Source organism: Pseudophryne corroboree, chromosome 3 (genome assembly GCF_028390025.1).
Source record: "Pseudophryne corroboree isolate aPseCor3 chromosome 3, aPseCor3.hap2, whole genome shotgun sequence".
NCBI lineage: Eukaryota > Metazoa > Chordata > Amphibia > Anura > Myobatrachidae > Pseudophryne > Pseudophryne corroboree.
In genome coordinates this window covers 659116706-659229353 of record NC_086446.1, presented here as the reverse complement: position 1 = coordinate 659229353, position 112648 = coordinate 659116706, and the positions used below count along the sequence as shown (strand labels likewise).

General features: G+C 43.9%; 1 protein-coding gene and 3 pseudogenes across 1 annotated transcript; 3 read left to right on the top strand and 1 right to left on the bottom strand.

Annotated features, from left to right (window-relative positions):
- Positions 1–31458: 31458 nt before the first annotated feature.
- GABARAPL1 (GABA type A receptor associated protein like 1) lies at positions 31459–58099 on the top strand. The gene is made up of 4 exons (XM_063961835.1): positions 31459–31649; positions 33964–34042; positions 34310–34428; positions 54535–58099. Exons 1-4 carry the CDS (start codon positions 31560–31562, stop codon positions 54598–54600), a joined length of 354 nt encoding a protein of 117 aa, XP_063817905.1. The 5' UTR covers positions 31459–31559; the 3' UTR covers positions 54601–58099.
- Positions 58100–80006: 21907 nt separating this feature from the next.
- LOC134897130 (5S ribosomal RNA) lies at positions 80007–80126 on the bottom strand (annotated as a pseudogene).
- Positions 80127–80949: 823 nt separating this feature from the next.
- Positions 80950–81069, top strand: LOC134897128 (5S ribosomal RNA; annotated as a pseudogene).
- A 4645-nt stretch (positions 81070–85714) lies between these two features.
- LOC134897127 (5S ribosomal RNA) lies at positions 85715–85834 on the top strand (annotated as a pseudogene).
- The last annotated feature ends 26814 nt before the right edge of the window (positions 85835–112648 follow it).

The following is a 112648-nucleotide window of genomic DNA, read 5'->3' as shown; positions in this document are numbered from 1 at the left end:
GATTTTCCTTCTTTTTTCAAGAGGAAAAGGAAAAGATGAGAGTAACCTTTAAGGGATCTGAAACTTCTTATCAGGATTAACCCATGGTTCTTCAAACAGGGTATTCAATTCCTTTGACACAGTAAAAGTAACTGAGGACTTCTTCTTTACATTAAAATAAGATTCCTCACTCTCCTCTGACACCTTATCAGGAATATGCAGAACATCTCTGATAGCCTCTATAAGAGCCTCTATTCCCTGTGACAGAGCCACCCCCCTCCCCCCCCCCAAGTCTACCTCACCCTCCTCCAAGTCTGACCCATCAGCGTCAGATTGCAGGATATGGGCTACAGATCGCTTTTGCGGACAGATGGGAGGGGACTGAGACGCTTTTTGGGGGACTGGGTTCCTGCTCATAAACTCATCCACAGTCTGTTTTAAGTATTGCGTCTCTTTCTCATTGCGGGACAATTTTGTAGAAAGAGTGGAGATCATTCCTGTGAGAGAATTAACCCCCTCCGGTTTAGTTTGGCTAGGTTGTGAACCCTGAGTATCCAGTAGTGAGCCCCCTGGTGAAGAGGAACACTCCGCTGTACAAGAAACACACTCTTTGCCTGACATAATGTAATGTGGCAGCACACACAAACAGGAGAAGGTTAAGCACAATTAATCCACAAAGAGCCCTTCAGGGAAACACAGAGTTGTTTGGAGCCAGCCCCCACCGCTTATCGCTAATGCCAAGCTTAGCTGGGTCGCAGACTAAGTACCCTGATAGGGGACTTGGTACACTAATAGTCCCTCCTCCTCCTGCTATGAACCGCTGGTACCGCTGAGGTGATTATTTATTTACAGTTTCTTATATAGCGCAGCATATTCTGTTGCGCTTTACAAATAGAACAACAGTAATTGAGCAAAACTGGGTAAAAACAGACAGACATAGAGGTAGGAAGGCTGGAGTCACACCGGAGGAGCTGTCAGCGTCTGTGTTCACTGCAGAAGGAAAATGGCACTGGTGAGCTGCTTGATTCTCTCATAGTAAAGCCCCGCCCCTTCAGCGGCATGCAGTCTTCCCGCTTTTTTTAAACTAGCTGAGGAATCTGGTGCTTAAAATGGAGAGAAACCGTTTTAAAGATGCGTTGCCAGTCTGGGTACTGTGTACAGTGTACTGAGACACAGTTGTGTACTGTGTCTGGAGACACATTCCGCCCCATTTAGAAGCCGTGCATCTCCGTACCCTCGTGCCGCCATAATGGCCGGCGTCCCGCTAACCGGGATGCCGTCTCAGAACTCACCACTCTTCATTCTTCTGGCTCTGTTAGGGGTGGTGACGTGCTGCGGGAATGTACGCTCGCCGTGGTGGGGTTTGCGAATAGTTCCCTCAGGAGCTCAGTGTCCTGTCAGCGGGGAATGGGACCATTAACCCTTCAAGAGGTTGGGTCGTTCCCCCCGCCTAAGTCCCACGAAGCAGGCAGGCTGGTGCCAACCAGTCCTGCCTGAAAACAACAAACATAGAAAAAAAAATGCAGAAAACTGTTCAGGAGCTTCCTTCAGCGTGACCGACTCCTCCGGGCACATTTTCTAAACTGAGTCTGGTAGGAGGGGCATAGAGGGAGGAGCCAGCCCACACTATCAAATTCTTAAAGTGCCCATGGCTCCTAGTAGACCCGTCTATACCCAGTGGCGCACCCAGAAACCCCCCTCCACCAAAAAAAAATTTTTTTTTCTTTGCTGCAGGAGTATTATTAATGGCTGTCTAGCGTCCTCTGCAGCCTGCTGTCTTCCTGGTGGCACGTGTAAGTGCTTAATAAAAGTTTACTTTATTTTAATTATAGTACATACATATCCATGTGCATACATATATACACAGGTATATACATACATACATACATACATATAAACACACACATATATGATATATATACATGTGTGTGTATATATACGTGTACTGTATGTATGTATGTATGTATGTATATATATATATACCTTTAAAAGCCATAAAGGGTGTGGCAGGTACACATTAAATCTAGCAGGCAGATGATGTGTGTAATAGCAGTGAAGTAGTCAGGTTTTAAGACTCTGTGATAGTGTAGGACCTGCATGAAGGTGGGGTACCTTGGAGATCGGTATGCAGGCTTCCGTGCATTGGCCAATCCACTAACTAAACCCCCATCATTTATTTATTGAATTGTTGAGGATAAGTGAGCTTACTTTGGTGAGTGCTGTTTTTTTTGTTTGTATATATATATATATATATATATATATATATATGTATGCATGTTTAATATGCTATGTGTATGTATGTATGTATGTATGTATGTATGTATGTATGTGTATATGTGTATATATATATATATATATATGTATATGTGCAGATATGTGATATATATATATATATATATATATATATATATATACATACACACACAGACACACTAGTTTTATGGACCCAGCATATACTGGGTCACCTCAGTCCCCACCCCCGTGATTGGCTCCACCCAGTTCTGGAAACCCCCCCATGGAAATCCTGCGTTTGCCACTGATACCCCATGGTACTAAATGGACCCCAGTATCCTCTAGGACGTAAGAGAAATCAACAGTAGCAACAACATATAAAAGATGTGGTAGAAATGAATCTATAGAAGGAATGTGTATACATAAGGGGAAAGGGCCTACACACTTACCGATGCATTCAATTTTGACGATGATCGATCTGAATGATGATCGATCATCGTCCAAATTGACTTGCATTGCAAAGCGATGGAGAACCAACGATGAATGACCACAGGGCCACACATTGTTCATCATTGGTGCATACACCCTGAGCAATATGAACGATTTCTTGTTCACGTTCATATCGGCAAGTGTGTAGGGCGCATTACACTGGCTAGAAACCAACCCTGAATTAGTGTTTTTTTCCTGTATACTGTATGTTTATGGAAGAAATCACACAATAAAGGATATGTGGACTACAGGTTGTGGGGAAAGAAACAGAACAGCAAATTGTCCACAATAGTATGCCATCGTAGCAATTCTAATGCCACACACAACAGGGTTATATTGAATGACTGAAATCGGTATCTGTGTGAGAACTGTGGTAATTAATTTTAGTAGAATTGGAAAGAATCTGGAAGTGAGAAATGCTATGACACAATGCTAAGCACATAATAAAAAAATAAATGCTTTTATAGAATCACCGCGGAGATGAGAGAAAGGTGACTTTGGTTATTTATAAACATTACACAAGGATCAACACTATAAAAGGAGTTAAAGCTAATGCTTGTGAAGGAAGTGTGCTCTCTTACAGCATATTTTGCAATATTATTTTTAGTAAAATAATGTGGAATGCGGTGATTTAATTTCCTTTTCACATTATTTTAGCATCACCTAAATATACCAAAGGGCATACTATACTATACTATGGCGCTCATTCAGCGTCGACCACATTTCTGAAACTGCTTGCAGGCTGCTTTGCAAATACGATCCATAATAAGGCAAATGCAGTAGGAGGTGTTATACACCTCGCTGCATTAGCGATCCCACCGCTGGAAAAGCGTTGCAGCCTGAGATCAACACAGCGACCATGGGTCAGCTTACTCAGGCTGGATGTTGCAGGGGGCCATGTGAGGCCAAGAAATCTAAATCTGCATCCGAGACGCAGATCTTGGCCTCACCACTCCAGGAAAATGGGGCGTCATGCCACCATATCCTGAAACGCTGTCCTTCTCCGCCCCTTCTCCGAAATGCCTCTGCCTGTCAATCAGGCAGAGGCTATTGGAAAAATGCGAGCCACGTGTAGGACCCGTTCTGCACCTGCGCAGTTTCTCAATAATCAGGAAACTGTGAAGGGGATCGCACAACCAATCCATACTGAGTTAGCCCCTATTTTAGTAACCAGATTGCATTTCCCACACTTGTAATGAGACATGTGATCTGCCTGAACTTACTAAAATAATATTATTATTTTTTAAACACTGGAGGGTGCCCTGTGATAAGGCAATCTTCAGATAGTGTTACTGGGGCTTCTCTCTAGTTCCCCAACTCCTGCACAGCCTTCTCTGCCTGCAGGCAATGACAGATGTGAATCGGTATGAAATACCTCCAATCAAAATCCTGACGGTCGAAATCCCGACAGCAGTTGACCGACGGTTAAAATCCCGACAAGGTCAAAATCCCGACATGGACAAAATACCGACATTTAAAATACCGACAAGGTCAAAATACCGACATGTAAAATGCCCACAGGTCAAAATACCAACATGCTTCTTCATTGTTTTTTGTGTGTATGTCGACATAGGTTGACATGGACACCATATAAGTGTACCGCATCCCCTAGCATGGCTCGCTCGCTCGCCATGCTTCGGGCACGGTGCCTCACTTCACTCGGCACACTATTATATTCCCCCTCCGGGTCCACTGGGATGGTAAAGTATGAACAAGTCGGTTTCAATGAAAAAAATCATGAAAAACTCATGTCGTCATTTTACATGTCGGTATTTTGACCTTGTCAGTATTTTAAATGTCTGTATTTTGTCCATGTCGGGATTTTGACCGTCGGTCAATTGCTGTCGGGATTTTGATTGGAGATAAATTGACTGCATCCCAGATCATAAGGTCGACCTGGAAAAGGTCGACAATCACTAGGTTGACCCTAAAAGGTCAACATTCAACAGGCTGGTATGTGAAAATGGTTGTCATGTTAAAATGGTCAACATGGAAAAGGTCACTACAGGAAAATGTCAACATGAATGTATTTTTTTGGGTGTTGTTTACTCTGTAGTCACCAGAAACCACAATTAGTGCACCGCTGCGACCAAGGTTACTATTACCAGTCGTTGTCCCCGTGGATAGTAAAATATGAAAAAGTTTAAAATTATTTCAAAAAACAAAAACAAACTCATGTTGACCTTTTCCTGTGTGGATCATTGCCATGTCAACCTTATTACAATGCTGACCTTTTGTCCATGTTGACGACCTAATGCATGTTGACCAACAGCGGTCAACCTATTCTATTGACTTAGTAGTGTCAACCAAGCATCTAGATATCAACTGATAGACACACAGGCTGATCACTGTGTAAAAAAAAAGTAATACTTACCTGCAGCCAGGACCGGTGACTGGTGAGCTCTGGTCATCTGTTCCTGTGCTACTGCTGTGGGCCAGTTTGGAGTAATGTGCTGCAATTTTAAAGTAAAAAAATTTACAAAATTAAAGCAATTCTTTTTGGCTTTCATTAAATTTGGGGTACATAATCTAACAAACAAAGTTTATTTTGGGGTCATTTGAGGCCATTTATTTATTTTTTAACCCAAAAATGAAATGTAATTATTGGTCCAATTAAGCTAATTGAAAACTTCCAAATGCCTAAATATCCATTAGGAGGGGTGGCCAACGGGTTCTGAAGCAAGTCTGGACATTTTTACCTTAAAATAAAGATTTTCCCTCCCATCTCTCACCCTCAAGGGGTAGCAAACAACAAACTACTTATATGCAAGTTTTATTTGCATTGTGAATTTTCCGTGAAAACAGCAACTCGCAGCTCGCACAAGGCAACTCGCTCCTAATTGGATTAACCCCTTGGAGAGCTATAAAGTAGAGAGGTTTTCCCAAAGCAACCAATCAACTTACTGCGTTGAGGGCCTTCATGATGCGCATTGTGATTGACAGGCGACTGGCGTCCAGGGGGTGGCAATGTGGCGTCGGGGGGGAGGAGAGCAGGCGTGTCAGGGCCATGTTTGGGTGGCCCGATGTTGTCACCTGCATTTCCTGTGAGAGGAAACATGGTGCCAGACCACCTGCACATGCAGCTATGATGTGTAGGCAGGGGTCAACTTTTATTTGAAGAAATATGCTGTGTTCTTACAATCTCAAGAAAAGGCATATTTTAATGACACGAATAAGTGCAATGCAATAGCACTGCTTTCTATATTGTGTACATTTATAGATTGCTAGCGCCCCCTAATGTATTAAGCAGTATGGTGTATGGCTGATTACAGATATGGATAAGACTTTCATTTTGATTTAGGAAGGAAGTTCCAATGCAGATGGACTAGCTGCCAGTAGATGGTGCCGTACTGATAGTATATTGGCCTCAGGAGCCAGCTTCATTATCAGCACTTCACAGATAAAGCTGATATTCACTTAAAAAATGTAAACTAATAAAAAATGTAATTCTTCCACTGAAAGAAGCACAAATATGATTATGTATAAATGATAAATTAATTATAATTTAATTACAGTACAGTACAGTATATCATACTACCACATACCTCCCAACATGACCTTCTCCAGGAGGGATAGAATGTTCAGCTCCTGGACTTGCCTCATAATTTATGATTGCCATCACCTGTGCTGAAACACAGGTGATGGCAATCTGGAGAGGGTCATATTGGGAGGATCTGGAGCATAGTTGCCTACCCTCCCTCATTCTGCAAGACTCCCTGAAATAGTAGCAATCTCCCTCACTCCCTGAATAGACCAGCAATCTCCCTGATTACACCTTATCCCCATTATGTAGGTGTTACATTCTTGGTGGAAAAAATTAAATCAGAGATACATACATTAAACTGGGCTCATCAGTGCCATTTTCCTGCTTTGGTTATAAGGCACAATGATCCCTATGGCTACATGCATTTTAAATAAGGTTTTACCTGGCCACTTACAGTATATGGAGCCTCTTGTAAATCACAATACACACAAATCCTGCAAAATATCAGTGTATTTTCTTCAACAAATAGATCTTACTAACTTTGGGGCTCATTTACATTTGGATATAAGTAATTTTTATGACACGCCTCTCACATGTAGCAGTACACGCCCGCGCTGATAGGTGTTACTTTCACATCTCCCTGAAATGCATTTTCAAAAGTAGGCAAGTATGATCTGGAGAGGGTCATGTTGGGAGGTATGCTACTAGTGGCGCTTTAAGAGAGGAGGAGGCCCATGTCCAGCCTCCTCCATTCGCCCCCCCAACCCCCAATCTCTGCTGGGAGTACTGTAGAGTCTGAGCACTAGAGGGCCCAGTGATTTCTCTACTGCGTATGTGCAGACCTCCGTGAAAATGGCCGCTGCACCATTTTCACAGGGTTTTAACAGCGCCGGTGACGTTGGAGGGGTGAGTATTAAAAAAATGGGTGCAGCATGTGCACACATTGCACCCATTATAGATACACTAGTGCATACTACTGACTCTGGTCCCTTTTAGTTACTGCTCTTATTACTATATCACCCTCTAGGGACCCTATTCAGTAAGGATTGCAATCCTTTGACTCGCATGCTCTGGGCCGCCCAGCATGCTACCTGCCGCCCCCATCTGTGACCATGCACTAATTTGCAATCGCGCCGCATTAGTGCACAGTTGCAGAAATTAGGGAAGTCTCCTGCTGGTGCAGTCTGGCTGCGATGGTAGGAGGGCTGCCATCTTTTTCATCGGAGCGGCTGCATATGACGTCACGCAGCCACCCCGATAACGCCCATGCCATGACCCCGTTTGTGCCTCCATGCCTCCTTTTACCCCGCGGTCGCCCCCAGAACACTTCATCTTGGAAACGGAGCGTTGCCTTTCAATCAGACAGAGGCATTCGTAATTACTGCGGGTCACCCGCAGTAAATGTGGGTGCATGCGCAGAACAGGACCTGCGCATGCACCCATGGGGCAAACACCAAAATTCGGGTTGGATCACGATTTGCAATCCAACCTGAATTAGCCCCTAGGTCAGGCATTCCCAACCTCGGTCATCAAGACACACATATGGTTGAATCAAAATAACCGAGGTACTAATTAAGCTACCTGTGCTCAAGCATGTACAGTATATCACTAATGCTGGGTATACACTATACAATTATCTGTCAGATAATCTGCCAGATCTGGCTGGTTGTAAAGAAAATCTGGTAATGGATAAGAGCAAATGACAATCAAATATTTGCTCCCAAATACTGGAAAATGGACAAAACCTGTGTTTCATACAAATTGGTTACATCCGAGATTGAAACAATTTGTCTGAACTACAGGTTTTGTCTGTTTTCCGGTGTTTGGGAGCCAATGTTCGATTGTCATTTGCTCTCATCCATTACCAAATTTTCTTTACAACCAGCCAGATCTGGCAGATTATCTGCCAATAATTGTATATTGTATGCCCAGCATAACACCTGTGTGCTTAGCGGACCGTTGTTGGGAAAGCATACTCTAGGTTCTGTTAATTGCTAAAGATATGTGAGACAAGAGGGTAGGTAAAGGAGAGTCATAACAAGCAGTTTTACTTACCCTAAAGGAGGTGAAGTAAAACATTTTAGTTTCTTTAATGTGCCTAGTACAGTGCTATACAGTATGTACTGTATATGCAAGAAGACATAGTATATCTCCCTATGCAGTCTATGAGAAAACTAGTGGCGTAGCCAGCTTTTTACAGGAGGGGAAGCAAATATGGGAAAATAGGTGCCCCAACAGTTTGACATGGAAGATTTGCTCCACGTCCCCATGATCACTGCATAGACAGATGATCTTTTACACAGATTAGTGGGTGTAGGTCAGTTACTATCCTACCTGGTGCGGATGCTCAACCAAAACCGTAACCTGCAGCCACCCACACCTTACCTATACACATGGCTGGCAACAGAAATCATGGGGCCCGGTACACACATGTTTTGGGGGCCTCACTATCCCAGAGTACCGGGCAGGTACAGTTCAGTTTCTTGAAAGTCTGCCTTACATCGTATATGGTTTCTCTGCAATGGGGAACCTCTGAAAAAATAGTTCCTCCCTGGCAGATGGTAGCTTCAGTTGGCATTCACAATGCATATGGTCTGGAAGACACCTGTTTGCATAGGAATATAACCAATGTCATTGTCATATAACAAAGGTTCAATCAGATAATACTAGTAACAGTAACTAGTTTTGAAGCACAGGAAAATGTGAACTTCCCTAATCAAACAATTTTAAATCATTACACTGTATTTGCTAATTTGGTACCATTTGTATAATTAATGTTTCTTTAGAATGAAGACCACTGTCACCAAGCCTAATCCTTTTAGTTCTGCCAGTTGTGGATAATCTCCAGCCCCCCCCCCCCCCCCCCCTGCCCCCCTTCCCTCCAGTTCTCTTCAGCCTCATTCCCTTTCTGTCTCTCCAGCACCACAGTGTCTCTCCAGCCCCCACAGTGTCCCACCAACTCTGCCCCTACAGTATCTCTCTAGCACCACAGTGTCTCTCCAGCCCCCACAGTGTCTCACCAGCTCTGCCCCTACAGTATCTCTCCAGCACCAACAGTGTCCATCCAGCCCCAAACCATAGTGTCTCTCCAGCCCCAGCCTCTAAAAGGTCTTTCCAGCACCAGTCCCCAGTGTCTCAGCAGCCACCATTGTCTCTTCAGCCCCAGCCTTTAAAAGGTCTTTCCAGCACCAGTCCCCAGTGTCTCAGCAGCCACCATTGTCTCTTCAGCCCCAGCCTCTAAAAGGTCTTTCCAGCACCAGTCCCCAGTGTCTCAGCAGCCACCATTGTCTCTTCAGCCCCAGCCTCTAAAAGGTCTTTCCAGCACCAGTCCCCAGTGTCTCAGCAGCCACCATTGTCTCTTCAGCCCCAGCCTCTAAAAGGTCTTTCCAGCACCAGTTCCCAGTGTCTCAACAGCCACCATTTTCTCTTCAGCCCCAGTTGCTAAACTGTCTCACCAGCCCCCACAGTGTTTCTCCAGACTGTCACTTCAGCCCCAGCCACGTTCTGTCTCTTCACCCCCACAGTGTCTCACCAGCTCCAGCCTCCACATCCCCCCAGCTTCAGCCCACAGACATGTGACTTCTTCTAAATCTTTTTGTTGCTCCTCTTCCTGCCCCTGTAGATGTCCTGCTTACAACATCCCCAATCACAGCCCCAAACAGCCCCAATCATCTGCTCTGACTTTCAGGAGTGCTCATGACATCACATGCACTGCAACATAATAAAGATACTTTATTGTCCTGTTCACCACCGTTCCCACTGTCAGACATTCAAGCCACAGAGTCTGCATCTCCACGGGCAGTCCCCATATATACAGTACCTGCACCCTGCTGATCAGTGCAGCGGTGCAGGCATCGATTAGAGATAGATTTATCTGTGGACCAGAGCCGTTTAAAGAGGGGATGTGGCGTCGCTAAAGTGGATCTGGCCTCACTAAAATGGGCATGGTTTTGTAAAAAAAAAAAAAAAAAAAGACTACCTTAAAGAAAAGAAAAGAATTCCAACATATTATACACCACACAGCAATGCCCCTTGTACCATATTATTCATCACACAGTAATGCCCCTTGTACCATATTATTCATCACACAGTAATGCCCCTTGTATCATATTATACACCACACAGTAATACCCCTTGTACCATATTATACACCACACAGTAATACCCGTTGTACCATATTATACACCACACAGTAATACCCCTTGTACCATATTATACACCACACAGTAATGCCCCTTGTACCATATTATTTATCACACAGTAATGCCCCTTGTATCATATTATACACCACACAGTAATACCCCTTGTACCATATTATACACCACACAGTAATACCCGTTGTACCATATTATACACCACACAGTAATACCCCCTGTACCATATTATACACCACACAGTAATGCCCCTTGTACCATATTATTCATCACACAGTAATGCCCCTTGTACCATATTATTCATCACACAGTAATGCCCCTTGTATCATATTATACACCACACAGTAATACCCCTTGTACCATATTATACACCACACAGTAATACCCCTTGTACCATATTATACACCACACAGTAATACCCCTTGTACCATATTATACACCACACAGTAATACCCGTTGTACCATATTATACACCACACAGTAATACCCCTTGTACCATATTATACACCACACAGTAATGCCCCTTGTACCATATTATTCATCACACAGTAATGCCCCTTGTATCATATTATACACCACACAGTAATACCCCTTGTACCATATTATACACCACACAGTAATACCCCTTGTACCATATTATACACCACACAGTAATACCCGTTGTACCATATTATACACCACACAGTAATACCCCTTGTACCATATTATACACCACACAGTAATGCCCCTTGTACCATATTATTCATCACACAGTAATGCCCCTTGTATCATATTATACACCACACAGTAATACCCCTTGTACCATATTATACACCACACAGTAATACCCCTTGTACCATATTATACACCACACAGTAATACCCGTTGTACCATATTATACACCACACAGTAATACCCCTTGTACCATATTATACACCACACAGTAATGCCCCTTGTACCATATTATTCATCACACAGTAATGCCCCTTGTATCATATTATACACCACACAGTAATACCCCTTGTACCATATTATTCATCACACAGTAATGCCCCTTGTACTATATTATACACCACACAGTAATACCCCTTGTACCATATTATTCATCACACAGTAATGCCCCTTGTATCATATTATACACCACACAGTAATACCCCTTGTACCATATTATACACCACACAGTAATACCCCTTGTACCATATTATACACCACACAGTAATACCCGTTGTACCATATTATACACCACACAGTAATACCCCTTGTACCATATTATACACCACACAGTAATGCCCCTTGAACCATATTATACACCACACAGTAATGCCCCTTGTACCATATTATACACCACACAGTAATGCCCCTTGTACCATATTATTCATCACACAGTAATGCCCCTTGTATCATATTATACACCACACAGTAATACCCCTTGTACCATATTATACACCACACAGTAATACCCCTTGTACCATATTATACACCACACAGTAATACCCCTTGTACCATATTATACACCACACAGTAATACCCCTTGTACCATATTATTCATCACACAGTAATGCCCCTTGTATCATATTATACACCACACAGTAATACCCCTTGTACCATATTATACACCACACAGTAATACCCCTTGTACCATATTATACACCACACAGTAATGCCCCTTGTACCATATTATTCATCACACAGTAATGCCCCTTGTACTATATTATACACCACACAGTAATGCCCCTTGTACCATATTATTCATCACACAGTAATGCCCCTTGTATCATATTATACACCACACAGTAATACCCCTTGTACCATATTATTCATCACACAGTAATACCCCTTGTACCATATTATTCATCACACAGTAATGCCCCTTGTATCATATTATACACCACACAGTAATACCCCTTGTACCATATTATACACCACACAGTAATGCCACCACATAGCGCTGCTGATTATCATCATCGTCATCATCATCGTGGTGTATTTGCAGCAGAACCTGTGCTTGTACCCTTAGTTTACATACATCTGGCTAACCCTTGGAGACTTTCTGGAACAATAAACCTCACCAGTAAAATAAGTTCGTTAAAATAAGAGATTTGCAGATAAATGTACTAAATAATTACATCCCACAAGTTTCAATTGATACAATACACCTAGGGTGCATACACACGGTGAGATTCGGACTTATCCGATTCTCACCGTGCGACAGGGGGCCGGGTCGGCACTTAGCCAGTATCGCAAGCACATAATGAGTGTGCTTGCGATGCTGGCTATGTGCGATTTTGGCTAAGTGTCAATCCTGACTATCTCTTCTATAGAGATAGTCAGGATTGACTTGCCTGCACAGCCTATTTTTTCTGCCGATGCCGACCGCGCGGGGCCGCGCATCGGCATCGGATCGGGATCGCAAGGCGACTGTCACCTTGCGATCTGCACTATCTTTCCATCCGATTCTGACTATATAGTCAGAATCGAATGAAAAAATCTTACCGTGTGTACACACCTTAACAGCAGAATGTGTGACCACGCTGATTGGCAAGCAGGGCTTCCACCAGAAATGATGGGGCCCAGTAACTGACCAAATAGACATGCCCCCCCCCCCCACACACACACACACACACACACACACACACACACACACGCACACAATTTAAGATTAACAGAGAAAATACAACATGAAGGGAGTGACTGGGGCTGTTGTAAGCAGGACAGCTATAGGGGTAGGTAAAAGGGGAAACAGTAATAGGGAATGCATTGGGGCACTTCAGGGGAGAAGGGGTGGAATGACTTAGCAGAGAGGTGGGGGTGGCTGGCCGGCTGGCAGATGCACTAGGGGGATGGGGGATCTTCAGGGCAACAGTAGGGGGAGGAGGAGCGGACAGGGGCAACTACTCTGAATGGGTCACCCTTCTCCCCTTCTTGTCTCTTCCCAATGTACTCTTTCCTGCTCTTATCTCACCTCACTCCTGAGCTGACAGGCTGGTGGGTCTAGCTGGTGTGGAGTCACTCAGCTGGAGTGTGCACGCAGAGTCTGAGCCCACTGTGTATGTGGCTGCAATGGCACCAGTCCCGGGAATCCCCACTCTGGTGACATGAGTGGATGAAAAGAGTGACAGATAGTGAAAGTTCAGGAGGGGAAGAGTGGGAGAGTGCAAGGCACCTGTGTGGCCACAAGGTGACCTGGTCCTGCCACAAAAAGTCATGGAACTATAATACTCAGAGAGAAGGGAAAGAGAGGCTGCACATCTGCTCCTGCAGGCGAAGTGGTGATATTAAGCTGGGAGAACCTCAGGGTGCTTGACGGGAGCAGCATGAGAGACCCTGACATCCTGACACAGGTATCAAAAAAAAAAAGTTTCACTATGGAGATGTTGTGGAACTTCTTAACCTTTTTTATGGGGTGGTGATTACGCTCCCACCTCTGCAACTGGTGAATGCCTGCCTGTCACTAAATATTACACAGTGGGGGCACCTGTGGAAAAATTGCAATAGGCCCCCATAATTTTAGCTATGCCTCTGGCAGGAGAATAGAGGAGATTTACTGTATGTAAATATTGCAACTGAAGTACAGTGCTGGAGTGGAAGCAAGAAGAGTATACATAAAGTTCCATTGTTTGTGAATAAGAGTTGGCTGTTGCCTACTGTACTTTACTGTGACACCTGTTGGAAATACAATGTTGTTTTAGGATCTGCATAAGTAAGATCACTCTGGTTACTTATGCCCACCTCATACCCAAGAGCAAGTCAGGGCAAATGAGAGCGCAAAGGAGTAGGTGCATCACTAACCCATGTACCTGCAAATGCTATACATGGCGTTAGAAGGCTGCAACGGCATGACAAAGATTCAACATACATACTACGACATTTGCTGCTGCTCATTTATACTCCAAAACAGTGACAGCAATTCCACAGGCACAGTTTCAAACCTTTTAGTAAATTAGAGGCAAATGGCCCAAGCACTGTAAACCTGGAGATGTTATTAAATATAATACTTACAGATTTCTAAGTTTAAATGCAGCACAGACAAACATGGGGTGGGTGGGTGGGGGGTCCAGTTTCCCAGATCACCCCCATCAGCCAGATCAGCAGCTTGAATTATGACCACAAATTATTATTATTACATTTTATTTATAAGGCGCCACAAGTGTTTTGCAGCGCCATACAAAGGACAGTACAGGGAGACAAAACTTACCATTACAGTAAATAAATAACAGAAATAGTGTATAGGTAACAAAGAGCTCCACTATTTTCAAGACATAATACAGCTAAGATGTAAGTAGTGAGGAAGTGACCGTCTTACTACTAGGAGCTGGTGGCCATGGATGGAGATGAGCCTTTACCAACAGGAGAAAAAGCGGGTAAAGATGGTTGCTGAGTAGGGGAGAGCTGCAAGTGAAATGTGTCAAGAAGAGGGGTTAGATAACGAGGAAAGAGGGCCCTGCTCTGAAGAGCTAACAATCTAGTGGGAAGGGTCGACAGACAGATGGCATGAGGTGCAAGCAAGCAGGAGGTAGCCTGATGGCAGTATTTAAGCAAAGCTGAGATGTTCAAGGCATGAGGCAGGGGGATGGAGGAACAGCCTCAGAACTAGGTTATGCATCGGAAGGGCACACTTTGATGAATAGGTGGGTTTTTAGTGTACGTTTGAAGCTTTGCAAGGTCGGGGAGAGTTTAATGGAGCGGGGGAGTGTGTTCCACTGAAGGGGTGCAGAATGGGCATAGTTTTGAACTCGAGCATGGGAACAGTGACCAGGGTGGTGGAGAGGCGACGGTCATTGGTCGACCGTAGGGGGCGGGAGGGAGTATGAAGGGAGAGGAGGTTGGAGATGTAGGGAGCAGTGGAATTGGAGATGGTCTTGTATGTGAGGGTGAGGAGTTTGAAGAGGATTCTGTAGGGGAATGGGAGCCAGCGCAGATTTTGTCGAAGGTGAGTGGCAGATATGAAGTGGTGGGAGAGGAAGATAAGCCTAGCTGCGGAGTTCAGGACAGATTGGAGGGGAGCAAGATGGGAGCAAGCGAGGCCAGTGAGGAGAACATTGCAGTAGTCGAGTCATGAGATGACCAGTGAGTGGATGATAAGTTTAATTGCACTATGGGGGAGATGTACTAAGCATGAAAAGTTATAAATTTCACAGTGATAAACTGCCAGCCAATCAGCTCCTAACTACCATGTCACTGGCTGTGTTTGAAAAATGACAGTTAGGAGCTGATTGGCTGGTACTTTATCACCGTGATATTTATCACTTTTCAAGGCTTAGTACATCTGGCCCTCTGGGAGAGAAATGGCCTGATGCGAGCAATGTTGCGTAGCTGGAAGCGGCAGGATTGTGCCAGAGCTTGGATGTGCAAAGGAGAGGGAGGAGTCAAGAGTGACGCCCAAGCAGCGGAGTTGGGGAACGGAGGAGATCGTGGTGTTGTCAACAGTGATAGAGATATTGGTGGTACAGTATATACAGTAGTACATTTGTATTACAGTTGTGGACACAACATGCAACGTTAGGGATGTAACAGAGCTGCTGAGCATGCCTATTGCAGCAGCTTCTGCTACCAAGTCTGCTGTGAGTGTGTATCTGAGCACTGAGTCAGTGCACTGGACCAAAGAGACCAGAGAGCAGTTGCCAGCAAAAAGAAACAGACCTCTTAAAATGAGGGGAAAATGTTGGCGTAGAACGCTCAGTTCTGTCCCTTACTTGTTATATTATGCTTGTACAGTATGGGAAGTTTAAACTTATGCTATTTAGTTAACATAAATATGTTTCATATAGAATGTTTGTTTTTAGATGCTTTCCTTTAGCCTATACGAGATGTTGTTATGAGACCGGCAGTCACAACACATCCCCCTACATCCCGCCCCCTGAGAATCCCAACAGTCGGCATGCCGACTAGCAGGGACTATTCCCACTCGTGGGTGTCCACGACACCCATAGAGTGGGAATACAAAATAATCTCTGAATAATATGGGGCACCTATGAATGTGAGAATTTTACTGTTGCCTGTAGAAAATATGGATGTTTCAGTGATTATTTTGGGACAGCATAGTGTTACAATACGAGAATGAATTACCAGAGTACATTGTAGACAACCAGAATGATACTTTGTGTTGGTTATGTAACACTTTGTTTAGACACATGTATCAGAATACAGTCTGTATGGTAAGACCATAAACATCTCCAATAAATGTCTAAAAAATGTCTTATGTAATATATGTCAGTGTGAATTGAATTAATTACAATTAGAGGTACCTACTGGAGAATATATATACCCAATAAACTAATACGGTGCAAATCAGCGGGTGGTCTTCAGTATGCCGACTGACGGGATCCCGGCGCACAGTATACCGGCGCCGGGATAGCGACAGCCGGCATACCGACACTTATTCTCCCTCGTGGGGGTCCACGACCCCCCTGGAGGGAGAATAAAATAGCATGGCGCGCATAGCACGCCACCGTGCCCATAGCGTGGCGAGTGCAGTGAGCCCGCAAGGGGCTCATTTGCGCTCGCCACACTGTCGGTAAGCCGGCGGTCGGGCTCCCGGCGCCGGTATGCTGGTGGCCGGGAGCCCGACCGCCGGCATATCGTAGTGAACCCCAAATCAGCAACAATTAGGAAAATACCAATATCACTTAGAGATAACAATCTTGTCCTGTGGATATATGGAATAAGGTTTTGGCTAGTATGATTGAATATGGCAAGACCTATCAATATTGAGGGTAACCATTTATTCTGTACAAACAGTTAATTGGAAAATAAGACGTTAGACTAGTGTATGTTTTTTTTTTCTTTATTTTGATTTTCACGATATCACTTTAATAACACTTTTTCACAATACTTTGCAAGCTTTTAATAAAAGTATTTTAAACAGATAATAATAAAGGTTATATTTTAGAAAAAAAATTGGGGTGCTCTACTGCATTAATATTTTCAGTTGCATACATCAAATGTGCACAATCAGTCCTATGAGTGCCCCAAATCTGCCCCACCTGCAGTGCAACATGGGTTTGCTTTTTTAGTTTGCTACCAAACCTGAATAACCTTCATTGCACGCTAATCAGCTGATGTTTTCTTACTGCGTCTGAGTCGCAGTGTGCATGAATGCAGTCATACTGCGGAATTAGTCGCAAAGTCAGTGACAGGAGACGACGTTTGGGGGAGGTAATGGGGAGTGGTCGGGTAAACGCAGGTGTTTCTGGGCATAGATAAATTGGAAGGCGGTTGATAGTTAAAAGATAGGTCATTAGGTCGACACCATATGGTCGACCTAAAAAGACATACTGTATGGAGATAGGTAAGAATAAATAAATCAGGGGAAGATGTATCCGACCTTTGGCCCAAATGTATTAAGCTTTAACAAAAGATAAAGTGGAGACGGATAAAGAGTGATTAAGGGGTCTACTTACTAAGCCTTGGATGGCAAGGCTTAGTAAATAGACCCCTAAGTACCAGCCGACCAGCTCCTAACTGTCATTTTTCACACACAGCCTGTCACATAAAGTGGAGGAGTTGCCCAAAATAACCAATCAGTTTCTAACTGATGTTTCATAGACTATACTAGAGAAATGATAACTAGAAGATGATTGGTTGCTATGGACAATTTCTACACTTTACCTCTCTCCAAGTTTGATATGTCTTCCCTTCAGAGAGAAACAAACCAGTGTTGTGTAAGTGAAATAAACATGGCTGGATTAACGGCCACAGCGGCCCTAGGTGAGAAGTATAGGAGCTGTGACCAGTGAGTGTGGTCAGCACCATGTAGGAGTGACCAGTGATGTGTGGGTGTGCCCATTGATGTGTGGGTGTGGCCAGTGCCATATAGGTGTGACCAGTGATGTGTGGGTGTGGCCAGTGCCATGTAGGTGTGGCCAGTGATGTGTGGGTGTGGCCAGTGATGTGTTGGTGTGGCCAGTGCCATGTCAGTGGCAAACGCAGGATTTACTTTGGGGGGTTTCCAAATGTAACACTATATATATATATATATATATATATATACAGTTCCAGTATGACCGGCACTCCATATATGTTGCTTTAAATACCTGGGTGCCTTCCCATGATCCAAACGGAACAAGTACAGAGAGAGCGAGACGGGCGGCACTCCACGGATTCATAAACATGAGACAGCTACACAGGCTTGATTTCAACGTTTCAGGTGCTACTTTAATGGCACCTTTCGTCAGGATACAAACATAGCAAACAAAACATACCTTATATAGATCACAGTGCCCAGAACTGAATCACATTCACCGCCCACTTACGGTCGCGGGCACAACCGCATCACACGCCGGCCCGCAGAAGGAGGAGGAGTCTGTTCCCCCAGCACCCACCAACGCTGCTAGACACCCTCGTGCGCCGGGCTTCCTATCAACAGCCAGCCTCCGGAGGCGCGTCAAATTGCGTCCTCCAATCGGCGGACAGGAGGGGGAGCCCGTAACCAAGACAACAACAGAATCAATAACAGTACACGGACTTCCATGCTGCACGGCTTTTAAATCTATCAACACAACAGGTCTAGATCTATGCAAGGCAGAACGTTATTGCAAATTGAGCTAATTCATAAACAGCAAAATAATATGGTAAATACACTGTTCACAAACATGAACCGACAATGTATATCATATATACCAATAACGTATTGCACAAGAGATCTTTATGTTGAACTAGTCCACAATAATCAAGTCAAGCAAACGAACCCTATATTGCAGCATACTAAAGTATCAGAAAAAAGACTTTTCATAAATGACTAGCAAAGATGAAACAAATTTAGCATAAGCAATTAAAGTTAATCATAAAAAGCACAAAAGAGATAAGTTCTCATTCAGGCCCGCAGGTGAGACGGTGTTAAAGTCAAATATCCACCGTGCCTCCAGTTGCAATAACTTCTTGTCCCGATCACCCCCTCTCATCATTGGGGGGACATGATCAACCAGCTTATAGCGCAGAGTTGCCATGCTATGGCCTGCTTCCTTGAAGTGATGCGCCACTGGCTGTTCGGTGGGTTTTCCTTCCAGGGCCATTCTAATAGCAGATCTGTGCTGCGCAGCTCGTTCCCGAAATGTACACACAGTCTTGCCTATATATGCTAGCCCGCAAGGACATTTAATAATGTAAATTACAAATCTTGAAGTGCATGTCAATACATGCTTGATCGCAGTTTTTTTTCCGGAGTGAGGATGAAGCACTGATGGTCCTGTTTCTAAATATCTGCATGTCGTGCATCCTGTGCACTTATAAGAACCCGGAGCTTTACTTAAAAAATGCGACCTAAGTTCCCGCTGTGGTGAGGCTATATCTGTATGGACAAGCCAATCTTTCAAGTTTCTTCCTCGCCGATGACACTTGAGCAGAGCACTGTTGTGTAATGCAGGAATAGATTTATCAGAGCTTACAATTGGCCAAAGTGAGTTGCCATTTTTCTTAATGGTGGTACTAGCCGTTGTGAAAGTTACTATGTTCCGAGCAGCTTTAGTTCTTCTAAGCAGGCATTGCTCCCGTGGCATAGCAAGGGCTTTTTCTTTGGCTTTAATGAGGTCATGTCTTCTATATCCTCGCTGGAGGAACTTTCCCATCATGTCATCAATTTCTTTCTCTGCATCCATATTGTTGCTTGAAATCCGTTTCACTCTCAGGAACTGGGAGTAAGGGAGTCCTTTTTTATGGCTTCTGGATGGAAGCTTTTTGCATGAAGTAATGTGTTCTTATCCGTGGATTTTTGGTATATGGATGTCGACAGCCCAGTTCCAGCTCTTGTAATTTGGACATCTAAATAATGGATTGTGTCAGTACTCACATCATAGGTGAATTTGATGTTATTGTCCATTTGATTAATTAATGTCATGTGTTCCACAAAGTCCTCTTGTTTACCAGCCCATATTATGAGCAGGTCATCAATATAGCGCAGAAATAAGCTTCACCGATTCTGAAGCAGAGACGTTGTTAACTAAAGACACCTTTAAAAATACTGCTGGTGTGGATGTTGCTGAAGATGTCTATTTTTCGTTACTTAAATTAAAGAAAAAAGAGATAGACTACCATCTACACAGTGTCACAATCTCTGATTATTACAGGGAACGTAAGAACCCAAGGGGTTTTAGGATTAGAAATGTTCCAACTATTGGGAGAATGAATTCAGAGTTTTGCCGCCGCTGAGTTGCGGTTTTGAATAAATGCTCTTGTGACCTGATGTTACTGGTAATAGAAGAGTCTACTAGAATTATGAATGAAACCAAAAACAAGATAGCAGAGTTGGAACTATCTTCCAAGTTTTTTTTGACAGGTGACTCTAATACGGATTGGATGACTAAATTGAACCAGAAGGTTGAGTTATATAAACAGGAACTGATTAAATATAAAAAAATCTAAATTAGCAACAGTAAACAAAGATTATGAAGATCCAACAGTATACCCCTGGGCTACAGGGCGTTATCCGCAAAGAAGAAAACAGTTCTTTAATAAACTGAATTTAAGACGTTTCCTGACAGACACTGAGGCTTCCACTGGGGAAGGCTCGACAGGTGAACAGGAACCCTCAACCAGCACCCACAGCAATAAACCCCCTTTAGGGACCTCTACGCGCACCAGAGGTGCGCAAGGAAAAGATTACGTTCCCAAACACGGAGGGGTGGCCAAGGGGAGAGGAAGAGGAAAACGTTAGTTCCACCGAATGACCTTATTATCAATTTATCTTCCCATCTATTATCAGAGGAAGAAACCAGTCTGTTGAATAAAGGACTTACTTATGTACCTACGACAAGATTTAACAATTTCGAATGGAAGGTCGATGCCTGGAACATCAGCGAAATTTAAAACTAAAAGAACATTTTGGGAAGAATCCAACAACTGCAGGTATGGAAAATCCAGATCACCCTCTAAGACCAGTTTCACACTTTGATCCACAGACACATAATGCATCCATCAAGAGCTATTCAAGAATGCTTGAATCTACTGTGAATATGGAGATCAAGAAATTAGACAAGTCCCCATTCAACCTAACTTATGGTGAATTTGAGGCTATGAGATGTTTGAGCGACAACAGAGAGGTGGTGGTACGTGCGGCTGATAAGGGTGGGGCTATTGTGCTACAAGATCGCGATCAGTATATTGAAGAAATCTACCGTCAACTCAGTGATCAGGCGGTATATGAAAAATTGGGAGGAAACCCTACAGTACCGTTCATGAAGGAGATCGATGCGATTCTTCTTGATGAACATCACAAAAGATTAATAGATAAGATCACTCTGAAAGCGTTGACGGTCGATCACCCTATCGCACCAATTCTATACACTTTACCAAAAGTGCATAAGAGTCTCTCTGCCCCCCCAGGACGCCCAATAATTTCGGCACGTGGATCTCTGTACAATGCGATATCTAGATACCTTGATTTATATTTACAACCTGTGATTCAAGCTGAGCCGTCTGTACTTATGGATACTACACAGCTTCTACTTCGTCTTCAGGAATGCACAGAGCTACCTGATGAATGTGTTTTAGCCAGTATATATGTGGTAAGTCTATACACAAATATACCACATATGGAGGGAATCTCCTCAATGAGGCATCTCTTAATTGGCAATCCCCATTATAAAGGTCCGGATATAGAATTTTTTCTACTTTTACTGGAGAAAACCTTAACTCGAATTTTTTTTCTTTTCGATGGGGTATTCTATTTGCAACGCTTGGGGTGCGCTATGGGGAGCAACGTGGCCCCGGCATTTGCTAATGCGTACATGCTGTCAGTTGAGAAGAGGCTCTTTTTGGAGAATGTACCTTTTGCTAATGATGTGAACTTATTTCTACGCTATATTGATGACCTGCTCATAATATGGGCTGGTAAACAAGAGGACTTTGTGGAACACATGACATTAATTAATCAAATGGACAATAACATCAAATTCACCTATGATGTGAGTACTGACACAATCCATTATTTAGATGTCCAAATTACAAGAGCTGGAACTGGGCTGTCGACATCCATATACCAAAAATCCACGGATAAGAACACATTACTTCATGCAAAAAGCTTCCATCCAGAAGCCATGAAAAAAGGACTCCCTTACTCCCAGTTCCTGAGAGCGAAACGGATTTCAAGCAACAATATGGATGCAGAGAAAGAAATTGATGACATGATGGGAAAGTTCCTCCAGCGAGGATATAGAAGACATGACCTCATTAAAGCCAAAGAAAAAGCCCTTGCTATGCCACGGGAGCAATGCCTGCTTAGAAGAACTAAAGCTGCTCGGAACATAGTAACTTTCACAACGGCTAGTACCACCATTAAGAAAAATGGCAACTCACTTTGGCCAATTGTAAGCTCTGATAAATCTATTCCTGCATTACACAACAGTGCTCTGCTCAAGTGTCATCGGCGAGGAAGAAACTTGAAAGATTGGCTTGTCCATACAGATATAGCCTCACCACAGCGGGAACTTAGGTCGCATTTTTTAAGTAAACCTCCGGGTTCTTATAAGTGCACAGGATGCACGACATGCAGATATTTAGAAACAGGACCATCAGTGCTTCATCCTCACTCCGGAAAAAAAACTGCGATCAAGCATGTATTGACATGCACTTCAAGATTTGTAATTTACATTATTAAATGTCCTTGCGGGCTAGCATATATAGGCAAGACTGTGTGTACATTTCGGGAACGAGCTGCGCAGCACAGATCTGCTATTAGAATGGCCCTGGAAGGAAAACCCACCGAACAGCCAGTGGCGCGTCACTTCAAGGAAGCAGGCCATAGCATGGCAACTCTGCGCTATAAGCTGGTTGATCATGTCCCCCCAATGATGAGAGGGGGTGATCGGGACAAGAAGTTATTGCAACTGGAGGCACGGTGGATATTTGACTTTAACACCGTCTCACCTGTGGGCCTGAATGAGAACTTATCTCTTTTGTGCTTTTTATGATTAACTTTAATTGCTTATGCTAAATTTGTTTCATCTTTGCTAGTCATTTATGAAAAGTCTTTTTTCTGATACTTTAGTATGCTGCAATATAGGGTTCGTTTGCTTGACTTGAATATTGTGGACTAGTTTAACATAAAGATCTCTTGTGCAATATGTTATTGGTATATATGATATACATTGTCGGTTCATGTTTGTGAACAGTGTATTTACCACATTATTTTGCTGTTTATGAATTAGCTCAATTTGCAATAACGTTCTGCCTTGCATAGATCTAGACCTGTTGTGTTGATAGATTTAAAAGCCGTGCAGCATGGAAGTCCGTGTACTGTTGGGTCTGGGACTGAGGGTCGACAACAAAAAGGTCGACACACCTTATGTCGACGCCAATTGGTTGACACACCTTAGGTCGACATGGCCAAACGGTCGACATGGACAAAAGGTCGACAGGAACAAGGTCAACATGGAAAAAGGTCGACATGAGTTTTTTATGTTTTTTTGGTGTCGTTTTCTTCGTAGAGTGACCGGGAACCCCAATTAGTGCACCGCGTCCCCTCGCATGGCTCGCTTCGCTCGCCATGCTTCGGGCATGGTGCCTTCGCTCGGCACAGATTACCGTTCCAATCGTAGTCCACGTGGATCGTTAAGTATGAAAAGGTTAAAAAAAAGAAAAAAAACATAAAAAACTCATGTCGACCTTTTTCCATATCGACCTTGTTCCTGTCGACCTTTTGTCCATGTCGACCAATTGGCGTCGACCTAAGGTGTGTCTACCTTTTTGTTGTCGACCTGGAGTCCGGATACCGTACTGTTATTGTTTCTGTTGTTGTCTTGGTTACGGGCTCCCCCTCCTGTACGCCGATTGGAGGACGCAATTTGACGCGCCTCCGGAGGCTTGATAGGAAGCCCGGCGCACGAGGGTGTCTAGCAGCGTTGGTGGTTGCTGGGGGAACAGACTCCTCCTCCTGCTGCGGGCCGGCGTGTGATGCGGTTGTGCCCGCGACCGGAAGTGGGCACTGTGATCTATATATGGTATGTTTTGTTTGCTATGTTTGTATCCTGACGAAAGGTGCCATTAAAGTAGCACCTGAAACTTTGAAATCAAGCCTGTGTAGCTGTCTCATGTTTATGAATCCGTGGAGTGCCGCCCGTCTCGCTCTCTCTCTCTCTCTATATATATATATAAATAAACAAATCTAGAAAACCACAGCACTCGCCACCCCAGAAGCAGGGTGCAATATCTGCACTCACCACTCATAGGGTGGGGTGCATGCAGCCCATGGCCACCAACCCAAATGTATACAAACAGAAAGTTCAGCACTCACCATAGCAAGCTCACTTATCCTCACAACATCAATAAATAAATGATGGGGGTCATTCACTAACTAAACCTCCACCGTTTATTTATTGATGTTGTGAGGATAAGTGAGCTTGCTATGGTGAGTGCTGAACTTTCTGTTTATATATATATATATATATATATATATCAAGGGAAAAACGGCGTCACTCCAGGTCTTGTGCAAAATTCAAAACTTATATCAGAAATCACAGTGTCATGTGATTTCTGATATAAATTTTGAATTTTGCACAAGACCTGGAGTGACGCCGTTTTTCCCTTGCTATGATTTAAATACATAACGGAGGGCACCCAGGCTAATGATCCAGGAAGGATCAGGAGTGCCGGGCATCACAACGATATATATATATATATATATATGTGACGGGACATTCTGTGTTTATATATTCCACAGAATGTATGAATGTGTGTTTGCTATATATGTGTATATATATAAATGGTATAGACTTGCTTGTGTGAAGAGGTCTCTCACCAATCAACATGCTCACAAATACAGGCGGCACTTCACGGACTTCAATAATAAGGTCATGAATTTATATGTGAAAAAACAACATTCTGGTCTTTTCACAAATAAATTCATTACCTTATTATTGAAGTCCGTGGAGTGCCGCCTGTATTTGTGAGTGTGTTGATTGGTGAGAGACCTCTTTACACAAGCAAGTCTATACCATTTATTGTGGCATAATGTGTATAATGGGTACAACTGTTTGGTGTAATGTGTATAACGGGTAGTACTGTGTGGCGTAATGAGTATATTGGGGATTTCTGTGTGGCGAAATGTGTAGAAGGGGCACTACTGTTGCATAATGGGGGTCATTCCGAGTTGTTCGCTCGTTATTTTTTTCTCGCAACGAAGCGATTAGTCGCTAATGCGCATGCGCAATGTCCGCAGTGCGACTGCGCCAAGTAAATTTGCTATGCAGTTAGGTATTTTACTCACGGCAGTACGAGGTTTTTTCTTCGTTCTGGTGATCGTAATGTGATTGACAGGAAGTGGGTGTTTCTGGGCGGAAACTGGCCGTTTTATGGGTGTGTGCGAAAAAACGCTACCGTTTCTGGGAAAAACGCGGGAGTGGCTGGAGAAACGGAGGAGTGTCTGGCCCAACGCTGGGTGTGTTTGTGACGTCAAACCAGGAACGAAACTGACTGAACTGATCGCAGTTGCCGAGTAAGTGTGGAGCTACTCAGAAACTGCTAAGAAGTGTCTATTCGCAATTTTGCTAATCTTTCGTTCGCAATTTTACTATGCTAAGATTCACTCCCAGTAGGCGGCGGCTTAGCGTGTGCAAAGCTGCTAAAAGCAGCTTGCGAGCGAACAACTCGGAATGACCACCAATGTGCATATGTGGCTCTGCTGTCTGGTGTAATGTGTATAAGAGGCTCTGCTGTCTGGCGTAACATGTATAAGAGGCTCTACTGTGTGGCATAATGTGTATAAGGGGCAATACTGTTGCGTAATGTGTATAAGGGGCTCTGCTGTCTAGCATAATGTGTATAAGGGGCTCTGCTGTCTGGCATAACGTGTATAGGAGGTTCTACTATGCTGTGTAATGTGAATTGGTACTATTCTGAGGCAACACACTTCCCCCGCAAAAGCCTTGACCTTTTGTTTTTGCCATGCACCTTTGAGGCGTGCTATCCCTATTTCAAATATAGGGACGCCAATTCTCATTCTGGCACAGGGCACCAAAATGTCTAGTTATGGCTCTGATGGTCATCATCATGCCATTCTAGGATATGATGGATTATCTTTATACTTTATTGCTAACAAAACCATTGAATATATCAATGATAAGCCATTGAATTTACGTTATGTTCATCTGTATCTGATATTCGTATATATGTATATTCATATTTCCCCCCCATCTTCCAATATTTAGGCTATAATCTGTATCTAGTATTATTATTTCTCCAATCCTTATGGACATATATATATGTATAACACAGTTATTGGAAACTAATTGTCCTCCTATGGTTCCTAATAATAACTTTTTCAAGAGTAGTTATACATGAGATATCTATATTAGGTTTTTGTTTTTCTCTATACTCATTTATAAACACCATATACAATATAGGATTTGCCATTAAGCACGGAAAGTAGATAATAATAATGACTTATGATTATTTCGCCAAGTAAGGGCGGAAGTGCTACATTTGGCACTGCCCTAAGTTGCCTGCACATAGTAAATCTGCAGGCCGGCGGAAGCTCTTATGATCACTTCCGCCCGGCCGTGCGACGTGCTAGTGGTCACATGACGACATCGGGAGGCCATATGACCACAATATATGATAACATCCGGTGGCCTCTCCGTGTCGCACTCTCCTCCTCTAACTACGTCTACTATCAGCGTTCCGATCATGTGACATACTTTAGTCACATGACCGGACTTACAAGGGATGAGTAGTACGGCACTTCCTATTTTGTCATGAATATCCCGATCATGTGATTTAGAATAATCACATGATCGGTTCTTAAGGGGCGGACAATGTGTTACCCCTATTCCTGTCCCTACCCAATGATACCTTCCAAACTGAGTTCCCATAGCAACAACACATGTATACAAACATAATGATTGGTTGATAACTACATGTGTATTTCCTGTTTCCTCTCTTAAGAATAAAATAAAACAAAATAAATTCTATCCATGATTAAAACTATGAAGAAAAATTGAATTATAGTTCTGTGGTCCACATCTTGTGTGAAGTAGGTTTGTCTTACTTATGCTATTTAGATATTTATCTGTTTATTGTTTAATTATTATGTAACATTGAGACCAAGTGCTAATCAGCCACCATATTGGAAGGGGTATATAAAACCCCCCATATCTAAGCAATTGATACCTTTGAAAAAGCTGCTAGCTGAACGCAGCGAAACGCGTCAGGTGCACAGGGGACCCAAAGTCAGAGACTACCAATTGGAAGACCGAACCACCCCCCATACAAATTCCGGATCACCATATACGAATTGGAGGATTTAAATAGCAGATTGGACCGACAACCTCTACAATCCGCATTGCATGAGGAGCTCACCATTCGAAATTCAGGAGCACCGATTCCTCTAGCGGTAATCTTCATCTCATGGGACACTGCTTACCTCCTATACATTCATATATACCGGACTCAGATCGATCTGGGGGACTAATTTGGAACGGACTCTTCCACTCACCGACTAATTTCCATTCTGACCAATTGGGTAACCCCTTTTTACTACATTCACTGTATGATTTTATCAAGTTTTATATATGTTGCATGCATTTTATGATATTTGATCATAAGAATATAGACATATTATCTGTTAATAAATTGTACCAGTAATATACTAATATCATCATTGTTAGAATACATTATTTAGCGCAGCCTTCCACTTTTCCTTGTTTATCTATTTTGTGGGGGTGACTCCCCCTTATTCAAGGCAGCAGCTCGGTGAAACACCTTATACCTGAAGCGCCCGAGTACCCTAGGGTAACTAAACATTCACACTGTCATGATGATGGGCCTAATTTTATGTTGAGTCCTATAGCTAGACCTCCTTCCACCCAATAGTTACTCTGGCCCTGGAAATAAATGACTAGATAACATCTATCACAACAGGTATTACATTGATATGCATATGCATTAACATAGACACATGCCAGTATTAAGTGCATTCAGCTCTGTCCTGTCATGACAAAGCATAAAGCTGTTAATTAATGACAAAGCAGCATGTGACCTATTAGACCGAGCTTGCACACTGAGTCACCAGCAGGGCAGGAGTACCACGGGCCACATCCATGTGCTAATGGCCTGCAGACACTGACTAATATCATTCATATGCCAGACTGTTTCCTCATACATCCATACCTACTGAATGCACACCATCATCATCATCATCATCATCATCATTATCACCACAGCTACCTGCGGAGAGAAGTGGGGACATAAATTGAAGGGAACACGTGTCACACTATTTTTGAGCTGCTCAGTTTATTTATGGGTAACAGTGATACACACAGCTATATCCAATACTATTATTTAGAAATTATTCAATATTATCCAATAGTGCTATTTCAAATAAACCAATGCTAATTACACATTTAGGGGTCTGTGTTTGAAACTTAGGGGTCTATTCATGTACAAAACAAAAAATGAATTGTTACTTATGACGATACATCACATCAGTTTGATGCAATATATAGCTTTGATAAGTAGCAATTCATGTATACTTACCTTTCCAGTGATGATATCCGGTATCCTGGGCTCCGGCGGTGACGTCTTCAGTTGCGGTCCCCTCCGCGCAGAGTGGATCCCTTCTGCACATGCACCACTGGCTGAGCTCCCTGGAGGCTGCAGGGGCTGGTGGGAGGTCAGGGTGCAAAGCTGGCGCCGGGTGCCAGGCAAAGAGCAGGGAAGCATTGAGCTTCTCTGCTGTCTCCGCACCCAAGTTCAAATTACGCTGTCCTAAGGTGGCGAATCTGAACTCTCTGGAGAAGCAGAAAGTGGAGCTTTCCATTCCTTCATGAATCGCACGCCACTAACTATACTAAAGTATGGTGATGCGATTCAGGCACGGAGTGAGGTTGCCGCTGGAGAAGTCAGGAGCTTCTCCATGGTAACCCGATCTGTGAATAACCCAAAGCAGAGAAACTGCTGTTTCTGGTTATTTAACGTATTGTGCCTTTTTACGAAATGACTATTGTTATAGCTCCTGAATTATATTAATTTAGCCTGAGTACCATAGTCCCCTTCAGAACAAGGATAACAGTCTGTATTTATCAAGCTCTGAAAAGCTCCCAATAGCTGTTTCAGGCTGGATTGTGCAGGTTCTCTATATGGTCGCGCGTGTATATGAAGACACCAGATAAGAGAGATAAGCAAGCAGCAAGAGAGCTCTTAATGGGTAACAGCCATAGGGGGTATTCATTTAGTGCCATTTTTTCACCTATGCAATAAAACTGCACTTTTCGCTATTTTTTTAGGGCAAATTGGGATTCGCCCTATGCAATAGCAGGGCCATTTTTTCGCATAGGCAAAACATTCAGCAGGAGCCAAAAACACATGGATCAGCGAATCCACGTGTTTTCGCACCTGCGCTGGCGAAAACATGGCCTGTTTTAACTGATTTTGAGGCATTCAGACAAGCCTACCACATTCCAGACCCACCCACATAACCTTCAATGCTTCCCTAACCAATTACATCCTCTCTGTACAGTCTACATAACTTTACATATTTTGTCTCCCAAAATTGCTGGGTGATCATATCATACAACTCATTAAGAACCTAGCAATCTGGTGGACCATTATGCAATAGGTAGCATCTATCCTTGTGTATCAATGCCCATTTCCCTATAGATTGTAAGCTTGCGAGCAGGGCCTTCCTACCTCTGTCTGTCTTTGCCCAGTTTTGTTCTATAACTGTTTTTCTAATTGTAAAGCGCAATGGAATATGCTGCGCTATATAAGAAACTGCTAATAAATAAAAAAAATTTTTGCCAACGCCTTTTCACTAAAAAAAGAAGTGAAAAGGCATTGTCGAAAATGCCTTAAAAACAGGCTAAAAAATCACCTACAATTGAATATGCAGGGGGGTAAATTCGATAGCTCCGAAAATACCAGGGCTAACTGAATACCCGCCATAGACAGTTCAGCCTCTTATCGCAGAGTTTCCCGAACTACACCATTACAGTCCAAGTCTGATGAATGTCCATGTTTGAGTCCAGCTGGCTAAAACAAATTGATTGATGTACTAATCAGAGGGTCTATTTACAAATCCTTGGAGAGAGATAAAGTGGAGAGAGAAAAACTACCAACCAGTTCTTTTCTTTTTTCAAATACAGCCTGTAACATGGCAGTTAGGAGCTGATTGGCTGGTACTTTGGGTCTATTGACAAAGCCTTCGGTAGACATAAAGTACCAACCAACCATCGCCTGTCATTTTTCAGACACGGCGTGTAACATGGCAATTAAGAGCTGATTGCCTGGGAATTTACCTCTCTCCTCTTTATCCCTATCTAATGCTTAGTAAATAGACCCATAAGTCACCTGTGCTCAAGCATGTATTTCCTTAAACCTCAACTGTAAAGGTGGCGTTTGGGAAACTGTGTTATCGGATGTGCTGTCCCTGTATAAGTTTAATGATAAATTGCCCTGTCATTTCATATCTTGTTGCTACAAAATGGGGGTGATAACATGTGTAACTGGACAAAAAAGAGGCCAATCCTAAATATATTTGAATATGTTTATCAGGCCATGCAATAACCACTGTTACACAACTGGGAGAAGGTCATTTAGTTCTAGTCTACAGGTTATGCTGTAACTGCAGAACAGATGTTATCATGGCTGGCAAAGCAGGGAACATACAGGGTACACCTGCTCCCCTGGACTGGCTGAGTCACCTGTTTACCTCCTCTAGGTTCATGTGATACACAGTCACAAGACAGGTTATTATAGCACAGCAACACAACACACAGCATCACTTGTCTCCTCCCCTACCCAGCATCTGGTTAACTGCTTCCCTGCCTGCAGGCAGTGCAGAGCATTGACTTTGTACTGCATTCAACTACACATAGCACAGTCACATTCACCTTATCCTATCTACCACACATCCCAAACCAGCAGGAAAGGCTGCTGTCACTATGACACTGACACAAATGACATTATGCTGCACAATACTGCATATATATATATATATATAATGCACCTATATGGCACCAGGCGGATGTACACTGAATGAAAGTATCAGCAATAACCCCAACATGCCTTATATACCTGTGACTGGCGGGCATGCTGGGACCTGTAGTGCCACAACAGATGGTGCAACTGAGAAGCGAGTGCAGCAGAAGAAGGGTTAACATAAGCTGCCCTTTGTTTGGCTCGACTGGCCCCGCCCGGGGGCGTGTTTCTGTGACGTCATCCTCCTCCTGGCTCTGTACAGTAGCAGCAGAGACTGGTATAGAGGTTTAAAGGGACTGATCAGCTGGGCACATCAATCCGGGCCAGCAGCCGCAGCCATGAAATTTCAGTACAAAGAGGATCACCCGTACGAGTACAGGAAGAAGGAGGGCGAGAAGATCAGGAAGAAATACCCAGACAGGGTACCGGTGAGTATGGGCCTGGTGCCTGCCCTCTGCAGCCTGTATTCTTAGCTCCTCTTCCCTGCATTATTAACCTCTCACTCGCAGCATGATTTTATATATATATATATATATATATATATATATATATATATATATATATAATGCCATTGTGCTGTCTGTGATGCACAATGGCTCTTCAACACTGGGCCTTTTGTATTAGGTGCGTAGTATACTGCTCCCTACAGGAGGTTTTTTTTGTTGTTGCTGTTTTATACAGTCAGTTGCTTAGGTTGTGATTTTGCTCTTATTTACCCACTTTCACATACTACATACAGACAGTCTAGGAGTGACCATGGCCTATCTTTGTGTGTTCACCCAGATCATCATATAGCATACCTGCTGGTTACAAAAGACGTAAATGGGAAGCCCATAAGTGTCTGGCTTTGGCCATATAAGCTTGCCATGTGCGGTAAGGCATTGTGTAACTGTAATGTGTGTCTTTTATCAGCTATTGGGCAAAACAAACCCTATATTAGAGATCGGATATGGAGAAAACCCCCTAATTATAGGAGGAGTGGAGGAGGAGACCATGGCTGCACCCCCAGCTGTGTTCTGTACACACATTGCTCCTCCTCTCCCAGAAACAGCACTGCAATGAGAGGGGAGGGCTCATCCTCTGCTTGTGTTCCATGTAACCCCTTCAGTCAGTGTTGTATGAGGTGTAACCTTGCTGCTCATCCCTTATAAAACAATTGTATGGCGTGAAGATTGTATCCGTACAGTCATTTTATAGTACAAAAAGCTTTTGAAAATGTAACATATGAAAACCAGATTTATATGTTAAACATTTTTGATTGTGTAGATGTCTTATTTACCTTCTTGGATGTTTATCAGAAATCGTCATGTTTTATTTGTAGTGATCTAAATAATTTAAATATCTTTTACAGCAATGATATCTGAGGGAAAACATGGGGCGTTGGGTCTATCAGTACTGTTTACTTGAACGGGAAACCACTTGATCAAGTCTTCTGTCACATACAGTAGATGGTCACCTTGACATAAACAGGAAAATGTTGTTTTATTCGAAACAACCAAGGGCCACCTGTGTGTTTGTGTAAGGGAGTTGGAGAGGTTATACTATTGTCACCTTGTATGCTTCTGGCTGTTATGTTTCCAAATAAGGCCCATTGCCATCTGGCGCAATGTGTTGTAAATTCAGGGCAGGGTTTAAAAACCTAGATGAGGCCATCAGAGCCCCATTATTAAAGTGGGCCCACCAGATTGTGGCAAAACAGATGTCTTTTGAGCAGGGTCATACTGTGTTGAGTACATACATGGCAGTAACTTACAAAAATTCTAAATTGAAACTCTGCATTTCTATAATTATTGTATATGAAGAAACTTTGTAGCATTATGTACTGTGTCAGAGTTGTGAGTCAATAAAAGATTATGGCAAAGGAACTGGAGGCCTAATAGTTTTGGGATACATATGACATCCCGGCAGCCGATATGCCGGCTGTCACTATACCGACAGCAGACTTCCGTCAGCGAGTCCCCTCGCGGGCTTGCTGCGTTGGCCATGCATAGGGCCCGACTCCCCACAGGTTCTATTCTCACTTTGTTGGTGGTGTGGACCCACCACCAACCGAGCGTTTGTCAGAATTCCTGGCGTCGGTATTTAACCTGCTGTTGTGATTCCGGCGTCGGTCTTCTGAACGTCGGGATCCTGACAGCCGGTATATTGACTGCATCCCATTTTTGCATACCTATTCTAGAAGGTGGATATCCATGCATTTATCAATGCAGAGGGTATGTAATAATAATAATTTTATTTATATAGCGCTCTTTCTCCAATAGGACTCAAGGCGCTTAACAGATACATAGCATAATATAGTACAGAAAATGATGAAGTACATTTTCATAAAATACAGAAGCATGAAGATACTAAAAGGGACATTATGGAAATGCTTGAGTAAACAGGAAAGTCTTGGGTCTACTTTTGAAGGATTCTATAGTTTGGGCCTCTCGCACTCTATTATTTAGAAGTGAAATGACTTGCAGTTGTGGATACAAATGTTATTTAACATATTTTAATGACATGAAAGAAGTTATACAGTACTTAGGGGTTTATTTACGAAGCATTGGGTTGTAAATCTTGGCGCTTCTGATCGTGTTTATGTTTTGCTAGTAAAATCATTGCCCTTGTACATTTTTGGCATAAACGTGTTCAGAAACATAAATAAACCCCTTAGATTTTCAGTCCATGTTAGCTGTCCCACCATCATTTTCCCTATCATGTTATGTGTATACATGGAATTTATTATTTTTCTTCTTTTAGGTTATTGTAGAAAAGGCTCCAAAAGCTCGAGTTCCTGACTTGGACAAGAGGAAATACCTAGTACCGTCAGACCTCACTGGTATGGATATTCCCCCCTGCATTCTACAGTGCCACATCACTCTCTGTTTATATGCAGTGTTCAGAGTCTGTGTCAATAGCAATCTAGGAATAAAGTGAGACACAAATAGTTTTGTAATCTTGTGTGTTTATACAGTAATTGATGTGGAATAAATATCCATTTAAAATGATCCCAAAGCCCGTGCATTGCTTGCATTGTACTGTATGTACTTGTTTGTTTTTGTATTACTGGACTTTGACTTTTCTTTCTTCTTTTGCTCACCTCCAGTTGGACAATTCTACTTCCTAATCAGGAAGCGGATTCACCTTCGTCCCGAAGACGCCCTCTTCTTTTTTGTCAACAACACTATTCCCCCCACCAGTGCTACCATGGGGCAACTGTATGAGGTAAAAGCACAAGGTTATATCTATGGAAACTTTAGGAAGTAATGCCCACGTGCCGAGTTATGGAAGTTCTCAAGAGGGGAGTTCCAAGTGCAGGAGGAATGGTGATACGGATCATTTGCTCATCGCCCTGCCCTTTGTGCGTTATGATAAAAATTACTACATCATGGGGTTAGGCCCTGGAGGTATCATTCGCAACAAATGGAAGTGAGGTTTCCCTGCTCAGGGAGAACACCATGCAATTCGCTAGTCTCCTAGACATTCCAAGAGATTAGGAAAGTGTGATGCAACAGCATTTACTATTATTTTACTTTATTTATATTGCGCCACTAACTCATGCAGCGCTGTACAGAGCGTATATGTCATTCATTTCGGCCCCTCCCCTATTGGAGCTTAGAGTCTAAAATGCTGTACTATAACACACACCAGAATATAATCAACCTTCCAGTATATTTTTGCTATGTTGGAGGAAACACACCCAAACACAGGGAGCACATATAAACTTCACACACATGAGTTAGTGAGTGGGGCAGATTTTGGAGATAAAAGCATTAGGCCTCCCTTAAACACATGGACATTAAAAAAACAAAGCCTGCTAAGAATAGATGAAACTCTCTGCTTGGCGTAGCTTTAGCAAAGCTTATAAAGTGTTTTCGCAAACCATCCTACTGCATGGCATACTACAGATGTGATGCTGTATTACCTTTTTATTTGTAAGGCACCATAAATGGCAAACAGTGCTTAGTACATAGGTGAACAGAGGACACATTTAACAGTACGAACAACGTACAACTAGCTCCACAATACAAAGTTGTGAAATGACCAATCAAAAACAAATGGAGTATAAGCAGAACAAAGAAATTGCATATCCAGCTGTTGATGGGACAGTAGCACCTAAATGAGGCAGGCCAGTGCTCAGGAGCATGAGCTCTACAAGTAGTGAGACAGGTGGCAGTAATATGAAGCAGAACACGAGGCAAGAGATCCCATCTCATGACCAACCGCTTACATCCTAGAGGGAATGGGCAGACACACACATGAGATTACAGATGAAGGTAGAGGAGTTGGTGGGACTGATAGGCTTGAAGGAATAGATGACTTTTGAGGGCACATTGGAAGCCTCAGAGACTCATGGCTAATATAATAGGACGTAGGAGTATGTTTCACGGGTTAGGAGCATACTTGCCGACCTTCTGGAGGCAGCCAGGTCGGTATTGCGGGGGGGGGGGGGGCACCGCATATGGGGGGCGTGTTGGCAGGTGCGATGTCGCAAATGGAGCGGACTGGGGGCGTGATGACGAAATTGCGTCATTGTGGCCACACCCCTGATGCACAATGCCGACATTGCTGCCGCAAGGGGGAGGAGCCATGATGATGCGTTTTCATGCGAATCAAGTCATCAGCTTCTTTAGCGTGCGGGGGAGGGGGGAGTTATGTGCGGGGGTTGGCGACAATCCGGGAGACTTGCCTACTCATCCGGGAGGGGGGGAGGGTGGATGCCACCCAACTTTTTGGGAGTCCCCTGGCCAATCCGGGAGAGTAGACAAGTATGGTTAGGAGCCACGTGTGCAGGAGTACAAAGAGGTAATCTTTGTAGTTGTGTCATTGCCTTGGAACTCCATCTTGTAGAACTGAGCTGTAATGCTACAGACAGTGGGAAACCTTTACTAAGCAGTGATAAGAGCGGAGAAGTAAGCCAGTGGAGAAGTGCCCATGGCAACCAATCAGCACTGAAGTAACATCTGTAATTTGCATACTATAAAATTATACAGAGCTGCTGATTGGTTGATGGGTCAACTTCTCCACTGGCTCACTTCTCCGCTCTTATCACTGCTTAGTAAATGTTCCCCAGTATGTCAAGATTAAGATAAACGCTCATCAGAAAATGTGCTGTATTGTTAGTTTGTGGTAAGATGCTTAAGGTAACATTAGAATGAGTAACGGCATAGTTTGCCTGAATTAGAACCACGGACACCTTTTATTATAACAACTTTAGTTTTGGTTCATGAAGCACTGTTGTGTAGTTGTTAGCATTGCTGCCTCCCAGTGCTGATGTGATACGTTCAATTACTGATTTATTTGTGTGTGGAGTTTGTATGTTCTCCCCATATTTGTGTGGGTTTCCTGGTTTGCTCCTTCACTCCAAAAACATAATTGCAGGATAATTGTCCTCTGACAATATATGAACCCATGTGTGTAGGTATGTCCTTGTGGAAAGGAATATATATTCTAAACTTCACTGGAACAGGGATCAGGGCTGGATTAAATCTTGCAGGGGCCCAGGGCAACCAAGTTGTGGGGGCCCCTGAAAAAAAAATGCCCCCCCCCCCCCCTCTACCCTCCCCACTACAATGCAGTCCCTCGAATCCAACTCTTCCTAACTGGGGCCCAAACATAACCCTTGCTCTGTGCTTACCTCTACTGCCGCTACTACACGTCAGACACCCAGAGCCCAGGAGTTGGGTCGGCTTCCAAGTCCTTACCAGCCGAGAAGAGGAGCTGTCATGGGGAGTGTTGCCAGCTCATATTCTGGCTGCCTGTTTGAACGCAGCTATCCAGCCTGCCCATAGTTGTAGTAACAGTGCAAGTTTGGGGGATGGCGCAATCACCTTGTTCACTCTCCACCTTCCCCCCCGGATGCGCCATTGCTTGGGAGCTGTTCTGTGCTGCATGTAATCTGTCTACATGCAGAATGCAGAGCAGCAGCAGTCCCATCTAGGAACAGGTACCGCTGGGCACCCGTTCTCTGTAATTGAGGGGACAGACGGGCCCCTGTCACCCTCCCTTTCTTAATCCGGCCCTGACAGGGAGTGATGAAAATTATTGAAGCCATCTAGACAGGGAGGAGGACCAGATTGGAGGAGAAGTGCAGGGTGTGACCGGGATGCCAGGTACACAATAAAGAGTGCAGTCTGTGTAAATGGCCATGTACTGTCACTTTAAGGCAATAGGCACAAGTGTCTCTGTCTACAAAGATGCCAGCCCACATAATTTCAGTTGGGTCAGGATCACCTGCCCAAGACACCTATGCAAGAGCCTTAAACTGACTGCTAAGAATGTCTTGGTAGAGACCTGTTTAAAAGTTTGGTTGGAAAATGACTGCTAACCGCCTGTGGTTATCTGATTGTGTGTGTGTGTGTGTGCCTAGTTGCATGTAGGGAGGCTAAGCCTGGGATCGGGATCGGTGGGATCCCGGGATTCTGGCCAAAAAATGCCGGTATTTGAATCCTTGGAGCCTCCGATCCCGGGATTCACTGGATTAGATTGCGCATGTGCAGTGAGGGAGGGTGGGTGTAAGTAATATTACTTACTATTAGGCGGCCGACAGCCATGGATATGCGCTGAACACGCCGACGGCATTTCAAATTGTAGCGCCGGGCGCCAGCCAATAAGACCTTGCGGACCCGAGCCAATCAGGGAAGCCACCGCAGCAGTGGCTCCTGATTGGCTGCTGGACTGCACGTTCTGACTGGCTCGTGGCCGGCGCTACAATTTGAAAGGCTGCCGGCGCGTTCAGCGTGTGCCCATGGCTGCCGCCAGCCTAATAGTGAGTAGGATTACTTACACCCGTCCTCCCTCACTGCAGTGTTCCCTACAGCCTCCCTCCCGTGCCGCTACCTACACCCACCCTCTCGCGCCGCTTAGCTGCGTCCGCAGCAGTCCCGCCACTATGCTCTCGATCACGGCGGCTGTGTGTGACGTCACGCAGCCGCCGTGATCACGCCCCCGACATGCACCCGTTCACGCCTCACTGCCCCCGTTTGGCCGCCCCCCGCAAACGCTCAGTCTCCTCCCTGGAAATGGAGCGTTGTACGCCCCCCACCCCGCCCCCCCCCCTCCCTGCGACCGCCTCTGCCTGATTGACAGGCAGAAGCTATCGCAACCTGAATTGGGCACATTATTTGTAAGTCATGGGAGTATGACAATGTAATAAAAATACTAGGCATAGGCATGGGGTATTTATATGGGACAGCATTATATCGTAAAGCCAAGGCTCTTACATCCAGGAATGAGCACTAGAGCTGTTCAGATGCAGTCATCCCTGGTAACTATGATAGAACCACAATTCAGATTTTCACTACGGGGTGCGAGGGGGAAAAAAATGCAGTGGTGGCGAGGTGCTGGTGACGCAGTTGGAACGCCTGCACTTTATTGTCTCCTCCACTAATGAAATGGCCATTTATACCCCTTTTAGACAGAGGGCTAGATGCATCACCGCTTGGAGAGTGATAAATTGGAGAAAGAAAAAAGTACCAGCCAGTCAGCTCCTAACTACCATGTTACAGGCCCTGTTTGAAAAATGACAGTTAGGATCTGATTGGCTGGAATTTTGTCACTTTCCATTTCTCTTACGTCCTAGAGGATGCTGGGGACTCCGTAAGGACCACGGGGATAGACGGGCTTCGCAGGAGACATGGGCACTTTAAGAAAGACTTTAGATCTGGTGTGCACTGGCTCCTCCCTCTATGCCACTCCTCCAGTTTGATACTGTGCCCAGGGGAGATGGGTGCACTTCAGGGAGCTCTCCTAAGCTTCCTGACAGAAAGTATATTTGTTAGGTTTTTTATTTTCAGAGAGCCTGCTGGCAACAGACTCTCTGCATCGAGGGACTGAGGGGAGAGAAGCAGACCTACTTCTGTGAGTTTCAAGGCTCTGCTTCTTAGGCTACTGGACACCATTAGCTCTAGAGGGAGTCGGAACACAGGTCTCACCCTGGAGTTCGTCCCGGAGCCGCGCCGCCGTCCTCCTCCTCACAGAACCGGAAGATAGAAGCCGGGTGAGTATCAGAAGAAAAAGAAGACGTCAGATGCGGCAGAAGACTTCATGATCTTCACTGAGGTAACGCACAGCAGTGCAGCTGTGCGCCATTGCTTCCACACACCTCACACACGACAGTCACTGTAAGGGTGCAGGGCGCAATATAAACCTCATTTCTGGCAAAAGAGAGATATATACAGCTAGGCACTGTATATATAAAGAGCCCCCGCCAGTTTTTATTATATATAAGCGGGACAGAAGCCCGCCGTCGAGGGGGCGGGGCTTCTCCCTCAGCACTCACCAGCGCCATTTTCTCCACAGCGAAGCTGAGAGGAAGATCCCCGGACTCTCCCCTGCTTATCCACTGTGAAAGACGGTTTCAGAGAAGAGGGGGGGGGGGGGGGGGCACATAATTGGCAGCAAATAATAGTATTACAGCGCTACTCTGTAAACACATTGTGTGTTTTTCCTGGGGTATTAGCGCTGGGTGTGTGCTGGCATACTCTCTCTCTGTCTCTCCAAAGAGCCTTGTGGGGGAACGGTCTTCAGATAAGAGGATTCCCTGAGTGTGTGGTGTGTCGGTACGTGTGTGTCGACATGTCTGAGGTAAAAGGCTCTTCTAAGGAGGAGATGGAGCAAATGTGTGTGTGTGTGTGTGGTGTCTCCGTCGACAACGCCGACACCTGACTGGATATGTGGAATAAAGTGCTGAGGTAAATTTATTGCACAAAAGATTAGAGAACAGACAGGGAATCTACCCATGTCTGTCCCTATGTCGCAGGGACCTACAGAGTCTCAAAACGCCTGATAAAGCTAAATATTTATCGTATATAATACCCTTTATGAGGTCTAAGAACACTGTACGCTATCTACGTATGAAGTACCGTAAGGGTACGCACGTTGCGTAACAATCGCTTAGCCGTAGTCGAGACGCTCAAGCGTCACGTTCGCTCACGGCCAAGAGATCACAGGCAGGCACGCTATTGGCTGCTGACTAACTTAATGATTCGCTATAGCGTAGCGGACGCTCGGGACCACGAGGAGATCACCAGCGGCGCTGACGCTCACAATGTTAAACCTTTGTATCTAAACCATAAACAGTGTATTGTGCAGTAAAACCTTAGTGTAATGATAGAGTGTAAATGCAACACAGTATAACCTTATTACCTTTAAAGCTGTTCTAGCGTCACCGACGCTCTGAGAATACTTAACACTATAAGAAATACACAGATACCGTGCTCAGGGTCCAACACCTAATATATATATTATGAATGATATACTTGCAAAAGAATTAATACAAATACAAATCATACACTACAATATAACATAGACTACCTAACCAGATAACTACACAGGAAATATAATACAATTACTATTTAAGGGAGAGAAAGAGGAGAAGAGAGAGAGAGATATTGGCCCACAATAACAAGAAGATCAATATAGTTGCGGAGAAACACTTACGCACAAAGGAAACGATCGCATGCGCCTCTGGACATCCAGCTCCCGATTTTCAGCAATGATGACCGTTGAAGAGTGAGAGCTGGATGTGATCGGCCTCTCTATTTATGCCCCACACACAATACAATTCAATGGTCCCTACAATCTCATTGTTCATTGGACACAGGAATTCCTCCTCGCATTATAACAAAAGGTCATAGGTTGATTCATACAGGTGGGCCGTGACTATTTCCAACAGCTCAGGTGGGAGGGAAACTGGGTTTCCCGCCGCATGGATAAGTAAGTGCAAATACAGTAAATGTTCATAAACTTCTTATGTCCATAACTATTCGCACGAGCGATTAATCTGCTTCAAACCAACACCGGAATATTGCTAATTAAATACTCTTCCGATGGGTACTAAACACCACTGTATTACTCCTGTCTGACTCTTCGTATCAAACAAAGAGGGATTTCTCTGTTCACGAACATTCTATATTAACCAAACTTTCAGAATCTATCAAAGGGACCATGATCTACAAAATACATTATATAGTGAAAATATGTAACGATTGAGTCGCACGCTACGATCACATAAACTCTACCGTAAATACGCATACCGTGCGCCTGCGGGTGCCCGCGACTGTGAGTATGCGCACGTACGGGAGAGCGTACACATGCACAGCACGGACCTGTGTGAGGTGCAAATATGGTAGTGTGCATAGAGATATTTTTCTGACTTTGACAGTCCACCCTTTGGCAGTCAACAATAACTGCCACCTTCTAAAACATTTCAAAAAGAGAAAAATATATGTCAGGGGTTAATACATTTACATGGTTGGGTAGGGGAGGAGAGGAGAAGGTAGGAAAAGGGTATGACCTAGTGAGATAGCAGAAGCATGTGTGTATGAATCCGTGCTTGGGGGTCATGTATCATCGTGCCGTACGTGTTTTAAATCAAGCTTCGAGGTATTGCGAAGTATACATTTGAATTCCTTCTTATCCCGTGGTACGGGTCTGTGGATGGGCTGTCAAACTTTACCGAGCTCTTTTCGGCTTTGGTTGTAACAAAATGGGGGAGCACATTTTAGTTGATGATACATGAATGGGGGAGATATGTGATTGCTGATATCTGTGCCTGTATTCCCTATCGACTAATTACGGTAAATGCGGTGGTATTCTATGTCAGGTAAATGAACATTCGTCGATTGAGGTCTTGTTTGGTGTCTGTTGAATGCAGTCTTCTTTGTGCTTTTGCCCATAAGGTGCGAGCAAAAGCTGTCAATGTCCATAGATTTACAAAAGTGTTGGGCTAGCGTAATTTTAAAATTTCTAGGGAAACTGGGGATCCATGGCATAGTTCATCAAAAATCTGTGTATCAGGTTGTCAAAACTTCTTCTTTAATCCATCTGTTGTCTGTATATCGGCTCATCAAATTCCTCGTCCAAGTGGGTCTTTTTACCTTGGAGGAAACGGAAAAACAGGTGAAAGAAACGGACCGTAGAAATCGCATTTTCATCACATTATTGTTTCTACCGTTGGGTCATAAATCAAGTCCATTTGAATTACAGTTTCCTCACTCCTTAAACTCATTACCTTAGTACGACGATTGCACCTCATTAAAGCCTGACCGCATCTAAATATCAAACCAATTGATATGACAACACCTAAGATACATAGGAGAAGCTTCCCAACATCCATTATGACTCCTTGAGCCCAGTCTCCTAAACCAGAGAACCAATTTCGCGGGTTCAACCATGACACCCAACCAGTCAGCTCATTACCTACAGCAGCAAGAGTGATATTGTGTCTCCTGCGAAATTCCCACTTCAGTTGGAGAATATCGTCCATCTTTTGGTCTATGACCTCGACCGGGTCCTCGGTGCTATTCGTAATATATGTGCAACATTTCACGCCGTATTGTGTTGCCAGTGTGACACAATATCCGCCTGTCACTGCTGTGAGGTAATTAAGAACCATTCTATGCTGTACCAGTTCTGTTTTATAAGCCTGAAGTTCTCTTCCAGTATACCTAAACGTGTCATCATACATTTCAGTGATATTATCTAACAAATTGGCGAGCGCAGATATGTATTTATAATTCAACACTCCTCTAGCGGTGCGAGTGATATCTAACGCGATTAGAAACTGAATCCCGGTGGATTCATGGATCATGTCAGAGGCCGGATGCTCTGTTCTTTCTATCAGGTGCCGTTTAACTACGTGCTCGTAATGGGTGTGAGTATAAGGAGTTTGGGCAACACGGTGTATGTCTTTCATTTTGTCATGTGATACAGTCATTACTTCAGGCAGTACTTTTCCAATATAACACAATCCTTCAGAGTTTGGGGCAAGCCACTTATACGCCTTTCTCCCGCATATGAAATATGCATCATCGGGGAGAACATATGGGACGGAGTAGGACATAACCATATTACACACCTTCCATGTGAAATCTCCTGACCCTAATTTTTCCATCTGTCTAGTACACGTATCAGCTTGTACGATATGTGCACTGTATCCTGGTGATACCTCTCCAACTCTCGTAATCCTATTTCCTAGGGTATACCTATATCGGAAAGATTTTCCTCTACTGGCTATGTGGCGTACAAGCTCTGTATCTGTAGGCATTCTATCTGCTCTATGCGAAAAGGTCATGGTTTGATTACTCCATGACACTTCCCAATTTCCCGGCTTTCGGGGATTGGAGATGTTAAAACATAATAGGGACCTATCCACATGGTATTGGTGGAGCTTCAAACTAGGAGGGCTGGAGATATTAAACCTCCTGTCCACCGGTCTCCCACCACTTAACTCAAGTACCTCCCCTAACGTTAAAGGAAATGGTACTAGCCCTGATTTGCTATGACCTTGAGGTACTTGAGAGCATACCCAACAATCTGTTTTATTTAACACACTACCCACTAAGGAGTGATGGTCACTCAATGGATGCCGGTCCATATGGATATTAAAACTGGATTGGCATTTCTTTATGCACCCATCCTCAATGACATTGTTACAGAGCCGACAGATACAGTTTTCTTCAGCTAACAATCCTTAAAAGAAAATGTTTACAGATAACATGGCTGCTGGATCGTTTCCGGTACTCGCCTTTGCTTGGTGATTGGGTTGTTATTGGAAATTTACACCTCCATCTTTATCATCAGAACCCATTCCAGGACCTCTCTCGACCACCATGGTACTCTCGCCGGAACAGACTGCTCTGGTCAACATCATGGTCAACAGGAAAAATCCATATCACAGTCTCTTGGGGCAAGTCCATCTTACAGGAGGAGAAAAGAAGAAATTTGTAATGGGGTACAGAAAATCAGTTTGAGGGGGAGAGAAACTTGTTACGATAATTAGTTCTCTCGTCTTGTTGTTCTTCTTCTTCTGCTGTCTTCTCAAAGGTGCTGTCTCTCAGTCTTCCAAACGAACATTCTGGTGATGCAATATTCCCTCCAAACCAGCGATCTTTCTGTAAGGAGCAAAAAATCTTGCATTACCATTTGCCTAACTGAGGTGTGACATACCATCTTTAAAACATGAAAGCATGATTGAGAAGAGAGAGAGAACAATTCATATATGTGTATATATATATATATATATATAACATAACACATCAATAAACAACAACAGGAAAAAAAACATTTTTCAAACAAACAGTTTTCAAACATTTTAAAACATTTCAAAACCTTGTCAGATCATCAGGCTGTCATATCTACATGTCTAATGGTTTCCTTGCGCAGTCCCTCCCCCCCAGCACTTCCATATTCCATTGTCTGTATCTGGCCAGAATACATTGGTACGGATAGGTCATGCTGGGGTTTGGTAGACTTCTGCAAAGACCAAGTATATATGCAATGTTTGAATCCTACCAATAATCGTCAGAGATGGGGATAGAGAGAGAGAAAGAGAAAAAAAAACATTTTTTCACAAATACATTTACAACGTTTCACCTGGTCATTCCTGTGTCTTCAGGGAATGACCTCCCAATTTATTAACCGTTACCTCAGGCTTACCATCAGTCGTATGATCACCTTTCTTGACTACATATCATGGGTGTGGCTCAAAATTCTTCCTATGTGATCCCTGATTGTAATTTGGTGTGTCATATTTATGCTCATTTTCATGTCTAGGGGGTCTGACTTTATGTGTGCTATTACAGTTGCTGGCATAATGCCCTTCTCTTTTACAAAGATAACAAACCCGGGGCTTCTTCCAAGTGTCAGTGACCTGAGGTTTTGGTTGATTTGATGCCTCCTCAAACGCTCGGATGCTCATCACCATCAACCGCTTTCTCTGTGCTTCCCTGCTTCCTAGGATATCATGGTTATGTTGTTGTCTAGGGGATTGATATGACTTTTGTATTCCTCTTGATCTACAATCTCTCGCAAAGTGTCCTTTTTTATGACAATTGTAACAGACTTCCACATTTAAATTTCTCGCAGGGGTTTGGGGCTTATGCTGGAGTGGTCTTGTGGTTAGGGCCTGTATACTTGCGGCCATTAATTTATCACTTTGTGACTCTCTGTATCTGGTGATATTTCGATCAATATCAATAGCGGCCTCTCTTAATGCGGCCACCGAGATATTTCTCCAGTTTGGGTTGGTGGTCTGTACCCTTGTACTCAATACCTCCTTTAAACCATTCATTAATACCTTAACCGCTATTTCTCTATGCTGTGCGCATGTTTTGATGTCTGTGATCCCAGTGTTCCTAGCCATTACTTGCAGTGCTCTATTGAAATAACTGGAGATACTTTCCCTTTCGTTTTGTCTTATGGAGAAGATTTCATTCCACTTGACAACGGCAGGGAAATATACTTCCAACTGTTGGTTTATCTGCTTAATACATTCCTGATTGTGTTCCTCCGTTTGAGGTACTTCTGTGTCTAATTGACAATCAGTAATAAATGTCGCAGAGTCAACACCGGAGGGCAAACATGCCCTCAGCACTGTCCGCCAATCTTTGTTGGTGGGTTCTGTTGAGTTTCCTAGTTCTTTAATGAACCTTTGACATGCGACTAGATTTTTCCGTGGATCGGGAAATTCGGACATAATTGATCTCAATTCGGTCCGGGACCAGGGACAGCGCATTGCACTGTCCTGGACGGGAATGGTTCCCTGATCGTCAGTCTTCCCATTGGGGACTGTGATCACCCTGACAGGACTAAACTCAATTACATCACCTTGTTTTGGTCTTACAATATGGGGTACATTTGTTTGTGCGTGATATAAAACATTGTACGTACCTGTGGACACGACCTCACCTGACCCTCCGTTAGGGGGTTTGATTATTGCCTTTACCGATTTGGTCGCGTCCACCTGGATGTCTTGTGTGATGGCTGCTGGAAGTGGTGCCGACATCGTGTTGAGTTCACTTTCTTGCTCGTATTCCTGAGGGAAGTTTGACATGGGGTGCAACTTGCACGGGTTAATAGTTGTACATTTAACAGCATTACAATTATCATTGTTATGTTTATTACACTTATTCTTATCATCTATACTACAGTTGCTAAGTGCGTTTTTATTGTTCAACATTGTGCCTTTCTCCGCAACCATAATCCTCTCCATTGCCACATCTCTCCTCCCAAGATGAGAGTCAGGTATGTCGGTTAGCTCTTTTTGCATTTCACTTTCCTGTTGCCATAACTTTAAACAATCATAATGTTTGATCCGTCTCTTTGCTAGTTCAATAAGACCTATCCTTCTCCTTAGATTTAGTAACACTTCTGGGCTAAAGCTACCTATTCTTGGGAATTTCTCCCCGTCCAGTACAGTCATTCTTTCCCATTCATCACATAAAACCTCTATGTGTGAACCGTATTTTTCACACATTACATACCTGGCCGACCCGATTGGTCTGTTTACTAAATCAACCCGAACCGAGGTTGATCGCCCCCTACCTGAACAACTGGCCCCCATAACTTGCAGGTGTTGCTTTTCTTCAGCGAACCCTTACAAAAACCAAGATGCCCGGGGCAGGCTGGCGGTGAAGTTTACCGAGTACTCCACTCACTTCTCGCCCACGTTGGCCAGTAACACAATCACTGTATCCAGAGCTGTTGTACCCAACCTAGGGCCCCTGTGAACCTTTATTTACTGGGGCGCGTTCCCCAGCAAGTATCGGTTGTTGGATAGTTCCTGAGTGAGCAGCGAACCTCCCTTAAAATAAAAAAAATTACACAAATCACGTTAGAATGTACAAATAGCGTTTATGACCTTCGTACACAAATAGTACCGGTCAGGTTTACTAATGCACACAATTACGTGCGGTACAATCGTTCAGCACATAAGCAACTAATCTTATGTACGGAGCGACCAGTGGAATCGAAAATTACGGCTGCGAATTCCTTCAGCCAGAGCTTGTATGGCCTATATGGGTGTTGCACCAACCCTTTTAGGTGTTGTGCCTGTGGACTGTATAGCGGACTTCCTTGTCTGCTGTACCTAAACCTGCTGGTCTGCTATGACCTCCTGGTCTGCTACAGTATGACCTCCTGGTCTGCTACACTCTAATGCTCAAATTGTATGTTTTAACCAGGGATGCCTCCCTAGCCACCATGTACGTCACTTACACGTATGTACCTCACGAGAACTCGACTTTTCTTGTGGTTCAACCTCCAAAAATTGTAAAAACAAACACTCACTCACCACATATACACTTTTGTTTCTATTTCTATTTCTGCGCAGAAATTTTCTTTAGACCAGATGTGTTACCAATTAGGAGAAGGATCTTAATTTAAATTTCGAATGTTAAAATAGATTTGCGCGATTTATCGCCTTGCGTTATTTACCGCGTTGCGCTATTTATCGCGTTGAAAAAAATTAACACTTGTGATTTGAGTTACGTGGGCGTACCCGTACGCTCCGTTGCGTAATATACGCTGCGTGCGTCGGCCCTTGGGTTGCGTACGCAAGTCTCAGTCCTTTGTTAGAGACACGTGTACGCAAAGCAAAGATCCACCGTAACACAATTTATACGTTTATCAATGTAGATGATCCTTTATCATCTACCGCGCACCACACTGACTTCGCCTTGTCTCTCAGGCACAGCTGTGTTTGTCTATACTTTAACTATATTACCTTTTTACTCTTAAACTATAAAATAGCAGCAAATCTCTCTTAGCACGTTTATCAACTATAAAACTGGCAAACAGGAGAGTGATGTACGAAAATACACAAATGAAAAAAAAGAAATGCAGATATATATGTGTGCGTGCGTGTGTACGCAAGACAGAAAAATAAACAGTTTTAAAAGAGACTAGCGTGTTGTTCTTACCTCCGGTTCCCGGATTCCTTCAGCACCCTTTACTAAGAGAAGCAGACGCTTATCCAAACAGCACTACGAGGAATATGATCTCCCGCCCTTTGCTGCTGGATAATGTCTGCTGAAATTACCTAGTGCAGATGTGTGAAGGACAGGACGAGCCCGCAATTGATAAAGCTAAATATTTATCGTATATAATACCCTTTATGAGGTCTAAGAACACTGTACGCTATCTACGTATGAAGTACCGTAAGGGTACGCACGTTGCGTAACAATCGCTTAGCCGTAGTCGAGACGCTCAAGCGTCACGTTCGCTCACGGCCAAGAGATCACAGGCAGGCACGCTATTGGCTGCTGACTAACTTAATGATTCGCTATAGCGTAGCGGACGCTCGGGACCACGAGGAGATCACCAGCGGCGCTGACGCTCACAATGTTAAACCTTTGTATCTAAACCATAAACAGTGTATTGTGCAGTAAAACCTTAGTGTAATGATAGAGTGTAAATGCAACACAGTATAACCTTATTACCTTTAAAGCTGTTCTAGCGTCACCGACGCTCTGAGAATACTTAACACTATAAGAAATACACAGATACCGTGCTCAGGGTCCAACACCTAATATATATATATTATGAATGATATACTTGCAAAAGAATTAATACAAATACAAATCATACACTACAATATAACATAGACTACCTAACCAGATAACTACACAGGAAATATAATACAATTACTATTTAAGGGAAAATAAGAGAGAAAGAGGAGAAGAGAGAGAGAGAGAGAGATATTGGCCCACAATAACAAGAAGATCAATATAGTTGCGGAGAAACACTTTCGCACAAAGGAAACGATCGCATGCGCCTCTGGACATCCAGCTCCCGATTTTCAGCAATGATAACCGTTGAAGAGTGAGAGCTGGATGTGATCGGCCTCTCTATTTATGCCCCACACACAATACAATTCAATGGTCCCTACAATCTCATTGTTCATTGGACACAGGAATTCCTCCTCGCATTATAACAAAAGGTCATAGGTTGATTCATACAGGTGGGCCGTGACTATTTCCAACAGCTCAGGTGGGAGGGAAACTGGGTTTCCCGCCGCATGGATAAGTAAGTGCAAATACAGTAAATGTTCATAAACTTCTTATGTCCATAACTATTCGCACGAGCGATTAATCTGCTTCAAACCAACACCGGAATATTGCTAATTAAATACTCTTCCGATGGGTACTAAACACCACTGTATTACTCCTGTCTGACCCTTCGTATCAAACAAAGAGGGATTTCTCTGTTCACGAACATTCTATATTAACCAAACTTTCAGAATCTATCAAAGGGACCATGATCTACAAAATACATTATATAGTGAAAATATGTAACGATTGAGTCGCACGCTACGATCACATAAACTCTACCGTAAATACGCATACCGTGCGCCTGCGGGTGCCCGCGACTGTGAGTATGCGCACGTACGGGAGAGCGTACGCATGCGCAGCACGGACCTGTGTGAGGTGCAAATATGGTAGTGTGCATAGAGATATTTTTCTGACTTTGACACGCCCACTATCCAAAATAATAAACACTGATACCGACACGGAGTCTGACTCCAGTGTCGACTACGATGATGCAAAGTTACAGCCAAAACTGGCAGAAAAGTATTCAATATATGATTATTGTAATAAAAGATGTTTTGCATATCACTGATGACCCATCTGTCCCTGACACGAGGGTACACATGTTTAAGGGGAAGAAAGCTGAGATAACATTTCCCCCCTCTCATGAACCAAATGAATTGTGTGAAAAAGACGGGAATCTCCAGACAAGAAACTGCAGTTTCCCAAAAGAATTCTCATGGCGTATCCTTTCCCTGCTAGGGCCAGGATACGATGGGAATCCTCCCCTAGGGTGGACAAGGCGTTGACACGTTTACCCAAAAGGTAGCGCTGACATACCAAGATACAGCTACCCTCAGGGATCCTGCAGATAGCATGCAGAAAAGTACTTTGAAGTCCATTTACACACATTCTGGTACACTACTCAGACCGGCGATTGTGTCGGCAGGGGTTTATAGCGCTGTAGCAGCGTGGACAGATACCTTATCAGCGGAGATTGAAACCCTAGATAAGGATACCATGTTATTGACCCTAGGATATATAAAAGATGCTGTCTTATATATAAGACATGCTCAAAGAGACATTGGTCTACTGGGTTCTAGAGTCAACGCTATGTCGATTTCTGCTAGACGTGTCCTGTGGAACATGCAATGGACAGGTGATGCCGACTAAAAGAGGCATATGGAGGTTTTACCTTACAAGGGTGAGGAATTGTGTGAAGAAGGGCTCTCGGACCTGGTCTCCACAGCTATAGCTGGTAAATCTGATCTTTTGCCTTATATTCCCTCACAGCCTAAGAAAGCACGACATTATCAAATGCAGTCCTTTCGGTCGCAGAAAAACAAGAAAGTACGAGGAGCGTCCTTTCTTACCAGAGGTAAGGGCGCAGGGCACAGCTAGTTCCCAGGAACAGAAGTCCTCCCGGCCTCTACAAAATCCACTGCATGACGCTGGGGCTCCGCTAAGGGAGTCCGCCCCAGTGGGAGCACGTCTTCGACTCTTCAGCCACATCTGAGTTCACTCACAGGTGGATCCCTGGGCAATAGAAATTGTTTCTCAGGGTTACAAGCTGGAATTCGAAGAGGTGCCTCCTCGCCGGTTTTCCTTATCGGCCCTACCGGCTTCTCCCCCAGAAAGGGAGATAATATTAAATACAATGTGTGAATTGTATCTCCAACAGGTGGTGCTCAAGGTTCCCCTCCTTCAACAAGGAAGGGGATATTACTCAACCTTGGCTGTAGTCCCGAAACCGGACGGTTCGGTCAGACCTATTTTAAAACTAAAATCTCTGAACCTATACTTGAAAAGGTTCAAATTCAAGGTGGAATCGCTCAGAGCAATCATCGCCAGCCTGGAAGGGGGGGGGGGGGGGGGGGGTTATGGTGTATCTAGACATAAAGGCTGCATACCTTCATGTTCCTATTTATCCACCCCATCAGGCGTACCTGAGAATTACGGTACAGTATCGTCATTACCAATTTCAGGGTAATTGGCGGAAATGATGGTGCTCCTACGCAAGCAAGGAGTCACAATTATCCCATACTTGGACAATCTCCTAATAAGGGCGAGATCAAAAGAGCAGTTGTTGAACAGCGTGTCACTTTCGCTGAAGGTGTCACAGCAACTCGGCTGGATTCTCAATATCCCGAAGTCACAGTTGGTTCCTATGACTCGTCTGCCCTTCTTGGGTATGATTCTGAATACGGACCAGAAATGGGTTTATCTTCCGATAGAGAAGGCCCAGGAACTAATGACTCTGGTAAAAAACCTATTAAAGCCAAAACAGGTGTCAGTGCATCACTGCACTCGGGTCCTGGGAAAGATGGTGGTATCTTACGGGGCCATTCCCTTCGGCAGGTTCCATGCAAGGACTTTCCAATGGGATCTATGGAACAAGTGGTCCGGATCACATCTACAGATGCATCCGTTAATCACCCTGTCTCCTAGGGCCAGGGTGTCTCTCCTATGGTGGCTGCAGAGTGCTCACCTTCTGCAGGGTCGCAGGTTCGCCATCCAGGACTGGATTCTGGTAGCCACGGACGCAAGCCTCCGAGGTGGGGGAGCAGTCACACAGGGAAGAAACTTCAAAGGTCTTTGGGTCAAGTCAAAAAAACTTGTATTCAAATCAACATCCTGGAGCTGAGGGCCATATACAACGCCCTTCGGCAAGCGGAAACATTGCTTTGCGACCTACCGGTTCTGATCCAGTCAGACAACATCACCGCAGTGGCTCATGTACACCACCAAGGCGGCACAAAGAGCAGAGTGGAAATGGCAGAAGCCACCAGGATTCTCAGCTGGGCGGAAAATCATGTAAGCGCATTTTCAGCAGTTCATTCCGGGAGTGGACAACTGAGAAGCAGACTTCCTCAGCAAACACGACCTGCATCCAAGAGAGGACTTCTTTAGGAAGCCTTCGCACAGATTGCAAGTCAGTGGGAACTGCCACAGATATACATGATGGCGTCCCGCCTTAACAAGAAGCTACAGAGGTATGGCACCAGGTTAAGAGACCCTCAGGCAGTAGCTGTAGATGCCCTAGTGACACCGTGGGTGTTCCAGTCAGTCTATGTATTTCCCCCTCTTCCTCTCATACCCAAGGTGTTGAGAATGGTAGGAGGGAGAGGAATGAGAACAATCCTCATTGTTCCAGATTGGCCACGAAGGACCTGGTATCTGGATCTGCAGGAAATGCTCACAGAAGATCAGTGGCTTCTTCCTCTAAGACAGGACCGGTTGCAACAGGGGCCATGTCTATTCCAAGACTTACCGCGGCTGCGTTGGACGGCATGGCGGTTGAACGCCGGATCCTAGCGGATAAGGGTATTCCGGATGAGGTCATTCCCACGCTAATAAAGGCTAGGAAGGACATGACATCTAAACATTATCGCCGTATATGGCGAAAATATGTTTCTTGGTGTGAGGCCAGGAATGCTCCTACGGAAGAATTCCATCTGGGCCGTTTCCTTCACTTCCTGCAAACTGGAGTGAATTTCAGCCTAAAATTAGGATCTATTAAGGTTCAGATTTCGGCCTTATCCATTTTCTTTCAAAAGGAATTGGCCTCTCTCCCTGAAGTACAAACTTTTGTGAAGGGAGTACTGCATATTCAGCCTCCTTTTGTACCTCCGGTGATGCCTTGGGACCTTAACGTGGTGTTAAGTTTCATTAAGTCACACTGGTTTGAACCACTTAAAATGGTGGAGTTGAAAAATCTCACTTGGAAGGTGGTCATGTTATTAGCCTTGGCTTCGGCTAGGCGAGTGTCGGAATTAGCGGCTTTATCACATAAAAGCCCCTATCTGGTTTTCCATATGGATAGAGCGGAATTGCGGACCCGTCCTCAATTCCTGCCAAAAGTGGTTTCATCCTTTCATATGAACTATTGTGGTGCCTGTGGCTACGCGTGACTTGGAGGATCCCGAGTCCCTTGATGTGGTCAGGGCTTTGAAAATTTACGTGGCTAGATCGGCTACAGTCAGAAAAACAGAAGCACTGTTTGTCATGTATGCAACCAACAAGATTGGTGCCCCTGCTTCAAAGTAGACTATTGCCCGCTGGATCTGTAACACGATTCAGCAGGCGCATTCTACGGCAGGATTGCCGTTACCTAAATCGGTCAAGGCCCATTCCACTAGGAAGGTGGGCTCTTCTTGGGCGGCTGCCAGAGGGGTCTTGGCGCTACAGCTGTGCCGAGCTACTACTTGGTCGGGGTCAAACTCCTTTTGCAAAGTTCTAGAAGTTTGATACCCTGGCTGAGGAGGACCTCCTGTATGCTCAATCAGTGCTGCAGAGTCATCTGCACTCTCCTGCCCGTTTGGGAGCTTTGGTATAATCCCCATGGTCCTTACGGTGTCCCCAGCATCCACTTGGACGTAAGAGAAAATAAGATTTTAAACCTACCGGTAAATCTTTTTCTCGTAGTCCGTAGAGGATGCTGGGCACCCGTCCCAAGTGCGGACTACTTCTGCAAGACTTGTATATAGTTATTGCTTAAATAAGGGTTATGTTATAGTTCATCGGTCTTGGACTGATGCTATGTCGTTTTCATACTGTTAACTGGGTAGTATATCACAAGTTATACGGTGTGATTGGTGTGGGCTGGTATGAATCTTGCCCTTGGATTAACAAAAATCCTTTCCTCGTACTGTCCGTCTCCTCTGGGCACAGTTTCTCTAACTGAGGTCTGGAGGAGGGGCATAGAGGGAGGAGCCAGTGCACACCAGATCTAAAGTATTTCTTAAAGTGCCAATGTCTCCTGCGGAGCCCGTCTATCCCCATGGTCCTTACGGAGTCCCCAGCATCCTCTACGGACTACGAGAAAAAGATTTACCGGTAGGTCTAAAATCTTATTTTTTCACTCTCCAAATGATGGTTCATCTAGCCCATAGTCTTTTGACCAGGTATATCGCCAGGGCTTGCAGCTCGACCCGGGTTTTGGCTATGTCTGAACAGATCCGACCCGGATCTCAGATGTCCTTTCACCTGTAGCCTGAAAGGCATGACTGAGGTCATGCCTTAAAGGAGTTGATTGGCAGGCACAGTTGCGCTTGTAGATGGCATCATACGGAAAACCCGGGTCCGGTGTGAATGACGACTACCTGGGAACAACCTGGGTCAGTCATCCAGCTGTGAAAGGGCGTGAAGTACCAATACCCCATCTACAACCCATTCAGTGTCCCAGATGGGGTTTGTCTGAAAGGGGTAGTTGACTATTCAAAGGCTGAATGGGGTAGGAGTAGTATGCAGTCATCATGTCAGGGATAGGGATAAAGATAGAAATGATGAAAGCACAATGTCTGCTTTTCAAAAAGGTCGACATTACATCATTGTCAACATGATGAATATGTAGACTTGGTTAATGTTGACATCATGAACAAATTGACATTCTCATGTTGACCTAATGAATGTCCACAAGATTTATACCACACCCAGAAAGAACACTTAGAAAGGTTTGCAGCAAATAATGTATGAAAACAGTTTGTCGCTATGGATACTAACGAATCTTTGTTTTTTTTAGGATAACCACGAGGAGGATTGTTTCCTGTATGTGGCTTACAGTGATGAGAGCGTGTATGGAAAGTGACCTCACAGTGTGGAACCTTCCATCCAAGCACCATCACCACCCTCACCTGTCATATCACCGGACGTTCAACCTCTAGGACTGCACAGTTCACTCAGCCTGTTTGTCAGGCTGGTTGTATGGGAAGTTTGGTAGGGTACAAGGGGGAGGGGGCTCACTGCTTAGAAGGCACAACTTTCAGGGGCAGGGCCGGACTTTATTCAAAATGTAAATACTCCAAAGTGTCAAGATCTAGATTACTTGTATTGAATAATTAAGACTATAGGACTTGGGGCACATGGATAGAAATACAGGGGTTGAGTAGTTCAATGGCAATGTCCTTACCATACTAAGAACTGAATAGCCTGGTTGCAGTCTCACATGATGTTTGCATTAAAAATCTTTCCTGGTCTCCCACAAACATTTCCCATTAAACCAGAACTTGAAGTCATACGGAACATGTAACCCTTTCCTGTCTGTGCCGTAGACATCACTTCGCTCATTCATATATAATACAGGGAGTTTGAAAGCCTTTAACCAGGCTGTCACTGAATGTTCAACTGTTCCCCTGCATTTTTGCATAGAAATGTGCAGGGAAAATAGAGTGAGGGACCGGTCATAAAAACCAGGCTCATGTATATAGAGTTGTGTCTGCCATTCTCCACCACAGTTCCTGCAAATTCTTCTCTCGCTTGACACATTGTGAACGAATTTCAATTATTTGAACAACTTTTCCAGATTCTTTCACTTTGTTAGAAACTGTGTTTAAAGTATCATATAGTTATTTTTGTGAAATCACAACATTGTACTACAATGCCGTTTAAAGTGAAAAAACAAAACACTATATAGCAAGTTGCCTCCATAGACAAATTTGCGATGTGCTATTAGTATGAAAAAAAATATTGCTGTTTATGCTTCATTGAATCTTAACTGGATTTTTTTTTTTTTTTTGCGGCGCACTCTCGAATCATGTACTGCCAGTGTCCTCTAGGTGGCAGTGTGAAATATATAAATAGACATGGTTGGTTTGTTTGTTTGTTTGTTTGTTAGTTTGTTTTTAAACAATGACTCTGCTCATTTTAATTGCCTGTATTTTTGTTTTTTGTTTTACCTGTGTTTAAAGTGTTTTTATTTTTTTCCCATTTTATATTTGCTAAGTTGTGATCTTTATGACGAATGATACTATGATAGTGCTTACATTGGTGTACTCTGTTGGAGGCAGAAGTGCAGTTTGTACAGGTCACAGTTGTTACGTAAGAAGTCCTAGGTCTTCTCTGTTCAGGACCTGATAAGCATAGTATATCCAATTAGGATATCCACAATTTACTTTTAGGTGATAATGAAAATCATGCTTTTTATCTCATATTTACTGGACAAAGCACTAACCTAATTATACCTGGTTGACAGGCCTTCCAACTCTGTATGCAGGACATACCTCCTAAGTGGTACTTCGTATTAGTATAAAAAAAATTAACTTTTGCTTATGTTCTTAAGCTGGGTACACACTAGGCGATAAGAACCATGAGCGATATGGTTGACCGATTTTTTCCTCTAAGTTTCTGGAGTCCCGGGTACACGATATTGAGCGCACACACTGAGCGATATTTACAAATGACAAACAACATAAAGGAATCATCCGATACTAGGGTCTTTCAGCTACCGGGTAGGAATTTCATGGGGGTCGTTCATTGTTCGTAGCGTACGTACTGAGCGGTATGCACCTTATCGTCAATGACATAGCCAAAATTTACCTACATGTACAGACTACAGAAGACCTCACTAGCGACCCGTGGGAACGCACATCGTTCACTACATAGTGCATACACACTGGGCGATATTGCAAGCGATATCGCTCAAAGGGGGAAACTTAGTGATATCGTAGTGTGGGGATCAGTATGAAATACCTACAGTCAAAATCCCGACAACAATTGACTGATGGTCAAAATACCGACATTTAACATGTTGACAGGTCAAAAGGTCAACAGGAGTTTTCCATTTTTTTGTGTGTGTATGTTGACATAGGTCGACATGGACGCCTTATAAGTGTACCGCATCCCCTCATATGGCTCTCTGCGCTCGGCACACTATTATATTCCCCCTCCAGGTCCACTGGGATGGTAAAGTATGAACAAGTCGGTTTCAATAAAAAAATCATGAAAAACTCATGTCAACTTCGACACGAGTTTTTCATGTCAAAGCAGTGAGCCATGCGAGGGGATGCGGTACACTTATAAAGCGTCCATGTCGACCTATATCAACATACACACACAAAAAAATTAAAACCTCTTGTTGACCTTTTGACCTGTCGACATTTTAAATGTCGGTATTTTGACCTTGTCGGTCAATTGTTGTCAGGATTTTGACTGTAGGTATTTCCTACTGATTTTAAATGTCGGTATTATGACCTTGTTGGTATTTTAAATGTCGGTATTTTGACCGTCGGTCAATGGTTGTATGTATTTGGACCGTCTGGATTTTGATTGAAGGTAAACTGACTACATCCAGTAGTGTGTACCAGTCATAAAACACTCAGCAGTGAGACACAATTTATAGAACAAGTAACAAAACACTAAGTAAAAAAAGCAAAGTTTGCACAAAATAGACCTGATTCAGAGCCACACTTCAAAGTGATATGCCACATGGATAGACCGTCCAAAATCTGAACCATGTTTCCCAACGCGGTGTTACATGGCCTGCACCTGACCCCACCGAATTCATGATGTCATTATTGTACACACAACATGCTATCTTCATCTGACTCACAAATGTTCTACAGTCACACTCCAAGCAACTTGGTGGGCCTGCGTCTCCTCTTATTCTGACCAAGTAACCACTAGCACAGACAGAGCTTCCCATATCCTGGATTTTGGGTACAATTTGCCATCACTAACACTCATGCCTTGACTTACTTTCATATATACATGCACATAACACAAGGCTTAAAATACATAGGAAACGCAGAAATACCCCAAATGTATATAATGCATAATATTCTGCTGTTTAGAAGCCAAATACAGTAGATACACATATCCATTGAGTCCCGAAAGTACTGTAACTATTAGGAGCTATATATAAGACTAGGGAAAAAAGGACATTTTTTAAGACAAAAGGAACAAAGAAATTTAGGCCTACATGACGACTGTTCCAAAATACCAGTACTATCTGTATAAACAGAAATAAAAAGCATTGGTTGTCATTAATACTATAAAGTAAGTTAGTCATTCTTTATTAATTGGATAGCTGACAAAAAAATATATATGTATATTTTCTCTATGAAAGATATATTACATGTATGACAGTCCAGGAGATATTCTGCGTAGCATTTATCGCTATGTGTGAAGATTTCACTATGACCAAACATTTTCTTGTCATTTGAAACTGGTATATTTATTATCTCTCTGTTTACAGGAAACTGTATGTTTTATGTTTACAGTTCTGTTTCGTCTGTTTGGTTTAATCGCATCTCATTGCACAGTTCTGATTGTATCCCTATATTTGAATAAAATTGTAAAAACATCCAAAATTGAGTAGATGGTGTTCAATCCAGGCTTACTGTTTACATTGCACATGGAAATAACGTTAAACAAATGTGTCAGAAATGTGCCCTGTTCTAGAACATAAGGGTCTGTGTTCTAAGGGGGTCATTCCGAGTTGATCGTAGCTGTGCTAAAGGTCATGTTCTCAGACATGCGGGGGGACGCCCAGCACAAGGCTAGCCCGCCCCGCATGTCTGTCCGCCCGCACAAGTACAAAAGCATCGCACAGCGCCGATGCTTTTGTACTTGTTGAGTAACTCCCGGCCAGCGCAGCTCCTGTGGCTGGCCGGGAGTTGCTCGTCATTGCCCCTGGTTGCAGAGGCTGCGTGTGACGTCATGCAGCCGCTGCAGCCCACCCCCCACATTGTCCGGCCACGCCTGCGTTGGCCGGACCGTGCCCCCAAAATGCCGCCGTGCCGCCCCTTCCCTCCCAGTGACCACCTCTGCCTGTCAATCAGGCAGAGGCGATTGCTAGGGAACGACTGCCTTCGGCCGTCCAGCATGCGCCGGCGCATGCGCAGTTCCGACCCGATTGCTGTGCTGCGATAAACTGCAGCGAGCGATCAGGTCGGAATGACCTCCTAAGCCTTGGAGAGAGATAAAGTGGATGGAGAGACCAGCTCCTAACTCATTTTCAAACCCAGCCTGTAACATGCCAGTTAGGAGCTGACTGGCTGGTACTTTATCTCCATCCCCTTTATCTCTCTCCAAGGCTTAATACTATTGTACTTTTATATTTTAGCTTGCACATTTTTTTTTACGTATTATATTATGTGTCTTTTTCTTTTTCTCAGTAACCTATTATATCTAGGACAGAATTGGGTGGGGATCATTGGGTTGACCCTAACTAGGTAGACCACTATTGGTTGACGCCTGAAATAGGTCGACATGAGGGTTTTTTGGGAACCCCAATTAGTGCACCGTGTACCCTCGCATGGCAAGCTAACTGCGGGCAAGGTTACTATTCCCAATCGTGGATAGTAAAGTAAGAAAAAGTTTTATTGTGTTGACCTTTGCAATATCGACCTACTGACCATGCCGACTTAAAGACCATGTCAACATAAAGCATGTTGACCAAAAGTAGTCGACCTAATGACTGTCAACCTAAGTGAGGTCGACCTAAAGACCGGTTACCAATAGAATTGCATTCAATAGCTTCTCATGCTTGTTGCGTAAGTATTGGACAACAATATAATAAAAAATAGTTATATAAAAGTAGAGGATTCTGATCAAATTCTTAATTTCTGTAGAACATCTATAAACCATATTCTATTTAAAAATACATTTTACAATAATTTCATAGGAAAAATAGATATTTTCATTGTTGCTGTCTGTACACGTATAACCTTGTTGGCGCTGTAATGAGTAGCTAAAACCCTAAGGGGTACATTTACTAAGCAGTGATAAGAGCGGAGAAGTGAGCCAGTGGAGATATTTCCCCATCAACCAATCAGCAGCTCTGTATCATTTTATAGTATGCAAATTATAGATGTTACTTCAGTGCTGATTGGTTGATGGGCCAACTTCTCCACTGGCTCACTTCTCCGCTCTTATCACTGCTTAGTAAATGTACCCCTAAATCAGGAGAGTCATGCTACAATCAATTTAATTGAGGATCTTGCATCTGAGGCAGCCCGGCACCACCTGCTCAGCGAAGGGATGCAAAGCAGGGAGGCGCCAGGCTGGAGAGGCGCTCTCCCTGCTCTACATCCCCGCTGCTGTACTTGTCCCCCCCCCTGATGCTGCTGCGCCTGTACAAGCCTCTCCAGTCCTCCCCCACTTGACACAGTGGCATTGCTCCTGACCTACTCTGCCTAAAAGGGGGTGGAGCTTCACTGCACTGAGGGCGGAGCTACACTGACAAGTCTGCCCTGCCAGTCTCAAAGGGACAGAAAGAACTTATCCTGCTTGAAGTTGTGAGGTACTGTAAGCGGTAGAGTACCTGTTTAGTGCTGTATGTATGTGTGTGCGTGTTTATGTGGGGGGGGGGGGGTGAGGGGGAGGGAGTAGTGTTACACAGAGCCTTCCCCCTCTCTCTGGTGCCCTTCTTGCCTCCCTCCTCCTGCTACTGTCTCCCAGCACTCCCACCCTCTGCCACAGAGAGACAGAGACTAAGGAGGTTATGGGGGGGGGGGGGGATCCTGCAGCTTATTAACACCCCTGTCTGGGGCTAAGGGATAAAATCCATGGCTGCCAGTTCTCATTTTACTACCACCTGTAGGGATCCCGGCCGTCAAAATACTGTCGCCGGGATCCCGATACCCTTCAGAATCCCCACGCCGGAACTCCGAAAGAGACAGGAGACCGACACCTGAATCCCGGAAGGCGGCATCCCAACCATAAGTATACATGGCAGGTTAGGTTTAGGGCTGGGAGAGGGGGGGTAGAACCCCTGGGGAGGGTTAGAGTCGGGCTGTGGGGGAGGTTAAAGGCAGCAGGGAAGGGGAGTTAGGATTAGGCAACTCCGGGGGGTGATTAGGGTTAGGCACTAAGGGGGAGGATAGGGTTAGGGTTCATGTGGGCACAGTGGTGTAACTTCAATCTAGATGCCCATACACACACAGCCACATATACACCCACATATACACACACACAATCTCATATACACAGCCACATATGCACACATACAGACATGTATACAGTGCACAGTCACGTACAATATACAGTCACGTATACACAGGCAGCCAGATACAGTATACACAGTCACGTATACATGGACATCCAGATACAGTAAACGCACATATACACCAGGGACGTGCGGTGCGGTAAAGAGCTCAAGAGGCACTGCAGAGCAAGATTTCCACACAATATATATGCGGCTCTGCCTCACCTGGCCACACATCACTGCATCCAATAGTGCACAATGTCACAGCCTCTGTGTGTGTGTAGTGTGAGTAGTAGGGAGGCAGTATGTGTGGGGCGGGGACACTGAAATGTGATAGGGCAGTGAGTTGTGATGGGGTAGTGAGCTGGGGGTCCAGTAAGGTGTGACCAGGGCAGTGTGAACTTTGGGGGCAGTGAGGTGTGAGGGGAGCACTGTGAGCTGTAGAAGTGGGGAGAGCAGTGAGATATGAAGGGAACTGACAGGGAGAGCGCTAAGAAAGGGGTAATGAGAAGACTATGGAGTGGCAATCAGGGAGGTGAGAGTAAGAGACATATAATCCTTGTTTTTGTTTTAGAGGGTGGGGCAAAAATTTTGTTCCTACGGGTGGCCTGACCCCTAAATCCGCCTCTGATTGTGGGTATTTTGTGTATAAGCGGCACTACTTCTGCATAAGTGGCACTACTACTGTGGGCATTATGTGTACAAGAGGCACTACTACTGGATGCAATATATGTAGAAGTGGCACTACTACTGGGTGCAGTATGTGTATAAGTGGCACTGCTACTGGGTGCAATATGTGTATAAGCAGCACTACTACTGGTGCAATATGTGTATAAGCGGTACTACTCCTGGGTGCAGTATGTGTATAAGCAGCACTACTACTAGGCGCAGTATGTGTGTAAGCGGCACTACTATTGGGTGCAATATGTGTGTAAGCGGCACTACTACTGGGTGCAGTATGTGTATAAGCGGCACTACTACTGGGTGCAGTATGTGTATAAGCGGCACTACTACAAGGCACAGTATGTGTATAAGCGGCACTACTACTGGGTGCAATATGTGTATAAGCGGCACTACTACTGGGTGCAGTATATGTATAAGCAGCACTACTACAAGGCCCAGTATGTGTATAAGCGGCACTACTACTGGGTACAGTATGTGTATAAGCGGCACTACTACAAGGCACAGTATGTGTATAAGCGGCACTACTACTGGGTGCAATATGTGTATAAGCGGCACTGCTACACACGGGGTAATGTGAATAAGATTGTGCTACTTTGCTGTGTAATTTGAAATGATACTGTTGTGTGACCACGCCCCTTTCTTGTGAGACCACACCCTTTTTTTCAACGCATGCTGTCCCTTTGTAAAATTTGGGAGGGCGCAAACTTATAGTTTGCAGCGGGGCGCCAAACACCCTAGCACCGGCCCTGCACAGCCCCACATATCCCAAAATCTCTGGTCATCTCCTATATATTAGCCCTGTGACTCTGTGCCTGCATTTCTAACGCTGGGTGGAGTCACAGACCTGGGCGGACTTGGACAGGCCAGGAGCTGCTCAGTGTCAGCACACCACACACCACAGAAGGGACCACCAGCCACAGATTCAACAGACCATTTCCAGCCACAAGCCAGCAGTGCACTGACGCCCCACACTGCAAGGTACGTATGGACACCCAGACACCCTCACCCCACACCACCCCTCCCCTGCAAACACCCACCACCACCTAACACACCCACCTTCCCCACCACGGCGGGACACACACCAGCTACCGAGGCCGCCGCTAACCTCCCCTACCATCTGTAAGAGTGCAGCCGCGCCGCGGCCACACACTGACGGCTAACACCCAGCCCGCACACATCGCTCCCCCCCTCCCCACTACCGCTCCACACACTGACCGGCGGTGGGGGGAGCGGAGGCCGCTACGGCTGTATGACCCGGGGAACAGGGCCGGCGGTGGGGGGAGCTGAGCTAGGGGGGAGCACCCGATGGCACAGACGGGACACACTGCCCGGGAGCCCACTGACACCCGCACCCCTCCCTCCGCACCAGCCCGTCGCCTGTTCCCACATGCAGCCACTGACACGCTGCCTGGGACCCGCCGTCCGCAACATGGAGTAACAGAAACACTGGCCGTAGCTGTACATGCGGCATCACCCTGACAGCACGCCTCACCTGACTCTGTACCAGCGTTATCTCTCTTGCCGCTGCTGCCTCCGACCCGACAAATCTATCTGTTTCCAAACATCCAGCTGGGTCATCGAGTCCGAGCCCTCACCCACCCACTCACATATGGCGTGCCCCCCATATCAACCATCCCACCAGGTGCACCCCGTCCATCACAAGGGGGGAAACAAGTAGCAGCCTCATGGCCCCACATATACCAACACCTATCACCACATACACGGCAACCACTTCTACCTTACACACACACACTCACCCTCACCCTCCACACTTCTAACAATGCGCACGCACCCTCCACTTCCCTGTCCCCTCCCCCCAACACACACACACTCACCCTCCACACTCCTACTAACACGCCCGCACCCTCCACTTCCCTTTCCCCTCCCCCCAACACACACACTCTCACCCTCCACACTCCTACCAACACGCCCGCACCCTCCACTTCACTTTCCCCTCCCCCCAACACACACACACACACTCACCCTCAACACTCCTACCAACACGCCCGCACCCTCCACTTCCCTTTCCCCTTTCCCCTTCCCCCAACACACACACACACACACACACACACACACACTCTCACCTTCCTACCAACACGCACGCACCCTCCACTTCCCTTTCCCCCCCTACACACACACACACACACACACACACACACACACACACACACACACACACACTCACCCTCCACACTCCTACCAACATACCCGCACCCTCCACTTCACTTTCCCCTTCCCCCAACACACACACACTCTCACCCTCCACACTCCTACCAACACGCCCGCACCCTCCACTTCACTTTCCCTCCCCCCTACACATACACCCTCCACACGCCCGCACCCTCCACTTTCCCCTCCCCCCTACACACGCACACACTCACCCTCCACACTCCTAACAACTCGCCCGCACCCTCCACCCCCCCCCCACACACATTCACCCTCCACACTCCTAACAACACGCACCCTCCACTGCCCTCCCCCCCCTCTCCCACCCCCCTTTTTCCTCTCCCCCCTTTTTCCTCTTCCCCCCCCTCCACACACACACACACACACACACACACACACACTCACCATCCACACTCCTAACAACACGCACGCACCCTCCACTTCCCTTTCCCCTCCCCCCAACACACACACAAAACACCTTACCCATCTTTGCTACACCACCACCCAACAACAACCACCCCTTCCCCCATTGCCTTCACACCAATAGGGGAAACAACCCTAACACACAAAACACTACCTTTAACAAACAAACCCACACCTACGCAACCACCTGGCCAACACCACCGCGCACACCGCAAGCCCATCCCACAACCGCAATACACCCATACCGCCCACCCAGCCACCACAAATACAACACCCATCCAACACAACCACAGCACAACCTTACCCATCTGACTAATCCTGCCACCCCCTCCCCTCCCCTCCCATGCACACACCACAAACCCCACAAAAACCCTCCACCATCCAACCACCCATCCTATGTGGACCTCCTCCACCCATGCCAACTTCAAACCCCCTCCCCCCTCCCCCATCCCCCTGCCACCCAACTCCATCCCACACTATCACCACTCCCATCCCTCACCCCTACGCAAAAACATATACAGGCAGTGACCCCTCTCCACACACTTGCCCAAGGACCATAAATCATTACCCACAGCATTTCAGCAAACCACACCCCAAACTACGTACCCTTCACAAAAAAACACTCCACCACACACATTCCCTTCAACACCCTCCACAATCCAGCCACACACCACCCTAACCATATTGCACACCCACCTCCCTCCCTCTGCACCTAACTAATTCGGTCAAACCATCAAAACACCATCTACCCCACAACACTACCCCCATAGCCTAAAGCCACTAATACGCCAATTCCAACTCCAACATCTGCTAACACAACACACCTCTGCCCCCAACAAACACCATAACACCACATCCACTTCACCTTGCCACACACATAAACAATCCACCCACTGCTCCCACAAAAACACAATACAGGCACCCCCCAAACACACCCCAGATCCCACAATAACAGTTCAGCATACTCCCTAAACCCCTCCCACCAACACCACCTTGCACATGGCTTTGCCACACCCTGCACCCCCTCTCAACCTACCTGTCCACCATCCCTTCCTCCCTCACACACACACTTTGCCTTCACCCACCCTGATTGCCATCCCCCCCATAGCAAACCCTCCACCACTCACATCATGTACACACCACATTTCCACCCACCACTCTAAAACATCACCCCCATCCACACGACCCTTTCACATAAAACCATCTTCCACATGCACCGCACACAACACCATCCCTCTCTGCATGCTATCGCTACCTACATCATAAAACACAACCACCACCCAAGAAACCCTACCCCTCAACACAACCCCACCCGCAACTCCACCTCACCCACCTCCACCACATCAGCTGCACCTCACAAGCACATCCCCCAAACAAGCTAACCCCATACCTAACATCCACCGTCCACACATACACCACCCAACCATTACCCCATGCACCATCCCCCTAACTCACTCCCCACCCCCCCTTCCTTACAGCACCCCACCCCAAATACCCTCCATCATCCCACCACACTCCCTATGTGCAACTCCCCCACCCATGCCACATTCCAACACCCACCCCTGTCCCCGTGTACCGCACAAACACAAATGCAACAAGTACTACACCACCTACCACCTACACCATCCCTTGCCCCTGTATACGCAGTCACCGGCCACCATCCACGGTTCAGCCCATACACACTCATTCACCCCCCCCAGCATCTTACAGGGCCACAGGCCAAACCTACTAACACTCACACACACCACCACACCAAACACATTACCTTCACCACCATCAACAATCCAAAGCCAACCCTCACACTCCCTAACACATACATCCTCAATCCCTAACCCATCTAACCTCCCCACCACACCCACAAAACCCCCTAAGCACCTATGCACACCCTGCGAAACGCAACACTCCCTCTCAACCCACCTACACACCACATGTTCCTCCCTCACACACAGCACATCCATTCCCCCTTCAAAAATTCCATACCCCACTGCCAACCCTCCACCACTCCCAACATCCACATACCCCATTTATACCACCACCTCTGCACCAACATCCCCATCCACAAGGCCATTTTACAATCAAACATCCACCACACGCACCACCTACAACAACCCTCCCCACAAACAGTCAATACCTCAATCACAGGGCAACGCCAACACACACACCACCACCTCACTACACCCACCCCCTTTCACATATAAACAACACACCATGTACACTTTTACCCCACATCCACACAACATACACCTGCCCAACACCCACAACACCTCACAATAACATCCACCAAACACTGTAGCCCCATACTTGACAAACAGCTTATGCAAATACACCACCCCTGCAGCTCACACAAAACCTCAACAAAACCATCAACCTCCCCCTACCCTGCTCAACACCCCTCCCATGAACACTACAAAGCCCCCCATACCCTTCACCATCCACCCACACACCCCATGTGGAACTCCACCACCTATGGCAGCCTCGGACATACCCTCCCCAATCCCCCTGCCACACACACCCACAACTCCAACAAGCTCAACACCTCCTGCCCCCTCCACCATCCCTCAGCCCACAGGGGCGTAGCCCTTAACGACGGTGTGAAGAGCGCCCGTAGGGTGCGATGAATCACCTAGTTTTCTATATGTTGTTGTTTTTCTTTTATTTATAAGGTACAAACAAGGGTTCTCTGTAACACCATATGAGGGGCAACAGTCTGTATATTGTCTAGTGATAGATCATTACTGCTGGCCACTTACTGCAAGACACATACTAAGAGAAATACCATCGCTCATCTATTGCAAATAGTAATATTGTACAAAAATACAGCGACATCACTAGGTGGTGCAGGCAGCATGGATAGAGGGCTGTTCAGGCTGAGTAACTAAATGGCGGCACCAATGCATAGGGGCGTGCGTGCGTGTGTGTGTGTGTGTGTGTTTGTTTTTCTGTGAATCCTATAAGCAAAACTTACCAAGTGGCGGTTTTTTGTGTCATTTAGAAACCGTCGTCAATTGATGGCAGTTTTTATGTCTAATTGATAGCATTAACTAAGCAGTGCTTTTGATGTCTAAACTGAATCTGCCGGTGATCCCTAGTGGTTTCTAAATGACAATCTGCTGTGGTGTGTTCTATTTGGCGGCAGATTGTCTATTGAAACCACTGCAGATTAGAAGCTATTCTATTCATATTCGTTTAATGGTGCTTTCATAGAAACAACATTCACCTGACATAGGGCCTAATTTAGATCTGATCGCAGCAGCAAATTTGTTAACTGTTGGGCAAAACCTGATCGCACACTGCCCTTTTTTGCAGCCGTGCAATCGGGTCTGTACTGCGCATGTGTGGGGGCTGCAATGCGCAGGCGCATCGGCCGCCAGATACGGGCGTCACCTGGCAGCAAAGAAAAGAACTAAGAATGTGTTTGCAGCAGTGAACGCAAGAAGATTGACAGGAAGAGGCCAATCGGGGGTGTCAACTCACCATTTTCTGGCAGTGTCCTGGAAAACACAGGCGTGCTCGGCAGTTTACAGGGAGGGCTCCTGACGTCAGCTACAGCAAGGATCAGCGCAGTGGCTGAGTAAGTCTTGAGCTGTGCAGCGACTGCACAAACTTTTTGCTTGTGCAGCTCTCTGCACAGCCGAATGCACCCCTGCAAAGCTCTAACCCCCTCCCCTGTAGGCGGCGATTACCTAATCGCAGCAGTGCAAAAAATAGCCTGCGTGCGACCAAGTCTGAATTAGGCCCCACGTGCACTGCAGAGAGGGCAGATGTAATGTGCAGAGAGAGTTAAATTTCAGTGTGGTGTGTTCAGACTGAAATTTAAGGGGGTAATTCAGACCTGACGCTAGGGTGCGTTTTTTGCAACCCTGCAATCAGGTACTCGCCGCCTACAGGGGGAGGGTATATTTTGTGTGCAGGTGTGCGTTCGCATTTGTAGCAGAGCTGCACAAACATCAGTCTGTGCAGTCTCTGCTCAGCCGCTGCAATGGATTGCTAGTGATCAGGGCCAGAGCTGACGTCAGACACCCTCCCTTCAGATGCCTGGTCCCGCCTGCGTTTTTCTGGACACTCCTTTAAAACGGTCAGTTGCCACCCACAAACGGACTCTTTCTGTCAATCATCTACCGATAGCCTGTGCGATTGCTTTTTTCGCACCATCCCGTCGCTATACACCGATGCCCGGTGCAGTCCTTCGACGCACCGGCGTATTGCGGTGCATACGCATGCGCAGTTCAGACCTCTTTGCCCACTTTGCAAAAACACACAGCATTGATCAGATCTGAATTACCCCCTAAATTGCAGTGCAAAAATAAAGCAGCCAGTATTTACACTGCACAAAGTAACCCTCCCAAATCTAACTCTCTGCACACGTTCTATCTGCTCCCCCCCCCTGCAGTGCACATGGGGCCTAATTTAGATCTGTTCGCTCGCTAGCGTTTTTCATTGCGCAGCGATCAGGTAACTACTGCGCATGCGTATGCACCGCAATGCGCAGGCGCATCGTACTTGCACAAAGCGGATCATTGCTGTGCACTGGTTCTAGCAAAGAAACCATTCGCACAGCCGAACGCAAGGTGATTGACAGAAAGAGGGCGTTTATGGGTGTCAACTGATCGTCTTCTGGGAGTGTTTAGAAAAATGCAGGCATGTTGAGGCATTTGCAGGGTGGGTGTCCGACGTAAATTCCGGGCTTGAATAGGCTGAAGTGATCGCAGCAGCTGAGTCAGAGCTACTCAGAAACTGAACAAACTGTTTTTTGTACTGCTCGGCTGCACAGGCATTCGCACACTTGCACAGCTAAAATACACTCCCCTATAGGCAGTGTCTATCTGTTCGAGCGCTGCAAAAAATAGCTAGCGAGTGAACAGATCTGAATTATGCCCATGGTTTTGCCCATTAGCTAACAAATTTGCTGCTGCGATAAGATCTGAAGTAGGCCCATAGAAACTGCCAGCTGGCCACTATGTGGGATTGTGAGGAGTTTATGTGGAGATGGAGACATTTGCAGGAAAGCATAAGGAGGAAGTTAGATACAGTACTATCTAACTTTATATTGCTAAAAGTTATATATATATATATATATATATATATATATATATATATATATACAGTATATATATATATATATATATATATAGTGTTTAAAGTGGTCCTAGAGAGGTGGTGGAACTCACCCAATAGTATCCCCAATTTAAGTTATGCCGCACAGTAGCACAATCTTATTAACATTACACAACATAGTAGTGTCCCTTATTCTTGTTATGATACACATTAGAGCCCCTTATACACAAAGCCCACAGTAGTAGCACCCCAAATACACATAATTCCCACAGCAATAGTGCCCCTTATACAATGCCCCCACTAGTAGTGCTCCTTATATCCCCAGGAGTTATGCCCCTTATAAAGTGCCCCCTACGCAGTTCCTTCATTTGTAGTGCCCCCAGTAATAATGCCCCGTGTAGTGTTGCCCCCAGTAGTTATGCCCCCAGTCAGTAGATATGCCCCCAGTAGTTATGTCCCCTGTAGGTATGCACCCAGTAGATATGCCCCCAGTCAGATGTTATGGGCAATATCAACCACGCAAGAAGGGACCATTCCAATATGAAATTAACGAGTGTGGCAAGGCACTTTATGAGAAAACATGAAAGTAATTCAAGTCAAATGAAGATATATGGCCTTGAAAAAGTTGAGTTGGGACTAAGAGGAGGCAATATAATGAAGGAACTCCTAAAGAGAGAATCTAGACAAATATTCTTGATGAACAGTTTGACCCCATATGGATTGAATGAGGAGATACAATATTCAGCATTCCTTTGAGCAATAGAGATCCAATAAGATACTATTTACACGTGGCATGGGTTGGTTCAACCATTATTATACTTACCATGGAGTGATGTAAAATTTATTTGGATCTATTACTTACCTTTCATGTGAACATAGAACATACTCATGTTAATAACATGACCAATTGGTCAAATTTACTAAGCATGATAAAGTAGTACCTATCATTTATTTGCAATATGGGTTGTCATAATCCATTATTCTACTTATTGTATAATCACGGAAAATTCATTGGCTCTATTACTTACCATCTATTGTATTGATCTACTGAATGGACCGGCCCAATTCTAATTCTGGGACTATGAAGGAGTCCGTCATTTTAGGATTAAGACAATACAACATTTGGGCTAATATATGATGAATTGGTGAAATTCATTAAGGATGACACATTTTTATTTTCCATTTACCTGGAGCATGGGTTGATCCAACAACTGTATAGTTATAGTGCATTTTGTGGGAAACTAATGGTACCCACTATTTAGTATCCATTAATTACATGGATCAGGTTAATCATGGAATTATGAAGCAACTCATCCCTTTAGGATTAAAACAATATGAATATCTGGATTCACATCTGCATACACAATTTTATATCTATGTATTGATATTATCTACAGAACACTTATACTTACCAATTTAGGGATAAAATAATTGACCTTATAGGTCTCCTATTGATTTATGTATACTGGACTTTCAATAATGGAAATATATAACCAATGGGTGATTATCATCAGAATGGGATATACATAAATACCTGTAGAAACAATTGAAATTTATGTAGAAAAATAAGAAAAACATATATATGTCATATTCCCGTTATATACTTACCTTCCTAAAGTGAGTGGATCTGTATGAAGTATATATTCCCGTTACATACTTACCTTCCTAAAGTGAGTGGACCTGTATGAAGTAGGATACTATTACTTACCTTTATGTGAACATAAGAGCATATTCATGTTAAGTAAAAATTTACTAAGCATGATAAAGTAGTACTTACCATTTATTAGCAATATGGGTTGCCAAAATCCATCATTTTGCTCATGGCATAAGCATGATAATTTATTGGATCCATTATTTACCACCTATCATATGGATATATTACTTATCATCTATTCTATGGATTAATTTAATTATAATTGTGGGATTATGAGGGAATTATTAATTTCAGATTGCATGAGTTAGGTTAATTATTATTGTGGAATTATGAAGTAACTCGTTCTCTTGAATACTTGGATTCATATATCCATACACAATTCCATATGCATATACTGACATCACCTATAGAGTACCTATACTCATTAACTCAGAGACAAAATAACTGACCTTATAGGTCTCTTATTGATGCATGCATTTTGGACTCTCAGTAATGGAAATACATACCCAATGGGTGGTTATCATGAGAATGAGATAAACATGGAAAAAATAATTAAAAAGTATGTAAAAAAAGTAAAGAAAAACACACACATGTGGTACCTTATTATATACCTACCTTCCTAAAGTGAGGGGACCTGTATGAACTGGGATACCAAGCATCTGATATATATATATATATATATATATATATGTATGGGCATATATATAAAAGGATAGGAATAGATATACAATTGTAATACACTTATTTCATGTAATTTATGTAAGCAGTTGAGGGCGTATTTACATTAGACCAAGATGTATATGATATTGTCAACACATGTGTACATGTGTATAAAAATACTTTTCTTGTATCCAAATTATTGACAAAAATTTATGGGAAAGTCTTTCATCCCATGTATTAATATAATACACTGTTGCACTAATATAATTTATTGGTTGTCACATAACACATTTTCTTTTTTTTGTTTGTTCATGTTTTATGCACTCTTTCACTGTTTATTTATATATTTTGCATATGAGACACTTTGTGTAAAAATATTTACACTTACATATATTTATATTCTATTCACCGTATATCACTAATGGAAGGTGCATGTGCAGTATGTACATATGTATATATGTGAATGCATGCATGTGTGTATATATATATATATATATATATATATATGTACAATATATTAATTTTGCACTTAAGGTCACCATTTTTACTTGGTCATGCACTTTTAATTCATATATATATATATATATATATATATATATTATATATATATATATATTAGTATGTTCATGTTAGGATAAAATACATGTGAATGAATAGAGATGTATTCTCTCATAAAGATATTTAATATATTAGTATTAGAATGGCATTAATTATATAAGATAATATAAGTAAATTACAACAGTATTGTAATCAAGTACATAATTTACTATAGGGATCATGGTCATAAATGCACATATCACATGTATTTGTGTGTGAATGAAACCTTTTTCAAACATAATAAATGAGAATTTGTCTGTGGTATATAGACTGGCATAATACACTACAATTACTATTTTATAACCATAATACAAAGTCCAGGGTCTGTACTCTGTTGACATAATTAACTTATAACTCAGGCATCCACAGCAGGGATGTGGTTCAAACATACTATCTCCATATCCCAACGGATGAAGATAGTCATTATACATATTACTGGGTTCCCTGGTTTAATTACCAGAGAATCACTTTGGGTGGATGGTTCTAAATGTACACCTGCGGCAGGCTATAATGAATGAAATCAGTGAGTAATAGCCTAGCCGCCAGCTCAGTGAGCAACGGATGTGAGGTTTGAAAATTCCCCACCCGCTAATACAATAAAAGAACGAGAGACTGTATAGGATAGAGTGAATATAAGCACCCTGTTTGTTATGTAGCTAAGCTAGTTAGAGCTGGTTTTTGTGTTGATATTTTTTAATAGGTGTTGATGTATGTCAATTAAACATTATCCAATAGGGAGTAGTTAGGTAGGCGGGTTCCATGTTTGTTAGGTAGCTAAGCTAGTTAGATCTGGTTTTTATGTTGATATTTTCTAATAGGTTGTTAATAGATGTCAATCAAGCATTATCCAATAGGGAGTAGTTAGGTAGGCGGGGTAGATTAGTTTATTTAAGTGTTGGCAGAGGATTCAAATTCCTCTTGCCATTTTGTGATCCCTGGGGCTGGTAAAGTATTCAGTATCACTCCACAGGTGTTTTCATTAAACGGTTTAAGGGGTTATAGAAAAGTTTAATTCCTTCATAACGGTACTTACAATTGTGTTAGTTTATTCATAGATAATTCTGTGGTTCATATATATATATATTTGATAGTATATTTAGTGAAAGGTAAATTTGTGAGGTGAATTTGGGGGATAGGTTTTAGTAGTTTTTTTCTGCTGCACTAGGTTCATTAAAGACATTAATATGCCCCGCCCCCGCCGCAGTGTGCCCCCTCCCCGCCGCTTGGTTGAGGTATCCAGACCTCTTTCTGCCGCCGCTGCCTCTCCGGCGGTGAGAGGAGCGCGCCGTTTTGCAGTGAGGGGAGCCAGTCACGCGGCTCCCAGCACACGCGCGGACAGGACGGAGGTAGCGGTGACGAGTCACCCGCCTCCCGCTCCGTCTCCTTCAGTGCTGCGGGCCTGGCTGTCGGGAGCGACAGCCAGCCCTGCGAGCACACCCCGCCGGCCATCCTCAGTGTTAAGCAGCGGGTCCGGTGCATCGGCACCCGCTGCTGCAAGCACCGCCCCCGTTTCCATGGCAGCAGACCCGGCGGCCGTTAGCCCCTCTCCCACAGCTTTAGGAGCTGGGGAGGGGAGCGCATCTGTAGGGACAGGCAGACAGCCATTAGAGCCCCAAGGGAGAGGCAGCATGTTAGCCTCTCCCATAAGGGGTGAGACTGGTAATATAATGAATGTGGGGGGGGGCAGCAAGGGGTAATGGGAGTTCCCCAGGACCTGCAGTAGTAGGTTTAGATAGGACAAGGGAATTGTTTGCAATTCCCCCCCCCTCCTCCTTTTTCCCATCAAGTAAATTTTCAAACAAGTGGTAATTTTCAACCCCAGCATGGGTCATGGTCCCCGTATTTCAGTCAGGGGGCACAGAAAAATGCTGCTCAGCTGCCTTTAACAAGGCAGCAGCATTTCTTTAACCCTCAATATAACCAGCAGTTAAGTCATTTATATCAGCCGTTGGCTTTTCCGCAGTTTATGCCGTTTTCAAGCCCCTCGCAGGCAGGCCCTCAATATGGGCATTGGTTGCATCCTGCGCCTAATCAATTTATGAGTGTTCATCAGGTAGGGCTGCCGCCTCTGCCCCAAGTTCCTCCACCAGCTAGACCCCCATCACCAAGGCAGTCAGAAAGTCAGCCAAACGTGCAATCTCAAGCGCGGGCACCGTCGGTAGCAGCCGATGGATCAGACGGGGTGGGGCAAGCAGGAAGTAACGCTGTTTTAATGAGTCCGCAGGTGTCAGCAGCTAACACAGTTTCGCTAGATTCGCCAGCAGTCGTTGGGATTTCGCAAGATCAGCAATCAGCAAGTCAAGCTGCGGCGGGCGCGTCGCACAACGTGGGACAGGAGCTAGCAGGAGATGCAGGCGAAGGTCCTTCTACATCAGGAACGGGTAAGATAATTACAGAAATCCAGCTTAGCGCAAAATCTTTGCATTCTGACGAATCATCAGATACGTCTAGCTCGCTGGAGAATACGCGTAAATTTATGCGGACATTCGTTCAGCATCTTAGGGGAAAGCGTAAGGTTTCAAAGGGAGTGCGCAGTTTAGCGGGCAGTTCGGCTCCAGATGCGTCAAGCGATAGTGTGCATTGTGCAAATACGGCAATATTGAGGGGAGTAAGGTCTAAGGTGAGGGAGCGTATAAAGAAAGGGCGCTTCGTAGATATGTTCGCGATTACACACGAAGCTAAAAAGGCTCTAGATACAGCAAAGGCCGGGGGGGCGGTAGCGGAAGAGGCAAGGAGGAGTTATCCCAATTGGCTTACGGGAATGTACATTTTTGCGGCTTGTTATATAGAATCTCGTCCATCAGAGTTTCTTAACGTGATTAAATAGCTACATCTTATTCATAATATGTTTCTGACGGCTAGGCATAATGTGTGGCGTCAGTACGACGAATTATTTAGGAAGAAGCAAGACGGTCAGAAATTGCTAAGTTTAGGTTTCAAAGATGTAGAGGTTTGGTTGGAGGTAACTCATAGTAATAGGTCTTTTACGGAGTCGATGGGTCGTAAACAGCCCTTTCAGTTTAGACCAGGCTTTAACACAGGAGGAAGAGGAAAATGTTACTCGTTTAATAACGCGCAATGCAGTAGGGAACAACATGTAGATATAGACATATCTGCATGCTGTGTGGCGGAGGTCACGCAGCAAAGGATTGCAGCAGGTCCGCAAATCAATCAGTGGGTAGAGGGGAGCAGAGGGCCGCTAATAGGTAAAGCGGAGTCCCCTGTAGATGTAGTAGTTTTAGAGCGTTGGTTGGACCGCTATCCTCTCAGGGAGGAGGCAGCATTTTTATTGCAAGGTTTTAAGTTCGGTTTTAAATTGCCAATAGTTAGGCCAGTATTAGTTTTAGCCAGGAGGAATCTTAAATCAGCTAGAGATTATCCAGAAATAGTAAGAGCCAAAATTGCTGCTGAAGTTAGTTTGGGGCGTATGTGTGGACCTTTTAAAAGTCCGCCTTTAGCTGAATTTTGTGTTTCACCATTGGGGGTGGTTCCAAAAAAGGAGCCGGGTAAATTTCGGATAATTCAGCACCTTTCCTATCCGGAAGGGGGCTCAATAAACGAGGCTCTGGACCCTTCTTTGTGTAGCGTTAAGTATCAGTCTTTTGAGGAAGCCGTTGATATGGTTCAAGGTTTTGGTGTAGGAGCTATGTTAGCAAAAGTGGATATAGAATCGGCTTTTAGATTGTTGCCGCTACATCCTGATTCATTTAAATACATGGGTTTCAAGCTTGAGGGCCAATTTTATGTGGACAGGTGTTTGCCGATGGGCTGTTCAATTTCGTGTTCTTACTTTGAATGTTTTAGTTCATTTTTACAGTGGTGTGTAAAGGCAGGCACAGGTCAGACAGGAGTCGCTCATTATTTGGATGATTTCTTGTTGGCAGGCCCTCCGAGTAGCTCGGCATGTAATGAATTGCTGTTTTCGGTTCAAGCTCTTTTTTCAGTAATGGGTGTACCCGTAGCTAAGGAAAAAACAGAGGGGCCTGTGACCCGTTTATCTTATCTGGGTATAGAGATTGATACTGAAGCACGCCTTTGTAGGTTGCCAGCGGAAAAAGTGAATGGTTTAAGGAGTTTATTGGAGAATTTTATTTCTGCAAAAAAGATGACTCTGAAACAGGTACAATAACTTCTGGGGTTATTAAATTTTTCTTGTAGGGTCATTCCGATGGGAAGGATTTTTAGTCGTAGGCTAGAAAGAGCCACTGCAGGGGTTAAGAAATCGCACCATTTTGTACGCATTTCATCGGAATTGAAAGAAGATTGTAAGGTTTGGTTAGAATTTTTGAGAGATTTTAATGGAGTTTGTATTTGGCTGCAGGAAGAAGTAAGCAACAGAGATCTGCAATTTTTCACAGATGCATCAGGGTCCCTAGGTTTCGGTGCATATTTTGAAGGTGAATGGTGTGCGGAAGCTTGGCCTGAGGAATGGCGTAGGAAAGGACTTACTAATAACATGCTTTTACTTGAGCTTTTTCCAATCATTGTCGCGGTGGAGATCTGGGGCTATAAGCTAGGTAATCAAAGGGTTTTGTTTTGGTGCGACAATCTAGGGGTAGTTCAAGCGATCAACAACCAAAAGTCTTCATGTTATCATGCGTTGAAGTTGTTAAGGCATTTAACTCTTAGATGTATGCAGAAGAATATAGAGTTAAGTGCTAGGCATGTGCCTGGGGTGAGAAACGAGATAGCGGATGCTTTGTCCCGTTTTCAATGGGATAGATTTAGAGCATTAGCTCCAGCGGCTAGATTAGAGGGTTTGTCATGTCCTAAATTTGTATGGCAGATCATCAATCCGGCATGAAAGCGTTAGCATTGAAGGCATTGGCACCTGGGACGTTGAGATCGTATTCTGCAGCATGGAATGATTGGCAGGCGTACATGAATTCGGAAGGTGGTGGTAAGAGTGTACAGGATGTTATGTTAGCGTTTGTATGGTTAGGGCATGAAAAGGGTCGTTCTAAAGCGGCTATGTCGGGTGCTTTAGCAGGAATCTCGTATTTTTCACGTTTAGAAGGGTTGATCGACCCAACTAAATCTTTTATGTTATCAAAGGCAATGAAGGGGTGGTCCAAAGAGCAGGCAAATATAGGAGATGAGCGTAGGCCAATTGACATCGAGCTTTTGAGAGATCTAATTATGGCCGTTTCGGGTATTGCGATAGGAGAGTTCGAGGTTAACCTTTTTAGTTTGGCATTTGCAGTGGCCTTTTTTGGTGCATTAAGAGTAGGTGAACTAGTTGCAAAAAACAAGGGTTCAGTGGATACGGGTATATTGTTGAGTAATGTAGTAGTTAGGAGTGATAAGCTTCTTATCAAGATACACCGGTCCAAAACGGATCAGTTGGGAAGGGGTAAATGGATTTCTGTTCCTATGCATTTGGAGCCGAGCATCTGCCCAGTAAGATTAGCTGAGGCCTTCGGGCGAATTCGTCCGAAAGGGGGGGATCAGTGGTTGGTGCATAGGGATCGGAGTCCTTTATCTAAATTTCAATTCACAAGTATTTTTAATAAATGTTTAATAGCATTGGGCCTTCCATTAGAGCATTACGGGACGCATTCTTTCAGGATAGGAGCAGCGACTTGTGCAGCAGCGGCAGGCTCTTCTAAGGAAGAGATTAAGAGGTTGGGACGGTGAAAGTCAGATGCTTACAAGCGTTATGTTAGAGGGGATAAGTTGCATTAATAGAGGCATCCTGCGAGTTTGTTATTTAGGAAACCCAGGGCCATAAGCTACCCGCCGTTAAAGGGGGATTGGAGTTCTTTTCACCTTTTCCCTCACAAGAATTTTTGAGGTTTGGTGTCGTTCACCTCCATCTGGGTCGCCAAAATAACTAAGTTTTATCCCTCCCTGTTTTTAAAGGTTTGTTGAATCATAATTTAAATAAAATATTATTTGTTGCTGTTTTTTCTGCAGGTTTTTTGACATTGTCAAGCCGGGTGTGGATTGTGGGTCATTCATATGTCTATTGGGCCAGTAGGCACAAGGCATCTAAGTCGTTCCCTTTTAAAGTGAGGTGGATAGGTATAAGGGGAATGAGATGGAGCAATTTATTGAGTGTGCTTTGGGATGGCGAAAAGAATTGGGGTGCCCCTGATTGCTTGTTGATACACTTAGGAGGCAATGATTTAGGTACTTGCAAGGGTATAGAGTTAATTAACAGCATAAAGAAAGATTTTCAAATAATTGCGGAACATTGGCCGGCGGTTAAGGTGGTGTGGTCAGAAGTGGTACCGCGTAGATTTTGGAGGGGCACCCAAGGAGGAGTGGCGTTAGATAAAGTAAGAAGGAAGCTCAATGCCGCAACCTCCAGATTTGTTATTAGTTTAAAAGGGAAAGTGGTTAAGCATCCAGATTTGCGTTACGAGAGGGTAGAATTGTACAGATTAGATGGAGTGCATTTATCTGAAGATGGTTTGGAGTTGTTTGTCACAGCATTGTTGAAAGGTTTAAACGAATTGTGAAGGTAGGCTGTTTGGTGGCGGTTTTGCAGTCTGGAGTCTTCGAATATGGCGGAAAGCAGTGCTATTCGGCGGCTCAATTTAGCGCAGCAGAGCTTGGCTAGCATTTCCCCTTTGAGAAAGGCGTGTCGGTCACTACCTCAGGGGAGGACCAGGTCACCATCTTAAGGAGGGACCAGCACTGTGCTAATTAAGGGGAGATGGTTCTACCCAGGACGGACTGCGCAAGGGGCGGAAACTCCGCCCCATTTATTTAAAGATTAAAAAGTTTTAAGCCATGGCCGAGTTGGCACTGCTTTTTTCGCCCCGGTGATTAACAATTCTAATTCCAACAATAGGGGGGAAAATTATTGCGCCACTTGTGTACAACTCCAAATGATCTAGGATCCACGTATAGTTAAAGTAAACGACACTCCCTAGGGATTAGCAAGGGCGTCAGCTGTCCCCCAAAAACACAGGGATGGTAGTTCCCTGAAACAACGAATAATACACACAGGGGGGTGGGGGATATAGCGACCGTCGGTGTCTTAAAATAGTTCAGTAAATGTGGATTTAAAAAATGTATCTAAAATGAGTAACCAGATCAAAAATGAATTTAAAAAAGGGAGATATTTATTTAAACACTAAAACAGACAATAGTTATATGCAATTACTAAAATTTAAGCAGCAACAATTCTTAAAAAATGGGATAAAAACAATAAACACAATGCTATAAATAGCAGTTAAAATATATGCTAAAAATGTAAAACAATTTTAACTTAACTTGGTATGAGGTCACTGCCAGGTAGCCCAACGCGTTTCGTCATTTAGACTTCATCAAGGGGTAAAGGCAGAATGAGACTGAACTTCTATTTATACTAGTACTAATCTCATATTAATTGTGACATCGCTTCCTGTTAATTATTTCATGACATTATAAGATGGGTTAAAAATTCTGTATTTAACATATCTATGGTCTTATTTACTGGTATATGTATACATGATGTTAAGGCAATGTTTATAAGGCAGGTTTGGTGTTTAAAAGCTTTAAAAACTAGCTTATAGAGGCGCCGGCGGTTCTTTGCCGCCCCACTTCCGGTTTTCGTCCGTCGCGTCATTTCTGCCCCACTTCCGGTATGCGACTGCGCATGCGCCCGCGGCTGCGGACGTTTAGAGACCGAACAGCACTATGAAGCTTGTTCTCAGGAATTTCATTGCGGCGGCCATCTTTGAGAGGATTTGTTCATAGAAAGTTTCACTCGGCAGCCATGTTTGCGGGGACCATGATTAGAGACATAAGTTTTTTATTTCTCCAGTATAGTGCATAAAAATAAATAGAAAAACGGGGATTAGTCATTGTTGATACTATTCAAGTAAATTAGACTTACTACAGTGAATATATAAACATATAGAAACATATAAATATATAAATATATAAACATATAAATATATAAATGTATAAATACATAAAAATATGTGTAAAGTGCAAAATGCATGCTAAAGGTAATGGTATATGATGTTAAGTGCTGAGTGCGAATTTAAAATATTAGGATGCAGATAGTGTGATATATTAAACTGACATGCTCATGTAGGCTATATTATCGTCAGTTTGGTTACAGTACCTGATCTTCCCAGATGGTCTCCCTGGTCTGGTACTGATCAGGCCCGACACTGCTTCGCTTCCAAGATCGGACGAGATTGGGCCTTTCCAGTGTGGTCTGACTGTAATAATCACTTTTTACCGTACATGTGTCAATCTCAATATATCAATACAGCTATGGGGTGATATTTAACAGACGGGAATAGTGTGGATGGGAATAGGGTGGGGGGGGGGAGTGGGGTGGGGGGAGGGGAATAGGGAATGGGGTTAGTCTATAAGGTGAGGATCCAACCGTGATGATCCAACGGCTGTGGTTTTCACAGGAAAGGAGCGATTTCGAAATAATCGTTAAATCCCTTCGGATGGAGTGTTTGTAATTGGAAAATCCAAAACATTTCTCTGCGTGAGAGTTTATTGGCCAGGTCGCCACCCCTTTCTCCCAGTTTCACGAGTTCAATCGCTTTAAAAGTTAGTGCCTCCGGATTGGAATTATGTGCAAGGTTGAAGTGTTTGGATACTGCGTGATTTTCCATTTTATTTTTTATATTGCGAACATGTTCCTGTATCCTTATTTTCAGCGGTCTCTTTGTTTTACCTACATATTGTTTCCCACAGTCACATTCTAATAAATAAATCACAGATTGTGTATTGCAGTTTATGAAGTCCTTAATTTTGTATTCCTCCTTCTTTTCTGCATCCCAGAATGTTTTCCTTACTGGGTGTAGGTACCTGCAGATGTTGCATCGGCCACATTTAAAAGAACCGGTGCATCTTGGCATTTTTGATTCTTGTTCAACTTCCTTGTGTAGCATACTGGGGGCCAGGATATCTTTTAGATTTTTTGATTTCCTGAAGACGATTTCGGGGCGAGGAGGTAGTATTTCTTTGAGGACAGGGTCCATTAATAGCTGTATTGATATATTGAGATTGACACATGTACGGTAAAAAGTGATTATTACAGTCAGACCACACTGGAAAGGCCCAATCTCGTCCGATCTTGGAAGCGAAGCAGTGTCGGGCCTGATCAGTACCAGACCAGGGAGACCATCTGGGAAGATCAGGTACTGTAACCAAACTGACGATAATATAGCCTACATGAGCATGTCAGTTTAATATATCACACTATCTGCATCCTAATATTTTAAATTCGCACTCAGCACTTAACATCATATACCATTACCTTTAGCATGCATTTTGCACTTTACACATATTTTTATGTATTTATACATTTATATATTTATATGTTTATATATTTATATATTTATATATTTATATGTTTCTATATGTTTATATATTCACTGTAGTAAGTCTAATTTACTTGAATAGTATCAACAATGACTAATCCCCGTTTTTCTATTTATTTTTATGCACTATACTGGAGAAATAAAAAACTTATGTCTCTAATCATGGTCCCCGCAAACATGGCTGCCGAGTGAAACTTTCTATGAACAAATCCTCTCAAAGATGGCCGCCGCAATGAAATTCCTGAGAACAAGCTTCATAGTGCTGTTCGGTCTCTAAACGTCCGGAGCCGCGGGCGCATGCGCAGTCGCATACCGTAAGTGGGGCGGAAATGACGCGACGGACGAAAACCGGAAGTGGGGCGGCAAAGAACCGCCGACGCCTCTATAAGCTAGTTTTAAAGCTTTTAAACACCAAACCTGCCTTATAAACATTGCCTTAACATCATGTATACATATACCAGTAAATAAGACCATAGATATGTTAAATACAGAATTTTTAACCCATCTTATAATGTCATGAAATAATTAACAGGAAGTGATGTCACAATTAATATGAGATTAGTACTAGTATAAATAGAAGTTCAGTCTCATTCTGCCTTTACCCCTTGATGAAGTCTAAATGACGAAACGCATTGGGCTACCTGGCAGTGACCTCATACCAAGTTAAGTTAAAATTGTTTTACATTTTTAACATATATTTTAACTGGTATTTATAGCATTGTGTTTATTGTTTTTATCCCATTTTTTAAGAATTGTTGCTGCTTAAATTTTAGTAATTGCATATAACTATTGTCTGTTTTAGTGTTTAAATAAATATCTCCCTTTTTTAAATTCATTTTTGATCTGGTTACTCATTTTAGATACATTTTTTAAATCCACATTTACTGAACTATTTTAAGACACCGACGGTCGCTATATCCCCCACCCCCCTGTGTGTATTATTCGTTGTTTCAGGGAACTACCATCCCTGTGTTTTTGGGGGACAGCTGACGCCCTTGCTAATCCCTAGGGAGTGTCGTTTACTTTAACTATACGTGGATCCTAGATCATTTGGAGTTGTACACAAGTGGCGCAATAATTTCCCCCCCTATTGTTGAAATCCTTTGGTATTAATTTTTATTTGCTGCCTGGTGCACTACAACCCATTTTTAGAATGTGGAGAAACTCAGATCGGGCAACCAAGAGACAAAACTGGTGCCAAAAGATATTTAATGAGAAACAACAATCTAGTTAACCCCCCCCCACCTGGTGACTTAGATGAATTATTTTGGGGCATAGAAAGACTCCTCACCAAAGAAGTTAAAACATGGTGGGATATAAAGGGCCTAGAGCATTATATTTCAGTTGACAGAATTCCAAGAGGGCTTAGACTTCTAAAACAACCAACATTTGGCAACTTGGATGCAGCCTTCTTGGAAAAATGGGATAAAACACTACACAATTGTTCCATTGACCTAATGAAATTGCTGATTGATGAGAAGAAGAACTCCCTCTTAGAAGTAGAGAAGAACATCAAATGCAAAGAAAGTGAACTTGAACCCTTTAAAGATAAAGAGGATTACAAGATTAATGAAAAGGTCCTATACAGAAAAATGGAGCACATAGAAGAAGAGGTCACGAAAAATAAGGAGAAAAAATTTCTCAGGGACAAGATGGACTACGAACAAGGCAAAATTAAAAACTGGAGCAGGTTTGGAACTATGAACCAACAAATGAATCAAACCAAGAGACAATACTGGAAAACCATACCAACCAAAGGCAAACCACTACGGAATCCAGAAATGAATACACCATCTCCAACACTAAGGATGCAGAATAGATTTACAGCACTACAGAGACTCAACTCTAAAAGTGATCAGACTTTTTTAGCCCAAAGAACAGGAACACGACCAAAAGAAGCCACAAGAAATCCCCTGAAGGAAGATGTTCATCACGCTTCACCTCTCAAAAGAAGATATACAGAAGAAGAGGAAAACGGGGCAGTAGGAGGGAACGAGAACAAAAAAAGAACATTCTAATGACGAAACCTAAAGATAATGGAATTTTTAATTTATCAGAACATAAACTGTCGGAACCAGAAATATCCTTACTGAATAAAGGTCTGACGTTTGCACCCACGGGGGGTCTCAACAAATTTGAGACCTTCATTGATCTAAACAAGTTTATCAGAAAACTGACACTTAAAAGACATTTCCTGAGGAAAGAGGATGCGGTGATCAGCAACTATGAAAACCAGTCAAAATCAGGTCTATAACCGACCTCAAAATTTTATCCATTGGAGTCAAAGGGGAGTAATGTGAGCATTTTTTATGAACTGGTTAAGAAAGACCTATGTGAGACCAACCTGGAGAAGATTAAAGAGAAGAACATTACTAACCGGGAGAGTGAGGCGTTAAAAAAGCTACAGAAAAATAAGGGAATTGTTATAAAACAAGCTGATAAAGGGGGGGGCCTGGTTATCATGGACCGTGAGAAATATACTAATGAAGCACTGAGATTATTGGGAGATGATGTCTCATATACTAAACTGTCTGGCGACCCCAAAGATGCATTCGTCGGAGAACTAAGAACACTACTAGTACACGGTCTACGAAATGAGATAATTACAAAGGATGAATTCCAATTTTTAATGAAATCAGACCCCACTACCCCTATTTTTTATTTCTTGCCTAAAATCCATAAGAACTTGACCAATCCACCCGGAAGACCTATCGTGGCGGGTATTGACTCGCTTACATCAAATCTATCAGAATACGTCGACGTCTTCTTAAAACCTTATGTGAAAGAGCTGCCTTCGTACTTAAAAGACACTACAGCTGTGCTGAACTCCCTGAAAGACTTTGAATGGAAAGACACCTATAATTGGGCGACAATAGATGTGCAATCACTGTACACTTGCATAGACCATAAGAAAGGTGTAACAGCATGCAAAGAATATATGGAAACCGACACTTCGCTTACAGCCATCCATAAAGATTTTTTATGTGACGTCATGTATTTTATTCTTCAGCATAATTATTTTAAGTTTTTAGATCATTTTTACTTACAACGCTGTGGGACTGCAATGGGCACGATTTTTGCACCGAGTTTCGCTAATCTTTTTATGGGTAGCTGGGAGAAGAATTTTATCTATGGTAACCATGATTTTAAGAACCATATTATCTTTTATCGTCGGTACATAGACGACATTTTAATTGTCTGGGATGGCACTGAAGAACGTTTTTATAAATTCCTGGAATTCCTGAGCACCAACGAGATGAATCTCATGTTTACTTCTAAACTCAACAAAGAATCTATTGAATTCCTCGATGTGATTCTAACAGGGAAGGAAGGAAGAGTCGAAACTAAGAATTACATCAAGCAGGTCGATACAAATAGCTACCTGCATTATAAGAGCAACCACCTGAAGAAGTGGAAAAATAATATTCCCTTTTCTCAATTTAATAGAATAAAGAGGAACTGCAGCAACTAGGAAGAATGTGACACCCAAATAGAGAAATACAAAGAAAGATTCAAGAACAAAGAATACCCAGCTACCATCGTGGAAGAAGCGGCTCTCAAAGCAAGGGCTTTAGAGAGATCAACCCTGCTAGAATATAAACTCCAAAAAATCAAGAAAGAATCCGTTCCATTTATCACCACCTTCAACTGTCATGAGAAAACCATTAGAGACTCTCTTAACAACAACTGGGGAATCCTATTAATGGACCCTGTCCTCAAAGAAATACTACCTCCTCGCCCCGAAATCGTCTTCAGGAAATCAAAAAATCTAAAAGATATCCTGGCCCCCAGTATGCTACACAAGGAAGTTGAACAAGAATCAAAAATGCCAAGATGCACCGGTTCTTTTAAATGTGGCCGATGCAACATCTGCAGGTACCTACACCCAGTAAGGAAAACATTCTCGGATGCAGAAAAGAAGGAGGAATACAAAATTAAGGACTTCATAAACAGCAATACACAATCTGTGATTTATTTATTAGAATGTGACTGTGGGAAACAATATGTAGGTAAAACAAAGAGACCGCTGAAAATAAGGATACAGGAACATGTTCGCAATATAAAAAATAAAATGGAAAATCACGCAGTATCCAAACACTTCAACCTTGCACATATTTCCAATCCGGAGGCACTAACTTTTAAAGCGATTGAACTCGTGAAACTGGGAGAAAGGGGTGGCGACCTGGCCAATAAACTCTCACGCAGAGAAATGTTTTGGATTTTCCAATTACAAACACTCCATCCGAAGGGATTTAACGATTATTACGAAATCGCTCCTTTCCTGTGAAAACCACAGCAGTTGGATCATCACGGTTGGATCCTCACCTTATAGACTAACCCCATTCCCTATTCCCCCCCCCCCCACTCCCCCCCCCCCACACCCTATTCCCATCCACACTATTCCCGTCTGTTAAATATCACCCCATAGCTGCATTGATATATTGAGATTGACACATGTACGGTAAAAAGTGATTATTACAGTCAGACCACACTGGAAAGGCCCAATCTCGTCCGATCTTGGAAGCGAAGCAGTGTCGGGCCTGATCAGTACCAGACCAGGGAGACCATCTGGGAAGATCAGGTACTGTAACCAAACTGACGATAATATAGCCTACATGAGCATGTCAGTTTAATATATCACACTATCTGCATCCTAATATTTTAAATTCGCACTCAGCACTTAACATCATATACCATTACCTTTCGCATGCATTTTGCACTTTACACATATTTTTATGTATTTATACATTTATATATTTATATGTTTATATATTTATATATTTATATATTTATATGTTTATATATGTTTATATATTCACTGTAGTAAGTCTAATTTACTTGAATAGTATCAACAATGACTAATCCCCGTTTTTCTATTTATTTTTATGCACTATACTGGAGAAATAAAAAACTTATGTCTCTAATCATGGTCCCCGCAAACATGGCTGCCGAGTGAAACTTTCTATGAACAAATCCTCTCAAAGATGGCCGCCGCAATTAAATTCCTGAGAACAAGCTTCATAGTGCTGTTCGGTCTCTAAACGTCCGCAGGCGCGGGCGCATGCGCAGTCGCATACCGGAAGTGGGGCGGAAATGACGCGACGGACGAAAACCGGAAGTGGGGCGGCAAAGAACCGCCGGCGCCTCTATAAGCTAGTTTTTAAAGCTTTTAAACACCAAACCTGCCTTATAAACATTGCCTTAACATCATGTATACATATACCAGTAAATAAGACCATAGATATGTTAAATACAGAATTTTTAACCCATCTTATAATGTCATAAAATAATTAACAGGAAGTGATGTCACAATTAATATGAGATTAGTACTAGTATAAATAGAAGTTCAGTCTCATTCTGCCTTTACCCCTTGATGAAGTCTAAATGACGAAACGCGTTGGGCTACCTGGCAGTGACCTCATACCAAGTTAAGTTAAAATTGTTTTACATTTTTAACATATATTTTAACTGGTATTTATAGCATTGTGTTTATTGTTTTTATCCCATTTTTTAAGAATTGTTGCTGCTTAAATTTTAGTAATTGCATATAACTATTGTCTGTTTTAGTGTTTAAATAAATATCTCCCTTTTTTAAATTCTAATTCCAATTTAATAAATTTGGCTGTGACCTCCAATTTTTCCAATCTATACAGTTGTACGTGTCATTATTTCTAGGTTATTGGTTCTAGTTTGCATAATAATAAAACATATGGGTGACTTAAAAAGAACGAGAGACTGTATAGGATAGAGTGAATATAAGCACCCTGTTTGTTATGTAGCTAAGCTAGTTAGAGCTGGTTTTTGTGTTGATATTTTTTAATAGGTGTTGATGTATGTCAATTAAACATTATCCATTAGGGAGTAGTTAGGTAGGCGGGTTCTATGTTTGTTAGGTAGCTAAGCTAGTTAGATCTGGTTTTTGTGTTGATATTTTCTAATAGGTTGTTAATAGATGTCAATCAAGCATTATCCAATAGGGAGTAGTTAGGTAGGCGGGGTAGATTAGTTTATTTAAGTGTTGGCAGAGGATTCAAATTCCTCTTGCCATTTTGTGATCCCACCCACCCACCCAGCAATTTAAATTTGTGAATTGTGTTTTTCTTTCAATGTACTTTGGAAGTTTTTTATCGTTGGAATAATAAGCTATAATTATTCCAGCAAGTGCGAGGCGCAGCGGGCGGAAAGCAGTGCTATTCGGCGGCTCAATTTAGCGCAGCAGAGCTTGGCTAGCATTTCCCCTTTGAGAAAGGCGAGTCGGTCACTACCTCAGGGGAGGACCAGGTCACCATCTTAAGGAGGGACCAGCACTGTGCTAATTAAGGGGAGATGGTTCTACCCAGGACGGACTGCGCAAGGGGCGGAAACTCTGCCCCATTTATTTAAAGATTCAAAAGTTTTAAGCCATGGCCGAGTTGGCACTGCTTTTTTCGCCACCGGTGATTAACAATTCTAATTCCAATTTAATAAATTTGTCTGTGACCTCCAATTTTTCCAATCTATACAGTTGTACGTGTCATTATTTCTAGGTTATTGGTTCTAGTTTGCATAATAATAAAACATATGGGTGACTTATGGACAGCGAGCACCTCGAACATTTCAGTTGGTCTCCCTACCCTATAAATATCGTCGAGAGGTGGGCGCCGCACGCTAGAGCCCAGAGGAAGCTCTAACATAGAGCAAAATGCGCATTGGTCAGCCGTGTGCCGTGTTCTACAGCTCCAAATTGTTATACTGTTGTACCGCTCATTGTGCATGCCGCACATGTAAATGTTATTATTGAATGTGAAAACAGTGGGCTGCTGGCGGATCACTACTGGATATAGGGTGATTTTGCTGTCACCTTAAAATACGGAGTAACGGATAGCTTGTAATCGTTAAACACATACCAGCAATTTACACTAGCAGCAGAAACTGAGCCCTATAATGCAATTATACCGTATACTGCATATGCGGTATAGGCAAATGTTACTGTGGAATGAACAGGCATTTGCCAGACTGCTGTTAGGTGCAGAGTGGTTTTGCGGTCACTTATTTAATATGGAGTGACAGAAATTACGTAATAACTAACATATACCGGAATCCCATACTGGCAGTCAGCAGCTGAGTTTCACATATAATCAAATATTCTGTCAGCGCCCTGATATGATATGACAGACCAGTCACTAAATATAGACCAGTACTTGATAATTTATAGTCTGATTGAATTGCCCAAGGGGTAATAATATGTGCTGGAGAAAAACATACATTGTTTCAAGGCAACCCACCATGCATATGTTTAAATAATTGTGAAGTATAGCTTGATAATGTCGATATTATCTTAAAACATAAAGCTATACCTCTAAATACACTTTTACCATGGAGCCGCTGCGGCCGCTAGACTTAATACACACGCTACGCACTTCGCACGCTATTTGCGTACAGAGTCCCGTACCGTGTACGTACTTAGCATACAAACGCCGCGCTGGGGGTACAAAGTACACACAGCGCGCGCACACACTTTAGATAAACTTTAAACCTTATTCGTAATGCAATGCTAATCTTACACTCCAAACCTTATGCCGCAAAGCACTGTAATGATGTTACACCTTAAACCTTACGCAGCGCTGATGGTATAAAGTACCCGCTGTGCGTACACACCTTATCAATACACTCTTAAACCTTATACAGTTAAATACTTTCAACCCTAGCAGGGAAATGAGGGCACAACACCGATTTGTAGTTAACCGCTGGGTTCTAACGCCACAGTGGATTATTTGATGGGGGATAACAATTACATGTTATACACTACAAGGCTAACAAGTTAAATCTACAACAGAATAATGGCTACAGTCAATGTACATACGTGAGAATGTTCGCTTGCGCAACCTGGACCAGTCCTCCGCTCATCAGGTAGATAGCGTTCAGAGTCTTCTGACCGGCCAGGCAACAACAGGCTTTTTATACACAACTTCCATATACAATACAATGGTTACTGTAATCCCTTTGTCTATTGGACACAGAGATGCATCTTTTCATTACAGGAGAGGTCATAGGTTGATTTGAAAAGGTGGGTGATGTCTTTCTCAACTGCTCTTGTGGGTGGTCTCCTCTGGATTCCCGCCGCATACATAATATACAGTAAATACAGTTTATATCTATATTCTACTTCTGCACATAACTATACGCAGGAACATGCAATCTTTCTCTAACCAACACCGGAATGTTACCCTTAAAATACCCTACAGCTCGATACTAGACATCACCCTATAACCTTAGTCTGTCCCTTCCTATCATGCAAAGGTGAATCCCTTAGTCCTGGAACCATTTAAACTGTTGATACTTGGTGATGTGGTGCAGGGGAGCTATGTGTACAAAGTGCACTATTTGGGTTAAACATGTAATGTTCTGATAACCCTCTATGCGCTCACAAACTCCGCCGTAAATACCCATACCACGCGCAGGATCGCGGGAGCGATCGTACGCAAATTGCGGATATGTGCACGCACGGCGGAACAAGTGCACGCGCAGCGGGCATGTGTGTGTGGTTAGTACATGATGTATGCATTACAATATTTTTCGACTTTGACAGTCCACCCTTTGGCAGTCAACAATAACTGCCACTATCTAAACACTAAACAGAAAAATATATAATACAATATCTACAAATGATTGGACGGTAGGAGGAGAGGTGTAGGTGGGAAATGTATGACCTAGTGAGATAGTAAAAGCATGTATGTATGAATCCATGTCTGAGGGGCATGTATCATCGTGCCGTATATGTTCTAGATAAGCTTCGAGGTATTGCGAAGTATACATTAAATCCTTCTCATCCCGTATTAAGGGTCTGTAAGTGGGCCAACAAACACTACCGAGCTCTTTTCGGCTTCTTGTTCCAACAAATGGGGTGCACATTTAGTTGACGATACATGGAGGGGGAACATATGTGAGTGCTAATATATGTGGATATCACCTGTCAACTATGTGTGTCACTAACTGAAGGTTGTAGATATGAAGATAAGACACATATCTAAAATACATTCACATAACATTTGCGTAATCATTCTTGGGTGTTGATCGAAGTCTTTTCCGGATGGGTGTATTTTTGCTGAGGGGGAAACACAGGAAAAACGGGTGAAAGAAACGGGCCGTGGAATTCATTTGCAATCCTTATCACAACATTGTTTCTATGGATGGGTCGTAAATTAAATCTGCTGCTGTAACAATGCCCCCGCTCCTTAAACTCATCAATTTTGTGCCGTGCTTGCTCCGCGTTAAAATTCAAACACACCTAAATATCAAACCAATAATTATGACGACTCCCAGGATACAAAGGAGAAACTTTCCTACACTCATAATGACATTTTGAGCCCATTCTCCTAAACCTGAGAACCAATTGCGTGGGTTCAACCATGAGACCCAGGCGGTCAGTTCATTACTCACAGCAGTCAGGGTAAGGTTGTGTCTCCATCGGAACTCCCACTTCAACTGCAAGATATCGTCCATCTTTTGATCGATGATCTCGGTTGGGTCATCAGTGCTGTTTGTAATATACGTGCAGCACTTCACACCATATTGAGTTGCCAAAGTGACACAGTACCCACCCGTCACAGCTGTGATATAATTGAGGACCATCCTGTGCTGGATCAGTTCCGTTTTGTAAGCTTGCAACTCCCTACCCGTATACCTGAAGGTGTCGTCATACATCTCAGTGATATTATCTATCAGGTTCGCTAGCGCATGGATGTACCTATAATTTATAATTCCTCTGGCAGTATGGGTGATATCTAATGCGAGAAGGAATTGAATCCCGGTGGATTCGTGGATCAAATCAGAGGCTACGTGCTCTGTCCTATCTATGAGGTGTCTCTTAACGATGTGTTCATAATGAGTATGAGTATAAGGAGCTTGAGCACTGCGGTGAACGTCTTTCATCTTATCATGGGCACACTCTTCCAATGTAACACAATCCCTCTGAGTTTACGGCAAGCCACTTATACGCCTTCCTCCCACATATGAAATAAGCATCATCAGGGAGATCATATGGGACAGAATATGACATTACCATATTGCAAACTTTCCAAGTGAAAAATCCTATCCCTAACTCTCTCATCTGTTCAGTACACATATCAGGCTGTATGATATGCGCACAGTACCCTGGTGATACTTCTCCAACTCGCATGGTCTTACTTCCTTGAGTATACCTATACCGACAATACCCTCCACTGTTGGCTATTTGGCATATAAGTTCAGAGTCTACGGGTATCCTATCAGCTCTGTGCGAAAATGCCATGGTCTGGTTATTCCATGTCACTTCCCAATTTCCCGGCTTTCGGGAATTGGAAATGTTGAAACACACTAAGGATCTATCTACATGATACTGGTGGAGCTTCAAACTAGGGGGCCTAGAAATATTAAATTTCTTGTCCACCAGTCTCCCACCCCATAATTCGAGTACCTCATCTATTGCTAAAGGGTACGGTACTAATCCTGACTTGCTCTGACCTTGAGGTAATTGTGAGCACACCCAGCATTCTGTCTGGTTTAAGACCTTACCCACTAGTGAGTGGTAATCACTCAATGGATGACGGTCCATGTTGATATTAAGGCTGGACTGACATCTCTGGATGCACCCATCCTCAACTATGTTCTCACAATTCCTACAAATGCAATCTTCCTCAGCCAATAACCCTTCACAGTGCCTCCTAGTTTCCTGACTACCAGATCGTTTTCTGATACTCGCCTTTGCTCGATTGATGTGTTGCTCTCTGGTACTCTCACCAAAACAGACTGTTCTGGTCAACAACAGGGTTAACAGGAAAACCCGGAACGCAGTCTCTTGGGGTAAGTCCATCTTGTTAAGGGGAGAGAAAGGGAACAAGAAGGGGGAGGAAAGGAGGGTAACGGGAGATGGAGAAAATAATAAAAAAAAAAGGAAAAAGAAAACTGGTGCGACAACCGCCTCTGGTCTTGTTGTTCTCCACACTCAGTTGCCGTGACAACAGTCCTGCCTCTCAGCCTTCCCGGAACAGACACTCCAGTGATACGATGTTCTCTACACTCTGCTCTTTGTCACGGGTTCTCTCTGGGTCAGCGACCTTCTTACAGTGGGACGAGTGGACCCAAGTCTCTCTTTCGGCAACCTTTAATGCTGTCGTGCTGGTTAGTAAGACTTGGTACGGTCCTTCCCACCTGTCAATGAGGCAACCTGAGCATAGAAAATTTCGAATCATTACATAATCCCCAGGTTCAATGTCATGACAATTACTGTTCGGTAGGTCAGGAATCACCAGCTTTAGATTTCTGTTTTGATTCCTCAGCTGCTGGCGCATCCTAACCAAATATTTTACAGTCACTTCGTTATTGCATTTAAAATCATCCTGGGGGTCAATCTATACATGGGGTTGTCGACCAAAAAGAATCTCAAAGGGTGATAGGTTAAGTGGGGACCTAGGAGTGGTTCTGATGCTGTACAATACAAGTGGCAAAGCTTCTGGCCACAACAATCCAGTTTCAGCCATCACCTTGCTCAGCTTGTTCTTAATAGTGCTGTTTACTCTCTCCACCTTCGCACTCGCCTGTGGGCCGTACGGAGTATGCAGCTTGCTATTAATTCCCATCAGTTTGCACATAACCTGAAAGACTTCACCTGTAAAATGGGTACCCCTATCGCTTTCAATTATTCTAGGGATACCATATCTGCACACGAATTCCTGCACCATTTTCTTTGCAGTGAATGTAGCGGTATTTGTGGCAGCAGGGAACGCTTCTACCCAATTGGAAAACACATCAATACAAACTAACACATATTTTAAATTTCTGTAGGGTGGTAACTGTATGAAATCAATCTGTATTACCTGGAAAGGGCCGTCTGTCGGCGGGATATGGGATGGTTCAGTTGGTATTGACTTTCCAATATTCTTCCTCAAGCAGATAAGACATGTCATTGCTCTCTTACCCGCATGAGAAGAGAATTCTGGCGCACACCAGTAGGCTCTCACCAGTTTACACATACCCTCTTTACCCAGATGAGTCAGACCGTGTGCCGCCTCAGCTAAGCTTGGAAGATATGCTCTGGGGGCTACTGGCTTACCCTGTCCATCTGTCCAGAGTCCTGAGGACTCCTGGCCATACCCCTTTGACCTCCAGACTGCCTTTTCCTGTGGAGAACACAAATTTTGCATTTCACTTAATTTTTGTGTGTTGACGGTGTTGAATATCATCAGTGATGTGATATCTGTTTGTATGGGGGTGCTGGCTGCTGATTTAGCAGCTTCGTCTGCCCGGCTGTTACCAAGTGACACTGGGTCTTGACTGTAAGTGTGGGCTTTGCACTTGATAACAGCCACTCTGTCTGGTTCTTGTATCACTGTTAGAAGCCTTTTTATGTGGGATGCATGCGCTACAGGTGTGCCAGCTGCCATCATGAAATTTCTGAGGCGCCATAGGGCCCCGAAATCATGCACTACTCCAAAGGCATACCTAGAATCTGTATATATATTGGCTGACTTACCCTTGGCCAGTTCACACGCTCTGGTTAGGGCGACCAGCTCAGCAACTTGTGCTGAGTGCGGTGGGCCCAGGGGCTCGGCTTCTATGATACCTCTGTCATCTACGACTGCGTATCCAGTACACAGGTCTCCCGAGTCTGTCTGTCTGTGGCAACTACCGTCAGAGTAAAAAGTAAAATCTACGCCTTCCAGTGGGTTGTCACTAATATCGGGTCTTGCAGTGAAAGTTTGGTTCAGATATTCCATACAATCATGTGTGTCAGTGTCTGTACTAAATCCTCCTTCACCATCATTCTCATCCTCCACCCTTTGTGCCTGTCCAGGCACACCTGGCAGATAAGTTGCAGGATTTAGTGCGCTACATCTCTTTATGGTGATGTTTACAGGGGCCATTAGTGCTAAATCCCACCTTGTAAACCGTGCAGATGAGACATGTCTGGTTTGGGCCGAGTTCAGTAAGGCTGACACTGCATGAGGTGTATGGATGGTCAGATTGTGTCCTAACACTACGTCTTCGCTTTTACTCACTAGCAAGGCTATCGCTGCAACACTTCGCAAGCATGTGGGGAGAGACAGCGCTACGGTGTCCAACTGTGCACTGTAGTAAGCTACCGGCCTGCTGGCATCACCATGTCTCTGGGTTAGGACACCTGCCGCGCATCCAGCACTTTCCGTACCATACAATTCAAAGGGTTTCCCATAATCTGGCATGCCTAATGCAGGTGCCTGTGATAGGCACTGTTTAAGTCTCTCAAATGCCAGTTCGGACTCATCTGTGTGAGAGATCCGATCTGGTTTGTTCGAGGAGACCATTTCCTGCAAAGGTAAAGCCAGTATGGAGAACCCTGGGATCCAGTTTCGGCAGTACCCACACATTCCAAGGAAAGTGCGGATCTGTTGCTGGGCTTGTGGCAGAGTCATGTCGCGAATCGCCTGTATTCTATCAGCGGTGAGGTGTCTAAGTCCTTGTGTCAAGCAATGTCCCAAATATTTTACCTTGGTCTGGCACAACTGCAACTTGTCCTTTGAAACCTTGTGTCCCGTATTAGAAAGGTGAAACAGAAGCTGTTTCGTGTCTTTCAAGGACGATTCCAGTGAATCAGAACACAGCAGTAAGTCATCTACATAATGTATTAATACTGACCCGCTCTCAGGTTGAAAGGATTGTAAACGGTCATGCAATGCCTGGGAGAAAATACTTGGGCTGTCAATGAAACCTTGGGGTAGGCGAGTCCAGGTGTACTGTACTCCCCTGTATGTGAATGCAAACAAGTATTGGCTGTCAGGGTGCAGAGGGGCCGAAAAGAAAGCAGAACAGAGGTCAATTACAGTGAAAAATTTTGCAGTAGGGGGAATTTGCATGAGAATGACAGCTGGATTTGGCACTACGGGGAATTGGCTCTCAACTATCTTGTTTACCCCCCTTAGATCCTGCACTAGCCTGTAACCCCTCCCCCCACTCTTTTTCACAGGGAAGATGGGACTATTGGCAGTGCTGGACGTCCTAACTAGGATGCCCTGTTGTAGCAAGCGCTCTATGACTGGGTACACTCCTAATTCCACCTCTGGCTTCAGAGGATACTGTGGGATTTTTGGAGCTATCCTACCATCTTTTATTTGCACTACTACAGGAGCTACGTTAGCCATCATTCCAGTGTCTTGTCCATCTTTGGTCCAGAGGGATTCCGGTATCTGGGAGATCATTGCCTCTACCTTGGATGGACAATTGTCTATAACAGCAGAGTGTGACATTAACTTTTGTGGGGTGTCTAACATATCCTGCACTTCCTGAACGTGATTCTCGGGTATATCTAAGAAGACACCCTCAGGAGTACAATATATGACACACCTCATTTTACACAATAAATCTCTCCCAAGTAGATTAGTCGGAGCAGATGCAGCCAGCAAAAAGGAATGCTTGGTCTGCAAAGGCCCTATCGTAATCTCCGCTGGTCTACTTAAAGGGTAGTGTTGCACTATTCCTGTTACTCCCATTGCTGAAATTGTCTTACCTGTGGTTTTCATACCTACCGTTGAATTTAACACTGACCTGGCCGCCCCTGTATCTACAAGAAAAGGTAGTGATCTACCAGCTACATCAACTGTGACCTCAGGTTCACTACCTAGGCTAGCAATCAACTTCACTGGCTGCAGACTACAGGTGTGGCCTAACCCCTATTATATATTGTATTGTGACCCTCCCGCAGCACGCTGGCAGCTACAATATGTGAGGGGGGTAGCTGAGAATTTTCAGAGGTCTGCCAGTCCCTCCTAGGTGGGTACCTCCTTGTTTCCCCTGCATGCGGCTCATAACTCCTCCTATGCGATCCCTGATCCCTATTATGTGTGTTATAATGTGGTTCATATCCTGGTCTAGGGGGTCGGTATATCTTATGTGTGTCCTTATACCTACAATTCCGTGCAAAATGTCCTTCCCTCTTGCAGTTATAACATACTACTACATGCGACTTACCATCAGGGGTCTGGGGTTTTGGCTGTTGCGGCTTCGTTGTAAGGGCTTTTATACTTACTGTCATCAGCTTATCCCCCTGTGACTCCCTGTGCTTAATGATGTTCCGGTCATGCTCGATAGCGGACTCTCTTAATGCAGCCACCGAGATACCTCTCCAGTTTGGTAGAGAGGTCTGTACCCTTGTTATCAACGTTTCTTTTAATCCATCCATTAATACTGACACAGCTACCTCCCTGTGATGTATATTTTCCTTAATGTTCTCGACCCCAGTGTATCTAGCCATTTCCTGCAGTGCTCGATGGAAATATTCAGATGCCGTTTCACCTTCTATTTGTCTTATGAAAAAGATTTTATTCCATTTGACAACAGTAGGGAAATATACACCTAATTGCAGATTGATCTGTCATACATTTTCCTGAGTGTATTCATCAGTGAGAGGCACTTCTACATCTAATTTACAATCAGTAATGAATTTCGCATGGTCAATATTGGAGGGTAAACATGCCCGTAGCACCAGAGCCGGCCATAGGCATAGGCAAACTAGGCAATTGCCTAGGGCATTTGATATGCCTAGGGACATCATCAGCTTCTGCTGATTAAAATGATATCCGACATGCCTATATTCTGTATGTAGCATTTAATATGCAGATACAGCCACAGTCTCACACAGTATATTGGCATGCTGCATATCAGTTTAATCAGCAGAAGTTGCTTGTGCATCCTAGCCACATAGCAATGCAAATAAGATGCATTTTTATAAAAAAAAAAAAAGTGGCAGACGTTAGCATTGATGCAAGATTTGTGAGGACACATCTGTATCCAAGCAGAGGCAGAGGTCACAGTGTTAGTGGCAGTGTGAGTGCTGTGTGCATGTGAGTGGGTTGGTTGTGCAGTAGTGTTCAGAATATGTGTAAGGTGCATTATGTGTGTCATGTAAAAATGCATTAATAATGTGCAACATATGTGTAAAGGGCCACTATGTGTGTCATTATGTGTATAAGGGCATTAATAATGTGCGGCATATGTGTAACAGGGTACTACTGTATGTGTGTCATTATGTGTACAGGGGCACTAATAATGTGCAGCAAATGTGTAGGGGGCACTATGTGTGTCATTATGTGTATAAGGGCATTAATAATGTGCGGCATATGTGTAAGGGACATTATGTGTAAAAAGGTTGTCATAATGTGTAAGGTGTATTATGTTTATAAGGACATTAATGTGTCTCATATGTGTAAGGGGCATTACTGTGTGGAATTGTGTATAAATGCATTACTAATGTGTGGCATTATGTGTATAAGGTGCTCTACTATGTGGCGTTGCAAATAGAAAGGGCACTACTGTGTCATCTAATGTGAATAAAGAGCAATAAGGTGTGGTGTAATGTGAATAAGGAGCAATTCAGTCTGATGTAATGTGAATAAGGGGCTCTACTGTGAGGAGTAACGTTTATAAGGTAAAGTGATACTACTGTGGGATGTAATATGAATTATGGACACTATCGCAAGATAAAATGTGAATAAAGTTGCATTACTGTGTGGCATAATTGGAATTGGGGTTACTATTGTGTGGCCATGTCCCTTCCCAGCAAGAAGATGCCCCTTTTTGGGCTGTGTGTCAAATGTGCGAACTGTTCCTATTAAAAATATAGGGGGTACAAGGACTGCTATGGGTGAGGGGTGATGGTGCTGGGAAAGAGGTGCAAGGTCAGAGGCAGAACCAGCGGTGGTGCTAGGGGGCACCAGCCAAAATCTTGCCTAGGGCATCATATTGGTTAGGGCCGGCTCTGCGTAGCACTGTTCGCCAATCTTTGTTTGTGGGTTCGGTGGCATTACCTAATTCTTTAATAAACCTCTGACATGCGGCTAGATCCTTTCTGGGATCAGGAAATTCAGACATAATTGTCCTCAATTCTGTCCGGGACCAAGGACATTGCATAGCAATGTTCCTGATGGGAGTGACTCCCTGAGCGTCAGTCCTCCCATTGGGGACTGCGATCACCCTGACAGGATTTAGTTCAATTACATCATTCTGAGTTGCTTCTACAATGTGAGGTGCAATTGTCTCTGCATAATGTACGGTACCGTACTTACCTGTGGACACGACCTCACCTATCCCTCCGCTAGGGGCCTTTACTACTGCTCTTACTGGTTGGGCCGTGCCCACCTGGGTGTCTTGCATGGTGGCTGCTAGAGAGAGTGCCGATATCGTGCTGGGCTCATCTTCTTGCTCGTAGTCCTGAGGGAAGTTTAAAATGGGATACAACTTGCACGGGTTAGCATTAGTACATTTATCAACTTTACTCTTATCATATACCAGTATGCCATTGCCTGTAGCCACTTTCTCCCCTGTAATATACGGTGGTGGTGGTGCGGTTGCCATCAGTTTCCTGCTAGGTTTGGAACCGGCTGCGTGAGCTAGTTCCCTCTGTATATCGCCCTCTTGCTGCCATAAATTTAAACAGTTTGTGTGTCTGACCCTTTGCTTTTGGGATTTTATCAGGCATATCCTAACCCTTAAATTCTGCAACACCTCTGGTTCAAAACTGCCTACCTTAGGGAATGGTTCCCTATCTTCCGCAGTCATACGTTCCCATTCATTGCAAAAAACTTCAGTGTGTGATCCATGCTTCTCACACATTATGTACCTCGCTGACAACCTGGGCCGCGAAATGTCAACCTGAACCCTGGTTGAACGTCCCTTACTTGAGCAACTGGCCCCCATATTTTGCAGGTATTGCCTTCTCAGCTAATTCCCACAAATAACCAAAATACTCAATATAAGGCAACGGTGAAAGTTCAACGAGTGCTCTCACCCACTCACCGCCCACGTTGGCCATACCCCCAAACACTGTCGTCAGCGCCAGTACGTACCCAACCTAGGGCCCCTATGTAACCTCTATTCACTGGAAGTATATGGGAGTGACTTACCCTTTCCAGTATATATTGGTTGTTGGAGATTTCCTGAGTGACCAGCGAAACTCCCTTAAAACAAAAAAATGTTTACACAAATCACGCTTGCGTATGCTACACCCAGCGCTAGTGATCCCGCGATTTTACGCAAAGCTCGTAAAAAGGGTATCACCTTGCGCTCACGAACGCGCGGTCCAATCGCACAGCGTATAGGTAACTGTTACTTATCCGCCGTACGACCAATAGAATCGATTTTTCAGGCTGCGAAACCTCAGCCGGAGTGTATCAAAACGGGCCTATATGGGTTCTTCGCTAACCCCCTGGGCTGCGGTACCTAAACAAAAACCTTGCTGACCTTTGGTCTGCGGTACTCTAAACCTTCGCTGACCTTTGGTCTGCGATATCTGCTACCTTGCTCCTTTGTACTTTAATCTATGTTAACGTGAGCAAGCTAGTCTCACACCACCAAGTCTCCACTCACCTGGTGTGGTCTCCTACGGGATCCCGAATTCCCTGGGTCCACAAAACCTTTATTGTTTGCACACTCACGTTCGTTCACTCAAATACACTTTGTTTTTTTTTGTACAGAAAATTAACTTTCATTCAGATAAACAGCCTTAGTACCAGAGGTAATACAGTAAAAAAGGTTTTATTTAAACTAAATCTTGGACACTGAGCAATTTGTGCTATTATCGTGTGGCTACTGTTTCGCGCCTAAAATAAACAGTGCTATTGTGTAATTTGGACTTAGCGGCCATACCTTTACGCACGTTGCTTAAACACGCGACCGTGCGTACGTCTTTACGTTGCGTACGCAGTCCCGTACTTTGTCCGAGACACGTGTACAAAGACCGTACGTCCGCAGTAGTACAAATCCCACACTTCTATAAATGTAAGCGATATTACCTATAATCGTTTACTTAACACAACACAGTATCTTTCTGTATAAACCTGTTTAACTAGGCCAGACTGTATTTGTGTTTTACGTTTTACTTCCTTAATATCTAGTCTATGTTTTAACTAAATAGCAACAAATTTCTCAGTACAGGTCAAAATGAATCTAATAATCACTACTTATGGCAACAATGCGAGCAGATATGCAAAGTACAAAATAGAGGTGTATGCGTGTGTTGTGTGTGCATTTGGCGCCAAACAGAAATTCACAGACTTTAAAAATAGCTTTGCGTATTTACCTTACGGATCCCACCAGCATCCCTACAAACCATGCAGAGCAGACCCTTATCTTATCAGCAATTGAGATAGTGTTTACCAGTGTATCCTACGACCAGGAAAAGGCTTACGTAGGATACCTGTCCGCCCTTTGCTGATAGATAAAGTCTGCTGTAACCTGCTAGGCTGTGGGTATGAGGAAAAACCGGACGATGCCCCCAATTGATAATGTCGATATTATCTTAAAACATAAAGCTATACCTCTAAATACACTTTTACCATGGAGCCGCTGCGGCCGCTAGACCTAATACACACGCTACGCACTTCGCACGCTATTTGCGTACAGACTCCCGTACCGTGTACGTACTTAGCGTACAAATGCCGCGCTGGGGTACAAAGTACACACAGCGCGCGCACACACTTTAGATAAACTTTAAACCTTATTCGTAATGCAATGCAATGTTAATCTTACACTCTAAACCTTGTGCCGCATAGCACTGTAATGATGTTACACCTTAAACCTTATGCAGCGCTGACGGTATAAAGTACCCGCTGTGCGTACACACCTTATCAATACACTCTTAAACCTTATACAGTTAAATACACTTTAAACCCTAGCAGGGAAATGAGGACACAACACCGATTTGTAGTTAACCGCTGGGTTCTAACGCCACAGTGGATTATTTGAAAGGGGATAACAATTACATGATATACACTACAAGGCTAACAAGTTAAATCTACAACAGAATAATGGCTACAGTCAATGTACATACGTGAGAATATTCGCTTGCGCAACCTGGACCAGTCCTTCGCTCATCAGGTAGATAGCGTTCAGAGTCTTCTGACCGGCCAGGCAACAACAGGCTTTTTTTACACAACTTCCATATACAATACAATGGTTACTGTAATCCCTTTGTCTATTGGACACAGAGATGCATCTTTTCATTACAGGAGAGGTCATAGGTTGATTTGAAAAGGTGGGCGATGTCTTTCTCAACTGCTCTTGTGGGTGGTCTCCTCTGGATTCCTGCCGCATACATTATATACAGTAAATACAGTTTATATCTATATTCTACTTCTGCACATAACTATACGCAGGAACATGCAATCTTTCTCTAACCAACACCGGAATGTTACCCTTAAAATACCCTACAGCTGGATATTAGACACCACCTTATAACCTTAGTCTGTCCCCTCCTATCATGCAAAGGTGAATCTCCTTGTTCTGGAATCATTTAAACTGTTGATACTTGCTGATGTGGTGCAAGGAGACTATGTGTACAATGTGCACTATTTGGAATAAATATGTAATGTGTTTTGATAGCCCTCCATGCGCTCACAAACTCCGCCGTAAATACCCACACCACGCGCAGGATCGCGGGAGCGATCATACGCAAATTGCAGATATGTGCACGCACGGTGGAAAAAGTGCACGCGCAGTGGGCATGTGTGTGTGGTTAGCACATTATGTATGCATTACAATATTTTTCGACTTTGACAAGCTCTATTCATAAAGTAATTTTGATAGTATGTATATATATATATATATAGAGAGAGAGAGAGAGAGAGAGAGAGCATACCGATTGCATAGCAATAAATAAGCATGCAATCACACATTAATACATGTGACTGACACTGTGTTCATTGCACAGCACTGACAGAATAACATAAGGCTTTGAAGCACATTTATACCCTATTTCAGGGAATATAATATCACTTTATAAGGACACCTGCACATAGGTGATTCCTAGTGCATCATAATATGATATATTTATAGTCACTATTAAATTCAGACTATTGTCAACTGCATTGTGTCAGTGGTTAATTTAACAGCACAGTAGTGCCTCGGTGCATTAGATACATATGTGTCTGGTTCACAGCTTGATATATGTCTAGTAAGAATCAGTTAATGTATCCACTGAAAGAGTAACATATTACATTGACAATTTCAGAGAATATATTACTCTAAGTATATGTACAGTTACTATTATTGACATGTTTGCACATACTTAATGGGATACAATGGATACACTACAATAAAGGAGAGTTAGGCAAGAGAACATAGTGTTGGCATTTATAAAAAATCTTTAATATACATAAGTATTGGAGCATAAGAACATTAAAACTCATCATAAGAGTATAAAAGCTATATATATGAATAAGAGACGGCACACGATTTGGTTTTAAATTTCTTTATTATTTTTCACACAGACAAAAACTTGTCTAAAAATCTTTCATCACGTTTTTATATTTCTTTATTGTTTTTAATATTTCGCTTTGTATGACCTCGTAATTAGGTCATAATAATACCACATGTGGGATTCCGAATAAAGAAAAAATTCCACGTGGGTATTGGTATTCTATTCTTTAAGATACTTTATCAAAAATGTATCAAATAATAAATAAATAGAACAAAATAAAATTCTATTAAAGACATACACAATATATGTGATTGGGATAGAGTGCACCTAGACAAACTGAGCCCTGCCAAGAGTTTTTCCATAACATTACACAACATAGTAGTGTCCCTTATTCTTGTTATGACACACATTAGTGCCCCTTATACACAAAGCCCACAGTAGTAGCACCCCAAATACACATAATTCCCACAGCAATAGTGCCCCTTATACAATGCCCCCGCCCCTTATACAATGCCCCCACTAGTAGTGCTCCTTATATCCCCAGGAGTTATGCCCCTTATAAAGTGCCCCCTATGCGGTGCCTTCATTTGTAGTGCCCCCAGTAGTAATGCCCCGTGTAGTGTTGCCCCCAGTAGTTATGCCCCCAGTCAGTAGATATGCCCCCAGTAGTTATGTCCCCCGCAGTTATGCCCCTAGTAGTTATGCACCCGGTAGATATGCCCCCAGTCAGATGTTATGCCGCTGTAGCTGAGCCCCAGTAGTCGTGCCCCTAGTCAGAAGTTGTGCCCCCAGTCAGAAGTTGTGCCCCCAGTAGATGTGCCCCCAGCAGATGTGACCCCAGTAGTTGTGCCCCCAGTAGATGTTCCCCCTAGTAGCGCAGCTTACACACATACACAAAAAAAAGAAAAAAACACAATACTCACCAGCCCCGCTCCTTCCAAACGCTGCTGCCCTCCACCTGGCCACCCGCTCTTTGGATCTATGGGAGAGACGTCATCAGGAGTGAGCTCAGGTGTCCGGCGGCTACTGAGAGGAAAAAGCTGGCACCCGCTGGTAACAAATCTCATCGGGCACCCGACTTCACCCTGGGTTAGGTGAGCCGGAGGAGGCGGAACTGCGATCCAGCTCCAAATGGAACTGATGGAATGCAGTCCTGCCCCGTTTTTAACCTCTGTGTGTGTATGTATGTATGTATGTATGTATGTATGTATGTATATATATATATATATATTAGAGATGTGTGGCGGGAACTTTTCGTGTTTTGGTTTTGGATCTGGATCCCCGCTCATGTTTTGGATCTGGATTGGTTTTGCCAAAACCACCCTTTCGGGTTTTGGTTTTGGATCTGGAGGGTTTTTGAAAAAAATACAAAAACAGCTAAAATCACAGAATTTGGGGGTAATTTTGATCCTACGGTATTATTAACCTCAATAACATTCATTTCCACTCATTTTCAGTCTATTCTGAACACCTCACACCTCACAATATTGTTTTTAGCATAAGAGGTTGCACCAAGGTCGCTGGATGACTAAGCTAAGCGACCCAAGTGGTTGGCACAAACACCTGGCCCATCTAGAAGTGGCACTGCAGTGTCAGACAGGATGACACTTTTAAAAACTAGGGTCCAAACAGCACATAATGCAAAGAAAACAAAGAGGTGCAATGAGGCAGCTGGATGACTAAGCTAAGCGACACAAGTGGGCGGCACAAACACCAGGCCCATCTAGAAGTGGCACTGAAGTGTCAGACAGGATGGCACTTTTAAAAACTAGGCCCCAAAAAGGACATAATGCAAAGAAAAAAAGATTGCAAGATGGAATTGTCTTTGGGCCCTCCTACCCACCCTTATGTTGTATAAACAGATCATGCACACTTTAACAAACCAATCATTTCAGCGACAGGGTCTGCCACACAACTGTGGCTGAAATGATTGGTTTGTGTGGACCCCCACAAAAAAGAAGCAATTAATCCCCCCACCAAAAAAGAAGCAATTAATCTCTCCATGCACAACTGGCTCTACAGAGGCAAGATGTCGTCCTCATCCTCCGATTCCTCACCCCTTTCAGTGTGTACATCCTCCGCACAGAGTATTAATTCGTCACCACTGGAATCCACCATCACAGGTCCCTGTGTACTTTCTGGAGGCAATTGCTGGTAAATGTCTTCCTGGAGGAATTTATAATTCATTTTGATGAACATCATCTTCTCCACATTTTGTGGAAGTAACCTCTTACGCCGATCGCTGACAAGGTTACCAGCTGCACTAAACACTCTTTCGGAGTACACACTGGAGGGGGGGGCAACTTAGGTAATATAAAGCCAGTTTGTCCACGGGCATCCAAATTGCCTCTTTATTCTGCCAGTATACATACGGACTGTCTGATATGCCTATTTGGTAGTGATGAGTGGGTTCGGATCCTCGGGATCCGAACCCGCCCGAACTTCACCTTTTTTTTCACGGGTGCGAGCGACTCGGATCCTCCCGCCTTGCTCGGTTAACCCGAGCGTGCCCGAACGTCATCATCCCGCTGTTGGATTCTCGCGAGATTCGGATTCTATATAAGGAACTGCGCGTCACCGCCATTTTCACACGTGCATTGAGATTGATAGGGAGAGGACGTGGCTGGCGTCCTCTCCGTTATAGTAGAAAAGACTGAGTGACTTAGTTATAATTGTGGGGAGGATTGGGGACGGGGAGCAGCTGTTAGGGAGTACAGTGCAGGGTTTTGATTATACCACCAGTGAGTTTAATCCATTGTTTCTCTGCCTGAAAAAAAACGCTCCACCATATCTGTGCTCACTCAGTGTGCTGCACTGCTGCATATATCTGTGCTGAGTGCACTGCTCACACTGCCTAATTGTGGGGACTGGGGAGCAGTTATAGCAGGAGTACAGTGCACAGTTTTGCTGACAGTGACCACCAGTCCAGTATACGTTTGTCTGCCTGAAAAACACTCCTGTGGTGGCTTTTTTTTTCTTCATACTAGTTTAGCAGTCTGCTGACAGTGTCCACCAGGTCCGTTATTATTATACAGTATATTATATATATATATAGCAGTACGGTAGGCCATGGCTGTACCTACCTCTGTGTCGTCAGTGCACTCGTCGTCCATAAGTAATATAATACTATACTATAGTATCCATCCATCTACATTGTATACCTGTGGTGGCTTTTTTTTTCTTCATACTAGTTTAGCAGTCTGCTGACAGTGTCCACCAGGTCCGTTATTATTATTATACAGTATATTATATATATATATATATAGCAGTACGGTAGGCCACGGCTGTACCTACCTCTGTGTCGTCAGTGCACTCGTCGTCCATAAGTAATATAATACTATACTATCCATCCATCTACATTGTATACCTGTGGTGGTCTTTTTTTCCTTCATACTAGTTTAGCAGTCTGCTGACAGTGTCCACCAGGTCCGTTATTATTATTATACAGTATATTATATATATATATAGCAGTACGGTAGGCCATGGCTGTACCTACCTCTGTGTCATCAGTGCACTCGTCGTCCATAAGTAATATAATACTATACTATCCATCCATCTACATTGTATACCTGTGGTGTTTTTTTTTTCCTTCATACTAGTTTAGCAGTCTGCTGACAGTGTCCACCAGGTCCGTTATTATTATTATACAGTATATTATATATATATATATATATATATAGCAGTACAGTAGGCCACGGCTGTACCTACCTCTGTGTCGTCAGTGCACTCGTCGACCATAAGTAATATAATACTATACTATAGTATCCAATCCATCCATCTACATTGTATACCTGTGGTGGCTTTTTTTTCCTTCATACTAGTTTAGCAGTCTGCTGACAGTGTCCACCAGGTCCGTTATTATTATTATACAGTATATTATATATATATATATAGCAGTACGGTAGGCCACGGCTGTACCTACCTCTGTGTCGTCAGTGCACTCGTCGTCCATAAATTGCCTCTTTATTCTGCCAGTATACAAACGGACTGTCTGATATGCCTATTTGGTAGTGATGAGTGGGTTCGGATCCTCGGGATCCGAACCCGCCCGAACTTCACCTTTTTTTTCACGGGTCCGAGCGACTCGGATCCTCCCGCCTTGCTCGGTTAACCCGAGCGCGCCCGAACGTCATCATCCCGCTGTTGGATTCTCGCGAGATTCGGATTCTATATAAGGAGCCGCGCGTCACCGCCATTTTCACACGTGCATTGAGATTGATAGGGAGAGGACGTGGCTGTCGTCCTCTCCGTTATAGTAGAAAAGACTGAGTGACTTAGTTATAATTGTGGGGAGGATTGGGGACGGGGAGCAGCTGTTAGGGAGTACAGTGCAGGGTTTTGATTATACCACCAGTGAGTTTAATCCGTTGTTTCTCTGCCTGAAAAAAAACGCTCCACCATATCTGTGCTCACTCAGTGTGCTGCACTGCTGCATATATCTGTGCTGAGTGCACTGCTCACACTGCCTAATTGTGGGGACTGGGGAGCAGTTATAGCAGGAGTACAGTGCACAGTTTTGCTGACAGTGACCACCAGTCCAGTATACGTTTGTCTGCCTGAAAAACACTCCTGTGGTGGCTTTTTTTTTCTTCATACTAGTTTAGCAGTCTGCTGACAGTGTCCACCAGGTCCGTTATTATTATACAGTATATTATATATATATATAGCAGTACGGTAGGCCATGGCTGTACCTACCTCTGTGTCGTCAGTGCACTCGTCGTCCATAAGTAATATAATACTATACTATAGTATCCATCCATCTACATTGTATACCTGTGGTGGCTTTTTTTTTCTTCATACTAGTTTAGCAGTCTGCTGACAGTGTCCACCAGGTCCGTTATTATTATTATACAGTATATTATATATATATATATAGCAGTACGGTAGGCCACGGCTGTACCTACCTCTGTGTCGTCAGTGCACTCGTCGTCCATAAGTAATATAATACTATACTATCCATCCATCTACATTGTATACCTGTGGTGGTTTTTTTTTTCTTCATACTAGTTTAGCAGTCTGCTGACAGTGTCCACCAGGTCCGTTATTATTATTATACAGTATATTATATATATATATATATATAGCAGTACGGTAGGCCACGGCTGTACCTACCTCTGTGTCATCAGTGCACTCGTCGTCCATAAGTAATATAATACTATACTATCCATCCATCTATATTGTATACCTGTGGTGGTTTTTTTTTTTCTTCATACTAGTTTAGCAGTCTGCTGACAGTGTCCACCTGGTCCGTTATTATTATTATTATACAGTATATTATATATATATATATAGCAGTACGGTAGGCCACGGCTGTACCTACCTCTGTGTCGTCAGTGCACTCGTCGTCCATAAGTAATATAATACTATACTATAGTATCCAATCCATCCATCTACATTGTATACCTGTGGTGGCTTTTTTTTCCCTCATACTAGTTTAGCAGTCTGCTGACAGTGTCCACCAGGTCCGTTATTATTATTATACAGTATATTATATATATATATATAGCAGTACGGTAGGCCACGGCTGTACCTACCTCTGTGTCGTCAGTGCACTCGTCGTCCATAAGTAATATAATACTATACTATAGTATCCATCTACATTGTACACCTGTGGTGGTTTTTTTTTTCTTCATACTAGTTTAGCAGTCTGCTGACAGTGTCCACCAGGTCTGTTATTATTATTATACAGTATATTATATATATATATATATATATATAGCAGTACAGTAGGCCACGGCTGTACCTACCTCTGTGTCGTCAGTGCACTCGTCGTCCATAAGTAGTATAATACTATACTATCCATCCATCTACATTGTATACCTGTGGTGGGTTTTTTTTTCTTCATACTAGTTTAGCAGTCTGCTGACAGTGTCCACCAGGTCCGTTATTATTATTATACAGTATATTATATATATATAGCAGTACGGTAGGCCACGGCTGTACCTACCTCTGTGTCGTCAGTGCACTCGTCGTCCATAAGTAATATAATACTATACTATCCATCCATCTACATTGTATACCTGTGGTGGTTTTTTTTTTCTTCATACTAGTTTAGCAGTCTGCTGACAGTGTCCACCTGGTCCGTTATTATTATTATACAGTATATTTTATATATATATATATATATATATATAGAAGTACGGTAGGCCACGGCTGTACCTACCTCTGTGTCGTCAGTGCACTCGTCGTCCATAAGTAATATAATACTATAGTATCCATCCATCTACATTGTATACCTGTGGTGGCTTTTAGTTGTGCGCATTAAAATATGGAGAACAAAAATGTGGAGGTTAAAAAATAGGGAAAGATCAAGATCCACTTCCACCTCGTGCTGAAGCTGCTGACACTAGTCATGGCCGAGACGATGAAATGCCATCAACGTCGTCTGCCAAGGCCGATGCCCAATGTCATAGTACAGAGCATGTAAAATCCAAAACACAAAAGATCAGTAAAATGACCCAAAAATCAAAATTAAAAGTGTCTGAGGAGAAGCGTAAACTTGCCAATATGCCATTTACGACACGGAGTGGCAAGGAACGGCTGAGGCCCTGGCCTATGTTCATGGCTAGTGGTTCAGCTTCACATGAGGATGGAAGCACTCATCCTCTCGCTAGAAAAAAGAAAAGACTTAAGCTGGCAAAAGCACAGCAAAGAACTGTGCGTTTTTTGAAATCACAAATCCCCAAGGAGAGTCCAATTGTGTCGGTTGTGATGCCTGACCTTCCCAACACTGGACGGGAAGAGCTTGCGCCTTCCACCATTTGCACGCCTCCTGCAAGTGCTGGAAGGAGCACCCGCTGTCCAGTTCCTGATAGTCAAATTGAAGATGTCAGTGTTGAAGTACACCAGGATGAGGATATGGGTGTTGCTGGCACTGAGGAGGAAATTGACAAGGAGGATTCTGATGGTGAGGTGGTTTGTTTAAGTCAGGCACCCGGGGAGACACCTGTTGTCCGTGGGAGGAATATGGCCATTGACATGCCTGGTAAAAATACAAAAAAAATCAGCTCCTCAGTGTGGAATTATTTCAACACAAATGCGGACAACTGGTGTCAAGCCATGTGTTGCCTTTGTCAAGCTGTAATAAGTAGGGGTAAGGACGTTAACCACCTCGGAACATCCTCCCTTATACGTCACCTGCAGCGCATTCATAATAAGTCAGTGACAAGTTCAAAAACTTTGGGCGACAGCGGAAGCAGTCCACTGACCAGTAAATCCCTTCCTCTTGTAACCAAGCTCCCGCAAACCACACCACCAACTCCCTCAGTGTCAATTTCCTCCTTACCCAGGAAAGCCAATAGTCCTGCAGGCCATGTCACTGGCAAGTCTGACGAGTCCTCTCCTGCCTGGGATTCCTCCGATGCATCCTTGAGTGTAACGCCTACTGCTGCTGGCGCTGCTGTTGTTGCTGCTGGGAGTCGATCGTCATCCCAGAGGGGAAGTCGGAAGACCACTTGTACTACTTCCAGTAAGCAATTGACTGTCCAACAGTCCTTTGCGAGGAAGATGAAATATCACAGCAGTCATCCTATTGCAAAGCGGATAACTCAGGCCTTGACAACTATGTTGGTGTTAGACGTGCGTCCAGTATCCGCCATTAGTTCACGGGGAACTAGAGAATTGCTTGAGGTAGTGTGCCCCCGTTACCAAATACCATCTAGGTTCCACTTCTCTAGGCAGGCGATACCGAGAATGTACACGGACGTCAGAAAAAGACTCACCAGTGTCCTAAAAAATGCAGTTGTACCCAATGTCCACTTAACCACGGACATGTGGACAAGTGGAGCATGGCAGACTCAGGACTATATGACTGTGACAGCCCACTGGGTAGATGTATTGCCTCCCGCTGCAAGAACAGCAGCGGCGGCACCAGTAGCAGCATCTCGCAAACGCCAACTCGTTCCTAGGCAGGCTACGCTTTGTTTTCCGCTTTCCAGAATACGCACACAGCTGAAAACCTCTTACGGCAACTGAGGAAGATCATCGCAGAATGGCTTTCCCCAATTGGACTCTCCTGGGGATTTGTGGCATCGGACAACGCCAGCAATATTGTGCGTGCATTACATCTGGGCAAATTCCAGCATGTCCCATGTTTTGCACATACCTTGAATTTGGTGGTGCAGAATTATTTAAAAAACGACAGGGGCGTGCAAGAGATGCTGTCGGTGGTCAGAAGAATTGCGGGCCACTTTCGGCGTACAGGCACCGCGTACAGAAGACTGGAGCACCACCAAAAACACCTGAACCTGCCCTGCCATCATCTGAAGCAAGAGGTGGTAACGAGGTGGAATTCAACCCTCTATATGCTTCAGAGGATGGAGGAGCAGCAAAAGGCCATTCAAGCCTATACATCGGCCCACGATATAGGCAAAGGAGGTGGAATGCACCTGTCTCAAGCGCAGTGGAGAATGATTTCAACGTTGTGCAAGGTTCTGCAACCTTTTGAACTTGCCACACGTGAAGTCAGTTCAGACACTGCCAGCCTGAGTCAGGTCATTCCCCTCATCAGGCTTTTGCAGAAGAAGCTGGAGGCATTGAAGGAGGAGCTAAAACAGAGCGATTCCGCTAGGCATGTGGGACTTGTGGATGGAGCCCTTCATTCGCTTAACCAGGATTCACGGGTGGTCAATCTGTTGAAATCAGAGCACTACATTTTGGCCACCGTGCTCGATCCTAGATTTAAAACCTACGTTGGATCTCTCTTTCCGGCAGACACAAGTCTGCAGAGGTGCAAAGACCTGCTGGTGAGAAAATTGTCAAGTCAAGCGGAACGCGACCCGTCAACATCTCCTCCTTCACATTCTCCCGCAACTGGGGGTGCGAGGAAAAGGCTACGAATTCCGAGCCCACCCGCTGGCTGTGATGCAGGGCAGTCTGGAGCGACTGCTGATGCTGACATCTTGTCCGGACTGAAGGACCTGCCAACGATTACTGACATGTCGTCTACTGTCACTGCATATGATTCTCTCACCATTGAAAGAATGGTGGAGGATTATATGAGTGACCGCATCCAAGTAGGCACGTCAGACAGTCCGTACGTATAGTGGCAGGAAAAAGAGGCAATTTGGAGGCCCTTGCAGAAACTGGCTTTATTCTACCTAAGTTGCCCTCCCTCCAGTGTGTACTCCGAAAGAGTGTTTAGTGCCGCCGCTCACCTTGTTAGCAATCGGCGTACGAGGTTACTTCCAGAAAATGTGGAGAAGATGATGTTCATTAAAATGAATTATAATCAATTCCTCCATGGAGACATTCACCAGCAGCAATTGCCTCCAGAAAGTACACGGGGACCTGAGATGGTGGATTCCAGTGGGGACGAATTAATAATCAGTGAGGAGGGGGATGTACACAGTGAAAGGGGTGATGAATCGGACGATGATGATCAGGTGGACATCTTGCCTCCGTAGAGCCAGTTTGTGCAAGGAGAGATTGATTGCTTCTTTTTTGGTTGGGGCCCAAACCAACCAGTCATTTCAGTCACAGTCGTGTGGCAGACCCTGTCGCTGAAATGATGGGTTCGTTAAAGTGTGCATGTCCTGTTTTTACAACATAAGGGTGGGTGGGAGGGCCCAAGGACATTTCCATCTTGCACCTCTTTTTTCTTTCATTTTTCTTTGCGTCATGTGCTGTTTGGGGAGTATTTTTTTGAAGGGCCATCCTGCGTGACACTGCAGTGCCACTCCTAGATGGGCCAGGTGTTTGTGTCGGCCACTAGGGTCGCTTAGCTTAGTCACACAGCTACCTCATTGCGCCTCTTTTTTTCTTTGCGTCATGTGCTGTTTGGGGAGTATTTTTTTGAAGGGCCATCCTGCCTGACACTGCAGTGCCACTCCTAGATGGGCCAGGTGTTTGTGTTGGCCACTAGGGTCGCTTAGCTTAGTCACACAGCTACCTCATTGCGCCTCTTTTTTTCTTTGCGTCATGTGCTGTTTGGGGAGTATTTTTTTGAAGGGCCATCCTGCCTGACACTGCAGTGCCACTCCTAGATGGGCCAGGTGTTTGTGTCGGCCACTAGGGTCGCTTAGCTTAGTCACACAGCTACCTCATTGCGCCTCTTTTTTTCTTTGCGTCATGTGCTGTTTGGGGAGTATTTTTTTGAAGGGCCATCCTGCCTGACACTGCAGTGCCACTCCTAGATGGGCCAGGTGTTTGTGTCGGCCACTTGTGTCGCTTAGCTTAGCCATCCAGCGACCTTGGTGCAAATGTTAGGACTAAAAATAATATTGT

Excerpts from the sequence above, each read along its gene's own strand:
- GABARAPL1 (XM_063961835.1), top strand. The coding sequence starts at position 31,560 with ATGAAATTTCAGTACAAAGAGGATCACCCGTACGAGTACAGGAAGAAG. Across the intron at positions 31,650-33,963 it reads AATACCCAGACAGGGTACCG|GTTATTGTAGAAAAGGCTCC; the intron begins GTGAGTATGGGC and ends TTCTTCTTTTAG. Across the intron at positions 34,043-34,309 it reads AGTACCGTCAGACCTCACTG|TTGGACAATTCTACTTCCTA; the intron begins GTATGGATATTC and ends GCTCACCTCCAG.